This window comes from Argiope bruennichi, chromosome X1, assembly GCF_947563725.1.
Source record: "Argiope bruennichi chromosome X1, qqArgBrue1.1, whole genome shotgun sequence".
In the NCBI taxonomy this organism is placed as follows: Eukaryota; Metazoa; Arthropoda; class Arachnida; order Araneae; family Araneidae; genus Argiope; species Argiope bruennichi.
The window spans coordinates 27,683,231-27,827,409 of record NC_079162.1 but is presented as its reverse complement, the minus strand read 5'-3'; the positions used below and the strand labels follow the sequence as shown (position 1 = coordinate 27,827,409).

Here is a 144,179-nt window from a genome sequence, read left to right as displayed (position 1 = left end):
GAAAACTAAGTAGTAGTAAGTAGACTAAAACTAAGTACAAAAAGCCAGAGTGGTTCCCCCATAATTTTCTCACATAATGTCTAATAAATATACTTGTGTATTATTAATTGCATGACAATGGAGAATTAAGTTAGGGAAAAGTCTAATGGTAATAGAAATGAAGTTTACTGAAATTCATCTGTCTAATGGTCTCCCAGACATTCTCACATACTGTAGAATAAAGGACATATTCTCCTCTCCCCTCATAAAATTGTGGACCTAGGATAAGGCGACGAATGCACAAGGCGAACAAAAATCATGAAATATAGAAATTTGGCATGAATCTAGCATTTTTGCTGAATCTATTGTGCGAATGCATATGTTGGAGTCCTCTTTGGGGAATGCATAATTGGATCCAAGTAAAACTAAAATTTGACACAGAACTATAGTTGTAGTCACAAAATCATGCACCAAATTTAATTGATTTAAGCCATTGCGTCACAAGATCATGCACCAAATTTAATTGATTTAGGTCATTACGTTAATTGTATGCGAAAGTACAGCCCCAGATACGAACAACCCTTCCACAAATGTGACTCAAAATTTGATAACATTCTACATTTAAGATGCTAAACATGTGTACCAAATTTTATGTAGGCAGCTATTTACGTTTTGTAGATATGAAGTTCATTTGCACTTAAATAAATAAACAGACAGACAGACTTCCTCTTCTAAATGGGTTTCGATCAACGTTTGTTAAATATCAACACATTTGATCTAAAGTACATATACCAAATTTCACTTTTCTAGCTGAAAGTGTATTTGAATGATCGTGTTCACAGACAAACATAATGCCAAAATGTCTTTTTCAAACACAGGAAGGTCTGAAAATGGATATTCCCCAAAATCAAATTTTTTGATGACTATAATATTTTTGCTTTGTATATTTTGTACACGAGAAATTATAAAAAGAAAGCATTTATAGTAAATAATAAGTAATAGATGAATTATCAATTAAATACGTTTCAGTGAATAAGAGCCGTTGTATATCAATGACAGTATTAAAAGCCATAATTACAGAAAACAAAATTGACATTAAAAAGAGTGACAGAAATTAAGTGTGAAAAATATTCCCCACAAACGAACAAATAAATTAAATTAAAAATAAAAGGGTTAAGAAAATTCCGAAAGAATATCTTAAATTCCGGAGAATTCCTTTCCATCCAGAAAGAGAGCGAATCACTTGCTTCTGAAAAAAAAATGAAAGCAAATCTTCCCTATCAAAACTATGGTAGCAATCAGCGACAGGCAAAGGCGACGTTAGCTTGCTGTCATTACATCACATTTAAGTCAATTTTAATGAATCAATTCCATCATCAATTAGTTAAACATTTCGATTATCCATGGAGTTAAAGAATCTTTAATTAAAAGATTTTAATGAAAAAGGACGTTAATTTTTTTATCTCTGATTATTTTTCACCTTCGAAACTTTCATTTATGTAAAATAACATAATTGCTGTTCAGAATTAAAAGTCACGAATATTTTGAAAAACTGAAAATTCTACTAAAGTAAAAAAAATTTAAATGGAAAACGTAAATTTAGATCAATTTTTGAATAATTCTGTTAATTTAAAAAATTGCAAAAGCAAGAAATTCTTTAACAACATTCCAAAATTCGTGAATCTTAATAATGAAATGGGGAAAGCAACAAAATAGCATGCGTTAATAAAAATATGTCTCAAATTAATATTTTCTAAAATGAAACCAAAATCAGATATTTAAGTCCATTCACACATTTTAATAACTACTAAGAAATCCTCAAAAGAAGTGAAAATTTTAAATTACGGAAAGATTGAATGAAAAATTTTAAAAAATCCTTTATTCTTAATTTAAATTTTAAAAAGGAAAATTTTAAATCAGGAAAATTAAAGATAAAAAGGAAAATTTTAAATCAGGAAAATTAAAGATAAAAAGGAAAATTTTAAATCAGGAAAATTAAAGATAAAAAGGAAAATTTTAAATCAGGAAAATTAAAGATAAAAAGGAAAATTTTAAATCAGGAAAATTAAAGATAAAAAGGAAAAATTTTAATAACTGTTTTTAAAAATAAATACTTAGATTTATTCCGCCTGAAATAAATACATCTGAATTATTTCCGCCTAGCTTTAATTATACAGAACCATTCAAATATTTTTAATAATATTTAACAGCAAGTCACGACGTAAAATTACGAAACAAGAAGTTGATAAAATAGCAGACACTTCCTTTTACCTATTCTATAATTATTAACAAGGAAACTAATTTAAATGATTAATTTAAATATTTTAATAGCCTTTAATGATACCATTGAATTACTATCGAACAATACTTTCTTTTTCAAATCGAAGAAATTAACTTCATTCAGATCACATAATAAAATACTCATGTAAGGAAACTCGATGCTTTCGAAAGCATTAAATTAAGCAATTTATATTTCAGCTTAACGTATTCAGAACTAATTCTGGGAGAATGAATTAATTTGAAATAATCCTTGTTGTAACTTCCTAATCTTATATTAAATAACACTTCGGCTTTGATAGAAGTTTCTCACAAATCTATAGGAAATTTAATGCTTCTAAGTTGCGATAATGACCAAACCTTTATCGGTATATATGTTAGAAGGAAAATATATATCACGATTTATCGACGGCTCTTCAAGGCGCTGTCTTAGGAAAATATTATTCGTATCATTAATAATTTTGTTAATTCGTTATATATGTTAGAAGGAAAATGTATAGAACATTTTATAGACTAGTTATTCCATCAGACAATTAATTCTCTGCAGGCTGAATGACATAAATATTTCATTCATATTTCTTCATATGACCTACGTAAATTCATATTTCTTAGCAATTATTTTTTAATTTTTTTTTTCAAATTTCTCTTTAAGCGAAGCAAAGTAATATTTTTAGATTCATAACATTAGTTTTATTTTTAGGTTCTGTTAAAACAGTAATATATATTTCTTTAACAATAATAAAAATAAAGTATTAATATTTCTAACAATATCCTTATTTCTCATCAGATTTATTTTATATATAAGTTATTATTTATTTATTTATTTTACTTTCAGCAGTGATAACAAAGTATGCATTTTGTCCGTAAAGAATTTCGAAATATTTTTAAATACCTGCAACAGTTTCAAAAAAAATATTTTTTAAACATATAATTGGTAAAATAAATTTTAAATTTAAATATGCTTTCTGCTTTTTATTCCAGGAAAATTTATTCCATGTATGTCAATACAGATTCACTATATTTGACATCCATTAAGGCAGCAGAGCGGCAAAATCGCTAGAAATTCTTTTTAAATGCTCTTTTCTCGGTTTTAAACCTATTTGATTATTTTTTTTTTCGCATTAAGAGTTCGATGAATTAAGAAGATAGAAAAAAATAACAATAGCGATAACAAAAGAAGAAGGCAGGAAATGAATCATTAAGCAAGAGATACGGAAGTAGGGGTTGTAAGTTGAAAAGCCCCGGAAGGCATCAAAATTCGTTCACCCCGCAATATCTGCTCGATAATTAAAAGTGGGGACGAAGGATTCCTCTCCTTAAGTTTGGAAGAGATTGGACTACTCTCAGTGCAGATCAAACTTGACCCACGGCCAACTACAGAATGCTATCTCTATCTGTCTCTCACGTGCAAGTCTCGTCTTTGCTCTCTTGCTTTGCTTTTCGTTATTATTATTTTTTTTTTTTTTTTGGTTTCACTTTTAAGTCATTCATCGGAAAGGGTAAAGCGATAACATTGTAAAATAAAATTTAAAAAAATTTGCCTATTTAGAGGTAAAGTAGGTTTTTAAGAAATAATAATTCATTAATTTGATTATATTTCATTTTTCTTAATTATATTTAATTCATTGTATATATTCTTGTGCAATACTTCTTGTTTCTGATCTGATAAACAGCCACTGATGTGACAACCTAACAACATGAGAAAAATATTTTACGAATGCTTGTCTAATAAATCTGTTAAACAAAGTTTTACAAACAATATTGTTACAAACGTGTAATTTTGCTTCCCAGCACGGATAATGTCATCATAAGAAAGACTGATTTACAGTCATCCGTATTGGATGCTGCCGGATGCTGAGCCAGTGGTCTCAGAGCTTGGCGACGAATTTGACGACAAAATGAATAATGCTCAAAACTTCAAGAATTTTCACGATCAATCCACTAGGAACCGAGATACACCCAGATACTCTCTGATTGGTCTAGAAGCTTCTAGCCCCGCCTTCCAGGAACTATAAAAGGATGGCTGTCTCAAACTGTCATGAATTGTCGCCGAGAGTGGTGAATTGAATTGTAGTCGGAGTTGTCGACAAGTAACGAGTCTTCGAGAGAATAGTAAGAAACAGCAGAGTACCAGCGTTGTGTGGAGCGAGTGCTGAGCTGAGCTGTGAGCATCGAGTGCTGTTGTCTACTGTGGAGACAGCGTCGCATATTGTGTGTAGTAGCCAGTTGTGAGATGTAGTGAGTTGGCAGCTAAAGCGAGAGGTTAAGCCGTTGGAAAGACCGTAGAGCGAAGCTGCGAGGAACCCCTTTCCTGCTGGATTTTGTCTGGTAGCTTCGTGTGCTGTGGACGATTACTACTTGTTGTCTACTGTGGCTTGATTACTACTTGTGGACGATTACTACTTGTGGGACGATTACTACTTGTGGGCTATTCTGTAGTGTGCTACTGTGTGCTGTCCTGTGTTAGCCTCTGTTGTAAATATTTGTCATCTATGTATTCGTTGTCTTTGTGTACTCGTGTCTTCGTGTAAATAAACGTCGTTGAGTTTAACTGAGGCTTGCTGATTGTGTTCTCTTCCCACCATACACCTATTATCAAAAAAAGAAAAAAACATCGTTGAGGAAGACATCCGTAACAATATTCTATAGATCATGCTAGATAGTTTAAAAACCTTATTAACAAAGAATCTGTAAAAAAATCATAGCAAATAAAATAATACAATTCATGGGTTATATATCTTTTCATATGTTCAATATAATTTAAAATGTCCAATTTCCTTTTTACACAAAATTCTCGACTAGAAATATTGCAAATGATTTAATATTTCTGCGCGTTATTTTTATGATTTTAAATTGCACAGAATTTTCATCGAACTTAAAAATGTATCATGAAACGAATTAGTTGATGAGACATTGATAAATTTCTTTCTATTTAAAATCCAGTTTATAAAATGCCTGTTTGTCTGAAAAGAATACATGAACAAGTAAACTTAAGCTATTCTTTTACTGTAAAAAACAAAACTACTTTCAAAATACTTCTTCAATTTTTGAAAGCATACCCATTAACAGCATTCCACTTTAGACGATGAGTATGAAGTAACCTTATGTATTATTTATTTGCTGCCATAGACTAGAAAGAAAAAAAAACACTTCGGAAATGTGTAATAGCAGTTCCTTCAAAGAAAAAGGGGAACGCTTGATGAGAGTATCTTAAAAAAGAAACTAGAGGAAGAAATTAACTTTCAAATAAACGCAGAAGATCGAATAGAACCATTGTGATACTTTCTTTTCAATGATCTTCCAAAGGTTATCGCTGGATAAAAGAGGTTTAAAAAGTTCGGCTATTTTCTGACAATGTAACGAAGTGCTGAAAAAAAATTGCTGAGAGTAGATTGTAGCTGCAAAAAATTTCAAAATGATGAAAGAAAATATTTAAAGGGTGGTTTTTCATCCTTTAAATTAAATTCGTAAATCAATTCGAGGAAACTGCCCCTACAGCAATTTGTATAGATTATTTAATGATGTTAAATGTTTCGTAAATAGTTGGACAATTATTTCAACCAGAATCTTTTAAATGGTTAACAAATGATTAAATGCAGTTTTTTGCTGATTTCGAAAAAAAAAAAAAATATTGTCTTCAAAGTTCAGTGTTTGTAGTACAGACAATATTAAATATTTTTGTAGTATAGACAATATCAATTATTGCATTATATGCATATTAATTATTGCCGCATATACATATTAATTATTGCATATACTGTAATCTACCAATTGCACGAGAATAAATAACCATTATTTTCCAAACTTTTTCATAAAAAAATTTTTTATTCATAATTTTTGATAGATATGACGGTAATGCAATCGTTCTGCATGCAAAAACTATAGTCAAAAGTGTAACTATCTAGATGGATAAAATTACGCATGTGGCTCTTGTGTTAAATTTTCAGGTATGTTTTGAATTTTTAACAAGTTATTTTGGTGCGAAGGGCTTCTTTTACTAATATCATATATGATCGCTCTACTTTATACAAAAACAAACATATTTATTATTATTGATTATAATATTAGTCAGGTTTTTGTTATTTTATTTATTTTTCTGGCAGCTGTCATGTCCTAGGAAAATATTAGCCATATCTTTAATAATTGTATTGAGTCACATGCTCTATGATCTCCAAGTAGTGAAATATTTAATGCATATATTTATACGCAATATATAAAGTTTACATAATATGTATGAATAATTTTAGGATTAATGCAACACAAATGCACTGCATAGAGAGTAAATAAATATAAAATACAAGGTTTGAGTTCATATTTTTTTGTTGTTGATGTTGTTTATAATGGCACTTGCCATGCACAAGCTCGTTGACGAAATCAGCGATTTTAAGTCAAGGGAGCGTCTCTTGTTTTAGTAGCGCCAACTAGGGCCAAGAGTACGTCTTAGCTACTCACACATCTCATTCGCTCGCACAACCCCTTTTTACAGGGGGGCACATTCACACATCTCACAGATAGAAAGGAGGAAGAACAACCATGACCATACCGGGACTCGAACCCAGGACGCCCAGAACACGGGGAAGACACACTACCCCTATGCCAGGACGCCGGCTAATATTTTTTAATTACGGTAATTAGAAATCTACTCAAATTCATTAAAAAACTAAACAGATGGCAACTTTGAATAGATAAATTTTAAAATATTAATATTTTATTATTATTAAATTTTAATATTATGAAATTTGAAATAACTTAAAAGTATGTTTTAAGTTATTACTTAATAAATCACATATAGCTAAATCACATACATTTTTTTAATTGTGATAATTAGCAATTTACAAAAATTCATTAAAAAAACTAAACAAATGGATAAATTTTAAAATCTTAAAAATAACGGAAAAATCTTTCACTTGAGATAAGAGCTTTCAAAATTTCTACGGGAAAAAATGATAAATCATTAAACCTTCAGCAGAAAAGGTAATTTTGTATATTTATAAAAAGATTTAACTGACAATTATTAAGAAATGTTAGCGAATAATATCTAAATAACTATTAAACTTTAATAATATTCCGGAAAGCCTTTCTTCTTTCTTTTAACAACTTTATATATATACTTTTAGGTTTTTGTCCTTTAAAATTATACATGTTTCTAAAACCCACTTACATTTTTTTAATCAATCTGCATCTTGTTTACAAGAAAAAAACGTTAAGAAACTTGAATATTTTCTAAATTCTTCTTTACGAGTATTTTTAACGATGTTTAAATATGTTTTTACCATTCAAAATTAATATTTCTCCTAAACTTATTTCTCATTTCACTATGATTTTTAAAGTACTTCCTATAAATGTTTGCATTGTTGGAGGGATCATTCAATTTCCCACGAATGATTTCATAGCTTCGAGGATATATTTATTTATTTTGATTTATTTTAGAAATATTTTATGTATGTTTGCAATTCGTAATTATTTATATGACAGAGCTCACTTACTATATTTATCCTGTTATATTGGTAAGAACCTTGCAAACGCTTTATAGCATTTGCAAATATTGGTAAAAAATATATCGAAGTATTTGTAAATATTGGTAAAAAATAAATCAATCGATTTTTCCAAAATAGGCATATTGTTTCAACCAGATGAATGACTTTCATGTTTTTACTGCCACTGGAATGAAAGTGTATTGACGTCACAAAAGGTTAAAACTCACGCAACGTCAAAGGAGCTGAAATTAATAGATCACGCAACCGAAACGACTGATCTAGAAAAATCGAAACTACTCACAAAAAGTAGTATCATCTCTTTGATAAATCTCACGAATGTTTTCGATCTTTTTTTAAAGCTATTTTCTCCGAAGAAAATGTAATTCAAAAGGAAGCAAGAGTGTTTTAAAATCAGCTTTATTGAATTTAGACTTTTATGAATCAAACTATTTTTAGAAGAATGGATTTTGTAGAAATATTATGAAATTTGAAATAAAAGTATATTTCTGAGTTATTACTTAATAAATCATATATCGCTAAACAGCATATCCATTGTATGTTTTGTACAACATATGATATATTAATGCTTTAAGCTATTTTATTACATCTCGTCCAATAATAGTAACAATTCATATCAAATGGCTCATCTACACTGAAGGAAGGAAAAGAAGGAATATAGGATTTTACCGATTCAGGGGACTCGATTCCACAGTACCCTACATTTCTTGTAGTGAAATTGATTTGCTCGCTCAATTATCTTATCACTGTAATTCTAAACCAGGAAACTTGTTCCAAAACAGTAATTGTAAGCTGTAAGTCTTGCAAGCTTCAAAGTGGATGTTAATCTAATTAAACGAAACTGAATTAACAGAACGAAAGAAAATAAGCTATTACAATTCAACATGTGGATGAAGTTGAAGATTTGTTCAGAAAAAGAGTCACCTAAGTTTTAATTCAACCTGTAATTAAAGAACACAACCAATAATAGACACTTAATAATGCAATGAAGACTTTGCAACTGATAAAAGAAATGCACATAGGACAGGAACGATTAAAAAGAGTTAGTATTTTAAGAGCGAAAAAGAAAAAATAATAATTTTCCTTCAGACTTTTTAAATTTCGAGTAAAATTAGAAGTTCAAACAAATATTTTAATTCTTTGTAAAATGCAAACTCATTTGTACATTTTGTACATTTGTATTCAATCATTTCCTTTCCTTTCTGCATCTGCTGGAACAAATGTACAAAGACTATTGGGACTTGCAATGGTATATTTCTTTACATCAATACTTATTTCGTTTTTCATTATTCAGAATACTTAAAAGGGAAATCAAATATTGTATAACCATTCTATTTAATATCTATACATATTTTGCCGACAACATCTTCATGTTTAAGAAACATCGAGGCGCAAATATGGTACTCATGATATTTATAAACACATTTGATAAAGAATTTTGCCATCTACTTTATGAATACACACAAAAAAACTCTATTGAAGATTTCACTCAAAACGTAGCTGTTAACGAGTATTGTAATATTGTGCTTTTAGACAGATAAAATATTTACTAAAATTGGGTTTCTTGTGCTATGTATTCTGAATCCAAATGTGGTAACTTAAAAGAAATTTTGGAATAATAAAACATTAGAATCATACGTTTCTGCCAAATTTTATAAAATTAATAAGGAAAGCTATAACAAAGCATTTATTAAAATTTTCCTAATTGGTACATTCAAGTCAATTCTTTTGGGTTTATCTTTGGATAACTTTTTTTTCTATTTACTCATTTCTCCACCGTTGCGATCTTGGAGAAAATTTTCTTACCTACACGTATTCGCGGTGAAAAAAGTTATGAAGCCCAGTACTAGAAGCACAAACATAAGATAAATTATTTTTTTCTTCACCAAGTCAACTTGCTTTAAAATCTTCCAACCATCTCCGTGAGACGTGTTTTTGAGAAATTTCGTGATTCTTGAAGACTAGAAACCTATTAAAGTTAAGCAATACTTAAAGTCGTTAAAAGAAAATCCGTGTCCAGAGCATTGTTTTCAAGTGCTTTACTTTAAGTTATTTTTCCAGATATTTTTCCCAAGTGCGTGATTGTTCAAAATTATTTTTTAAACTCAGACAAAAAATTTGTATGTATTATACATTCACTCTAAAACTCTATAGCCATTTGTGAATATTAATTGAACTCCAATAATTCCTCTGATATCCATAAATATAGGCACTAAATCTTAATCATTTTACCATTTCAACATATTTTACGTTTTTGAAACAAGTTTTTCTTATTAATTCAAATGTATTGTTTAGACTGATTCAGTATTCGAATACATTTGCAAAATGCAAGAGCTTCAAAAACATTCTGTTATTAACTCTCAAATTAATCTATCTGAAATAGCCAGAAAATGTCTATTCCAGTTTTTTTATGAAAAACGTTTATTCATAGAAGCCAAATAATTCAGTATTAAAACGTACTGTTTTCGTCATGCTGAATTCGAAGGAGTGAAATCACTGATAGAAACAATGTAAAAAACATAGCGTGTAGTTCATGTATGAACGCTGAGTGCGGTTAATATTTTTTTAACCATGGTCACAAGCCGAGGATGGTATTTCAATCAGCAGAAGCACTTATCACTTTTCATGCCATACAAGCAAGAGGAAGCTTTGTCCAATCGGAGCTGGAGGATCATATTCTCGATCCTCCAGCTCCGAAGTGAAAGTTATGTCATCGGATTATTATAGTTACGAGTAATATTTTAAATAATAAAATATCGGAATGTAATTCATTAGCAAGAATGTAAGATTACAAAATGTAGCACCATGAAGTAGCTTAAAGTTTCACCAAAATGCCGTTCGCTCATTTTTCAAAGCATAAAATTTACTGTCAGATTTTCAAAAGAAGTAGTTCTTAGAGAAACAAATTTGCATTAGTCTGCAGTCAGTTTACCAAAAATGTAATTAATATTTTGAAAATGCTGCCCGTCTTATCACAAAAAGCAGGAAATGTGTTACAAACAATAAGAGGAATGTCCTAGCTTTCAAGAAAAGATTTATTATAAAAATACATCCATTTTATGCTGACTATTACAATTCAGCTTTTCAAAAAAAAAAAAAAAAAAAAAAACGATGAAAGGTCTATCGGACGGAGCTTTATGGAGGAAATCATAGTCCCTATAGTGTTACAGTTCAAGAAAGGAAGTTACTGACTTTTCACAATAAAATATAAAAATATTTTCATAAATTATATATTTAAACTATATGAAACTTCGCAAGGAAATTTATTTTGACATATAGGAAATCGTGATATAGAAAATGTTTGGAGGTCTTATGTATACAAGAAATTGGCACAAAATATAGATAGATAGCAGATCACCAAATTTAAATCTTGGTAAACTGCTTGTTGGCCAAAAATTCTTCAAATTCCAAAATGTTAGTAGTAACTACATTCTAATATTTAAGAGTTTGGCTATTAGCATTTGTAGACATGGACGAATCGTCTACTTATGCATAAATTAACCTTGCTATTTAATCGAAGAAATCACTTTTCATAACTTTAAAAATAAAATCAAAAGGGAAAGTCAGCCAGTAAAATTTTTTAAATGACAGTTAAGCCTAAAGGCAATGGAATTCTGATAACTTCTTTTCAGATTAACTTCTATAATTTGAATCCCAGCAAAGTATTAATAACTTTTAAAATTCTTAACTGAGTTTTATGAAATGCTTACCAAAAGAAATATAACAATTTTTTCTTTGTAATGACATCGAATTTTGAGATGAAATTTTAAAATTGGCACATTTTCTGTGTTTCAAAATTATAAATAAATAAAAATGATGTTAATATTATATAGTGGTCAAAGTAAGTCGTTTTTGTTTTATACATACAAGTTATTTACATTTGAATTTGAAATTTACATCTGTACCAAAATTATTCTTCAGAATTTCATTAAACTTGGAGAGTCGCATAATGAAATGATCCAAATTTTATGAAGCAAAAAGTTTTTAATGCTTTATGGTGCTTCTCCATAGATAGCCTATTGCGTGAACTAAGTGCCCACAACCATTTCACTAACAACCATATTTTTAGCCATTATTTTACCATGAAATTCCCATCCATGAAGTTCTCTAGATTTGAATCCTTGCTATTTTTAAACTTAGAGACAGAAAGTTCCACTGGAATCCCATCACATTTTTTTCTGATCTTAATCCCAATATATGTTACATTCCACAGCGTATGCTGTTTCCAATTACCGAACATATTCTTTTGCGCTTCCAGATAATGGCAAACCATGTGGGCAGCATATTGAACATGTCTTGAAAACATGAAACTATTAAGATTTTTTAACTATTTTATATTTTATACAAAAACAATGTATACATTTTAGAGGTGGTTCCTGAAAGTATTTTTTATGCGCTAGATAAAAATTTCCATCATCTCATAATGCTGTTTTCCAAATTTCATAAATTTCTAAAAATGAGTTTTTGCTAGAAGTTAATCATAAATTTCAGGTTTAATTATGGATACACTTTTATATGCAATAAATCTTTCTTCTTATAAACTGTTTCGAATTTTACCTCCGCCTATTTTTCTTTTCTTAAATTAATTTAACTTCTAGAACTTCACTGGGTCGGACATTATCATGATACTTCTTTGAAACGCTGATTAAAAAATTGTATTACAGTTCGGTGTATTCCTGTTTTCATTCTATCATACATCTATCTTTTGGGCGTTTACCACATCAAAGTAAAGACGTGAAATTGAATTGCTTAACAAAACAGTTTTTTCAATATGTAGTTTCTGTAGAGATTTGTTTTCGCATATTATTTTTTGCATTGTTGGGTATTGCTACCGATAAATCATGGAACAAAACTTTATTAATAGATTGATTTCGGCTCTTTGCCCCTCTCTTAGTTGCCAGCTCTAATGAAAAAAACTATGATGGAATAAATCTCGTTCTCAATAACGCGAGGCATTTTCTATTCTTATTATTACTTCAAAAATGTATATAAATTTGATCTTTCTGATGATTATATCATTTACTATGTCACATAGCGAATATTTTTTATGTTCCAGTACTTTTCTGTTGTTCTCTAAGAGTTCACTGTTATTTTTGAATCTGCTTTCCTACTGGGTTTTCTATGAATTCATGGGAAAAAAATAAAAATGTGAAAAATTTAAATAAAGTTTCATCAAATGTTCCAAGGTTCGACAAGTCTTCTTGATGCCTTAATGTTTTATTTCCGAAGCGCTTCGATAATCTTTTTACCTTTATTTCAAGAAAAATTGAAAAGTGTACATATAATGATATTAAGTCAAGGAAAAAATATCATATATAGAAATCGAAATAATTTAAGTTCTCGAAACTCGAATTTAATTAATTTCTTTGTTTTATATTTTCATTGCATCGAGCCAATTTCAAATGAAATTGACTTGTTATATTTAAAGCTAACAAAGTTTTTTTTCTAAAATTATGAAGTCTTACTACTTTTCCTATTTGCAGAATGCTTGTAGTATTTTTCTGTCATGAATCTTAAATATTAGAAATCGATTTAATTTTTTTTTTAATTTAGAACTTCTTATATTTTTATTTTGCTCTTAAATAGATTTCATAATTATAATGTATAGCATAAATTTTTGAAAATTATGATATTTAACAGTGAAATTTTGGAAAATTTAATATTTTTTATTAAACATTTCTACATTTTGAAATTCAAATCGACATCCATACCTGAAAATAATATTTTAGATTTTGATACTTTTTAAGAAATGCTGCTTATTTAAAAATATTCTTTTAATAAGTTGGTAAACCAAAATTCATAAAATACGTCTTAAACTATCACAGTTTTCAAAGTCTTCATAAATATTATTTATTTTAAAATATTTAGAGCATAGCAAAACATTTTGAATTTTTGTTTCAGAAAAAGAGAAAACAAAAGAGTGATAAAAAATAAAATATGAAACTTTAACTGTCTTACATTGCTACGCGTTTTTATAGCTCCAGCTTTCCTTTCTAAGTAGGAATGATCCCGTCTCAGCTCGTACCAGATCACGGTCCTTTGCTCTTATAGATTCTATAAAGATGTGATAGTTATAATACGGGTGGAATAGTTAATAAATTTTTTTCTAAAATTTTAGCGTCTTTATTTGCTTAACGGCCATGATTTGAAATAATGAATCATTATGCAACAATACATAAAAAATATTTCAAATGGAATAATATGGAGGTTAATAGTGTTCCTCATTAAACATATTTTTAAATTAATAAAATGGTTTGATTCATTCAAATATTATTAAATTATAAGATGCTTATTTGATAATGATTGTTCTCAATATTGATAGTTACCCTCAAAGTACTCTGTTGGAAAAACGATTGTGTCAAAATGAGCTTATAAAACAAATTGTAAAGGATTTCTTTACAGTTACATAAGTCAAAATAAAGTCATAAAACAATGCGCAAAGGAATTATTTAAATTTCATAAATAGAAATAAGTTCTTAAAGGTTCCTGGTGTATGCAAAAGAGCCCTAAATATAAATAAATGATTAAGAGATACACGTGACTCTAAAATTTTAAATGTGTCAAAACATGCAAACAAAATTAATAGTATGCGTAAAAAAAAAGCTTTGCCTTACACAAGAAAAAAAATCATTTTTTATTCAAAAGTTTAGTGTCAGAGATATTTTTTGTTTAACATTAGTGACAAATGCATCCTTTACTTTTGAAGACGGTTGTTTATTGAACAGGAATTGTCAACAAGCCCGAGGAAAATGGGAAAATGTGTTTTGTCTCAAGCATCCTCCCAAAGAAAGGCAAAGCATAAGGCAAATCACAATAGAGTACTACACTAGGGCAGTAGAAAGTTTTCTAAGGCTGATATTTTTTCCTTCCTTCTTTTGCATTCCTTAAAAAAAAGGAGAGAGAGAGAGAGAGAGAAAAGAATATCAAGTAAGGATCAGCACTCCACACAGAAATAGCTTTGAATGTTTTGATTCGTAAAAAGAGTATAATAAATCGGTAAGGCATGTCACAGAATTTCTTTTTATTTCATTCTTTCATTTATTTTTAAAATAAAGCAACAATATTTCTGCTTTAAAGCAGTATCGTGTTATCAAGGGTCGTAATCTTAATATAACAATATCAAAGAAAATATGCAATTCTTCTTTACTCGGCAAATGCAAAACAAAAGTACAAAATTTAGTTGGAAAGCAATTAATGATGTACTTTGTATTGTTAACAAATTGTTGGAAATGAGATTAATATAAGAAAAGACTTTAAAAATTGGCTCATTAAAAAATTAATATGACATATTCGTTAGATTAATTAATATTTAATTAACAAATAATAATATTTGGAAATTGGGATAAGAAATTGAAATATCTAGATTTTTGTTTCATCAAAAATTTGCCTGGAGCGTATGGCAACTTTTTTTTTTCATCTTAAGGTATCAACATGTTGCTATCTCTAAATAATAAAAGTAATTAATTTGATTGCGAAGGCCATATTATGTGGTCAAAGCTTTTATTAATAATTTTTGAAGCTTTTTTTAACTTATGAAGAGACAGCAGTTCTAACAGGAGTTAATAAAAAAAATCTTAAAATTGCCTTTTACAAATTAATTTATTGGTAAGCATATTTCATTCTATACTAGAAAAGACAAAGTAAACCTCAAATTTTATCAGGTTCGAAAGAAAGTATGTTTGCTGAATTCATTTATGGAATTTAATTATTTACATTTCAATTATTAATTTAATTCAATCGCTTAAGTTTCATATATTTGTTTCCCAAGGCTTCGTGTATTTTTTTTAAATATCGTGTTTTACTTTAAAATGATTTTTAATGTAATTACGATAATGGCAAAACAAATTCGCAAAATTCTAAATTTCCATACAAGATTTATTTAAGTTATACTCCTTGCAATTTTTTTTTTCACTTTAAGTAAGAAAGTAAGAGCATGACCGGCGTGATTAATTTATTTAGCTTTCTTTCCATATGGAAAATGGAATTTCCAAAAGTTCTAATATCAGAACACACACAAAAAATATTTAAATCACAAATAACCAAAATTATGAAAAATTAAAGAAATAATATCATTGCCTTTTGTCAATTAAATAGTCAATAAATTTTCATGTGAAGATCACGTGAAATAAATAATGGCATTGTGTCTGTCTCTCATTATCCATTATATTCTTATTTTGTCTCTTTGTCAATTGGAAGGTAAGTTGTAGCAAACTTTTGATAAGTAAGTAATGCTTATTTATAAGCATTTGAAAACTTTAAATGCATTTTCTGAAGTACGAGTTTTTTCATAATTCTACTGTACGAGTACCGTCATATAAAAAAATCAAGGTGCCTTAATGAAATTTAAAATTATTCCTCCTTATGGTATGTAGAATGTAATGAAATATGAATTTTATGATGAAGCTCTAGAAATGGATTTATGATTGCTTAATGTAAATATTGTTGAAAAAATTCCAAAATTTCATATATAATTTCATATACTGTACACAAAACTTTTATTTTAGAATATGATTCTTAGATAATAGTAGTAACACTCTAAGAATGTGACACATGTAATATTATAAAGAAAAATGAAAAACTGTTATAATTTTTTATCTAGAACAATCTTAGTTTTTATAAATAAATGCTGAAATTTACATTAAAATATGCTTTTTCTTCAAAAGTCACATATGTATAGAAATAATTTCATTTTTATTCATCATTTTATCCTTATATTCATAAAAGAAATATCACATTCCTTGTATATATTAAATAAAAATATTTTTTTTTGAAAAATGCCTTCCAAACTTAATTGGATACCTTAACAAATTTTGAGCCAATTATCTTAAACAATTGACCGTCTGTTAGTCTGTCATTTCGAATGCCTGTAAACACAGTAACTTATAAACGCAATGACTTAAATAAGTAAAAGTACATATTTGTGGTTACAATTGTAGTATTGTTTCAAATTTTAGCGTCAATCGGCTGGCAAAAAAGCGTCTAAAATACATATGCGTACGAAAGATTGAGCAAAGATTATAGATTCATGCCACAGATCTAAATTTCGTAACTATCATTCATTAATGCCATGCAGTGTATTAGCGGCTGTGCCTTAGGTCCCCAATTTTATGGGCAGGAAGAGAGACCGTTATTGGAGAGTATGCGATAAAGTTTCGGAGAGACCACTCCAGCTGGTTTCTTCAGTGAACTCTTTTCTCAGAAAGTTATTCGTCTAACTGAACAGGATTTCAAAGTATAATTACTGCACATTAATGTTATACATAATTTAAAACAACGCTATATTTCGTAACTATCATTCATCAATGCCATGCAGTGTATTAGCGGCTATGCCTTAGGTCCCCAATTTTATGGGCAGGAAGAGAGACCGTTATTGGAGAGTATGCGATAAAGTTTCGGAGAGACCACTCCAGCTGGTTTCTTCAGTGAACTCTTTTCTCAGAAAGTTATTCGTCTAACTGAACAGGATTTCAAAGTATAATTACTGCACATTAATGTTATACATCATTTAAAACAACGCGAAAATACAAATATAATAGCATATACATGATTTCTATTTATACAGTGCATCAAAATTCAATAAATGATATATTTAAACGGAATATATTATTTTTCAATCGTGAATTAGCTGAGGCGCACTGAACACTACACATGATAAAATGCCTTCTTAAACAACGTTCATCAGGATAACCAGAACAAAATAAAATGCAATAATTTGTTTATAACATTCGACTTCTGTTTCTTCATCTAAGATACACAATTTTTTTAAACATTTGCGATTGCGACATTGGTTTTTCTCTCACCAAAGAAATAGCCAACAATAAATAAATAATCGTAGAAAAACAAGAACAAGAAAAGAGCAGATGAAATGCCAGTGTCCTGAATGGGGTTCGTTGACGGGTACTACGCCATAATATAATGGAAATAAATAAACCACAGAGCTCATAGCGTAAACGCAAGAAGACTCCGAACATTCTGAGATGACACTAAATACAATAAGCGAAGTTATCTAGCTTTCTCCAGATAGCCAAGGGTGGGAGATATCCACAGCTACGCCTCAGTCCGAAGAATAGGAGTTCATAACCTACAAATTATGTTATTTCCCTCACTTTCGATTCTTTTGTGGTAAAGGAATTGCCTCTTTAATAACACATCAGCCCTACTTCCTGCAGAAAAAATCCACCTACTATCTTTCTATTCTGCTTCCATAAGTTCTGGCACGTAACACTTTGATAAAATATTATCTTTCGATGATATTTTCCCCGGCATGTATTTTGTTTCTCCTTCTATATGATTTTATTGAATATTCTATTTGAATCATTGTTTTTTGTTTATTCAAATTTTATACTGATATTTTTAAAAATTTTGTCGTTTTAAAGAAATACAAAAACCCGTGAAAATATCTTCTTAAATTTACTTTGAAGTTTGAAAATCAAGTTCACAGGGTAATTTCAACTTTGTGAATCATAGTTAGTCGTTCTTATGCAGTTCTGAAAGATGCTTCGTTACATGAATACTGCAAATTGCCTTAAAATTTTAAACTTTAAAACTTTGTTTTTATAATATTTTTATTTTCCCATTGCAATTTCTTTCTTCAGCAAGTAAAGGAAACTATGTGAAGAAAACCTTGCATGTTTACTTTCTGATAATGCACTATTTTAAGACAGTCTTGCTTATAAACGAATATCAGAAAATTCCTCGAATATGTCTTATTTTGCAAACAGAGATTAATTTGTCTCTATAAACAGTACTCAGTACACATTATGAGGCTCCGCTTTTAATAACTAGATAAATTATAACAATTAATAGCTCGTTAACTTAAATAATAGCAATCTAATAATTAAATTGCTGTTTTCATATTTTATAATTTGTAGAATTTAAGTTTTTAAAATCTATTTGACAATTAAGCTAATAATACTTTTTAATTGACTTGCCTGCACCCCCCCCCACCTTAATCGGAAATTCACCATTGTCTATGGATGATACTAACAATAAAGCTCAAATTAGAAATACTAAAAAAAAAAATCAGAATTTTATTATTATATTTTAAAGGTTTTGAACATACTTATTGATACCCAATCATATTGTACGAATTATCGTCCAAAAGCAAAATGAAAGCGTTTTATTCTGAAATTTTGCTGAATTAATCTCCATGGTCACTTTGAGCCAAATATAGAAATACGGGTTCCACTTGGGAATTTCTTCACCTTAGTCGTCGCAATAGATATTGAATGGATGCTTTAATTCCTTTTGCACTCTTGGGATTTCAGTAAGGCGATTCTGTCACTTAAACCTACTTACGATAATCGGATATTTGTAAGTATATGAGAGGATAAGGAAAGGTTTAAGAGAACTAATCATGTCATGTTTCATATCATAGAAGTGAGCAATGAATGATACTAAATAACTTTTTAAGGTATAAATAAAACTCTTTTTTCTTATTTATTTTTAAATGGCAAAGAGCACTGAGAAATAATGAAATTGATATGACTAATTGAATCCTAAAACAGTAAATGTATTAAACATATTTAAAATTAATTGGTATTAACACCAATAAAAATTTCTATCTCGCATGAAAAGAGAATTTTTTATGACGTAATCGGTTCAAAATGTATACATTTTTCGTAAAGCTAAAAATCCTTCATTTGCTATAGAAATTCCGCTTTTTTAAAGCTGTTATATAACAAATAGTTTAAATTGCTTTATTGTAAATTAAGAAGCGTAAAAGTTTCAACTTTGCATTTTCTGTCACATAAAGAGTTCTATCTGACTTTTAAGTTACACCTTTCCAAATATAACAGTTGACATATTATGACAGAATTTCTAAACATATCATTTTTTTAAAGAAATATGTTGTCAAGTCTCTTAGTTTTTGTTATTATGCCTGATTGAGTTTGAAGAATGATTACACATTCCTATTTACCATGTCAATTCCAAATCCCATTTAAATGAAATAAGTGGTATTTTAATTGACAACTCATTCTCCAAACTTGAATTTGAAGCATCTTTGAGAATAAGTTTAAATCTATAAATATTTAATTTTAAACAACTCATTGCAAAGCAGCCCTGTAGCTCTCTATAAGTCTAAAAATATCCCATTAATTAGAATGTTCCATAAAATTGGATTTAAATTTTCGTAAGTTTTAACTTATTTTAAAAAGCATGACAAGTAGCTTTTCTATATTATGTCATATTTGATATTAGACAGTATTGTCAAGGATTACGTTTATGTTACGAATTCAGCAACAAACTATCTTTTCCCCAATAAAATCACTAAGAAAAAAGATTTAAAATATATCTTACGTTCCCTAATGATCAATGTTTATGTTATGAATTTAGCAACAAACCTTCTTTTCCTCAATAAAACCATTAAGAAAAAAAAGATTTAAAATATATCTTACGATCCCTAATGATCAATGTTTATGTTACGAATTCAGCAACAAATTATCTTTTCCCCAATAAAATCACTAAGAAAAAAGATTTAAAATATATCTTACGATCCCTAATGATCAATGTTTATGTTATGAATTTAGCAACAAACCTTCTTTTCCTCAATAAAATCATTAAGAAAAAAAAAAGATTTAAAATACATCTCACGATCCTAAATGATCGTTTTATTCCCATTATAAAAATTCTTTAGCTTTTCGGAAGCCGCGCTGGCATGGTGGTAATATTTCGGCTTCGAAGCCACATGTCCTCAAGTTCGACACCAGATTCCTCCGAAGACCCGTCGTGCAAGCGGATCTGGTACACGTTAAATCCGTCGGTCCTCCCGCTGGTGTGGTGTGGTGTGGAAGTTTAGAGACTGTGTTCCAGCTCAAGTATCGTCCTTGTCATCTGACCGCCGTTCAAAATAACAAATATTCAAAATAGGTGAATATCAAAATTATCCTATTGTTGCTTTTAAAACGGGACATTAATGTAACTAAATGTTAACTTCTCGAAAGTCTGAGTCAGAATTTTCTTTTCTTAGTTTTTATTTCCAAAGCGGCTAAAGCATGTTCTTTTTAGTATTCTTAAATTCTCTAGGTAAGAATTTTTAAAAAGAAAAAACTTAGAATATGTATGAAAAAAACAGAATTTTTCGGAGAAATAAACACTCATTGGTCAGATTATGAAAATATTATATAAAATTAAATGGTTGCTATGAGAATTAATATAATTTATTAAATTATACATATTACTGTTTTAATAAATATACTAAAAATAGATAGAAATGATAAAATAATTATTTGTTAATCAAAGAAATTTTGATTTATTATAAAAACGGATCCGCAAATCAAAGATAATCTTTTTAAGCTTCTGCTGTTTTCCAATTAAATTATGCTTCCGAAACTTATTTATGATGAATTATTTAATACAAATAAAATCTAGAAATTGAATTTCTTTTCCTTTCATTCTTATAAAAACAATTGCGCTTCATGAACTTAATAAAAGCTTTATATATGAATTTTTAATATTACATATTATTTCTCTTCACATTTTATTAACTATTAAAAATGCAAACCCATAAGCCTTTAGATTTTAATATGAAGAGAATAATTTAATATGGGTGAGTTACGCATTGCAGATATCCACCCACGTAATTTCATCTTTTTATTCAATCAATTTCTATTTCCCTAAGCAACGCTGGGGCGTAGTCACTCTCCAGTTGTTATTTTCATAATTCATCTTGCTATTATTATAACTGCGAATACTTAAAGTATCTTTGGGAATATATGATTAAGTGATAAGGAAAAGTCAGCGACATTTAGTCATTTTTCATTATACGAACTGTAACGAGTGAGACGATATTTTTGACTTCATTGATATGCTTTCCAACCACCAATTTTCAATTTAAGTGAGATAAAAATGCTACAATTGGATCTAATGTCTAAGAACAAGATATCTGGGGAGGGTTAAAAGTTTTTCACCTTTTTATGCTTAAATTCTTATTATTATTATATATAAAGAGTTTTCAACATTTGTATCAAGGGTTTTTTTTATTATTTATGTTATAGATACAATAATTTCAGCGGAAAAAGTATTGAGGATACAAGGAGTAGGTAAAAATGCAGGCCTTAGGAAAAAAATTTGTCCTCTTGGTGATTTTGTCCAACATTAAAAATCGGAATAATAATTATATTTATTTGCATACAACATATAGTATTGTTACAAGCCTGTAAATTTGCTTCTCAGCACGATTAGTTGAATCATTGGAAAGACCGTTTTACGATCAGTCCTGTGGGTGCTAATCGGGTGCCGCGTCAGTGATCTCAGAGCTTGGCGACCATTTGGCGTCGACTTTGGCGACAAAATAGATATTGCTGGAAACTTCGAGAATTTTGACGATACATCAATAGGAACCAAGATACGCCTTTGTTGGTTCCGAACCTTCTAGGCCCGCCTCCGGGGAACTATAAAAGGCTGGTGGTCTCAAGCTGCAATGAATCGTAGTCTGAGTCGTAGAGTCTTGTAGAGGATTGCGAAGCCACGGAGTGCCAGGGCTGTGTGGAACCTAAGCTATTGCTGAACTGAGCTGTGTTCCGAGTCCTTTTGTCGATTGTGGAAGCAGTATTAAAGTTGTGTGTGGAGTAGCCAGTCGTGTGGTAGCGTGTCGCCATTTGGATACAGCTAAAGAGAGGAGACAGTGGAGAATTTCAGCCATTTGGAGAGATCGTAGAGCAAAGCTCCGAAGATTCCCTCTCCTGCTGAATTCTGTCTGGCCGCTTTGTAAGCTGTGGTCGTTGTTACTACCTAATTATTACTTGTGGGCAATTGTCTGTTGTAGTGCGTTGCTGTGTGTTCGTCTCGGCTGTACATATTTTTCGTCTTTGTATTAGTGTCTTCGTGTTAAATAAACGTCGTTGTTGTTTTCTAGTGAGGCATGCTGATTTTTTTTTCGCACATAAACCCACTATAAGCGAATCTGGTTGATTTTACGGACTTAGTAGTAGTAGCAGTGAAAGTGAAGTGGAATCCGTAACAGTATTTACTAATCTAATGGCTTAACCCTATTAGCACTAGGTATTATATGATATCGCCATGAGATATTCTAAATGCCGAGCAATACCGAGAAAAAAATCATTACAAAATGTTGGATCTTTTGTGCTAATATGGAAAGTATTGTCGTTATGAAAAAGCTCTACTTTTGCAGTTAAAATGTTTTACTTATATTAATTTCAACATAACAAAATATATGCATAATTTTTAAAGTTATTAAAGATGATATTTCAAGGAAAGGCACAAAACTTTGAAAACGCATAAGTAGCCATTTGCGAACTTTGAACTTTACAAAAAAATTATATTTTGTTTTAAAATTTATTTTATATCAAAAATTAATGTTATACTTCCCACTTCGAAAAAATCAGAGGCTAATTTCTAATAGACCCCGTGATTTTGAATCAGTATCAGATGACGACAAAGAGAAAGGGGTGTCCAAACATCTGGATGCATTGTGAAAGGACCATGATAACTCCGTGTTCCAGAATAGTCAGTTGTGAAAGGTGCGTCCCACACTTCCCACGACCGACTGGCGCCGCTGAGAGAGCATATTGCTGAATCCCGATTGGCCAAAAGAGAGCTCAAATGACCAATGTAAATTAAGAGGAGGAGATTAAGAGGCCGAAATAAAGTGTGGTGATTTATTTTTAAGAAAGAGAAGAAACGAATTGCAGGAGACTGTTGGAAGACGCCCACGAGTTCGGAGTCCGGAATCTGGAGAACTTCCCCTGGAGTGATCTTGTTGACGAACAACCTATGAGTTCCCTGTGGTGTCGTTTCTCCGTATTGACTGAGCTTCAAGAAAACCTTCGACTATTGTATCTCTTACTACAGGTGTAAATAACTATTTATTTATCCAAGATTAGAACAAGTTGTTCTTTTGCAAATAAAGAATTGTCTGGAAATTCTGCTTCGTTATTTGATCAGTCTAGATCAAGACATTACACTGTGAACCAAAGAAATCGATGTAACTTAATAATTAAGTTTATACATGAAATGCGGTTATATTCTTGGCTAGTTTTAGCATATTGTCGGTAGCTTACGAATTAAATGCAATCAGAAAAAGATGAAGAGCTGATTTCTCGATAGAAAAATATTTTTTTCATCATGAAAATAACAATTCATAGTAAATTACTGTCCTCTACTGATAAGTTAATGTTGTAGTAAATTGCTTGTTGCTAAAGTTGTAGTAATAATGCTTCATAATTATTATTATCATTTGGTAATTCGAGAAGGATGTATTTTTCATTATATATGAGACTGCAGAATATATGTATATATTTAAAATATTTTTTCTAAATAGAATTGTCTTGCATCTATATTTTACTAAGAATCTGATTCCTTATAGAATCTATGCTCTGTTAATGTGTGTCAATTTCTCTTCATTTACACGTAAAAGACGGCAAGATCTACCTGAATATCATGACATTCATATCCATATAATAACATCCTCATGAATAAGCAATGCCATCTTATATAAATAGATATTTGCTTCCCCTGTCTGTATTTTAGATTTAAATATTGGCATGATCATAATTCAAGTAGATAAGGGAGTAATGCATTACAAATTCGGTCTGAACTGTGAATGATATTAGTATCGTGCACACTGGTGAATTACAAAAGGGAGTACTTGAGGGATTTGTCTGTTTATAAATGCACAATGTATCTTATCTTATAAGTATACAACAGCATTTTAAACGCTTCTGTGAATGGGATGCAATTTTTGATACGTTTTATTTGCGCCACCATTGAAATTTTAAACTATTAAATAACCAAATAATCTTTTTTCACTTAAAGGTATGGATGAATCTGAACTCATGGGAGAACTTTAAAGGATGACAGAGTACACTATAAAAAAACAATTTTTTTTTTTTCTGGAGGAATACATGGACGAATCTGAACACGTGGGAAAACTTTAAAGGATAATAGAGTATACTATAAAAACATTTTTTTCTCGAGGAATACATGGACATAAGTGACCAGTAAGTAAATACAAATTGTTTAAAAGTCGCATTGCTCAAAAATTTTCTTTCATAGTGGTTCTTACAATAATAGCCCAAAACTGACCCCCCCCCCTTCAATATAATTTTGAGTGAGTAAATGGAATGTATTTTCGAACGATATCTGTTGAGTCCTTCATTCAGTCTGTCGGTGGATACAGTTGTGAAAGCCTCTATGTGGGAATATAGCCTGTAACTAGGTCCACCTATAGTAATAGAAGTTTGAACGAGTAAATAGAGTGCTTTTATGGGGAAGTCATATCACTGACTCTCCGACCCACCCGAAGGCACACGGATAAAGAATACATAATGACCGTACCGCCGCAACAGCAGCATTAACGGGAATTGTGGTTGAGTTCTAAGAGCCATCACCGGCTACGTTACAACTCTTCCCTAAGGAAGTAAGTCCCGTCATGGATGAGAGGAGCCAGATCCCCCACCTATTTATGTACCCACCAGGGTGGCGAGATCCAACCACCATACTGGAAGCATCTCATCCTCATTTCGAGGTGCCCCCCGGAGGTTTGCTTTTGAGGGGTATTAAGTAGAGATTTTAATGCTACCAAATATGCCTTGCTATAAGTGGACATAGCCTGTGACAGCTTCGCTGTGAAGATATAATTGTCAGCGATGTTTTAAGAAAGTAATGTGGGTTTATTTAAGTGACTATTTCTTTTATTTAACGGATCACTTAGGTCCTGTACAAAAAGTTTTTGTTTCAGTGTGATCGCACCTTAAAGTTTTTATTTACCTTGTATAAGAATAATGCCCATCAAGCGTATCTATTTTTGAAAAAAAGTTTTTGTTCAGATCAGAAAAATATTGTTAATTTTTTTTATACTTCATTAATGTAAGAGAGAAAATAAAATATACAACATTGTATCGATTTTTGTCCACTTCTTGCAAATAAAAATAAATCGATGGATTATTTTGAATATAATTTAAACATGAAAAGTGTGTTAGGTGAAAGTGTGTTTATCACATGTATTCACTTATTTTCAAAGAGGAAATTTATGTTTGTAATAATAGGGTGAATTGTGTCTTAAAGAATTCATTGCAAAATATTTCGTGTACGATCTAAAAAAAAGCAATTGTTTATTAGATTTCACAAATTGCATATAAATATTTTTCGAAATTTTCGATTGAATTATTCAGTGAAGTTTAAATAAGAATGAACATTTTGGTTATTTTCAGGAAAAAAACAACTTTTTGTTGAAAATGAATAACAATTTTTAAAAAATCCCAAGGAAGAGTTTATCCTGAATTTAAAAAACATTTTCTTTCCTTTGCATTAAATTTCTAGTGAATTGATATATATTTTTACTGCGATTTTTACACTGTTATATTTTTAAAATTTATGTTTTTATATGCTTTGCTGGTAATAAATAAGATATCATAGTTTGAGAAAAAGATTTCTGATTTATAAAGATAATACTTGTTGATAAGATTAAAAGGTAAATTATTTTCGTGTCGTTGTTTTTCCTCCTCCAAACGAACAAAAGAGTCAGTGAAGTAAAGTAGCTGATATCAATTTATAGTATAAACAACCTTTGAAAAATTACTTTTATTTTCGTGCGGCATCTAATTGTTTTTAGCGGTTTTCCTTCTCAAGAGAAAATTATTTATCTTTTGCTTCGTTGCCGTATTTTGCCTTATCTTTAACATTTGAATTTCTTGTAGTTGGTTAATAAGTATTTCATTGTAATCAGAATCTTCTTTTTTCTACAAGATCAAAGCAAATCATTTTTATCAAATAAGAGCAGAGTAAATCATTTATATTAAGCATGATAAATATTCTTTTCTTTATTTCAAACTATTTTATGAGCAAGATTTAAGTTAAAATGTCACCTTTTTTGCAAAGTTTCGGTGATTTTCTTAGGCCTTCATTTTAAACCTGTTCAGATAACAAAGTTAACCCTTCAGAAATTGATTACCTTTTCCCTTCGCCCCCGTTTTTTGCCTTATCCTGAACATTTGAATTTCTCGTACTTGATTAATAAGTATTTCATTACAATTAGAATCTTATTTCTGCAAAAGCAAAGCAAATCATTTTTATCAAATAAGAGCAGAGTAAATCATTTATATCAAACATAATACATAATGAATATTATTTTCCTTATTTCTATATTATGGCCAAGATTTAAGCTAAAATGTTGCCCTTTAAGGAAAATTTTGATGACGTTTTTTAGGCATTCTTCATTTTAAACATGTTCAGGGAACAAGGTTAGACCTTCAAAATCTCTCAAACATTTTATCCATTAACATTTTTATCCATAAACATTAAACATTTTTTTATTAAGTAGGAGGACGTTTGATGTCAATGAATTTAACGTTCTTTAAATCAGAGTTCTTTCGAATGGAACCTGATTTCGAACTGAATATCCGTCAACAAACCACCTTTTGCAACTTATTAAATAAATGAAAAGATGCAAAATTTTAATGATATTTGTGAAATTTTCAATAATAATTCTGAATTTTAAAGCATTTTTCAATTAAGAATAACAATCCCTCCCCGAATCCACCATTATAAAATATTTTACTACAGATATGCCCAGTAAAATTTCATAGCAAATATTTCAAAATTGAGTATAGTTATTTAAATGAAAACTTCATTAATAGAAATTTTCTAAAAAATGGATATGCATTGATGAAATTAAAGGAAAGAATTTCATGTTAAATTATATTTTCTACATTTCACAACTTTTAGGCAATTTATATCAAAAGGGTTGCTGGCTTCTGTTGAATAAAAATGTTTTAAAAATTTAGTGCTTATTTTTCTGTAAAATGGTGTAAACTAGACATTTTAATTCACTGTAAAACCTTGTTTATCAAATTATAAATGCTCTTAATTTTGATCATCTCTGTATTAATGACACCCTTCCCTTTATTCCATTTCATGGCCAAACACAGAAAAGAGATATTCAAATGAGTTTTTTAAAGAAATTGTGACTTTAACGCAAAGGCAATATAATCGATATTAGAAAAGTTTCAAAAGGCTTGATAATTGTTTCATCAAATGAATTCATCTGTATATTATTGTTTGGGATATTCGAATCACTATATGTGAGCACAAGCCTAGAGTTAATAGATTGGCTTAATGGGAGATGTTGTCTTTTAAATAATGTAAAGAAAAAGAGTCTTTGCGTTCAAATAATACCAAACTAAACATATGGGAGTTCATTAATCATCATAAAATTGTGTTTCTCCCTCCTAACATAGTGAAAGCTTTATAGAAAGTATATAAAGCTAAGTATATAAAGAAAGAAGAAAATCATTTGGAAGAAATCAGGTAAGTTCTACAGTGGTGAATAGTAGTTATGTCAAATGTTACGCAGAAGCTAACAGAGAAAACAGAGTTTCTCTGATGTAAATTGGCAAATGAAGGGAAGAGATTTCGCATTAAAATTAAAATCGGCATTCTACCCAAGCTAAAAATAATTAACCCTGCCTCTGGATCTCTGCTTCCATGGTTTTGGATTTTATAAAAGTGCAAAGACTTCTCTAATTGTGCATTTGGGTTACGTATGAAAAATTGTGAGCATTATAATCAAGATTAGAGTACTTAGGATGAGACATATCATAATAAAAAAAGATTTGCATTTATCGCAAATCCTTGATCTTTCAATGTAAAACGAGCAAAATTATAAAAAGTATGACGAAACTGAACATGCTTACTTTTGTTCAGTTACATTAACGTCCCATTTGGTAGTTACAAAGAGTTATTTCAGGACAGTCCCATAACTTTGAACCATGATCAGACGACAAGGACGGCACCTGATTCCATGGACCTCTCTCGTACCTCCCACATCATACTAATGGGAGAATATTTTACACTAGACGGATTTGTGGTGCGCCATTTCTGTTATTCATAAAATTACGCTAAAAAAGATTTTCCTCCTCAGCAGAATAAAATTGAAAGCTAAAACTTAGCTTTAAATTCTCTTTAAAATAATATATATTTTTACAGTTGAAATACAGGTCGAAATCACATTTTATATACCTTGGAAAATTTTAAGCTTTCACAATTCCTTTCGCCATTCTAGTTGTCAGTACAAAGAATCGGGATGACATATTGTGCGGCACAGACTGAAGGTTAACTGAAGCGTTTGATGGAACATCAAATCGCTTTCTTTTTTAGATTCCATCCTCGGTTCATGGCCTAACACAGAAAAAGCGATATTGATATGAATTTATTTGGGTTATGAGCTATGTGACCTGTAACGTAAAAGAAAGCTAATGTTCCCAAGTGAGTAATAAGAATCGGAAGCTAGCATAGTTGCGTTAGAGATAGAGAAGTCTATTGCTATTTTTAGAAACTATACACCAAGGAGCATTTGAAAGATTGCTTTGAAGTCTATTTTGTTTCCATAGCAACCAAAACTGAATCTCACTAACATCGATGCCAAGAACATAAGACAATATTCGCATGCCTACTTTATTTCTGGCGTTTTATTTCAAAAAAATAAACGAAAAAGGTTTGAGATCAAATGTTTAAATAAAAGATACCCTTGTCGTGAAAAATTCAATTGCATTTCTTTTTATGCCATGTATTTTTTGACAGAAGACGAGAAACCGGCATTAAAATGAAAGATATATGATCCGTAAAAGAAATTTATGTAAATTACTTTTTGAAGATCTAGTAGATCGCTTGCGTTTTGTGATGAGTTTTTGTAAATTTTATATACTAGTTCTTGCATCATCTTTTTATATCTAGATGAATTTAAAGTTCTATACGAATTTAAACAGAAATATTATTCTGAAGCAGATTTAGGATAATCATATATTATCTATTATACAGTGTTATAGAAAATGCAAAAGAATCGGAGAATTATGTTATCTTCAGTTTTAAAAGGGATATGATTTTTTTATCATTTTTTCTATCATTTTCTTTCGTAAGTAGATCATTTTAATGTGAAATGCATGAGAAAAGAAAAAAAGGTACTTCAATATCAATTTAAAATAAAATTATCCTTGTTACAAATGCAACGCCCATGTTTAGAAATAACGATGAAATGAACTAATTTTTTGACACAGTCATAAAATAATGCAAGTTTATCTATGAAATGTAAAATAGACGAACTGTACAGAGTATTTAATTCATGTGACACCGCAATCACATAAAAAGCATAATTGTAAATGTCAATCTACATCTAATTAAATCGCAATTGCCGTCCAATTAATTTCAATTTAATTTATCTCCGCAAGATGTATTATGGATACAAAAAACTGAATTGATTGACAAGCATACCTGGTCAGGAATTGACTCAACTTTAGATGGGTTTAGAATTTCGAATAATAATCTTCTAAAATTAAGCTGTCATGCGAATGATTAAATGATTTTTCAGAATGCGCTCAAAACTCTGCTTGAAATCTTTATGTGCGAAATACCACTTTCACAAATGAAACTAATGACAAGAAATTTGAATATCAAATGTAAACGGAATATCATCCCTCCATGCATATATTTTTCTGTATATGAGTTTATACTGAAACTCTAAAAAGTGTATCTAATACAATATAAATATGCATTATCTCATAACGTACACATTTATTTGCAATTTGATATATATTTAGTTCCATATCTTTCGAATTTTTTATATGGATTTTAATATAAGTAACTCTCTTTCTCCTAATATATGTTCATCAAAATTGCTTTCTCTTCTATTTGGTAACCATGTAATGCGCGCTCAGTTTAAAAAAAATGCCTCACCTTTAACAACCTTTAATAAAATTGAGTTTAAAGGATTTTCATTCGGCTTTTAAAATATAATTTACAAAATGTGTTACGATACTTGTGATACTTGTTTAATGCATATTTTTGTGATACTTGATTTTGTGTCATAATATTTCTCTAAATTAATGCTTTCTTTCCTCAGAATTATCAGGGCTAGATTTTTTATTATGATTTCTTTCGAAGATGCAGTATTCTTAAAATCTTGATGCTGTCACAGCATTACATTTAAATGTCATTTTTTTCGTTGTAAAAATTCTTGGACTTACCATTAGTGTCACAAATAAAAATCGAATTAAAAGTTTTCAAAAGTCTGAGAATCTGATGGAAACTCCGTGGTCACCTGTATTTAAAATTTGATTTGGCGCATACATGAGATTTACACTCTTTATTTTTTGATTTTTGATTTTATGTTTATTACTTTTCATTCCAAAAAGTCTATTAAACACGTTAATTTTGTAAGAAGAAAGATAAAGGCTGTTTTGGCGTAATATTCTGTTGAAAATTACAAAGGAAATATTTATTTCAATATGTTTAAAAGATAATAATTTAAAAGTGAGCAAAAATATTTAAATGAAAAGGAAATTGCATATTTAGATATTGACGGATGCATGCATATTTAATTCTTATTATAAAATTTTGCAATTTCATTAGTGCATTCATATTCTTGAAGAAAAAAATAAGTTAACCGATTTTAGATATGGAACCAACAATTAGTGTGAAACTAACGAAAAACTACTTCTCGGCCTTTCATGCTTTTTGAAATATAATTCATTTTTTAGTTTCTAATGTTTCGGGGAATGTTTGGGCATTTCCAATAATTTTCGGCATCAGAAATCTTTTTGAAAAGTTTATCTAAAATGGTTTAAAGAAATATTTTACAAGTATTTCTCAACATTTTAACATAATTTACAAAATGAGTTTGTCCTTTCCAGTGACTTATGAATATCATCTTTAAATTAATAACCTCCAATTAAAATAATTCTAAAAAATAATTGTTGAGAAATATGAATATTTGCTATTAGCACGGAAATATGGCATTAGACTCGACATGGAGAAATCTCATACGATCCTAGAATAACCTGAATAACCTCCGCAGGAATATCACCTTTAAAAAAATATATATCCTCAAAAACAAAAAACAAAATTATTGTTGTTGAGAACCTATAATAGGTTTGTGTTATGATACCTCAACGTCGCATTAGAATAAACATGAAGAAATATCACATATTTATAGAATACTATTCTTACATAAACAGCTTTGCAGAAATATCGCGTTTAAATTAATAATCTACAGGAAACGTGCAAATAAATTCTAAAATATTATTGTTGAAAAACTATGACAGAACAGAAAAATTTCTAACTCTAATAGAATATAATATCAAAACTTTTTAACTGTAACAATAAATGTGTAAATGAAATTTTATCTCAGAAATGATCATTAACAGTAAATATTTAATCTATCACCGATAACTGTTAGTACACTGCTTTCAAATAAGGCAATTCACTATAATAAGAGAAATTTCGATATTTTACAAATGGCTAAAATATTACAGCGACATTTTATTTTGAAATATCACGTAGTTGATCTTTTCATCTTCTTACGTCTTTTTTAAGAAATTACGTGTTCCTTGCGTCTATTTTAAGAAATTCACTTAAATCGTAAGCAATGGAATTCGATAAAAATAAATCTTCAAAAACTAAGCTCAGCGGCATAATGGAAGAAAATCCAAACTCTAAAGATCCTGAAGAAATTCACATGGAGCTTTGACTCAGCAAGTGAACAAAGTAGAATCTATTCCACCTGCAACAGCAGAAATGAAAAATCCTCGCCTTTACTCAGTTATCAATTTCGAAATGTCTTTCCATTTTTAATGCTATTATAAAAAAATCCGCATCTGTAGGCAGTTTAAAAGAATTCCTGCAAAATAAGCTACTTAAAAATATATTAAAGTATTTGTACTAAACAAATCTTTTTAAGATACTTTCATAAAAGCAGAGAAAAGACTTATTCTGAAACCTTTCAGAAAGTTTTTTCGAATAATCTCTTGACTCAAAGGTTAAAGGAATCTTCAATGAAGTGAAATAAGAAAGAGAAGAGATCTAAAATGCAGTAATGGAATGGAACTATTTTTAAAATAAAGAAAGGAATAAATACGATAAAATGGCATTCGTAAAAATATGGTTTCATATAATCTGAGCAGATTTGGTAGTGATAGTAAATTTTGTTGGTTTTCACTCGAGTAAATTTGATTTAAAGTTTTTATATCATGTGTACAACTTTATATCACTTATTTATCTTTATAAAAATATCAATAGAAGACAAATTTTCATCTTTTAAATGCTATAAAAATTCAATTGCATAAGATTTTAATTCTTTTTGCATCTTAATTCGTTTTTTAAAAGTGAATATTCTTTCTGATCTTAATGTATTTAACTTCGTCGTATAGCAAAGATGGCTGATTGTGGATTTTTCCCTTTAACAACTGGATCAACAATTTTAGGATTAACATACCCAATTACATTCTTCCAGCTTACTGCATTTATTATGTTAATTTATTTGTTTATGTACAAGAATTTATACCGTAGGATGTACATTCTTGTATGTTTACACGTACAAGAATTGACAGAATGGAGTGTTTCTCCCCTAGTTTTTTTTTTATTATTATTTCACTGAATTATGGATTTTATTTTATTTTTTATTTTTATTCATTTATTTTTATTTTTATTTATTTATTTTTATTTTATTTATTTATTTATTATTATTTATTTTTATTTTATTTATTTATTTATTTATTATTATTATTATTTATTTTTATTTTATTTATTTATTTTTTATTTACTTTAATTTTTTTGTTATATTGTTTTGATAACGGTTGATTCAACAATTTTGATATTTCAACCATATACTTTTTTTCCAACTTGTAGAGTTTACTTTTTCCAAACACATGAATAAATAAAGGGTCAATGCGTGGTCGGGTTTATTCTATAATTCCAAAAAATAAAATTACAATTTTGATGGTGAAACTATTTCTAAATTTCCTCTTTTTAGTTCATTCCCTTTCAGAGCTATCGTGCTTACAGGTACATAATTTCAAAAATTATTGTTTTCTTTAAACGTGTCAATTAATTAAACTCTCCATATTGATACTTTCTATTAGTAATCTACTTATTCGAGAAAATAAAAATAATAGTAGGAAGCATACTTTGCTACAAATGTAAAAGAACAAACTCAGGGTTCTTCGTGTGTACAAAGGACTACTAAATTCGCTTCTTAATATAAAATATTAAAAAATAAGGGAAGATATGCCCTGAGACTTCTATTTTAGCGAAATGTTTCAATGTAAAATTTCTTGAAACTAAATGAATGAATTTAAAATATTTTCCTGAAATCTATATTCATGCATTTTATTATTCTTTCCTTAAGTTTTATATTTCTTATTTTATCTTTTAGTAAACTTTTATTTCTTAATAAAAACTTTTATACATCTTTTACTTAATTTTTGATCCTCAATTTATCCTATTTTATCATTTACTTTAATTTTTCCTACCAATATACTTCATTGCACTCATTCATACTGAGAAGACAATAAAAAATGACACCATGATTCAAAATAAATTTAAATCAACTTCGTAACTTAATGGTTTATCATTAATTTAAATCAATAAAAATAATATCTCTTCAGAATTGTTTACACCATTATTTTGAAGTTAATTTACTGTCAAATATGAAACTGGTTTTTATTAAAAGAATTAAATTTGATCTATTGAATTTTAAGATCTATTGTTTGTTTTTAATTTCATTCAGACTGCTTTACCATTGTTTTATAAACTGCATCTGGTTCATTTGATTCCTTAAAACTGAAAAATTGTACTCAAAACGCGATTCCACAAAATTATTGTCTTAGACAGCCATATTCTAGAAATCCCTGCTCCCATTAATGAATGGTACCATTCTTTGAATATTTAAACTTAACACATTTATTTAATTTTCATTCATATTCTTAGAAAATAATTACAATATAAGAAATAGGTTTTCTCTCTTTTTTTTCTCAAAATCCTTCCGATTAAATTTCATTAATGTTTCAATTCATGTTTTGGATTTTTAAAAAAGACCTTTTATACCTGTAACCGACATAACAAAACCACTTTTCTTTTAAATATATTTCTTTTATTTCATGCATAAAACTTATTTCTTGAAATATTGTCTAGCGACTAATTAACTGGAAGAAAATATTTGCAAATTTTAATTTATTTTCTGAAAATACCGGACATAAGAAATGCAGTCTTTATTATTATAAATTTTAATAATAAAAAAGGTTTCTTCTTAAGGTGTATGTACACACTTGAAACTTCGAAAATCGTTCAAAATATTGAATATTTTTTTATTATTTAATAATGTTCTCTGATCCTTTAGCTTTCAAACGACACCAAGATGTTGTCAATATTTGAAATATTTCTCGAGTTATAATTATTTTTCTTGAGGTGCTTTCATTAAAAACTCTAGTTTCGGTTTTTTTAAAACTCATTTTATGAAGAATGATATTTTTCTACTATGTTGCTTCATTCAAATAATCATAGCTCAACAAGAAATTAACCAAATACAATTATTTATATATCAAAATAATCTGTATGAAATAGCGGATGTTTTGTGCGTCAATCAAAGTTATATTTATAGAAATAAATTTTTAATAGCTATTTAAAATTTAAAATTACAGAAAAAATCTCTATTCATCTTTGAGATTTCATCTTTGATGAAAAAATTGTTTAAAAAAATATATATTTTTTTATAACTTGATAGAGGCAGACAAAGTTAAGACTAATATTAGGCATAATTTACAATTAGAATTGTGTGTCTGTACAAATTAGAATTTAAGATATCATGTTTCAAAAAATAGGCTAATTAGCTCATTAAATATTATTTAATTAATTAATAATTAGTGTAATATGGTTTTTTCTCAATGAAATGAGTTTAACCATATATTAATGACCTACTGTGAAGAAAATTTTTAAAGTTAAAATTTAAAAAAAAAAAAAAAAATCTTCTAGTGTGTACGTACACCTTAAAGCGCCAGAATTCCCCTAACCTTCGCGGAAATATTCTTGACCAAAAATTGAAAACCACAGATTCTGCTAGGAATAAATTTATTAAAAGATTAAATTTAGAAATTTTAATTCATTATCTTTGAAATAGCACATTTCAGAAAATCTATTTACTTAAAAGTCAAATTAGACTCATGGTGAAATCCCCTACTGTTGTTCTAAGAATTCCCTCATCCTATATTAAAATAATAATAATAATAATAATCGTTGTCATAAATTGTTTCCTACAAATTTATTCAGTAAATCTTTCAGTTAAAATTCATGTCTGCAGATTTTAAAGAAATTTCTTAGTAATTGTAGGTTTATAAAGAAGATGCTTTTTATATCTCACCCAAATAATAAAAACCTTTTATTACGACTTCTTCTAAGAAGACTAGTCCAGAATTTCTAAAGCCAAAAAGTCCTATAACCATTTGTGCACTGGAACCTTATTATAAGATTTATTCAAGTGCGAATTTTCATTCGTTTTAGAAGAAATGCGATATTTTAAAAAAAGTCCCTAATCCTATAATCCCCCCCACCCTCCCAAAAATCTTCGAAAGAATGTCACGATTTCATAACATAAGAGCTCTCTCCTCTTACATCAAAAAATACCAGGTCATAAATCGTACACCGGAACCTTATTGCGCAACTGATTCATAGCAGATGACATTCGCGATTAATGACTACAAAAATAGCTTTGTTACTTCCCGGCAAATTCGTATCATCTTACCGAACTTTCTGACAGTCGTTATGTCCCACTAACGATACGGAACAGGGACAAGACAGTAAAAGGAGAAGGGTCACCTTACGAAGGCATCCAACAGAAAAACTGCTCAAGTACTCAGTCGTTAAATTAAATTGCCACGAAAGGTTCCGGTTACAGGGTATCATGTCTTTTGTTTGATGAGTTAAAAGCAGGCACTGATGATATTAATATCGGAAAATCCCATTAAAACTGGAAGAAAGCAATCATTTTCTGCGAAAGAGTTTTCGTTGTGGGTAAAAAGCAGTAGAAATATAATTAACAATAGGTTCCGATAACAAATTGTTTTCTTGGTTAACGATGAATAGTTATGATTTATGCTGTTTAAACATTCCCGATAAACAAACGGTGCCCATTGTAAAATTTGGACAAGCGGTGTTTTAAATATAAAATCGATAATTGATTTCACGTTTTATTAAATTGATTGTATGATCGTTTTTCACGCTCATAAATGTTCATTTGGGAAACACATCATGATTTTGAACCGCCAGGTTAGACAGCAAAGACGACATATTAGAGGACATCTTACTTTCCAAACTTTCAGGTCACATTAGTGTGAGGACTTCTGATATACAGCGTCTGATTTAATGTGAAACCAAGGTTGCATACAATGCTAATTGTTCATGGAATCAGGGTGCTAACTGATTGTCTCCCAACTACCAGTATGCCACTCATATTAGTCTATTCGAAAAAATGCACATTGAAAAGTGTTTGCAGTGTATCTTAATTTTGTATGAGCAAGCTCTCATCTTCCCCAAGCAGCATGAATTCTTATACTCCAATAGAGGTTTTGAAGAGAAATCGAAGAACCGTCATGGAAACAAAAGAGGTGTGTGTTAAATTCGTTTTAACCAAACGTCTTAACGGTGGTGTGGAACTGAAGTATGGGGAGGGTAGTACCAACTCAGGTGCCGCCCTCATTAGACAACTGCAGTTCAAAATCACGAAGTTCATCTCAAAATAGTTACAGCATTGTTGTAAAATGGGTCATTAACCATCTTGACCAGAGGTTCAAGTATTTATATGGTGTTCACAGAAAACGATAAATATATCGTCATGGATCAATCATCTCCAAGTGGGCATAACATGTAAATTTGGAGAGAGAAGTGTCTTGCTCATTTTCAGAAATTAATATTAAATTGAAAGGTGCATCTTAATATCCTACTGAAGCAGGGAACTCTAATAGAACTAACTTGCACAAAAATGAATCTGCAATTTTTAAAATATTTTACCTGCATTAAGTTAAGGAGATTGTTCTGGACCCATGCATTCTATTGGTGACGTTTTTCCCCCTTTTTTTTCTAAATCACCTTCACAACTTGAAAAAGCTTTAAAAAAATTTTTTTTTTCTTTTTGGATAAGCAAGCAAATGATTTTTAGGACATATTAATATGTCCCAAATATTTCATATAATATCTCATTAATATATTGTTGAGCTACAATTTGATCCAATAAATTCCGAATTGTGATGTTGTTGATTTAATGTTACGTGTTGACGGTGTTAACATACTTCCTAATTGATAATACTTGATTTAAAATGAATAGCCGCTACAGTTTTTAAAGTGCAATTCATAATTTTTTAAACGTTAATCTTTTCTGTAACCATTTCCTGGGGTTATAAAGTTAATATATCTCCAAACATGATTATAACAGTTGAGAATTATTTTATTTCAGATTTTGCAGTTATGATAAACTAACAAAAACTAATACAATTGTTAGCATTGAAAGGAAAACCTAAACAAAAAGAAATGAATGCAATCGTGTGCGGAAAAAATGAATTTTAAACAAAACAGACTCTCAAAAATATTAATAATGCAAATTATGGATTCAAAACAAAGCCGATCCTCTTAACTTTAATTTTGGTTAAACAATAAATTTTTTAATTAAAAAAGTTTAAAATTTAAATAGGAGTTATTTTTAATTTATCATATATTCCTTTTACGTTGGCATAACGAAAAAGTTTGATAATTAGGTCGTTACTTTTGATTATAAGTATCTAACAATGGTTGAAAATTTTATAGGATGTATAAACAAAAATTTCAGACAAAGATAAGAGATCGTGTCTTAAATTTTACAAATTCAAAAAGTGAATCCTCAAAAGTGAAAAGTGAGCTCAAATTTTTCAAAATAGATTATCAAATAAATTTTAAAAGTTGCTTTACGAATTCTAAATATTCATTTCTTAGAAGTATTTATATATTTCAAATAATTATATCAAAAATCACTAATGTGAAAATTCATCTAAAAAAATGAGATTCAATGAAAGAACAAAACACTGCTACTATCATGTAATTTTAAAAATAAACTTAAAGCTAACAATAGAAAATTCAAAAATAATATTCATCCATTCATTTCATTCATTTGCGCTAAAACTAAACATATTCAAAAAGTGAATCTTAGAATAATTATACTCTATTATCCAAATTTACAAAATCCAGACAAATAAATTAGAGAGAATAGTAAGTATTTATCTAAATTTATCTAAAAAAGTTTAATAAATTAGAAAAATTATTCTAGTATTTATATATTTCAAATAGTTATATCAGAAATCACTTATGTGAAAATTTATGTAAACATGAAATTTAAGTAAAGAAAAAATATTGATGTTGAAATGTGAAATTAAAAATAAACTTAATAAATAATAATATAAAAATAAAAGTAAATTCATTAATTTACTTCATAAATTGAGCCAATTCAAAAAGCGAACCTTAGATTTTCTGTACTCATTTATATTGATTTACACAAACGCGATGTCAAAAATTGTACAGATTCCATATGGTTCAAAAGTTTTCAAAATAAATAACAAATAATTCAGAAAAGCTATTAAACAAATTCTAGATATAAAGTACCTAGAAGCATTCATATATCTCAGATTATTTATAGCGAAAATCACCAAGAGAAAATTTATATGAAAGATGAAACTAAAGCAAAGAAAAAAACACTGATATTAGCTCGTAGTATTAAAAATAAACTTGAAAATAACATTCATCCATGCGAAGGCTCACTAAATCTATCGATAATATCTTTCATAAACATTTCTAAATGTGTTACTTTTTTGGTTTATCAAGTCCATAATTTACTTTTAACCTCACGGTTTTTAAAATGTTTCCACTAACTGTATCTTTTATATTTTTTATCGCATTTTTCAAAGGCGTGAAAGCAAAGCGAGAGAACGTCGCAAGGATTGCAAGGGTCTTTTTTGGTGTCTGTGCGGCGTAGCTTTTTTATTCGGCGAGTTGAATCTAAAATTATCCACGAAAAGAAGTTTCATTCCTTTGTTCTGCGGATAATAAGGGAGCTGCTGTTTGTTGTTAAACTGGGAAGATAATTAGTGCCATTTGGCAAAATGTTTGAAAAAAATGGCAAGAACTTGTTTTGACATTTAATGCTCAAGATGAGTTTCTAAACTTGTTTCGAATTTTGTTTTTTCTCACAGTTGTCCTGAAATAGAAAAGTTGAAATAAAAATATACTTGAATCTCAAACTGTGCAGTGATGCGTGTAAGCATCATTTGTATTTTGCTTAGTTATTTAAATTCATTTTTGAGAAAAACGTTATGTTTGTCTTTTAAACTGTATACCTATCAACTGACAAATTTTAGGACAATTTTTTAATACTTGTTTAATTTCATTTTTGCATGAGTTTTGTGTAAAGTTTCTAAGGGAGTGAAAATGCATCACAATCTTGTACTTCGCTGTGATGTGTAAAAACCTATGCTTGGGATGCTTGTTTTAAAATGGGACGTTAGCCAACTTGACAGAGGCTCAAGTTGTATATAGAAAATGTATATAGAATTATATGTTGTATATAGAAAACGCTAAATCTATCGTCATAGTTCAAACACCTCCAGTGATGTGTGAAAACCTCACAAACCTCAATTTTATTTAATTATCAGGCTTAAAATCTCAATTTTAACACTTTCATCGCGATGGACTAGATAACTCGTCTTCCAGGAATATTCGCTATGCGGGAGGGATGAGATAACTCGTCCTCTGCACAAGGTTTTTCTGTATTATTGCAGCGTTTCTTATATATAATATATATAATAAGCATATATATCTTAGCACAGAGGGTGGGGCAAAGGCGAGCCATTGCAGCGATGAAAGTGTTAACTTTTATGCACTAGTTCGTAATGTACTGCTCAGACATGAAATTAGATATTTTAAGATATAAATTCTGTTTATTAATAAATATCGAGCCGTTTTGTTTCCTATATTAATAATTAGAATTGATCAAAGTTTGGATAAAACTTTTTAAAATAACTTTTTGGTTTATTAGTTTCTTTTATTTAAAATACAACTGACATTCTAGACAAATCTTGCTATGAAAAACTTGAAGAAAATTCTTACTGCAGTAAAAAATGAAATTTAGTTAGTAATTTCATGAATTACTAAGATTATTTTTTAAAATTTAGAATATTTTTTTACAATGTTGGAAAATTCTTTACCTTCTTGCGCATTTTAATATCAGTATGATTTAGAGAAATATAAACTTTATTTTTTTCACTTTTGATGATAAAAATATGAAACAAATTATACTAAAAATACATTATATTGGATATTTGATAATTAATTTTATGAGTAACATTTAACCTATTAAAGCACAATCACTGAAGGATTGCTCTTTAATTCAGTTTATACACATATGGGAAAAAATATTAACATGGCTTATAAACTTAATATAAACAAGATTTTTTTTTCTTCATCTGACTCGTTTTTAAGACAGAGATTTTACAATTTTAATGGGATTTTTTAAAGTTAAGTATAACTTATGTTGTGTTCCTAAAAACACTTATAGCGTAATTTTTTTAATAATTCGCAAAATAATATTAAAATTTGAAAAAAGAGAAATACTTCTTTTTAAGAATTTTTTTTTTCAGAAATTCATGGTATATTTAGAGTAATTGATAGAGCAAATTAATTCATAGTTTTTTAATGTGTTCATAAGGTTAAAACTATTTTTTTAAGTTTCCTGTAACTTTTGCCCTCACATATCAAGAGTTGAGTACTTTAAAATGAGAGCAAAAATAAATAAAAAAATATTCCTTAATCAGTCAACTCTTTATTACTTATAAGTCATTATTATACTATATATTATGAAATCATTAAATCATTTTTTTCTCACTACAGAAAACATTTAAATGGCTATGCTAACACCAGTGACCGCATGAGAACAAAAATAATGCTTCATAAATTCTAAACTGAGAATAAATAAGTGTATGCATATGAATATGAGTATATTAGTAAATAATTTATTATTTTTCTTTTTTATTTGCGCAGTGAAACAATAAATTTTTTACGACATTTACATTGACAAAATAAATTAAGAAATAATGAAAATGACATAATTTTAAACATTAAAAAAAGAAATATTATACGAAGGGAATTAAAGATAATATTAATAAGGACATTAAAACATAATTGAAAAGGTATTGAAATAAAGACAAAAAATTATTCATACATATATACATTTGATTTATTATTATATATGTATTATATATTAATTTTTATTATATATAGCGTATATTATTATAGCATATATTACAGTCCAGTGTATCCACTAGGAAGGCAAAAAGCAAGAGAAAGGTATTTTGAAAAAATATTTTGAGCTTATATACTTTCGGAAAGGAATTAAGACGCTTAGGTTCAGATGGAAAATAATTACCCCAGCAATCCAGAAACTAAGATTTCAGAGAAGCCGTAGTTCCAATGATTAGGAAAATGTTTTTAGAACGTGGTTTACTGATTATGGTCAATGCAGCAGCATTAATGTCTCTTATGATATAGTTTTATGTGAAATAAAATCCAAAATGTACCAAATTCTACAATTAAACCATTATTTACTCTGTTAATTATTCTAAATTAAAAATTTGCTGCAAAATTACTATTTTTTATATGTTTTGATATTTCAGAGATTGTTAAGAATTTTAGTTTAATTATTAGTACTCGATTACACAATATTCATTTCAAATATACTATGAAATTTAAAGTATGCAGAGAAATACAGCTCACTTTGTAAAGACATTTTTCTGGACACTTTTTCTTATACTGTGTAGCAATGAAGCTAAATGTATTTAAAATTTTAATTGATTTATTACATTGATGGCATTGTATATACTCTGTAATTCATTCGAATTCATTTCAAATTCATTCGAAAATTTTCTTTTTATAATCCAGATACTATCTTCCAATTTAAGTCATACCATCCAAATTTCAAAGAATTTTCTTTTCATACGATATATAATAGTATCAACTCATCTTAATATTGTTTTACATATTGTCACTTTTTATCTTTTCATTTATTGCACTGATTTCGAAAATTATTACCATTTCTCCTTAAAATTGCAAATTTTTGTTTCTTAGAAATTAAGCAGAACTCATTAAATCTGTTATCTCAACCGGGATGCCACAATACTAGTATTTGTGTTAGTTTTGAAGAAGGGGGTGGGAGTGAATACAATTCTATCTTATTGCATTCTGTGACGTGAAAGAAAAAGCCCATTTTTCGATTTCAAGTGACTTCTGAGATATTGTCTTTCATGCTACGTGGAGAAAATACCCGAAAAAATGTGATGAAACGTCACTTCAAGGTTTAAAGGAGGAAAAGAACAGGATTTATTTTTCAAGAAAGCTTTATTCTGAAACACTGCACGTGACTACGTCTGTAACATCAAAGGAACTTGCAAACTGTTTTCATGTACAACGATGGAGGCTGCTTTTTTAGTGTAAACTTGACGAGTAGCAGCATTTTAAGACCTAGAGACACAACAACTGATTTAGAACAAACATCATTTTAAACCTGAATAATTCCTCTCATCAATATAATATATACCATTGTAAACCTTATTTAAAATGCTATATATATACACGTCTCTGAGTGCAATAATAAGATAGAAGCATGAAATTTAGAACATGGCCTTTACACCAAAATTAGATTTTTGTCACATCACCGGGAGGTCTGTCTACCTATCCATTCTTGAGCATTGGTGGTCTAGGGATAAGATCTCGGCTTCGAACCAGGAAGCGCCATGCTCAAAATCTGATTTCAATAAAGCACCAGCGAGTATTCTGGCGAACCTTAAAACTAGCGCTGGGGACCAAATATCCGTTGATATGGTGCAGCATTTGGATACTAGCTCAGGGGTCACCCTTGTCGTCTGGTCAAGTTTTAAAATACCGTGGTGCGTCTCTAAATAGCTCTGGTTTTGTTTCCAAATGGGGTTTAATGCAACAACACTACCCTTTCTTATAAATTCGAGCACTTTATCTCAAAAATGCTTTAATCCCGAAAGATTAAATTTTGAGAAAGATAGAATTTTGAAATAGAATAATAATTTATCAGCTGAACTGTAAATGTTTATCAAATTTTGATCAATGATTAATGTTTAATGGTTAATGATCAAATGGTCCATCAATGGTTCATTAGCTGAATCTTCGTTTGTAAATTTTGGAATGCGATAGCTCATTCAGCGAGAGTGGTCTTCGTGAAATTTTCTCGCCTAGTTTCTAATAAAAGTGAATTTGTGTTTTAAACGCATTTTTACCGATCGATTGAAATCAAAATTTTTACACCGAACTACAATTGCAGTAAAAAATTGATATATTTAATTATATATCAAATTTGATATATTTAAGTTACTGCATTTTTAAGTTATCGCGTTTACATGCTTCTGAAAGGACAGATCGACAGACGCTCAAACTCTTGTTGGATTTGGCACAAAATTTGATCTGTGTTAAATCTGTGCTCCGAATTTTATACATCTAGTTCACTTTATTTTCTAATTAGCGTGTTAACTTATATTCGAACTGCTGGACAGACAGAACTTCTTCAGGAGAGATTTTACTCAAGATTTGACTGAATTTTACAAATTTAGTATAAAGACCATATACAAATTTCATCCGTCTTGCTCAAAGCACGTTTGAGTTTTCTTTTTCAGAGACAGACAGAAATTTTTCAAAAATATATTTTTCGAACCCAAGGAGGTCAAAAGCGGGGTGTTTCGTCAAAATGTCGAGTTCGAAGTTTTTGACAATTCGAATACTTTCTCTATACCTCGCGTACGAGAAAATAAAAAGGCAATAAATTAGATAAATAGTTTTGTGTATGATTTTGGCATCACAGCTGTATTTTTACTGTATAAAATTTGGACCCAGTCAGCGTGCGTGTCTGCATGTTTGTGCGAGCGCATGTTTATGTGCGTATGTGTTTTCTGATTTCTAGCGATGATAAAATTTTGAGACTAATTATTATTTTTAAAAAAGCAAAAAACATCATATTTTAAATTTTTTTAATTTAGAAAATGAGTTATCAAATATATATTCCTGGTTCTGAAGAATCTATAAAAAGTATATATATTCTCACAAAAATTAACTACAGTTAAGAGGATACGGCTCGTTTAAGTTCCTTGAAATAAGCAGTCATAAATTTTCTGAAAGATTCGGTATTATTTTTCATCTAACGTCTGTTACTACAACAGATTTTAAAGAGCTCTTACATATTCTAGTTCTACTTTAGATGCATTTAAAATAAATATTACGCTTTCAACTTCCAGAGAAAAGTAAACTATTGATTTTGCCTTTCTTAGTTTTTAATCTTTCCATACCTCATTATGTTTGTTACGATTCTCCATAAATGATTCAATCCCTTTCATCTCAAACATTAATTAGGCTTCAAAACATCGGCTGAAAAATTCTTTCATTCCTTGAATAGAATTAAGTAACATCATCTCCTGTGATTTTAACTCAACTTTGTTCATGGATTACGGGCATAACCACCATCAGATTTTCTTTGTTGACTTAATAATGCATGCATATTGTTGTTGTTAACCACAAAATTGAATTAATATAAGAAATCATTAAGCATATTTGTCTTTTTAAAGGCATTGTGATAATGTTCATTCTTTCAGTTATATTCATAAAACATTAAAATTTTTCTATCAAATATCTTTTGTAATTTAATTTGTTATATTAACAGAAGATTTTGCACCTACGCGATGATTATTTTATACGAAATTTGACGCAGGATTGTGTGGTTATAACTGCAGTACTCTGTCAAATTTTGGTTTTAATTGTTCAAGAAAAAGGCATCAAAAATACACTATTCCATTTTATGGTAATTGTGTATTAACCGCATCCTAGGGTTTAATCACCAAATATGACATTCTAAATGGCGTCTTAGTAATTATTGTTGACGAATGATATAAACACATTTATTAGAAAGTATGAGAGAAAGTTTTGAACATTTGTTAGAAAGTATAAGAGAAAGTTTTGGGATTTTCTTACTAAAAATGGGGTTTTGTCTTTTTCAGTGCTGATTCTCTAGTATATTAGAATTCTCGAATTTAGTGCGTTATATACTTCCGATAACAGAATAATATTCTAATGTTTTAAAAATATTTTTATTAATTGTTCCTCGTATATATTCGAATATTTCATTCGTATCAGCTCAAATATTAAAAACTTTATATGCTGTTATCAAAGTTAGTATTAAAAATAAATTCTTAAAAAGCAGAGCTTCTTTGAAGAGCTGAAAAAGACGGAAATACCTTTATCATATAAACACCATTTAATAGCGTTTCATTGAATTTTAAGATGAGAAAAATTATTTCTAAAAAGATTTTCTAAATATATAAAAAATAGCAAAATTAAAAAAAAAAAACCTTTAAAAGAAAACATTCGATAATGGAAAAAGGAAAAAACAAATTCCCGTCTTTGTAATGATGGAAATGCATCCGTTTTGCTACATATCTCATTATTATTATGAGAAAGTATACAAGAAATTCAACAGCGAAACAGTCGCTTAAAAAAAGATTTTTATCTGATAAAAGGATAGTTTGAAATATCAGTATGAGCATAGATGTCGTGAAATTCAGTAAAAAACTGTAGAAGAGATTTGTTTGAATCTCTTTGTGGATCTGCAATCTGTTTTGCCTCACAAATCCAAGACAAGATTTGAAGATAGGAAATCTTTGCCAAGACTTCAAATAAGAAATTTTCCGCTACACTTCTCACTTGGGATTCTGCTAGCAGCTTGACTTGTTTCAGCATCATGTCCTGAGAGAGACGAAAAAATTCCTTTTATATTCTTGATTTCGCCAACTACATAGGCATGCCTCAAAATAGATGAGACACAATAGAAATATATATTTTTTTCGAAATACGGAGAATTTCCTCACTTTGCGATATCGGATAATAACATTACATTGCACGACTTTTTTTTTTTTTTTTTTACTTTTTATATGAAAAAATGTGCGAAACAGCTGAGTGGTCAGAATGAAGAAAAAATAATAAAATATAAATTTTCAGTTAAGATTAGTTTGAAAATATTGATAATTCTTTAAAATGTCCTAAATTTTAAAAAAATTCTTTCTGTAAGTCGAAGATACCGAGATTGAAAGATTTTAATCGTCAGTTACTAAATTATTGAAAAAGAATAACACGATGAAAATGGCAAATTTCAAATGCATTTACTAAGGATGCAGAAAAGCAAATAGATTGCTCTCGAATCAATTGAAATTTGTTTACTTTTTGAATAATGATTCACAAAAATATAATAGGAAGAAAAATGTTACACCTAAGAGAAAATGAAGAATTTTAATAGGCAACTCATCTATTTTGCAAACATTATAAAATTAAGGCTTACGAATTAATCATGTTTTGATTCAATGTAGAGTGAGCTTCTTTAAAGTCAACCAAAACGTAGAAAGATTTCTGCCATCAAAAAATAAAACTGACCTATTTTTATCGAAAAATTCATTCACCACCCACACATTGCATACAAAATAAATCAATTCAATTTCTAGCAAAATTAGAATAATAAACTAAATTTCTTACACTTTTAGTAAAACGTGTTCAAGAATTTTAAATAAAATCATTTTCACGCATATACTACTTACAAATCAGACATTATACAAGCCATAATTTTTAAAAGCCTTTTTTTTTTCAAATGAATAAAGAATCATCAAATTATAATCAAGTATTCATGTAAATACGAATGAGTAATTACTTGTAATTTCATAGATGAGACTGTGCACATGCGTGTTGCAAACACTTAAAGACAATAGCGAATAAAAACAATATAAAAATAAGAATAAAAATGAAAAAATAATCTGGGCGTTGAATTTATCAAAGATTTTAGAGGGATTCAAAGGCAGGATGTTTTCTGTGAGGGGATTGACAATCGACCAAAAATTAGCTCCTTTTGACTTGAAAATCCCAAGAAATTGAGGCTTCGGGAGGGGGGGAGGAAAAAATACACATAACACAAAAATACAAAAACCAAGAGTAAAAAACAAAATTATAAAAATAAAAAAAATTCAATTGTTGAAAATTTAGGGAAAAACAGAACCGAACAAATAAATGGTAAAATGCCAAAATTTAAGAGCTATTTTGTGATATTGTTTTTATGTTTTTGGTCTTTCTATTTTTAAATTATGTATATTTTTCCTTTTTCTTTCGGAAACCTCAGTTTCTTGATTTTTCGGGGCACAAAGATTTAATTTTTAGACGATTGGTGGGGTCGTCCTCCCAGAAAAGTTTCTAATTTGAATTTTTGCAGGAAGGTGAGAGTTGATAAAATCTTCTGGCTACATTTTTTTTTCATTCATTTCTTATTAATTGTTTCATTTTTATTCCTAATTTTATTCATTATAATCTTCACACCTTTTCTACTTGGAGTAAATTGTGCATAATATTTTGTTTTTCACATGTTGCAACATTTGCTCCCTCTAATTGCAATTTTTTTTTCAAAAATAAATTCCAATGATTTAATTTATTTTAATAGTTTTTTTACTTTTCAATTCGTTTAAAAATTTTATAAAACATTTATAACAATTAAAAGCTTTATTATAATATCATGCAAAATACCCGGTGTGGTAAATATAAAATATACTAATATTAAATATGAAATTTACAATAACACAAGATTGTGTATTTCTCTTATTTATGGAATGTAAAATTTCATTTGCGATGAAAGACGAAAACCAACGGAAATGGTCATCTCGAAACTTTTTTATATAATCTATAATAAATGTACTTGTGTATAATTAACTGTATGCTATTGGTGAATAATAGAAAAAGGCCTATTAGAATGCGATGTTTGGCGATTTATCTTTGGGATACGGTTAATACACAAGTACCAGAAAACCTAATGTATATTTTAGGCTTCTTTTTTCCAACAGTTTAAAACCATAAATGGACAAAAAAAAACTGAAATTGTAGTTACAAATTCATATATTAAATTTATTAGTTATTGCATTTTTAAATTTTCTCATTTACATGCTTCTGAAAGAACAGATAGAAAAACGGTCAGCCCCTTGGTGGATTTGGTTCTAGATTTTATTCACAACTACATTTTAAATATTTAATTGCATTCTAAATTTTATCTATTGAACTTTCTTCCATTTTTATTTATTGTGTTAACTTTTATTCGGATAACTGGGAAGATAGACTTCCTTTGAATGGATTTTCTTCGAAATTAGATAGAAGTCTACATATTTGAGTAAAGATCATATATCAGATTTCATCTGTCTAGCTCAAAACGTTTTTGACTTATCGTATTCTCGAAAGACAAATCAATCCTAAAAAAGGGGGGTTGGACTCAGGAGGAAATGGGGATCTTTACGATCTCGATTTCGAATTTTTTGACTATTGATATATTTTCTCTTTGCATATTTTTTATACGAGATAGTAAAAATTCATATTTCTTATTCATTCTTTATCTAATCTTTTAATAGTCAAAATGCTTTAAATCTTGTACCGTCAGGTCTTTTGTTGTTATTGCTTGCAACAAACCGCCATGTTTATAAATAAAAAAATCTAAAATTAAGGCATTTATAGACTTTATAATTTGATGCAAAAAGCTCGCGTTTTCCAGGAACAACCCAACTTTTCATTGAACAATTAGGAAAAAGCATTTCAAATACAATCTAAATGGATAATTAGGAAAAATTGAAAGTTAAAGAAATTAATGATGTATTGATAAAATAGAAGCTGGGATGATGCAGTTCATGATGATGATATTCTTAGTTTAATAAATATTATTGTCACTAAAGCTAAGGTGCCATTGTCATTGTAATTTTAAGGGAAATAGAATTAATTCAACGACAACAGGACAATTATTATCTTCAATATATTAAGTAAAAAATAATCGAATATTCTGAGTAATAACCGCAATATTAGTATAAATATTAAACTGTAATTAATAATACTAATTAGCTAATGCGATCATTAATCATTCTTTACAGAAAAAGATAATGAAAGTTATAATGTATATGAATTATATTAATGATTGTAATCATAATATATTGGGGACAAATGTACACAAGAATATGAAATTTTGAAATGAATCATGGAAGAAAGAATATTAACTCTAACGATTCAGCTTTCTTTTATTTTAAACTTGCAGTTCAGGGACCTTAGATATGAAAGTTATAATTTACAAATAAAGCTATTTATTTAAGTTATATTACATATCATGCCTTCTTATAAATATCTTTAAACAATTCAAATGCTCTCGTCGGGTAGTTTCAATTTTTTTTTTCTGCGGGCGGGGAAGATTGAGAGCCCTGAAGTTGACTAACAAAATGCTATACCAACTTAAAAAAAAATTGTATAGCCATGAAGTTGACTAACAAAATGCTATACCAACTTAAAAAAAAATTGTAGAGCCATGAAGTTGACTATGTCGCTCCAAACAAAATGTTATATCAATGTAGAAAGATTGATTAGAAAGAATATCCTCCATACATTTTATTTAATCTTGGAATGTTAAAAGGCTACGCTGGCCTACTAACACCAAAAGGTGCGAAGACCGATTCCACAAAAGGTCGACCATGTATATGGCCCTGCTGTACGTCAAGTATTATGTATTGTTGGTATGGACGGAAATTTGGAGAGTGGATACTAGAGCAGTTTCTCTTCATCTGACTGGGGTTCTAAATTAAAATGGGCAACTCAAAATAGCCCTTGTGTTGATTCCACACTGTCTGAATATAAATTAAACAAATATGGGAGTACTGAATTTATTTATTGCTCAAATTTAATTATATAATATTCTTTCATGCAGTTTTTGAAATTTAAAAAATATTTTGTCGCAATTTTTACGGTTACATCCTGCATTTCTGTTTCTTGCTTATATCTTCTTATCTGGCAGAAGAAATTTCATTTACATATATATAAAATTATACGGTTTTTTTTTTCTTTTTTTTTTTTTTACATTTATATAATCCAAATTTAAAGTCTATCTGTGGACAAAAAAAAGTCTTCTTTCAATTTTTTTTTTTTTTTTTGTAATCAGTACTTTCTTAGATGTTTATAATTTTGATTAAGAAAGTTTGAGAATATATTAAATTCAGCTTTTAAGTACAGTCATTTTAAAACTGCTACAAAGCTAACATAGCTCTACAAACCTTCATCTTATCTTTAAGAAATTAAGCATTAATTGATTAAAATTGGGTAAAACTTTAGACTTTTATCCTATGGAAAACTAAATTAATTAAAATTGAACAGAAAGCCTCTGACGCAAATTTTAATTGGGCTAAATTTCAGTTTTGCTTCTCCTTGAAAACTTTACTCTTAGTGTATTTAAGATGCCACTTTATCGCAAATTTGTGATTTCCTATTTCCTAAGACTAAAATTCTAATAAGTTAAAATATATTTTTAAAATTAACTATACATAATTATTTATCTTTCCTTCCATTGTCTATTCATAGATGTGGTTTTCAAATACAATGATTAAGAACGCATAATACAACACAAAAAATTAGCATTAATATTTGGTTTTGCTAATGCCTGAAACATGGATTAATATATTGTTATTATACAGAGGATTTTTAAGCATTTTTAAAACAATTTCTGGGGACCATTTAATCAATGCTTCAAATATAAAGGCTATTTGTTTTTAATTTTCAATTAAATAGTATTTTTCAAGACTATAAGTCTGCTTAGCGAATTCTATGATAGAAGAACTTTTCGTAAAATTTCCAGTGATGCTGATTTCCATTCTATTTTCGTTACTTTATAGTGTGCTTCAGTAGTGATTGGTTTAAGCATAAAAAAACTCTTTTTGCCAAACCAAAAACACAATAATTGGTTACCACAAACCTGGCTACTCCGACCCATGACTAAGGCATACTGATTATATTTGACTGACCGGACCAACGTGACAGCATTGGTGGGAACTAAGATTGAATCCTAAGAACCATCACCGGCCACGGTACAACCCCTCCCGTGAGAAGCACGTCCCATTATCAGTAGAGGGTAATCTACCCTCCCTCATTTCTGTATCCAACCGAGGGGTGAGAACCAACCACCATGCCAGAAGCTTCTCATCTTCATATATAAAGTGCCCCCCCGGTGGGAGGCTCAATTGGTAGGTGAAACGTCTTAGAAATAGGTTTCTAGATTATATATGCAATACCTGTATTATTTTTGTTTTTTTTTTTCAAGGAATACACTGCTACTTTTCGAAGTACGACTTGTAGCTTTGTCTTGCTGAAAATTCTCTCTCTGAAAATCATTAGGATAAAAAAGCGGAGTTTCACATGCAATTATTAGACGTGAAACTTTATCTTAATTATACGTTGAATTTTGAAGATTTTTTTTCCATTCTTCATACTTTTAATTTCTCATTATAGAAAAACTCGACAAGAATCCTAAAGCCCTTACTGAAATTTTCTTTGCTTTGACAAAACCAGTTTTTCGCATTTTTTCTCTTCGTTTTCGATTATAAATAGATCTACTTTTATTGCAGACATTCTATAAATCCATGCATCACCAAGGGTTGCAATATACTTCCATTTTCTCTTGTGAATTCGCTTTCTTGTAGAGTTTTACAGACTGTTCTGTTTGAGTCACATACCATGGCAAAAGCTGGTGAACATTGTCTTTATTAACTTTATTATGTTGCAAATTTTGGCTTATTATGTTCCGATACTACATATGTATTTACAGTAACATACGTTTTCCGTATATTCGCTTGGAGATTTCTTTCCATGTAAAAATAATGATCGACTTTTTTCCCCCCTTTTCTGATTAATAATATTGCTTATTTTGTATTTAAAAGTTTTAACACAACACATTTCACATTGCTTTTGAATAAGTAAATAGGAATATTTCTCTTCGGAAAGCACAAAAACATATCTATTAATCTACAGCTTTATTTATATGCGTAGAATAAATAACTTTTAAATATTTCTCATTTCAAATAATAGAATCTTGCCAAAACATTTGTTTGTTTATTGAAATCCTGTTCAAAAGTGTATTAATTCTCTCTGTATATTTGTTTGGCGATTATGTATTAAATTTAACTAGTTTCTCCACAGTTATGTTAGCTCTTATGCAATAAAACTGAGCGTCAAAAAAGTTTATTCAATTTAAGGATACAACGCAAAATCGGCGTTTTCATCATATAGGAGATAGTGAGAAATCCTATTCGACTTCTCGAAATTAGCAGTAAATGCTAATTCTTGAATCCAACATGTAATAATGGAGATGAAATTATGTTTAATGTCAAGAATGACGCCCTTGTTAGGACTTCTCTCACTCCAGGGACTTTAAAACTAAACTGCGAATTCTATTCGGTCGACTTCGCACCACCTGTTTGCAAAACTGATTTGTTCTAGTTTCCCCTTATTTGCATATATCATTTTCTCTTGTCTTCCTCTATCGGATAACATATAATAGCTATGTTTTTTTACCCGATGCTTCTTTGTCGTTGATAATTATTTAAATACCTAGACTCCAAAACGCATGTGCTATCTTATCTATTTTATCCTTGATTATTGATAAGGATGGTTTAGTGTCTGCAGCATTTCAATTAGTGAATCCAAAAAATTTTGCAATTTAGCGAAGCAAGAAAGGTTGAGAAAGTAAAAATTTGGAATATGCAAAGCAGTAGAAGGACATTTTTTTAAAAATCTCTATTCAAATTTCGTTTCATGTTTTTTTTTTAATCTATACAAACGCTTTTTCATTAAAGCTGATTTTCAGTAGGACGAGATAAGCACTTTTTGATGAAAATATTTTCAGTTCAGGAAATTTTTTTCTGCTACTCTATCACGTATAAAGCTTCTAGAAAGGCTGCAGTCTTTACGAAATTTAATTGCTCGTTAATAATAGAAGCTAAAGCTATCTTTTGACGATTTTGTAAGTAATTAAAAATGTGCAAATATTGCCATTTTTGAACGTTAAAATTCTTTGAAACTGCTAAATTTAAATTTTTCTTTAATTATCTTTAAAATTCTTCGTTTAATGTATTGTAAATTCTCCTTTTATGATTTGAGTTCTGATAGATATGAGAAAAGATATAGTGGCTTCAATTTTTTTTTTAAATCATATGATGTAGAAATTATAAAAATAAAGTGGTAAAAGGGTAAGATTAATTTTATTAAAATTCATTTAATCAAACTACGCTTAAAAAAGAACTTCTTTCATTATTTTAAAAATATCTAATGAATATTGACATTTCTTAATGGCAAGATATCAAGAAATTTTATTTCTATAACGTTTTGAAAGTTTTGAATATTGGTAGCATGTAATATATAGTTTGGTATTTATTGATTTTGCTAGGTATATTAAGTTGCATCTTAAGTACGAGAGATTATAATGCCTACAATGAATTTTAAAATAATTTTCATGCACATCAAATAATTATCTTTTCATTAAATGGAGCAGTACTATGTACCCATAAAATATTAATGTATTGAAATCTTCACTTTGAAGCAACGATATTCTTTACTCTTTTTTACTTGGGTTTTGTTAAAACAGTGTTATTAATTCTATTAGAACAATGCAGCACCGTAGAATCTATTTCAGTGACAAAATATGCGAAAGTATCCAAGGAGAGTAGAAATGGTAGCACCATCTAGTGAGGAAATGGAATACCACTTAATAATTTTGGAATGTACCACTGGAATGAATGTTCTTGGCTTTTAAAAAACGATTGTGGTTTGTAAAATCTGCACGGAAGATTGAGATGGTAACACCATCTAGTGGTTAAATAGAACATCGTTTATACTTTGACGCGTGCATTACAATGAAAGTTATTGACTGCAGACTTAGCCCCGAAAGGCTGGTATAAACAGTAACTAAAATAAGTAGAATTAATTTCGATGAAAATTTTCAAATGATGTTTCGTCAACTTAAAAAATAATATTGAATTATTCAAAACCTTTTTAATAATACTCTCTTTGGTCAACAGATGGCGACACGTGAAAGAAAATGATTTATTTGCATTTATATATATAAATTTCCTGCTCATTTGATTTTTTTTTTAAAAATTCTTATTGAAACATTCACCATTCAGTAGGATTTATATGATATATTTTTTAAAAACAGAAATTTCTTTATAATGTATTATTCCATTAAACAATAAAAAATTCTGGATTCCATTAATTTTTAACATTTTTTTAAAAAATTTTACGAATTTTGGGCGCAAATTTGTGACAGAAATAATCAAATAGATTTATTGCACGCTTTGGATTTTTTTCATTGCATTGAGCTTCGATTCCAAGAATAATAATCAGTCATCTTAAATGCCTGTCATACTTCAATAAAATCTTTAATCAATAAACTTTATAAAATAAGGTCTCAATTAAATTAAGTTATCCATAATGAGATATCAATACTCTGAAATGAACAACGTAAAATACATTTTAATATAAGTTACACAGGAAAATTTTCCTAAAGAATTTTGGTTTAATATCTAATTATTAATGCAGCAAATTCTTAATAAAAATTATTAAAATTATTTCGTTTATACACGTCCCATTTTAAGAGAAGGAAAAAAAGAAGAGCTATTATGAACTGATCTCGAAGCTAAAAATAAAATATATAAAAATGATTACAATTACTAGAGAACGGATAAAAGGATACATGATAAGTGGCCTGTAAAATCTAATGGAACTGCTTCTAATAATCCCATGTAGTTTATATATTATTGAATGCAGTAATTTTCTTATTATTCGGATATCATTCTGAAAGAAAGCCTCACTTCTTAAGATCAGTAATAGTTTTTGTAAGATTTAAATAAAAATTTCCTTTCTGAGCTCCAATTAACAATGCATATGTTGTTTATATTTTCACTGATTAAATGCATTTTCTTTCGATTATATTCTAAATGTGCCCAATCGTAATGTATTCGATAACTAGAGAGACCAAGTAATAGTGTTATCGATAAGGGTGTATTGGTTCCAAATGCTTATCTGACATCATATTGGGAAAAACCTCAAAGAAACCTTTTCATGAAGCGTATTATAATAGACTGGACCTCTAATCTGAAACATCAATCACTCTCTATATAGGATTCATTAGGGTTACCTATGCAGTACGGAATAAGCGGGGTCTATTAACCGTTTCCGTGTTCGATTTAGGAGAAAATTCTTCAATTGAAGATAAAAAAAACGCAAAACTGGGGATCCCATGTATTATGTTACCGTTACAGTTCTTCTACAAAACATTTATCAAAACGGTAGCCCACTTATTTATTTGTCTCAGCAATGAATCAGGTAGAATGTGTGCACTGCCTAATAAGAAATAATGTATTTTATACCCTACTTTGTACGTCCTGGAACTGTTATGGTAAAAATTCAGATGTGTGCACGAAGACTTAATGCTTGGAAAAGTAACTTTTTGTAACTCGTGGCAATATCATACTTTCTTCTCTTAATGAATATTTTGTTCGTTGAATCTGCATGTATGTGTTCTAATTTTCATTCAGAATCTATTCATTCCTTTTATCTTAACAATTTAGATTCGAAAACTATTTTTCAGATTCGGGCAGAGTTTTTGAGCTGTTTCTTTGTGTTTATTCTACAAAAAGGAAATATTGAGCTTCTATAAATATATCTGCTATGAAACATCAAAGTTCTATAGTGAGTATTCAGAATATTGAGTATTATATTAATAAAAACCCTTGTGGGTTATATATATGTGTGTGTGTGTGCATATGCCCCATCTCCTCCTTATAACAAGCCAAAATTCAACCAAATTTTACTCATTTATTGTTTAAGATATGAGAAAAAATATTACCAACTTTTCAAAGTGCAAAAGTTAATTAAATTATAAATAACCTGAAAATTAGATATTTTTCCGCAGTAAATTCAAAGAAAATTCTTACAAAAAAATATTTTCAAACCATCTTTAAAATCAAACTTTTACCTTTTCAATGATGGCGATTTAATTTCAGAGCAATGTTTCCTTCCATTTTTAATTTTTTTTTTTAATTCTAAAAATAACGGAATGAATGGTAAAGATTTTGAAATAAGTAAATTTGTAGACACTCCCGTTCTAAACAACGGTGAAACTTTTAAGTACTCTTCTTTTATTTTTCCATATAAATTTGATTTTTAAAATATTTTTGAAAGCTTTTTTTCATTACCATACAATGTATTTCTCTCATTTTTAATAAATTTTATACATAACTTATAATAACATTTTTTATTCTTGAAGAAAAATAATACATATGAAGAACTAGTGATAGAACACATTAACAGAATGTTGAGATACACTGAAAATAAAAAAAGACAACCAAAGATTTGGTTTATTTCCAATTTTTTCAATGATTAAAATAAACTGCTTGATAATTGTATCAGTCTTTCCTAAAACTCTTTAACATGTTTCAGTGTTTGTGAGTTTAGATTTGGAATACAGATTTAATAACTATTAATAACTTACGGAGAAAATTAGCTGTCGGTGGTTTTTATAAATCATCTGATGCAGATCCTTATTTTTTAAAATTAAAAACCGTTTAAGGAAACCGTTATTTTGTGCATTATAATATTTTATATAAAAGCAGTTTTATATTAAAGATATTATACCTGGAATTATTTTATTCCTGAGAAAAATCAGGTATATCAACTGGTGAGAACATGAAACATTTTATTGAAATATTAACACGTAAAAAGATATGTATTGATACAATTTCGAATCCATAAAATATCCATGCCATAAGGTGTAAGTAAAGATATCGTATTTTTTTTTCCCTTCACACACATATATAATCAACTTTCATTTTCCCCTTTTCAATTTACTGTTTAATTATCTAATCATTTGCAGATACAAGAATTTGAGCATCTTGGAATATTTTTCCGCGGCCCACGCAGTGAATGCAGTCGATATATTTAATCCCCTGTTAATGGTTTTGCGGTATCCAAGATAAATGCCGAAATCTAAATATAGAAAAATATCTCCATCGGTAAAATGCCGAGTTTCCTCATCAGACTCATCTGTCAAAGGATTTCCTTGATTGCTTTTCAAATAATGAGACTATGCGAGTGAAATATTTGCTTTTCAAGTAAAAATGTAATTATTACTATAAAAAGCTTTCGAAGCCATTGCATCTACATTTTTTTCAGAGATTTCACCTTCGAAATTTTATGTATACTTTTTTGTCATGTCACTATCTATTTTATGATGCTGCTATATGAGTAATAAGGGTATTCACTACTGTTATAGAATTCAATAAATTTCTATTCGGTTTTTTCTAAGAAATTGAGAACATAAATATGCAATTGCTAAATTATTGAAAGTGTTCTAAGATAGGAAAAATAGATAGTGACACCTCGTCCATCAGGGCTGCAGAGCTGCAGCATCCCCTGAAATTATTTTTTAAAGTTACATTTTTTTATCTAATTACTTATCATTCCATTTTGAGAATCTGGTGTTCTTTCCTTTTTTTTTACTTTGAAAATTTGATAATCAAAGAAAAGGAAAAAACTCAACAAAAATGTAAAAATAAGAAAAAAATGTATCAATAAGTAAGAGAAACACGAGTAGAAGTTGTTCTGCGAGCAGTCCGTGAAGGTATCTAGAATCTCAGACTTATTTGAAGACCAAATGCAACCTTTTTCCTCTTCGGATTTAGGATCATTAGGAGCATTTCCTGTTCTAATTAGGAGCATTAGCTAGAGAAGACAGTACAAGAAATTTATATCATACATATTATTACAGGAAATCTAAAAATTCGTTGGTGGATTGCATGGTGAAAAATCCAAAAGGTTCATTAACAAATAACGACGCTTTATTCTAGACTAAAGCACGAATACACAATAGCAAATCATCCTAAGCTTAAGAAGCATACCAATTGCAGTAAACAGCAGCACAAAAACAGCAGATCAATGTTAAACAATCGCAGCAATATAAAACGGCCAGATATAATAAAAATATTCTTTCCACTATTGACTCACTATTCGAATGACTGAATTCAGCTCTGCCTCTCGGATATTTACAGATCCCGTAGTAAGGCAAAGATACTTCTAGAAGGATATCAGAACTTCGCTCTTAATCGACGTATCACTAAAATTCCAGTAGTTTCTGGAACATTTGTTTGAGCGTCTAAAGTCATCGCCAAAGCCGAGGGTCATTCAGCATTCATTAAAGCTATATGTGAAAATTCTCTTCCTCATCATAAAAGAAACTTCTGCAGGGAAGCAACATTACAAATTCGTAACAATATACTGGTATTTCAATATTTTTAAAATGAAATTTTTCATGTCTGTCATTAAACTTTAAAATCTTAGACAATTTATGGATAAGGCATCATTTTTTAAAACTGCAATCTCTGGATAGATATCTTTCACAGAACTGTTATTTTTTGAGCTGACATTGGGATAGGATAGGATATTCAATTTTGATGCCACAAAAGTCTCTTAAGAATAGGTAATAAGAAAATTACATACACGTTTTTAGAATCATGTCTGTCTGTCACGTTGTTTTCCTGTGAACTCTATAACTCGAAAACACTTTGTGTTAGATGAAAGGAGTTTCGGATATGGACATTATACACAATTTATAGATTTCTATCAAATTTTGAAGAAATCCATTTAGAGGAAGTCTGTCTGAGCAGCTGTCCGAGCACAAATTAACGTGAAAAGCTAGATAGTCAGAATTTGGTATAGTAACTAAAATGGAAATTCATATCATATTTTTAATCGAATCCGTCAATGGGTTCGTCGTCTGTCGGTTTGTACTTTAGCATGCATGTAAAAGCAATAACTCATAGACGCACTGGCTTAAATAAATGAAATATGGTGTGAAATTTTGTGACTACAATTGTAGTTCTTTGGCAAATTTTTGTCTCGATCAATCGAAAAAAGAGGCATCTAAAATACATAATTATTTTTTTATAAAGCAGCAAAACGGTGTCTTTTTAAGATTTTTTTTGTGTTATTAACATTTATGATTTTTTTTTAATTTTTACATTATTATCTTTTTCAAATACATTTCAAGCTTTCCGCTCCTTTGATCTCTCATTATTTCCTAAACATTTTGTTCATATATAATACACCAAAAAATTTTGCACAAAATATAATTTTTCAGTTTTCAATTAAAAAGAAATCAATCGAGTAAGCATTGTGCTTCAAAGTACCAGCACGTTTATAAATTAGATATCATGGAGACATTTTTATGTCGGCATTTTTGTTGTCTCATACTTGGGGAGACGTAGTTTGCACGAAGCGGCGAAAGTATAGGCGCTATAGGAACGGCACTGCTGGAAGAAATACGATTGATCACAGGTGTCCAAAGACGGCTTCGAGCAAGACGCATAACGGACCATGGGAATAAGGCGCAAGGAAATAAGACCCATCATCGGTAAAGGAACGAGAGCGATTTACTTACAGACTACTTTCTTACATTGGTTTAAGTTGAACAATTTTTTTAAATTATTTACAACGCAACATAAGATATTTTAAATTTACGAACATAACTTATTACTTGGTAACATAAAACGTGTGAGTCAACATTCAGAACGAAATATTTTGTGATAATATGATTTTTAACTTTCATCAGTCATAATTTTTATCAATTATAACTTTTTATTTATATAATATAAAATCTAAAAACTAGACTATTATTACAGATATTGCATATTTTTGAAACATCTTCCAGTCTAGAAAATTACTATACGCACTTCGATTTTCAAGTAAATCAATTACAAACGCTTACATTGCTTAATTGTACAGTTTTATTTTTATCAATTTGGTTACGACCTCTAAAGAATTATGCTTAAAGCATAATCAAGTTTCTGAATGTCCTTTATTGTTAGATGCGTAGGAATGTGATTCTAGCAATGGAATTAATAACAGAAGCTTTGAAAACTTTTAACTCCATACTTCAAGAGTAAAAAGCTTTTAGTGATCTTCGAATGGTAGTAATCTAATTATGATTTTTTTTCCATTAGCTTTCTTATATTTTCGTACAAATTGCATTTGAATTTCAGCTTTTTGTTAATATATTTTTAAATATTCAATTTTTATTTCGTTCCAATTAGGATTTCTTTAATAGCATTCTCTTTGTTTGCTTCTTGCCTCTTATTTACTGCCGTATATGGATTTTAGTTTAAACAAAAAGCAAGCAAATGAATAAAAGGAGTTTATATAGAGTGGATTAGAAAAAGTATTTTATATAAAAAGTGAAGCTGTCAAAAATGATAAAACAGAATGTTATTAATATGTGTGTAGCTCGAATGAAGAGTGATTTTTGATTCAATTGAATCATATTGTCGTATTATTTTGTAAATGTTTGTTGATAATTTGTTTTTGCAGAATTTGCTACCAAGAGAAGCGTTGCTCGTCACAGTCATTAGTAGAATAGACTGTTAAATTATTAAATATATGGGCAAAACTGTCTGAAAATATTACTCTACTTTATATTGACAAAGTATTCCATAAGATCCAAGCTATGATCAACGTATAATGGCGATGCAATCAAGCATTATTTTCATAATTCATTATTTTCTCAGGGAATTTATAACGATAAATCATATGTCATTAAAAATTCATATCACAACTGTAAATAATTGTTTTAGCTTTTACATACTTTTTTTCTATCCAAATTTTCAATATGGCAGTTAATGATTTTGAGTGACACATCAAATAGAGTCTGAAATAAAGTTTCAATCTACATCTCTTTTTTGTGTGACAATTTTTGTGTCACTTTTCAAAATATTTATATTCATTTAAAATTTATATTCATTCATTGTTATGTCCAAAGAATAAAAAGTTCAATTTGCATACAATTCCTTATTTTCAATAAGCATTGATTGTTATGATTAAACTACATGATTACAGAAATGCATTTATTGCTAAATTTTTGAAAATTCAATTATTTTATTCTTTTATAGAGTTTCCTTATAACTGAAATGATTGTATGTATCACAATAACATTCTTATTCGAAATTACAGAATGTTATTTTGAGACAAGTCTCATTAATTTGGATGGTGGTCAATTAACGAGAATGACACTTGAATCGACATCACATTGTCTGAATTTCTACGCTAAGTCGCATGATGAAAGCTCTTAGCCGCAATTATTTTCATGAACGTTTGCTTTATAAAATTAATTCTATTTATTAAGGAAATATACATTTATCTTTCTTTTTTAAATTTTTAAATTTTTTAACTAACATTTTTTTTCAATCCAAGAAATTCGGGCCTTTCTTTTATTTAATTTTAATTCATATTTTTAAATATGCTCTTAGAAAGCTTCTAAAAATTAATGTCCGTGTAATTTTCTCTAAATTTTATATTATGTTATTAATTATTATTACTATATTTTAACATTAAATACATATATTTTATTATTATTTACCTAGTTTTAATTTATTTCGATTAGATTTAACTTCTTCATGCACATCATTGCTTCCATTCTTTATGGAGCTTATTTTCTAAATTCTTTATAACAATAAATATGGAATTAATAGTATTAAAAAAAGAAAAGTTAAAAACGCTAAAAATAAATGCAATGATTAAATATCTTCAAAAACTTTCACATTTATTACATATTCTGACCCAAAGTAATTTTAAATAAATAAGATGCTGAAAGCTTTCTTGGCTTTAAAAATAAGGACCTTTACTTAGCTTACAAAATCGCTATGTTGGAAAATTTTGATCTAAATTTCGGAATTATTTTTTAATAAAAGTTTAGCTTTATTCATGTTTCATTAGAAAGTGGCATTTAAAACTACGAGAAATTTTCCTTTTGGTCCATTTTCTTTATAGACTCTTGACATATTGAAAGGAAATTTGATTTGTATATGAGTTGATATAATAACAAAAAAAAGATATCTAGTATTTACAGTACACACGCATGATAGTGTATACGGTTCGTTACGACAGGAATTCTCAAAGCGGAGATTACAATATAAAGTTACCATAACCTTGAATTGAAAATGGAAATGAGACTGTTCATGAATCGTTGTAGTAGGAGATTCCTTTCTCCCAACAATAATGTTTACAAGCTTTGGATAGTTATACCTGGAGCGAGTTATAATTACTTTGCCAATAATTTCCCATATATGATCTATCTGGTTGCGATCTGGTGACTTAGGTGGCTAATTCATACGAAAAATGTCCTTATTTTCTAGAAATTCGTCCACTAGTCGAACACTATGAGAACGACAGTAGCTCATCTGAAAATAAAATTCAACTGTATCATTGAGAAGAAGAACATTTCCCGAAATTCCAAAATTTCCTAATATTTCGTCTCTGTTCCTCACAGATTAAAAGAACCTCAGCCAAATCCTTGCAAGTGTGTGATATGATGCCTGCGTTGACTATTAAACCTCCACTGACGTGCTCTTCTCGAATGTTGGAGAGCATACTATCTATGCTTAGTTCTGCATTATTCTGGACAGAACCAAGTATAGACAGAATGCTTGAACAGCATACAGAATGTACATCGAAAATCAGTGATTAAGTTGAGACTCATCAGTGAATGCAATGTCACTGGTTGATGCTCTCTGTTCCATGCTGCATAGCTATCTTGCCGGAAGCAAATGCCCTCAAATAAGATTAAGGAAGACAGAGGAAATTTGAAATGATGCATCTATTCCTATTTAAGGAAGAAATGTATCAGTTGGTTTGTATAGAGAGTGAATATTCCGGCTTAGTCTCCCTTTTTAAGACAGTGGAAGATAAAAAATTACTTTCTTAAATCTCCTTTCATTATCCTTTCATTTCAACCATTTCTCCTTTCATTTCAACCATCCAAGGAAGAGTTACTCTTTTAGGAGGGTAATTAGACCCCTTTGCGAAGGCAGATCTAATATCTTGAAGTAAACTCTTAATGGTTTTGTTACTCGAAATAGAGAATTTTACTATAATTTAAATCTTAAGGAAGAATCACAATGCAAAGTTTTCAATTTTATCTTTAGAGCAAAGCACAAAATTAAAAATAAAATCTAAACATTTCGTAAAAAAACACAGAAAAAAGTTCAAAAGGAAATCGGAGCGTTCTTTCATTTCTTAAAGTTTTAGATATAAAGAGCAAATAATTATTTTGTAATTGAATTAAATTAAATTAAATTAATTAAAATTAAAATTGGCTATTATCATTCTGAATGAGTTTTTGGCGTATCCATTGTCATATACCATATCGAAAATTCTGTTTGGAAAAGGATACTTAAAAAAGGTTTTAAAGTTTTACATAAATTGGGAGTAATTACAAAAGTATCATTTCAGCCTACTTTAAAGCTTTTATTTTTTGTCCTGTGCGCGTAACATTTTTTCTACCTTTGGTTCTAAAGATGCATTCCTAAAGGCATTTTAATGCATTTACAAATATTGCCAGTTTTTTATAAAAAATTCTGTTTCTATTCTTTAAAGAGAAGGATATTTTCCTTTGTTGTTTAATAGAGATGTGTGAAATTTTCGAATATTTTAATCGGTTTCTTTAGAATTATTAGATATGCGAAATTCCCAATTCTTCTTTTAAATTTAATAGCTACTCTTTGGCTTTCCAGATTTGTTAACAAGATAAAAGCAGCGATTTTCAGAGTAATAAATGGCGTCAAATTAAAAACGCGGGAGTTATATAACTCTTTTTTTTTTCGTATAATACTCATTTATTTTCTATTTTTCAGCTATTTTCGTACTGAAAGAAAATAAATAAATAAAAAAAACTGTTTCCATTGAAATATGAATTTTGATTCAATTTGATAAAAATGACTAATGCGAGGGTATATTTGAAATATCAGCCACTAATATTATATCTTCTCTGAAACTGTGTCTTTCAACTGGACGAACCGAATATAATACCCATATAGTCTTCTTTAGAAAAATTTTCAAAAGATAAAGAATATTTAATATGATCAAATAGTTAGATAGCTTAGACCTCCCAGGTATACTGTCAAAACTTGTAAATCCTCAATCAATCATATAACAGGAGAATTACTTTCTTTACCAAAGGGTTTTTTTTTTTTCACTTGATCTACGAGATATTGTAAATAGCCCTGGTATTTACACAAAATATCCTTGCAATTTCAAAAATATGTCAGCAATAATAAGTTAGGACTATTACTAATCTGATCTTTTGCTGAGGAAACCTTTGATTGCAAAGTTAAATTGCTAAAAACAATAAAATTTCACAAGAAAATGAAAAGGTGTGAAATCTAAAAGCAATTAACAGAAAAACAGTTAAGCAGGATTTTTTTTTTTTTTTGAATTTGAGAGGAAGTTATTGAATGCAATTAAATGACTCTGTATTGATTAATTAGTGTTATTTTTAAAATTAGTAACAATTAAATGATTCTTTTCCAGCATGTTTTGTTTAAAAATTGGAATTTTATATTTACACTCGCTGCCAAACTCTTTATAGAGCAATTTTGTTTTTGGTAAATGGAATTTTTACAGCTATTCTGTTGGCTTTGAATTATCGCATTACGATAATACGTACTTTGAATTATCTTTTCCCTGTAGTAATCAATGAATAAAATTTGCTCTCGTCAAAACACTCAATTATTTAATTTTCTTGCGAACTTCTAAATATTATAAAGGCAAATGTGTGTGTGTGTGTGTGTGTGTGTGTGTGTGTGTGTGTGTGTGTGTGTGTGTGTGTGTGTGTGTGTGTGTGTGTGTGTGTGTGTTGATTGTTTAAAAACTTATTTTTTAGCAGTTTCGTGGCCGAAGAGAGAGACACTTTGAAATCTTAGAACTTCCGCTTTATTCCATCCCGTGTGGCATAATATATGTACAAGCAAGAAGCGACAATTAAATTGTCGTCCGTTCACATCTCGATACAAGAGCAGAAGAGCGAAAAGAGCGCGAAATATTTTTCGCCGGTGAGTTTATACTATGAGATTCTAATAGGGATTATTTGACACTTGTAGACTTAGGAAGCGGAAAGAAGAGGTATCTTTTAAAAGAATTTGCTTTGCTTGACAGATTTTTATCAATTTACTTGGAACGCGTGAAAGTGCTGATTAAAGCAGTTTTGCAGAGCTTCTGTGGCATTAATTAAACAAAAAAGGTGGAATTGGATCAGGGAATAAAGGGACCATTTTAGAATGAAGTTAATATACATATATATATATATATATATATATATATAAATTTATAGATTGATTGATTATTCTTAATATTATTTTTATTTTGAATAGTGTCTATTGCCTCACGTATCCGTCTTATTTAATTAATTGTACGCTGAACTATTGATATATGCGAAAGAAAATCTACATCTACTCACACATAGATCAAATCTTGTTCAATCCTACACGAAGCTGCTTTCTATGCTTTCAAATATGCTTTTGGAAACTCTGTATCTAAAAATAAATTTTTTCTAAAAAAATTTCTTCAGTATTAAGTTTGTATATTAGTTCTATAATTCGGTTGCAGACTTCTGAACTTCTGAAATATTTCAGTTTTACATATCAATATACAAACTTGAATTATGCGTCATATAACACGTATTTTTACAGAAAAGGAGACTTGGATGAAATCGAGTCTTAACTTGGAAAATTAAATTATTTCCCACAAAACAAATAAAAAAAGTACCTTTGTAACCTCCGGTGATTTCATGTTGTATCTATATGACTGGGTACGTCAAATTCGCAAGGGAATACAACAGATCACACTGTAGGAAAAATTTAATTTCTTTTTCGCCTTCATACAAATCAGAGAAGAAGAAATTGCATTGTAAATTGAAAAAAGTTGAAAAAAATCTCAAAACTTATTTTTGTTGTACTATTGGTAAATTGAATATAAAGGAAACTACATATGTAAGAAAAAGGGCGCATAAAATACCCTCCGGAGTAAATATTTCTAAGAATTCGGTTTTATTTCTTCTAGATCTAAGATTGATAAAGTAGTTCTAGTGATAAGAATAGGAAAGTTTTCTTTTAGTTGATAAACTCAAATACAAGTATTCAAGTTGTTCTGGTATTTTAATCCTTCGTAGAATTAATTAAAGAAAAAGCCATTATTTATTTTTTTTAGAAATCGGTTCACATGTTAGTTGACGACATGAAATATCTCTGCAAAAAAAGAGCTTTGTCTAAAGATATGTTAGCAAGTTTTTTTTTCATTTCTTTAATGTTACATTGTATAAAAAAATCAATAGGTCCATCGATATTAAATGTATACATTCTTCAAACTGTAGTTCTTATGTTTTTCTTTCACAATGCAACTTTGGCTTAAAGCCAAAATGTCCGTCTGAGGAGGGTTTTTTCTGCATATATATACCAATACAGTGTGACGGGTTAAGTACTTAAAGCACTTCAATACAGCTTCTCGTATAGCCAGGGAAGTAAAGTGTACCTATCGTAAAGTGACTATGCTGTAAAGTGAACAAGTTTCATGGAGTTTTCTGTAAAATTGTCCGAGACATTTCGTGACTGAAATTATGCCCTTCCCGTGACTTGGAAAAGGATTTGTCTTAAAATTGAAAAATGCATTCTTTGGTATTATCATACAGTTTTTTCGGGTTAAGCAACGATGAAGCGATAGATAACAACAAAGAAAGTAAACAAAAATAATGATAAAAAAATCTAGAAAGCGTGCCGATTAAGGTGGGAGGGGGAATCTGAGGATCCGTACTCATAATCTTCCTGCAACTATCAAAATATCTGATTAAAATTTCGCATCCATACAATCACAAAAGATTAACAATTTAACATTTTATGCTGAGAAACTCAATACAGATGGGAAAACTTGAAAGCAAATAAGCGTTATCCAGTATGATGCATAGGGCAAGGAAAGGACACATATCAGCAAAAGAAAGAGATAAAGAAAATAAATGCAATTGCAAGCAAAAATACAGCGAATGTGTCCATAATGCCCGCCATCAGGTACAATACACATTTGCATTCAATCAAGTAGACCAGCATGCACATTCCTAATCATCTGCAATGTGAATATATCGAGATATCGGTGATACGCTTTATTTACTTTCTTCGTTGCTTAAATTTCACTTCACCGTTGCTTAATTCTGGAAAGTAGTGTGATAATCCTAAATAATAAATTTTCAATTTTATGACAAGCCCTTTTTTAAGTTAAGCAAACCTCCGCTAGTTTCCCAGATAACTCCATTAAACTTTGTCCTGTGCTTTTGTTATAGTATAGCATACATTTTTGTAAAACGGACTTTTTGGACAATCTCCTATATTTCTTTGACTTTTTTGTAACTCTAGGAGCCAAGCTAACATGTCTCATTAAATTTAGCGTTGTCACTTTACTACAGATCATATTACTTCCCTGACTACTCGAGAAGCCTTGAATTTACCTATTAAACTTTTCTACTTTCCAATACTTTAATAAATGTGAGCTTTGAAAAGCTTTTATTATTATTTCTTCTTCTTTAGTGTTTGATGCAATTTTCACTTATTGTTATGAACATTATGGAATCTTTATTCGAGTTTTTTTTTTTCAAATCCCCAAACTGGTTTCGTCCCTCAAAAATGAGACTGAACTTCATCAAAATTATTTGATTTAAAAATAATTAACTTCTGAAAATAATAAATATTGTTATGCCATCGGAAAAACATAATTCTACAAGATTTCAGAACCCTAGTGGATCAGACAGTGAGAAAAAACATCGATTACAAATTCCCTTCTTGCAAACATGAAACTAGTCAAGTTAAATAAAATCATATGAAAGCAATTAAATATATTTGTGCAAATAACCCTGTGTTAGCAAATAATTTTTTTTCCAGAATGAATGTCACTTTCAGAACCATTGACGCCAGAAAGTTTGCATGATACGCATAAAAATGTGCATTCGAAATTGATTAGGATTTATGTAAAATATTATCAGTTTCCGATTTTAAATAATTTTCGTAAAAAGACAGGAAAGTCTCAGCTGTGAAATCTATCTGTGAAACAAACAGACATACCTAACTAATATCCATGATTTAATTATTTGTTGAACTATTTGAAATTTTTTGATAAGAATTATAATAATTCAAAATTTCAGTTACAAAATTTTTCACTTCAAACTATTTTAAATGCAACTTAGGATTTAGCATGATCAAAGCTAGTATCACAAGAGCAAAGGATTTAGCACTTGATTATCATAATTTTACATTTCAGAGTATGGCCAGAGCTGTTTTTAATATGCAAATGTAATTTCTAACTTATTTTGCAGAGACATGAGTGATTTAACTAAAAGTTTAAAAAGAAAGAAAATATTATTTCAGGCAGTCTTCTTTTATATGTTGAAAATATGTTTATTTGTTGAATTCTACTAACATGTTTGAACAATCTTCGAAAACAACCTAATCATGCTTAAACCGTCTGTCTGAAATGCTATAGCTTTAAATTTAAACAGAGTTTTCTGAATACATAAATGACTCCCTGAGCAAAACAACAGTGTTAAATTATCGGCGAAGCCTCCATTTAATGATTTCGACTTTGGTTGAACTATCCAGTTAGTGTAATTTGAATTTGGTTTATTAAATTAATTCTCTGTTTACAAAATACATGAGGGCTAATTAAGGATCGGAATTCTCATTTTCGAACAATAGGTAGTTTATGAAAATGACACTTGAGGTAAAAGCTCTTCCCACGTACTTTCAACATTTTACCCATTGTGAAACCGATTGACCCAGGGTTGATTTAATGTGCTCTAAGTTCCAGCATATCGAATTTAACTAATGCTCATCCAATAGGCTGTTGTGATCCATCTGCTAGTTCATAGTTGTTTGCGTTTCAAAGGTCTGATCAAAAGAAATAAAATCACAACAATAGCCTTTGTTGACATTTGTATCAAACAGCAGAAATGCCACACAACCTCTAGAGACGACGGTATCGTGTGTTGTTAACGCCTCCTTTCTGGGAATGGAATATCGTAAATTTGAGACAATATCTAACCTAAACCGAATAAAACGCACGTAAACTTTAGAAACGGAGTAGGGCGTGATGTTAAGGTCTTCATTCCGCATTTGGAAGGATGTAAATTGGAGACTCTATTCTGCCGAGAGGTCTGAACGGGAGCTAAGTCTGCTGTCTGATAAATTTGCTATCTTGGGTAAAATGTTATAGCCTCGGAATGGCATTGCAGTTTAGACAATTAAATGTGTATTGAGATATCCACCTTGTCATGTGTCCATGTTTTAGAATTACAAGGTCTGTTCAGAATTTGTCTTGGTTTATCTTCTAACAGGAACGTTCATTTAAAAAAACTAAACTAAGCTAAATTTCTGACATATTATAGTACACCATGTTAAAGAACAGTTTAATACCTATTTGACGATTGGTATTAATGTCAGAATAACGTTCAATGAATTAAACTTTGTATGGCAGAAATATGCAATTCGGTGTAATATTTTAAGTTTTAATTAACTGAAAATTGAGCGAGATTTTGGCATTTTCCTGCTACAAAATATTATTACCGAAAAGGATTTGTACAGCATTATAAATTTCAAACAATTATCCTTTCAAAGATAAAAATTTAATTTCTATCCAATTGTTTTTCTAAATTTCAGCATTTTTTTAAAATAGATTTTGAGCAATTTTCAACCATAAATTTATTGTTGCAATGAAATTCAAACCATGTTCTTAATTTCCCAAATGCTTAATCTCGTGACTTTCTTTCATTGAAGGAAGCCAAAAAGAAAGATTTTTCTGTTAGCTGCCTAATTTACATCAGGAATAAGTAAATGCATTGCCGCGAAAGAAAATGTGTATTTATAAGATAGATTACCCGGATAGTTATGTTTTTAATGACTCTGTAATGTCATGGGACTTGACTTTATAAGAAAGGTTCGTTTACACAATAAGCAAAACAGATATAAAGCTATTAAAAATAACACGGCTTTAATTTATTGCTTTATTTGAAAGTCCAAAATGCTTTGCTGACAAAAAGCATGAGCATCAAGTTATGCATAAGACATTTTATTGAAATTTACCTTTAACTGACAAATGTTAAAACTTTCTGTATAAAATTTTGGGGATATATATACTAAATGTGTACAATAATATAATGCATTTACATGTTTTAAGTAAATTATTTTAATTTATGAATTTTCATTTAATTAACTCATAGAAATTTGTTTTAATTTATATATTTTAATTATTACCCAGAAAACGGTATACAAAGGCATGCTTATAATAAATATTATGCAAAGCATTTGGATTGTAGATTTCCCATAGGTTCCAATAAAAGCACTTGTTGCTTCTGAGAAACTTGCGTATATAGCAAAGAATAATCAAATACATTCTCTGTTAGTCAACAACCTTTTATGTTGAAAATCATAAAATTTACAAAACGTCAGGCAAAATGCACGATCATCTAACAAGCTTCGAAATGGCAGCAGTGGCTTTACTGAGAGAATTTTTAGTGTCTAGAATTGTAGAGAGCTAGAAGTCTCTGTAGGATATTGAATTTTGAGATATATGAACATAAGCAAAGTCATTCTTCATTTTGCCCCCGAGTCAACTTGCCCCAGTCTCCCCTATATTAACATTAATATACTGATTCAACTCAAAGCTTGTCATGTGTGTAGGCTGCGACAATCATGAACGAGAAAATACAATTGAATGTAGAAAAAATTAGAAAGAGGAAAAAGTGTCGTTTTAATCGACATAGACTAATTAAATAAGTGTGCAGGCTGTTAAATTTTTATTTCTAAGAAACAATGTCTAAACTGTCTGGGAATTGCAGAAACGTTTTTCGTCTGCGATAGCGATTTAAACGTTCTTTTGATCTTTATAAATATGATTTCGCACATAGTTTTAAATATCAAAAATGAAAGCTTGCATCACTTGTAATTTTGACTTTTTAAAATTAATGTGAAAATAATCTAATAACTAAATAATCTGATTATTATAATTTTCTTCCACTTATATGATTAATAATAAAGAAAATTGTAAGGAAATTACAGATTTTTTTTATGATTACACATACAAAAATACACATTTTTAATGAAAATTTCAAATGTAATCTTTTTAAAAATACTGTATTTTTTATCGGTAATCAATTAGAAAAAAAAATTTGACCCTGAGGATAAAAAGTAAATAAATATGTACGTTTCCATTGATATAGATTTATTTAAAGCAGTCTATTAATAATTCATTTTGTTTTTACATAAAAGCTGTCAAATGATTAATATCTTCTCTTATTATTCAGGAAAAAATGCAATTTTTGTTATATATCTCTCTCGATTTCTATATTTCTCCGCATCAACTTAGTATCCAAACAGCTATTTTCTCCATTTCTTTTAATTTTTTTACAACCAAAAGGTTATTTCAAGATATGCTATCGTTTTTCTAATAGTTGTTCTAATTTTTATTAATTATTTCTAATAATTTATACTTTTTAAGTAAGTAGCGTCAATGAAGAGATAATTTAGAACGATTTTTAATTATCTAAATTTTAACAAAATGCATTTGGTTTGATCAATTTCATCTAAACATTCTTAAACTAATTCGTTCGATAAGAAAAGAACTGAATTTTCAATTAATGTAATGAATCTGAATAGGTATTTTAATTAAAATTTCCAGTCGAACTCAAAAATTCAGATTTGTAAAAGTAGGCAAATACATTCTAATTAAAACTGAGGCTATAAAACTGAAATTATGAGCAAATTAATACGAATCTCATTTACAATTAATAAGCATTATGCAAATTTTAATCACATTAAAAAATCTTTCTGTTTACAGGTATGTGCTGATTTTATTTTTAAAAAAACAACTTTTTATTCCAGTACCAAATGAGGTTTCATGTTCTTTGTTCCCGGTATTTTCATTAATAAGAAATCTTCTTTCCATTGTCTTAAACTGCACAATCTTTTATATTATATTTAGAATTAACTTGAAAAAAAATATATATAAAAATCTTTTTAAAAAATTTTCAATCAGCTGAAAGAAAATGATGTATTTTTTTAAGCATTGTGCACACACGAAACATTTTAAGAATCTAGAGTAATAAGATTAACATTCTAAAAAAGGTTGTAAAAAGAATTAACTTTTTAAAGAAATTTTTGTTTAAGTAATATTTATTGGTGACTGTAAAATTCCTGATAGAAATCGCATCACGAGATTATACTGTTACTAGCACCACTAGAGGAGCTATTTTGGAGCGGGGCAAATAATTTCGAACCATAGATAGATGACGCGAGCAATAACTGACGTTCCAGACATTTTCCCCAAATTTCCCGAACAAGAGAAAGTTTATCGTTATGACTCCTTTCTTGACGAATTTATTTGTCATCATAGAGAATATTTTACTGAAATTTATTTTATCCTTTCCAGATCAATTAATAATATACAGCGCAACATTGTAAGTACAATTAAGAGAAAGCAGCGTCGATTCATATGGATCAAACGACACATTAATACAATTTGAAAAAATTTAGGGAAAAAATATAAACGAAATAAAATATTTTTTCGGGAAATAACATAACATCCTCCCTCGTAAACTCATGAAATATCTAAAAGATAAATTCGTGCTGTCTTTTTTATAAACAGTTCAAAAACATTTCGAGCCAAATAAACCAGAACAGAACAGCAGGATCAAAAGAAAAATAATGGCCTTAACCACTGAAATATCTTTGATTTCAGATACATTTTTAACTTTCTTTAAAAGTAAATGAGATATAAATAGCTTCGAAGGTTTTAATGCCTTTCTAATGGAACTGCGGGGCTTTTTTATGAATTGTATAGCAACCTGTTCGCTATAAAGCGCCGCCCTCTTTTCGTCGCTAGTCATTTACTATTGGTTGCAAATCAGCGCGGGAGAAAAGCAACGGTCCGGTTTTGACGTCTGCATATCATCCTCTCTCTTCATCCTCACCCACCAAGCACTTCCGATCGGCTCCTTTTCTTAACGAGGTAAGTTAATAGTCGCTCACTTTTCAGTCGCTCCCTCAGTTAGCGAGTTTTGTGATTCTCATCAGAGTTAATAATTTGTGGATAGATTGATATATTTAATATAATTTTACTTTGTTCAAAATGAAGAGTTAAATTTCATTTAATACAATTGTATAAATAAATATTTTCTTAGATTTTTTGTTATTTTTCTAAAGTTAAGTGTTTTCAAAAAAAAAAATCTTTCATTTTATTTGGAGGCATATAAGTTCAATTTTTAAATTTTGTTCCGTTTAGCTAAATATTAATTTTTATCCATACACTTTATTTATACTAGAAATTCAACATGAATCTTTGGTATAAATATGTTTAAGCGCTTTTCCCTTGTTTAAAATATTTTTATTTAATAAGGAACAAAAGCGTGATTTATAAAATAGTTTATTCATTAACAACGCTTTAATTCTCGCTCCCGCTTTTCAAATGTTTTCTGAAAATAGTTATTTTATGTTATTTTAGCATTCATAGCCCCTTTTTGCATTTATTTGGATTTGCTCTGTTAAAAATCGAAACTTCACTCAATTATTTGTGCGTTGCTTTACTTTATTGAAATCACTATAATAATAATAAATAAAATAATATAACTTTGTGTTGATATCAAGAGTGTTCTAAAAAATATTTTTGTGTGTGTTACTTTAAAGCATAATTTTAAAATTATGTTCCATTTGCCTTAATCAAAGAAATCTCGTGATTTTTGTGGGAGTTATTTTACTTACATTAAATATCTCCGCTTACACTTAAGAAAGTATTTATCTCAATATTTGTGGAAATCATTTAAAAATACAATTTACTTGAGATATTTGTACAAATGTACCTAGAAGAATAGGAAATTTTCAAAAACATGCTTTTTTATGTTAAAAAATGTGAAGTTTTTACTTTTCTGTTGAAATAAAATTTTAGTATAACAATGAAAATTAAAATTTTCTGGAGTATTCATATCATAATAACTGACTTTACTTAAAATACGAATCATAAGTTTATGTGTTTATTCGTACTATTCCAAAGCAATTATTTTCATTCAGTAAATATGAAATTATTTTCATTCAGTTCATCATTATATAAAATAAAGGGAATTATTTAGTTGGAATATTTGACTACTAACATGATTTGAGATCAGAATTTCTGATCACAAGAGGAAATAAAATGACTTATAAAAACGCATAATTTGAAAAGTAACTTTAGAGAACTTTAGTAGTATCTTATTATTTTTATTTCTAGCTATAATATTTGACGAATGAAGACTGAATTGGATAAATACATGAGAATTTGGCATCTCTTTTTGTAATCTGAGATGATTAATGTTCTTAATGCCCCATTTCAATTTGAATTCACTTCAGATTTCTGATTTAGGATTAAAAAATATTAGTATTTTTTAATGAAAGCTTCAGAAGTAAAGTTTGGGAAATTTTCAAAGAAATATTGTAAGCTTTCGTTTTCAAGAGTGGAATTTATTTTAGATAACTGAATATTTTTAGTTTGATAATTGAATATTGTTCATACTTACTTAATTAAGTTTTATGTATTAAAGATTCTGTATTATAAAATGCTTGTCTACAATAAATACAACTACCCATTTATCATAGCTATCATTTGTATTGATTTTAGATATAGGACATCTGCCAATTACTATATGAATTGTACATCTGAAATTACAATGGAAATATTATATATTATTCTGAAATTACTATAGAAATATTTGTATTTAAATGTTTTCTTAACTGAATTGGAAAGAAATTTTAGTTACTTTTTGCATGCTTTTGATAAATTTTATATATAATTTTTTTCTTAAATTTTAGCTAAGCAAACTCAAAATTACCAAGCACGATTAATATAATTATATAAGAAAATGGCTACTAAATAAAAATTAAACTAATATATTTTTCTGACATATTTGAAAAAGAATATTGATAAATGCAACTAATCTGGAAGCAGTAGTTTTTTTAATATAATGGCGCAAAGAATAGCTTACTTAATTCTCTCTCTCTCATTCTCTTTTTTTTTTCTGCTTTTCATGTGTCACTGTCAAAACGATTCGTAAACTGAGCTATTAAGAGGAATGGTTAATCCTTTTTCACGTTTTATTTTTCAATGTTATGTAAATTATGCATTAAAGTTTAGATTATTCTTAAGTAAGAAATATATGAAGAGAAGCTAATTCTAATGTTTTGTTTTAATATAATATTATAAATATGCAAATATCTAGATTTTTTACACCAATTGTATTAATATCGAAAAGTCTTTTGGTGGAAAAAAAGACATTCAACAAATTTTTCTGTTCAAAATAATTTCGTATTATTTTTATGGAAATTATAGATATCGCAATTAATTTCTATTCTGACTGAGATTTATTCTTATTTCCTGACTACAAAATATTGTTTCAGGACATAGCGTCCGCTTCGATACGCTGGATTAGAATATAATCAGGTGACATTGATCGAAAATTATTAATTAATTTTGGATTATATTTTAGTTTTTTAGCATAAATGATTTCTGCCAAATCATCATAAAAAAAATATTTTTTAAAATAATTTTCTCACTATTTAAAAGGTCAAGATGAAATATGAATCGTTTTTGTCTTGTGTTCTAATGTTCATTTTTATTCTGACCTAAAAACTGAAATGTAAAATTATTAGAGTTTGGATTGGCCGGTAATAATAAGGGATTTTCGCTATCTAATCCAGTAAAAATTCAACACCTTTAGATTTATTTCTTAAAAGTGTGCTGACCATTTCATTCTAATTATTTTATTTAAAGGTGAAAAATAATTTTTAAAATCAAAATCTGAAACACTCATGTTTATTCCTACAAACTCCGTGGATATTGGAAAATATTTTAAAACCTTTATAATTCTAAGTTTCGATTCATGTAACTAATAGATAGGACATTAAGACGGCATATCCTATAATATATAAATATAAAAAGTTTGCAAACCTTATTTAAATAAAAATATTAATTTAAAAAATAATTTATAAGAATAATTTTAAAACCATTATTAATTTAATGCTATAAATACCAAGAGAAGTTCTCTAATGTTTTCAATCTTGAATAGAAAATGTTTGTAAAGGTGAAGTAATCCAATTTTAACAAGCTTCGATTTCAAATCAGAATCATGCTCAATTTTTTCATTGGTGGATATTATAATTGTTATTTACTACACTTACATTATATTTTCACTATTAATATTGCAAGTATTGGATGATTAAATTTATTAAAAAATTTCCAACGAAAATTTTATTTCAAAATAATGAAATGCAGATAACTGCGCAAATTATGGATATATAAATTAAACATTGAAGTAGATATCTGACAGTAGGCAAGTTTTTCACTGATGAGAATTTACACACATTTTGAGTTTCATTCCTCAAATTTTAAAATTATTTTATAAGCGTCCATTATTTAATAAAAGAATAATTCCAACATTTATTCGTGCTATTCCCTATAAACTCTTTTCTTCAAATAAATGATGTAAGATATTTCATAAATATTTTGTATGCTAATACTCAATTTTAGCTCCATTTTTCTTCAGACGTTGTAAATATTTGTAATTGAATTCTCATTTATTTCAATTGTGACATTCCTTCGAAAGAGTTACATTTTGTAATATTTATATGAAACTGCTGTGAGGGCAATTATCTGTATCATTTAAAAGGTTTTTTCAGATTTTGAAGAAATAATGAATATTGTACAATTTTGGTTCTTTATTATTCACCCATATGCCTTGAATATTTATTTTTTGAAGAAAATTACGATTAAATTTGTTGTTAAATATAGTATACTCTCCAATGATACACTTCCATATAATTTGAATTTGTACAGTGGTACGGAAACAATGCCATAAGTCTTATAAAGTAAATAAATAGTACTAACGCGAAGATAAATTGAACATTTTCACAGTTTTTGATTTCTTGTTTAGAAAAACTTGAATATACATTTCTGTTATATGAATTTTCACAGTAAAATCAACAATTTAAAAAAACTAACAATATTCGCAATTAGAGTTTAGAGACGTGTGCAATAGTATTCATTTGATGGTGCATGCTCCGTATAACACGATTTTCTAATGTACGGACGTATCATCGACTTTTCAGAAAAGTCCATTGTACTGACATGCAGTCTTAGTACTCTCCCACATGAAAAATTGATTACATGTAGATTTATATATAAAAAAAGGTGGGGATCAAGGATCAGAAGCTGTATTTTTTTTTTTTTTTGAACTGTTGCTTCTTAATCACCATTTCATTTTTAAACTGACCATTTTAGTGGAATTCAGCGCGATACATTTTATGTGCATGACATAAATTATTGTTCGGTTTCTTTCGCTTCTTATTTCTAAATTTTTGTTATTTGTTCAACTTCAAAGCATTGAAAAGTCAGGCTTTAGTTTTATAATTTCTCGTTTTCAAACAACACTAGGGATTTTTTGGGATGGACCTCTTAATTTTGAACTCAGATCAAATGAAGATGACGGCATCTGAATAGATAATCCCTCTCCAAAATTCTCCACTATACGAAAGGTCAAAGACATCAGATTTAGCATATTATACTGCGTACATGGAGGATCTCCTATGGAATCGAATTAGAATCTGGAACCTCTAACTTCAAAATTAAGACCTTTTCAATTGCTTAAAATTCATATCAATCTCCTCTTCCTTTACTTCTTTTACAAGAATAGAATTTGTGTAATGTAAAGAACCATTTATTAAGTTTATTTAAGATCTCAAAGGCTAATTCAATTTTTTTACAATTCATTTTTATTGAATTTCTTAGAATTACATATTCTAATGTTTTATAGATATTCTTTTAGATATAACAGAAGAGTTAAGTTTTATTTATGATCAGAATATAATAGAGAAATGAACATAAAATTCGTTCAAAGGCAGTGCTGTTATTAGAATCATTCTATAACTCTTTTAGATGTATAAAATTAAAAAATAATTTTTTAATAAATTTATTAAATTTTTATTGAATAAAGACAATTAATCTACGTTTTAAATTTGGAGTACGTTATTTCCATGTTATGTGTTTTTAAAATAAATAACGAACGATTTAATTTTAGAAAACGTTTTTCCGTGTAAAAAATATGTTTTAATTTTAAAATTTAATGCATCATTTTCCGAATTTTAAAGTTGGTCTTATCTAAAAAGTGAACTAAAGATATTCTTAAAATTTCACGAAACAGATGGCTTTTTATATATATTAATAATATACATCCAAGAAATAAATTAACATTTTTTGGAACTGATTTATTTGAAACAGAATTGGAACCGATTTAATTTTATAATGTACAGAATAGAATATCTATGAATCTGTAAATCTGTCTCTCTAGTGATGACACTAAAGTGGCAAGGAAATAATATTACAGATTCATATTATGAGACAGTAATAATTTTTACTTATCACCTTAATATCTTAGTTGGTGCTAATAATGAAGTAATAGGAGCCGTTCTTGGCCAAATTTCCAAAACCACAACTAATTGCTCCTCTAATATTTTTTAAAGATTGGAACTGATGAAAAAGTGGAGATTCAAGGAAAACTGAATGCATGATTCAGTTATGGACTCAAAAAATTTCAGCACAGGATGTATAGAGTTGATAATCACCGATCCATGCATTTCGCACTAGATTTGCTTCAAAAATTTTACTTTATTTCTGATCTGGAGACGAATGAGATACAGATTTAAGGCGAAATATTTGCTTCATTTTCATTCAATATACGTTATTCAAAGTTATGCTCTGTTATCACAAAATAGAGGACTATATTACTAGCGAAATCAAAATGTCTTATCCAAGAATTTCCTGAAAGACCGAAAAACTTAATGTATGCTGTGACGGATTTTCTCGTCCAAATCTCCCAGAATGTTATCTTTGTGGCAGGAAAACTCGTTAGTTCGAGAAGGGATATCATTCCCGTTCGAGCTCTGAATATGGACAATAAAGCCAAGACTGTATTTTAAGAAGCTGTTACTGAGATAGTCAGTAGTGGATTAACATCACGTACCATAAAGAATTTTCTGAGAAGCATCATCTCCTAACGATTTCGAAGAATCCTAAAGATTTAGCAAAGAGCTGGGAAAAGTAATACAAAAAATATTTTAAAAATTCCTGAGATTGTTTTTACATCTGTGACGCTGAAGTTAGTGGCTGTAATACGACACACGTTAACTAAAAGCAGGGGATAATCTACCAATCAAGTGACATCCAAGACGTAAGTTTCTTGTAAAGAAAGAAAATTAGTTCTAGTAATGAAATAATCGAGAAATCTTACCCTACTGTGCTTTCTAAGAAAAAAATATTAGTCGACTCTATTTCGTGTTTAGTATAGAAAAGTAAAAGAAATAACGGAAGTAAAGAGAGTTATTTTGTCCCATGAATAGATTGCATTATGCCAGCTTTAAGCGGAAGGCAATAGAATTAAACATATTTAGTACCGTAAACATATTAGTATAAACATGTTCCGTATTAATCAGTCAACCACTCAGTTTTACCAGAATTATATATATATATATATATATATATACTCCCATCATACTAGACCCCGGATCATCAATATCTTCTATTTCAAAAAATAAAAAGAACAAAAATCCTTTATGCTATATGTTCAATTGTGAGAATATCATTCTAAAAACATATCTTAAATATAGAATTTTCCCACTCTTTCCCACTCTTCACATGGTGAGTTCGTTGCTGCTCTTCGTGATGATTAAATATGCACTCATCATATTCCCTGGAACGACATCATTAAATTCCAGTAAGATACTTCTCCACAAATCTTACAAGCAAAGTCATTTGTTCTTGTGCTTATTACGTAAACATAAAAAAAAAGTTTCTCATAATTATTCATCGCCTACTTGTTTCGCAGACCAATCTGTTCATAACCCAACCATTCAATGTATTCAAACTGTATTTCAAAAGATATTTACAGAGATAACAATAATATTTCGACAAATGTATCAAATCTAAACTTTAATATTCGCATAAATAAAATTCGTTGAAAATGTGAAATTTGTCCAAAACTTCAAATCGAAAATATAGCATTTTAAATACCTGTCAGGAAAATGTCAAGCTATTTCGACTAAAAGTTCTAAATATCCTTTGTACGGTACAAAAAGAAAAAAATTTAAAAAAAAAAAGGAAAAGTAAACTTCAATCTGATAGCAGACGAGTCCACAGTGATAAGTTACATAAAAGTACTCATAACTTCTGTGAAAATGGGATTATTTGTTGATGGTATTAAAATGCAAGGGAAAAGGTCGAGCATTTCAATATAACAAAAAAATAGTGACAATTTCAAACTTCTAAATAGTTTTTAATAAAATCTGTGTTAATAAAATTTTTAATAAGTTTTTGAAATTGGGTTATATTATTATTAAGACTGCAATAGTTTTTTTTTATTTTATACTCTCAATATTTCTACTATAAATCTATATTTCTATCAATTGTATAAAAATGATTATCAAAAATGAAAGGAAAGATCACTTAAAAATATACTTCAAACTTAGATTGAATTTTTCAAAACATAAAAACACAGTACAAAATGAACTTATGCAATTATTTATCCTTTAATTAGCAAAACTGCATATATAAAGAAAGTACATCTATTAAAACAAGCCTTTTTTATGCCCTCTAACTTCGTTTATATGTGTATAATATTTGCATATATAATAGTTAAATGAAACCTTTACTTTTCTAGAAACAATGGCTCCGTGCCTGCTTATAATATTCTTGAACTCTATCACTTCTCGATCTCGCAACTTTTCTGTTATCTCAAGTTACGAGTTCATTCGAGCTAATAGATTTGCTTTATTCCTCTTAAACTGTGTCTTAAGAAACTTCACAATTTCGCATCCATACGAAATCCTTTAGAATCGCATATTTATGCTTCAAAACCATGACAACTGAGCTGAAAACAGATTTATTAATCGCAGCTATGGATCAGAGGAAATTTATTTAAAAAGCTTGAAATTTCAAAGTAAAAATCTGAGTAAGTGTTTTGTGAAAGGATAAACTATTTTTAAAACTTTTTAATAAATATTTAGTAACATTTATTTCAATGATAAATGATCTTCGTATTTTAAAATTCAAATCAAACATTAGTTTCATCTAAATTTTAAAATAAAATATCTAAATGGTTCTGCTATTAAATAGTTAGAAAACAATAGGTTCTTTAAGAAACAAATTTAATGTCTTCTCATACACTTTAGTTAAGCAAGATTTCTTCGTCTTTCAAGAATTATAAATTAAAGAATTGCTCAATTATTTTCAGCAAAAACTTTCATACAATTTTTAATAGCAAAATTTATCTATAAATGTGAAATATATTAAGAAATGAAATTTTTTTATTAATATTTCTTGTAGTTTAAGATATCTTGAAAAGTATTTTCATTTTGGTTTACTAAGATATTAAATTTTCCTGTAACTTTATCTCACACAGTTAGTTTCTGATATTTATGTAGAAAATATTTAATTACATTCGGGCCTTCATTTGGTCCTGAATTCAGTAGCTTAGATAGTTGTAAAATTTTAAACCGCCATTTATGCGCAGTAAAATGTGTAATTAGATCTCGGCTAAAGAAAGAAAGGTAATAAATTATATAATGGTCATTACTTAAATTATATATATGCAGTGAAAATTTGTATTCTGGAATCTAGCGAATTGGAGAAAAATGCATTGGTAACGAATGAAAATTTTAAAAATAAATGCATTTTGCGACGTAAATCAATTTATAAGGGAAAAACTTAAAAATACCATAACCGTTTGTTTTTAGAATCACTTTTTAAAGATTTTATGTCATGTAACAAAGATAAAAAAGAGAAATTTCAGTGATACAATACAGCATTATTTGTTCATAGAATTAATCTTATGAATGAAAGAAGAGAGTTTCATAGTAGTGATTAACATAGGCGTAAAAGTATAAAGATCAACAAAAATGAATCCGCCACTCGTATGCACGTGCATGATAATGAGTAAACATATGAATATATAATGTGTCTGAAAATATCATTTGTATGAAAAATGTATTGAATGTATAAAGTATTCTAAAGAAATTATTGCTGAAATAATAATTCAAAAAGACCGAAGATTTGCATTTTCAAATCTAATAAAATATTTTTAAAAACCTTTCAGAGGTAACAAAAATAACTAGATTTTAATAAAAAACTAAACTAAAAATAATAGAAGCTATTCAATATCACTTTTTTATTTGTATGAGTTTCCAGGAATAATTAAAGAAATAATAAAAATAACTTAAAAAATACTTTCCGTAATAAAATGCGGAGGTGTCAGCACATGCTAAATTCACACAAACAATTAATTCCTCCTTTACGTTTATTGAATTGTAAATGATAAAGTGGTCAATTACATTCAATAAAATGAGTAAGTAGATTATTTTAAAAGAGGTTATTGGTTGTAACTCAAATTTAAATTCAAGTGAATATTAGCATCCTTTGTTCTGGTGAAGGGCATACAAATAACTTTTTCAATAATAAAATTTTCTACAGCAAAAGCATTTTATGACGCAAAATGCGAATCAAATGGGAAAAATTAAATAAAATTGAACACCCACTCATGGGGAAGGATATAAAATCACGCTTAAAAACAAGGCATTTAAAAAAATTATACATTTAAAAAAGTAAGGGCATAAAATCATTTTTAAAAATATCAAAAATATATAAAAGAAAGAAATAAAAATATCATCAATGAAAAATTGAAGAAATAACAGCTTAATCAAATGAACATTTGCGTTCTTTATTCTTACTCAATAAAAGAAATCAATTTACGTTTAAAAAAACTTCAAGAACTAAATGAACTTATGATATAAAAAATAAGGCGACTGATAGCCTTAAAAGTTTTGCTTATTTACAATTTTTCTTTGGAAGAAAACTGCAGAACAAAATATGTGAAGGTCGAAATAAAATAAAAAGTGAACAGAGATGACACAAAAAATTGCAAGTATAAAATTCAGTAATATAAATAAAGAAGAACGAAAACTTTTTTACTAGTATCATACTTGTTATCTAATGTGTCATGTTCTTACTACTGAATGAAATAATATCTAAAAATAGATGAAGCATTCCTTCGAAGATCGAAGAGTTTGTCTCACGTATCCTAAGGACATTTTCAAACACGTCAAATCAAATTATTGCTATGAAGTTCTGAATCTTAGAAGTAGCACCACCTACGCTAAAAAATTATTGCTGTTCTGTTTTTCTTATAAAGGAGGGGAGCTTGTTTCTCTTTCCGTAAGTTTAAAGAAATGTCTTTCCCATAAGGTTTATTAGTGAAATCATTTTCTCTATGTTTGAGGTAACCGAGATATATGTTTAAAGGACATCTGACAAGTAATAACACTAATACTCAGAAAATAATTTTTAAAGAATTTTTGTCTTATAGACTTCTGGAATGACTTTATTTTTGGCCCTTCTTGTTCTTAATGAGTTTCCGAAAAGCATGTTCATTAATCTGTTATAGATATTTTTTACAAAATCGAATAGTTAGGATGAATTTGAAATTGTTGTGCATCAAGTATATTAATTGTCGTTATATGAATTTAATAATTCACATGCTCTTTATTCAATAGCTTAATGTAATGAACATTTTATTGCGAAATTGATTGGAGTATTTTTGGTGAATAAAAGTAATAATGTATAATAGTTCTCTTCAGTGAATCTTCTAGAGAAATATCTCTTTCCTAAACTCGTCCCTTACTGTTCATGATTAAAGATTAAAAAAATCTAACAAAGAATAATATGATGTTTCTATTATCAGATTTGGAATCATAACTCATATTTTAAGAAATTCCGTCTTAAAACATTACACATTCCAGAAATTATTTTGCATTATTCGTTAAGGATCCATAACTTAATTCAGTAGATCATTAATAAGTAGCACAATAACTGAAACAGTTGAAATAGTGTAAAATATTTATACAATATTATATTAATCCCTTTGTTGGTGTAAAACTTCCAAGTCTGTACAAATATTTATGCAATTTGTATTGCATTCATCTTTTTTCTACTATTTATATATTCTTTATCTCAAAACAGCTGTCAATAGAGGTACTTGTTCAGGCGTCATCCTTATATTATAATCAAGATTTTTCTATTAAAATCTTATATTTACAACAAGGCCATGATATCATGATTGACTTAGAATCACTTTAAATACTTTTCTTAGCCACTAAGACCTAAATTCTAGACATTTTCGGGAATCTTTCATGTTTTGCTCTTTTTCACTTAATTTTTTTTAACTTATATCCTAAACCGTTCTTTAAGCTGAGAGAGTGTTGTTTAAGGAAGATGATCTTATCAGGACCTTAATGGGTCCTTGATAACCCCATTCTCCCTGTATCCCTGACATTCACCCATTACGTAATCATTAGTAGTTTGCTTCATACTTCAATTTGGCTATCACTTATCACACAACAGAATTTTTTTTTTTTGGGGGGGGGGAATAAATTTTTCACTTTGTTGGTACAAATAAGATGAGGAAGAACAACTATAGATCATTTTAAGACTTATATTCGAACTCACAAGGTTTTCAGAAAATTGACTGGAAAGTAAACGTGTCGGATACGTGTATACAAGATCGAAGATGTTAGTGATTGATAGGTTAAAATTCATAGCATCTAGAACAACAGTTGCAGTAATAGAAGTTGTCTTACTGTAAATACAGCAATAATAGAATAGTAGTGCTGTACCACGTAAACATAGTACATTATCATCAAAAATACAGAAGTGTATAAAATTTTAAAACTCTAGAACATTTGAAATGAAAAAGAAACTCGATTTCAAAATTTTAATTTTAAAACTATGAAACAAATCAAGTTAAATAAAAGTATTTAAATGGAAAATAATTCATTTATCTGCGTCAAAACATATTTTCTTTTTAATATAGATACGTACGAAAGAAAATATTGAGATTTAAATATTTCATTCATAAAAAGTTATAGGTCAGTTTTAATCAATAGTTTTTCCAAATACTTCTATTTATGAGGGATTTGGAATAATATTAGTAGCAAGAGAGGCTGACAAAATCCAATTTTAGCTACTCGCATGCAGTAGAAAAATACACACGCAATTCAGCTTCATTAAAAAAATAAATCGACATAAAAGCCATTTGCAACACAAATAAAGCATATATCAGTATTAGAGTTATATTATTATAACCGGAGAATCTCGATCATAGTCAAAAATAGAAACAAATAGTGATTCGTTTCTCTGAAACGGTTTAATATTTGATTGGCCTAATTACACTAGGGTGGGGCTGTTACCAGAGGTATATTTATTCTGGCGTATTTAATTTCAAGACAACTTCTTAGAATCCAGTTCAGAAAATGATAACAATAATGTTCGAACATATGTTTTTAATATTTACTTCTCTTAAAAAATGCAATATATTTTATCGATATCTTTCTTTAAAAGTGTTTTTAATATTAGGCCAATGCAAACTGTTCATTCTTACAGCAATTCTTTTTAAAGATGATAGAGACATTTTTTAATGCTTTCTGGGTTGAAATATTGAATTCTTGATTCGAATTTATTTATCAATCTCATAACTGAATTGCTATTAGATTATTTCAATGATTGGTCAGCAATTGTCCCGTTGGAATTGGTTTCTTCAGAAGCATATATCCACAAGAAAATGATACAGAATGGTTTGAAATTCATATAAATTTTTTTAATGAGGAAAATCTTGATGGAGCATTCTTAACACTTTCTTAGCTGATATTTTAACGCCTTTAGATGATTCAAATTTGTTTAATCGTCTTTCAAAATTATGAAATAATTTTGAAAAATTTCAGAATTGTCAAATTTATTCGACGTTGTTGGAAGATGAAACTTTTTTAATTAATATTTAAATTTTAAGTTAAAATTAAATAATACCAGGTTATATTTATTTTTCTACAGAAGACAGCTTAAGAGAAGCCATTATTTTGCTTCTAGTTGTGCAATTGTATATTTGAGTTATTTTTATTCTTCCTGTTATGTAGTTGTGAAATTATTCTTCAAAACTTGAGTTTAATTCAGTGTCTTTTATAATATTTCTGTATTTTTAAGAAATGAACAAAATTCAGAATTTTTTAAATTAAGAAAATTTCATTTAGAAAAAAAATAACGATAACTCAAGGGAAGTTAAAATGTGGAGTTACTTGGCATCATAATGTTCTGACAAACGTATTAATGTAGGAACAATAGATAAATTGAACAGTGCATTGGCATAAAGGAACATCACCTCCTTGTCCTTCATATATGATTTTATAAAATGCATCTTAACTTATCATATTATATTTAATTATACATTATCTTAAACTTTGCTGTAACATTACAATCCTTTTTCATCTTGCAGTTCGTGTAAAGAATTTCAAAATTAAATTGGCATTTTCGTGTAGGCATTAATCGATTGTATTTAAGTCAATGAAAAGATTAAAATTCAGTGGCAGATTAAAACTTGATATTTTTCAGGCCTAATTTTATATTTCTTAATGTGAATATGTACATGATTTTCGAATGAACTTGGAAAATGTCTTGGAAAATAAATTTTATTTGAGTAATTTTTTTAAAAATTATTTGACAATCCTCAAAAATATATTCAAATTTTGAGAAAAAACTCATTCAACGAAAGAATAGTAAAATTACATCGGTAATATTGAAGAAAACTGATTGTAATTTATCGTGAAATCAGAATTTCTTATTTTAAGGAGATCACAAGAACGTAAAAAAGTACTCTCTGGAAATCTTTAAATATTTTGGAAAGAAATAAAGAGTGAATATATTTGTAAGAAAAGTAAAGACAACAGTACTTAAAAGTTATTTCATTAGTTCCACATAAATTGATTTTTTTTTTCATTACAGGCAAAAAGAAAACCCTAGAATCCACGTCAGTAGCTCCTCACGATGTTTCTACTTTCCAAAATGATATTTACCTTAAAGAGCATCTCTCTTTTAGTTATTATTCTAACAGGAATGGCATCTGCAAACATCTGGGAAAAGCCGGGTTGCTTCAAAGTTGGTAAGAGTTCGTTTTGTATTGTTATTTATTTATTTTCTTTTAATATTACGATATTTTTAATTTTTATTCTTTGCTTAACAGAATGTTGTCTGAAAAAAAAATCCCTTGTCAAAATGCAAAATCGAGCTTGAAGTGCAATTTGGGGGGGGGAAGGTGTAAATAAAGTTAAACAGCTACTTCATAATTTCTCTTATTAGCCTAAATTAACTTCAAACCGGATTACAAGGTATCATATCAAATTCAAGAATAAGTGTAATATATTGTTTCTAATCCTAGGCAAATCAGACTGATATTCTTTTTAGATAAGCAGATTCTCTTTTTCTCCTAATCCCTCACCTGTTAATCAGAAACTATTTGTATTGATAATGATATTCAAAACTTTTTATTACATAAAAGTCTTTATATTCATTGTTATATAACAAATTTTCGATGTTTTAACTGTATTATAAGTGCAGCATTTGACGTCGGTTTAATCTGCTTCAGTTAATGTAGAAACATGGATCATTACAAATGTCCTCCAGATATTATTTCTTTTTTCTAAAACAAATACTAAGTAAATGATTCGAGTAACTAATTTGCAGAAAAAAAAATCAAGAAGACGATCAAATAAAAAAAGACAGGCTTAACTGTTTTTGTTTTATTTTAATAACTATTTGTTGAGTATGATTAAAAAAGGAGATCGAAGAAAATAATTTAGGTGAGAGGGAAATGAAAAAAAAAGATACAAGGAGGGATTTTTCTTATTACTAGTATTGTTGTTAATTCTGTAATTCTGACTGAGACATAGAAACGCCATTTATACGTCTTCATGGCACAAACCCCCCACCCATTTTTTTTTTTTTTTTTTTTTTGCACACAGATTTATACTATTTTAAGCTGGAGCCACCGGATATCCTTTCAAAGACAACATCTTTTATTAAATTAATTTTGTTTACAATTTCAGATAACTTTTTTCAGTCTATGGTAATAACATAAGAAAATTGAAGTCTGAATAAGGAAAAGGCGAAAAATGCTATGAAGAAACGAAAATTAATTACTGTAGAGGATGCACTCTGTTAAAAAATCGGCATATTCTTAGTAGGTGTATTCTTCCAAGGTTTATGTTTGAGCATTAGAAAATGGTCCTAATGATTTCATGTTGAGTCAAGAAGTAATCCGATTTTAATGAAAAGCTTTTCAGTGTTTTCCCATCTACCAAATCCATCTCTTGCTTTACACACAGAACAAAATTTAAAAAAAAAACAGTTTTAATGAGTAAAATTCCTGTATTTTTGAAATATTCCTGATTATGTAATGAATCCTTTCTTAAATAGCCCACTCTTTAAAAAATTTCATTTTCTTTAAAATTTGCATATTAGATTTTGTATTATTTAGCTTTACAACCTAATCATTTCCTTATTAACTATGTCTTAACTTATTATATTACATAATATACCTACATAAAAAATATATGTTTTATAAGATAACTATTAAAAAAAAGGATTTTTTGCTTTAGAATTATCTCTTGCTTTTCCGTTATGGCCAATCCTTTTTGATTGTCTTTAATCCATTTTTCAGATAAATGTCAAAAAATAAATTTGATAAACATTGAAATCATCTTTTTTATACAAATATGTGAGCACTTAATCTTGTTCACATAATTCTTTTCTCTCAAGATTTCAAATTTGAAAATATCTTTGCATGATTTATAAAAATTTATAACTACAAATTTTGAGCAAGATAATCTTATATATTGGAATAAAACTCTTTCTTAATTAAATAATTTTTAGAACTCTACGACATGTTATGCTTTTCTCGAAACTGTAGTGAAAATAGGATCATCCTACGTACATTGATGTTTTGTTGCTTCAAACAGTTTTCTCCCACTTAAATTAAACATTTTTATCTACATTATTTTCTGAGTGTCCGTATATAGAATAAAGTTTTTTGATCGAACGCTTAAAGTCGAGTCAAAATTCTTAAAGAAAACTTTGCTTCGTTCAATAATATGAATTAAAATTTAAAATTTTGTTCGTATTTATGATATTGCGCTTTGCTCAAAAAGTTTTATCCAGTTTAATTAATAAAAGAAGAATGCCTTTTTAAAAGAAATTAATGGAAATTTAATTCGCAGTTTTATTTAAGAAATTGTACTGCGCTTGTGTAAATGTAGCACTGTTAATCTCAAAGAAGTCAGAGAATATTAGTCAAAAACGTAATCAAAAGTGGTATCTTTACCTCTTATTACTTAATACATATCTTAAAGTGAATAGACTTTTTCAGAAACGCTAGTTATACATTTTTAATGCAACACCTCATTATTTTCTTTTCATCAAGATTTGATGTAATAGTTTTACTTATTGCAAATTTTATATTAGATTATAGCTCAACAACGTTTGCAAACAGATCTTATTCCATTTTTTTTATTAAAATACATGTTTATTTTCATATTAAGTGTTAATGAATGAATGAAATTACATTTTTGATTTTATTAGTTAACTAGTTCTCTTATTAATATCTTCCTGAGAATGCTGCACATATATTTTTTAAAAAATATTTTAAAAAAACATTTTGCAATTTATTGTAGATATGATATTTGATTTATAATAATTTAAAGAAAATTTTCAAGTGTTATAAGGCATGATTTAATATATTTTATTCAAATTATTATTTCGATTTAAAATTACATAAGGATATTATGAGAGGGATCTTTCAGGTAGAGGGAATTTCAACAATGTGCAGATGAGCAGGGCGCCGTCTGAACCTGTATCCTTTCTCCATGCTTCCACGTTAATTCATGAGTAGGAAGATGTTTGACTCAAGACGGACTTAATATTCAACAGACAAGGTAGATAGATGTTCCATGAAAACGAGTCTTCAGTACGAAAACAAGATTCTACGATAAGGCCACAACGGCGTCATACATGGGAAGTAATACATAGAGGCACTGATTCCAGAGAGAAACTTTTGAGAAAGGTCGGTCGGTTACAAAATCGGTTACAATGAGAAGATGTTAGTAAACACTATTTTAATATTACTAGGGTTGTTTGAAAAGTCCGAGCAAAGACTAAGATATGAGCCATTAGATCATATCGAGATTATTTTTAGTTGACCGTAATTCTTGAAGGTCATTATGCAAAGTTCCATTCAGATATATCTATTAAGCTATGTTTGATACTCATTTGAATCGATTAAGCATACTGATATTTGAAAAAGGGAGGAGAAAGATTTACAAATATTATACTGATTCTGCGCTTTCTATTAGAAAATATAAACGGTTTGATAGCTTTTGACATATCCCTATCAGTACATAAAACGCTGAACATACTGGTTGTTCTGCTAAACGTTGACACACTGTTGTTCTTGCTGTTTTAGTTACTTACTGTTTCTTTTTAGGTCATACCAGAACTATTAGCATTCCGGGATGTGTTGAATTCGATATAACTACAAACGCATGTCGAGGATTCTGTGTGTCGTACTCGGTGCCTTCCTCGGAGGATTCACTGCGCATCAATCCGAAACAAGCCATCACGTCTTATGGACAATGCTGTAACATCATGGAAACAGAAGATGTAAGTTAATCACTATTTTTCTTATACATGGCTTCTAATTTCTGAATTGTCATTACTTTGGAATGGAGACAGTAGTAGTAAAGAACGTGATACATAAAAATATCTAAAGGATTCAATTTATTTAAGTTTCATCAAAATATGTCTTACCAGGGATCGTAACTCGGATCTTCAACTTGCCGTAGAGACTAGAAATATATCGGTTGATTGACATAGATGTAGATTCTCTGAACGTCTTTTCTTGTGCATTATTTTATTGGTGTAACTTTCACACGCTTTAGTGACTTACACCTGCGATTCACACCCGCTGTCAAAGCTATTGTTAAGGGATAGTAGAGAAAGGGGTCATCAAATTAAATAGAAGGTCTGAAAACAGGCATGAGTGATAACAGCGAACGTGTTCAATTGCGTATCTCACAAGCAATTACTGAAGTAAGTGAATCGTATCTCACAAGCAATCACTGAAGCAAATGCGTCGTATCTCACAAGCAATCACTGAAGTAAGTGAATCGTATCTCACAAGCAATCACTGAAGCAAATGCGTCGTATCTCACAAGCAATCACTGAAGTAAGTGAATCGTATCTCACAGGCAATCACTGAAGCAAATGCGTCGTATCTCACAAGCAATCATTAAATCAAATGCGTTATATCTCACAAACAATCACTGAAGCAAGTGCGTCGTATCTCACAAGCAATCACTGAAACAAGTGCGTCGTATCTCACAAGCAATCACTGAAGCAAGTGCACCGTATCTCATAAGTAATCACTGAAACTTTTGGGGAAAACGAGAAAGAAGAAAAAGAACTTCTTTCGAGAGTTATAAAAAAAAATGTTCGGTCATTCTGATTTTTATAACTACATTCAGATGCTTAGATTCTCTAAGTTATGTAAATCAATGCTAGATACTTGTCAATCAAATGTTTAAAAGATTTTATAGTTTTTCTCACCCATTGCTGGTGTAATTTCTTAATTATTAGTGAAAACCCGATATGGGAACTGTAAACTTATTATCTTCCCATTTAGAATATCGAAATTTTTTTCATTATAATATCACTAGGATACCTGAATAGCGGAAAATATCTTACATCGAAATTAGAAAACATATTACTGAGAGATACTCACAATATATTATATACAATTTCACAGCATTGTTTAGTATCGTAAAATGCTGCTTAAAAGTGTAAGATATTGCCAAATTTCTTACAATTAGAACAGTGTATAGAAGAAAAGTTCTCAATTTTTAACCCCCATCATTGGTCTGATATCACCCTTCGTGATATATAATAGAATAGTCCAAACCGGAGTGAATTCAACGTTATTTCAGAAAAAATATATTTTAGGAAATAATAGGAAAACGTATTCTGAATGTTAAAACGAAGAAAATCCTATATCGTTCAGGAGTCAATACGCTCCTGCCAAGTTTATATCTCTTTTTTCAAAAATTAACAATTTAAATATAGAATTATTATTTTTGTCAATAACATCAGATTTAATATGAGATATTAATTTAAATATTATTAAAAATAAATGCTCTTAGAAAAAATAATCTTCAAATTTACCCAATGAATTCAATAATCATTATTAAGAAAGACATTTTCCACTCAAATACTTTTCGAAGTTGCCGAAATTTTATAAAATTAGAAAGTTCTACATTTAGGAAGATATTATAAACCTCGTATCTGAGTAACATAAATAGAAGTTATATTGTTTTTATGTAATGAAGTGTAAGAAATCAGTAACATAAAAAGAATATTTATGATGACTTGTTATTGATGCATACATCTGAGATTTATCTGTTTTTTAATCTTGTAGTCTATTAATTTTTCAATAGTTAAAAAAAAATATGTTGATAAAAAAATAATCTGAAAACCTGAATCAGTATAAAATTTAGTCTTTAGAGAAAAATAACTGAGCAGGTTTGTAAAAACAATATCTTGTATGATATTTCAATTATTTTTATGTAAACTTAATTATCTATTTGATTTTCATAAAGAAAGATTGGAATCTCAAAGAATCGAGAATTTAAATTTTAAATTTTTTTTTCGCAATCTTTTTTTCGAGATCCTATACTTTAGAGCAGAATTTATCAAATATGATTTCTAATTCAGTTAAACGAAGAGTGTGGAGTATATATAATTCTCATTTGCCATGAGATTTTCCAAAGTTTTTTACAAACAGTTCCAGTTATTTTTCTCCAGATTTGTAAGATATTATAAATCTACAACTTGTTATTTATCTATTTCGGCATATTCCTAATGATTTTCAGATTAATGGGAATATTTACTACAGAATAAAAGAAAAATGTATGTAAGTTTTCTGCAAAAATCAAAAGATTCATAGAAAATTCTTCGGGAAAACTTTGCGTTGTTTTTAAAGAAGAATAAAATACGATCCATCAAAAATGACAAAGCACGAATATACGAAATCCACTTGAATAGGCTCAATAACAAATATCTAGGGAATACGTTACTGAGCCAATTTCACATCATTCAGATCGCATTATTTTCTAAATCGAGGTGAATATGTTGGTCGAAATCGAAAATTCATATTACGAATAATTTCGATGTAACACAAAGAGGACAATTGCAAATATTCTATAGTAGCCGTCTAAAACTTCATAAATGTCTGTCCCATGGGCTTAACCACTGTTTTAATGTAAACGCTCACATTTCATGAGTCGTTAGAAAATAAAGTTCCACCTGCTATCACATAAATTATTTTCTGTATCCTCTCGATTATCGGTGTAGTTTCTCCCTCAGTTGCATTTTAAGTTAATAGCAGATGTTGAACCAGATGCTCATCTGGTCTCTCTTTTGCATAAGCAGTAATGTTATGCAAAGCAGCAGTAATGTTCACACAAAATCTTCTTCACCCTTTAATGTCCCACACATCGATTCGAAATTCTTTGAATTCTGTCCCGACATAATTGTATAATATGATTGATTATACAGCTCAATTCTATCTTTAGTTCATAATTCAAGGAATTACAGCCTCTTAATGTGATGGGAAATGATTCCAGAAACTAATCATAATTTGTGCTTTATTCATTTCAGACTTCTGATAATTGAATAAATAATCCCAAGTCTCCTTAATTTTGGTTAAACTATTTTCTGTGTTTTTATACTCTTCGTCAATATCCATAAAAAACATTTTATGCGATTTAATAGGATATACTTGAATTAAAAATTGGATGAAATATAAACAGTATATTTTGAAAAAAAATTCATCTCGTTACGTATTTTTCTCATTTAATAGAATTATGTTCTTTTTAAAATGAAATATCTATTGTATTTTCAATTTTGTCATTTTAAGGTGGTTTTTATGTTCATATTTTTATTTTATCATTTCCATTTTTAATAGATTTTTACGTAATATAACCATCATTGTACGTAGGTGTAGAATTCACTAGAACTAATAACCCTAAAAAGTCTAGAAACCAAACATGGCCATTAAAGCATTATAAATCTGGATATAGCTACTAAAGCAAGAGTCATTTAATCTGCAATCCTTGGGAAATAATAATTTGAGGTTTCAAAAGGGTAGCAATAATTTATGGTCTTGATATTAATAGTAATGAATCTACTTTCAAAAAATAATATGACAATTAAATGTGAGGAGGCTAAACTCTAGATAGACAATGTTTTAGAAGTTGTGAAAGAACCGAATAAAGACCTGGCCTTTGAATGATTCTAAGTAGAGCAATAGATACTAATCTTGGCCTCAACAGCATAAGACATGAATTGAACTCGTTATAGGAAAATGAATAAGTTTTTAGAGCCATCAAGTCATTGGAAACCAGTGGTAAACTCTATGTGGCTCTATAGTCCTCTATTTCTTTAGAAATGCTCATAATTAGATATCAGTTCTAAACTTTGTAATTCTAAACATAAAGTGGATTCTTCAGGTAGAAGTGCAGAAACAGCACAGCATTTACAATGCTCTTAGGATAATTCAAAATTAAATGCACGTATTTTTACAGAAAAGTGAAATACTAAAGCAACCTAAAATTACTTCAGACGAGAGGCCTCAAAAATTTATCTAATGAATACAGTTCGCTTCCTGTATAATTGGATTTCAGCACCAGTCATTAAAATTCTGTTGAAGAGAATGAAATATGTTGCAAATACTGCGTTGGAGGGCACGCACTTTTTGTATAAGATATTTCACAGGAAAAATCCAGGACATAATTCTAAATAGAATTATACCCAAAAAATTTCCTTAAGAATTTAATAAGGACTTTGTGTGAGTAGAGGACATTCTGCAAAATTTACATGTGCGGATTTTGTCAAAATAATAAAGAAATAATCGCCAAATAAAGAATTTTCTCTCGTTATTGTCTTACCATTTTTGCATCTTCGATTATCCTCTTTCTCATTCATGGGTTATTTCTGATCATATATTCCTGTGTGATTCAAATTTCTTTTTGTGATTTATTTTCTGCTTTCCCTAAAAGTTTTCACATTGAATTTTGAATTGCCCTTAATGCATTCATACATTCAGTAGAAAGGATTTTGAAAACATTTACATCCAGTATGATTACAACAAAATTATAGTCTATGCAATATTACTTTACTGAGATTAACAATTTATATAATATAAATAAGATTCTTATAACTATTGTGTAATCAGTCAAAATTCCTATAATACAAATTATTAATCTCTATTTACAATTTAATCCTGTATTGAATTTATTAGTTTGGAGAACAAATAACAATTTTTCTCAACAGATTTGATATCATTACGGTAAATGTAAATTTTACATGAATGCCCTTAAAAAATATTATACAAATTGTAATCTTGAGGAAAAAAATCCTCCCAAAATCCTGAATTTGAAAGAAAGATATTTGTGCATTTTTTTTTAGATAACTTCTATTTTTCTTCAACAAGAAACTCTCGAAAAGACAACATATTTCTTGATAAACTATTTCATTTCAAAAGAAATGTTATGACAGGTTGCAAGCAATATTAAATAGCTGAAGGCACATAATGACAGCCTTAAACAGTCCTAAATGACACATGCATGACATCAAACGTGACCATACTTAATATTTCTCACTTTCTACGCGATCTCTCTTCTTACAGTATCTTCTAAATGTCATCCCGTTTTATTTACTTTCTTTTGTAATTTCTTTTGCGCTCATTTTCTATTTCCAGGTTAAGGTGAAAGTAATGTGTCTGGATGGACCAAAGGCGCTGACGTTTAAATCAGCTGTCACTTGTGCCTGTTATCACTGTAAAAAAGGCTGAGAAAGAAATTGATTTGGAACTTGGATTTTATGCTGTTTACACACCAAAAATTCGCCAAATTTAATTGTATGCTTGATACTTAATTTGCTGAGCAAAATAAAAATAAATTGCTTTAATTCTCTTTTGTGTTTATTTGTTGTCTTATTTAGGCTTTATCAAATTAATTCATTCCATGTATTTCCTGTTTGCATAGGTATGAAAGGGTAGGTAAAATAATCAATGGTTCAGAGTATTTTTTTTAAAAAATGGATAGCTTTATAAAGGAAAAAATGTTAAAAGAACAGTTTTACATAGAAACCTGCGAGAGTGATCTTTCAGAAACTTTCTCCCATACTTCTGAATAAAGGTGCTATTGCCCTACTCCAGGATAAAAATTGTGGACGTTGGCCTAGGCTGTGATCTCCATGATTTCAATTTCATGCTTTTTTAATTATACTAATAATTATCGGGTTTCGAAACTATACAACTTTAAAATTATTAATTAAACTCTTCAATGCTGTCAGGGGAAAAAGAAAAGGAAAGATGAATTTTACTGCATCAACAGACGCTGAACTAGCCATTGTGGTACTCAAAACATAGATCATTTTAAATATCATCGCAAATCTCAAGATCTTATAATTTGTTATTTCTTCTTTTGAGGTAACATTAAAAACGTTGAGTATTTGTTCAATTTTGCTAAATAATTTGCAGAATTATACTACCAATGCTTTTAGAACATAGATATGGATATACTCCATAGTCTCTTGTTAGAAACGGACTAACGTTAGATATGTTTTACAAAGAAAGGATGGCATATAGAATTATTTTTAAAAAATTAGAAAATTTCCGTTTTTATTAGGAATTGCTTAATTTGATAGCTATAATACTTTTAGAATTAAATCCCGATTATTATTTTGAAATTACCTTAATTGCAGAACAAAAATTTAAGCAATTTTAAATTTTATCGTGCAAAATATTCAGTAAAAATATTACAATTACTGACAATTATTCTCTTCTGTGAAAATTTTTCTATCTCTCTTCTAAACTCAGCTGAGCAACCCTTAAGTTCATTTCAATAGAAAATTCCTAATTCATATTTCTAATTCATATTCTTTGAATCAACAGTGATTACAATCATTTATGAAAATTTCTTTGAAACATCTTCCGATTCATTTTACGAAATCAATAAATTGTTTAGATCAATAAAGATGAAAGATTGTTTAGATCAATAAAGATGAAAGATTATTTCGATCAATAAAATGAAAGATTGTTTAGATTAGTAAAGATGAAAGATTGTTTCGATCAATAAAGATGAAAGATTGTTTAGATCAGTAAAGATTAAAGATTGTTTAGATCAATAAAGATGAAGAAAAGCCTACTTATCAAAGTTTTCTTAGGGACATATCCAGAGCAATGAAAAGAGATATATCCTACTTTTTGAATCTTGTTCCAGAGCTATGTGCTAATTAACGGGCTTCCATAGCTTATCACGTATCATAATGCTAATAGTTAAAAAGCATAGCTACTTTATTGCACCTTGATTGTTATCCGTAAAACTGCATGCTTAAAAATTTTAACTTACTTAAAAATATTACTTGAATATTTTTCCTTCTCTTTAATTGCACTTGTGGTAATTCGCTTTATTAATTTTATATATGGGATCATAAGGCTGAAAAAAATTTCCGACTTCCTTCGAAATAAAGAATCGCTGCCCCTCAAATAAAGCCACACTCTGTTAACATATAGCATGATCAGCCAATACAGCGATAAACTCGGACAGTAATCACTAAGAGTAATAAAAAACTGAACCTCGCTTAGTCAACAAAAATTTTTGTACAAACTCGGATTTTTAAAGAGGGAAGTTGCATATCAATTGATCGCTTAAAGGGCTTCGTGGGTTTGCTGACGATGTATGGCTTAAGTAGCTGACACACCAGAGCCATCGTTTGACCTCCACGTGCGTCAGTTTCATTTTTTTCTCAAGATACATCTTAAATTATTTGATTTTGAGAAGCCAGGCAATCTCATTGTATGGATTGTTGCTGCTAAGCAGATATCAATCGTATATCCATATTTTAAATATATATTTTTTCTATACTATGTAAAGTAAAATGTGTAAATAAGTATAGACTGTCAAATTCATAATTCGGAAGGTGTTAATGTACCTTTCTTTACTCCATCAAGAGAGGTCAAAACCTACATCTATTTTTCAGTATTCTATCACTAAAAATTGTTTATGGCGCATTTTCCATTTCACTTTATGTCCATCTTCATATCTTTTCAAGCCACTTTCAGTTGGTTATGGCATTACTTGAATACTTTCTATTTTAAGGCTATAGTATATTTCGGTAAATTCAAAACCAAATGCTAAATAGAATGCATATTCATCTTGAGTAGTTATACGTCCATATTACTCACTTACTCAATGAAGCCACATTTTCTAAAGAAACTAAAAAAAGTACAACTTTTTCTCATTATTTCACTTTTCTAAGTAAATTCAAATTGCATATGACCATTAAATATTTGTCAAGAGCTGTGAAATTTAAATGGCTTGGAAATAAATGATTCGAAGAGTGGCTAGAGTTTCATATAATCTTATAAAACAGGAAAATGTGTTCAAATATATTTGTTCAAGCCCTGGTTCTTTTCCAGTGTACTTTGCAAGCTTAAGGTGTAGGTACACCCTAGAAGATTTTTTTTTTAAATTTTAACTTTAAAAATCCAGTTTTTTTACAGTAGGTCAATAATATATGTCTAAACTCATTTCAGTGAGAAAAAACCATATTACATTAATTATTAATTAATTAATTAATATTTAATGAGCTAATTAGCATGTTTTTTTAAACATGATATCTTAAATTCTAATTTGTACAGACACATAATTTTAGTTTTAAATTATGCCTAATATTAGTCTTCATGTTGTCTGACTCAATCAAGTTATAAAAATATGTAGTTTTTTTTAACAATCTTTTCATCAACGATGATAAGTAAAAGCGAGATTTTTTCTGCAATTTTAACATTTAAATAGCGATTAAAAATTTATTTCTGTAAATATAACTTTGATTGAAGCACAAAACATCCACTATTTCATACAGATTATTTTGATACATAAATAATTGTATTTGGTTAATTTCTTGTTGAGTTATGATTTTTTGAATGAAGCAACATAGTGGAAAAATATCATTCGTCATAAAATGAGTTTTAAAAAAACCGAAACTAGAGTTTTTAGTGGAAGTATCTCAAGAAAAATAATTATAACTCGAGAAATATTCCAAATATGGACAATATCTTACTATCGTTTGAAAGCTAAAGAATCAGAGAACATTTTGAAGCAATAAAAAAATATCCTTAAAATATAAATTTCAAGTGTGTATGTACACCTTAAATATAAAAAAAAGAAAGAAAAAGAAGAAAAAAACTTTATCTTGCCTAATAGACAATTATATTCCATACTAGGAATAGCAATTAGATTTCATTTTCCAAGAATATTTTCTCAGAATAGAAACTTCAGTGCCATCGGACAAAATCGCTGAAGAGCATCCTCACCAGCATTCACTAAAATAGAAAGATTATGACTTCTCGCGTATTTAATATATGATAAAACTAATTTCCCCGTAAGGAAATGTAGTTTAAAGACATATTTATTATTCATAATTATATTATAAGTATATGAACCATTAAACGAACACGAAGTCATTTTTCAATAAAAGTAATTCCATAACAATCTTCATCTCTAACATAATTGTTTCGAGATACAATTCGAATTGTTAGAACTTAACTCTTCATATATGTTTATATATGTATTATACAATTAGATTAAAAAGCCTTCAACACAACTGTTGCAAAATAGATACACTACATTTATCTTACACAATTATCAGCAACATTAAAAATCAAACAAAGACGACTGATAGTAATTATAGAATTCAGTTTATCTCTATATTTTATGGTACATGCTTTATATTTTTGTATTTTATGTCTGCATGAATGTCTGTATTTATCTTCTGGATTTCATGCATTATTATTGTGTTTATATACTTACTTAACTAGCTTCATTTACCCACCCACCCCGTTTATTTGTATTTCCTAAAAATATAGTTCAAATATTCAAATACACTTATTCAACACAGGAAAAGAGACTCTTGATCAAATAGAGGAGGTGTGAACATTTATAGGCAGGTACTAAAATGGTCAATATGAGTTTCATAATTCCTTAGAAAGAGATCATATAAAATAATACATTAAAAGATATCAATAAATAATATTGTTTAATTTACCAAGATGGAATCACAGATTAAGCTTTATCTTTGTTTTATACCTTCATTTTGGAAGTTAATTAAATTTATTATCTTTCTCTTTTTAGGTGTATATCTAGTAAACCCAATTATTTACCATTTATTTTAATCGTGTGTAATTGATAGTTAAATGTGCGAGTTTTGGTAGCTGAAAAATAACCTCAAATTCAAGATCATAATTCCTTAATCCTATTATTAGAAATTTAAGAAATGGTTGTTCGTGTTTATATATTTACTTAATGCAATTACCTTTAACATGACTCCAACATATGGCTAATGCAAGCTCTGCTGTTTCTTGCAAAATAAGTTTGAGTATGTTGGATTAAAAATAGTAAATGTTCTGCAAAAGAAGTATAACCAGTAATTAAGAAAAAATCATAAACCTTCCTTTAGCCTCTGAATAGAAAACATAATAATGGATTCCTAATGTCTTATTCTAGAGCCTTTTATCCTTGAATTGATCGGTAATTTTTAACAATGATTTTTTTCTATGAAATATACTGATGGAGCTCATAGTTTTCAGCCTTGGATGATAAAATTAAAAAATAGTCATCAAATACCTTTCAAGCGAATATTATTATTTTATATATTCTATGTCAAAAAAGATTGGTTCAGAAAACTAATAAAATATTTTCTTAGTCTCCTTATATTCTCAAAATCGTTATGAAATAAATTTTCGAAAAACTTTATTTTATATACATTTCTTTAAAATTTTCTAAAATCCATTTTTTTAAATCATCAGTTGAAATTTGGAACTTTTAAAAATTTAATTTTTAAAATGCGTTCATTTAAACTTATTTAAGAGGCCATGATCGAATTGTTGCTGTATTGACATGGTGGATTGCCTGCTCGAAGCTTGATTCCGTCGAAAATGTTCCATGTGTGCAAGCCTGGGATTCACTAATTTGACCAGTCGTTTTTAAATATCTTTTCTTTCAGCAAAGGGTTTTAGCTTAGTCTGAAATTTCAATTTCTTATAAATTAATTTTTTGTCATAGCTTTCTACATGATTCTTCGTTTCATAAAATTTATTGAATTAAAATAAAATTGCTGAAATTAATAAATAATTCATGGTACACTCCTATTTTATTGAGTTTCAAAGCATCAAATCTTTTCTTTATATATAAATTTTTATTTATAACATCGCTCAATGTGAGATTTTGCAAACAAAATCGATCTCTCTCACATTGATCCGTAGCAAAAATAAAAATATACATTGTTTAGTTTTAAATAATTATTATTTATCAAACTATCTGGACCCCCGGGGGGCACCTCGAAATGAGGATGAGATGCTTCCGGCATGGTAGTTGGATCTCGCCATCCTGGAGGGTACACTAATAGGTGGGGGATCTGGCTCCTCCCATCGATGACGGGACGTACTTCCTTCGGGGAGGGTTGTACCGTGGCCGGTGGCGGCCCTTAGGACTCAACCACAGTTCCCGCCAATGTTGCTGTTGCGGCGGTCCGGTCATTCAGTTTTATGGTTTAAATCCGTGTGCCTTCGGATTGGTCGGAGAGTTAGATGGTTGACTTATCAAACTATCTGATATTTTAAATGACCACAAAGGCTTTGCTTAACGTCTGAGATACATTCTATGACCTTGTGAATTATAAATAAGGGATATATGACAAACGCATAATTGCTCCCATTACAAGCAACAACCTCTCAGACACAGATGTGACTTGCTATTGATGATTAACTCGTTGACTAGGCAACAACACTGTTTGCATATCCTCTAGCGAAAAGAGAATTTGCTGGATCCATATAGCGATTTCTCACTCCTAGATTTCAGACACTCCGGTGGATTGAAATTGTAGTCAATTAACCTTTGTAGGGGGCCTTAGACAGTGATAGACAAGTTGAAGACATTTTCTAATATAGCTCATAACGAATAACCCCAATGGGAGAAAAAATGTCTCCTTTTAGATTTAGGAAATGCTGTTAAGAAACAATTAAGTTTGTAAACCATACTGAATAATTTACAAAACAACTACATTGAGTTAAGTTTCTCCAAGTTTCTTTTAATGAGAATCTATTTTTGGTAATAATATTGCTCTTCGAACCAAAAGATTGCAATTTTAAAGCAGCTAATTTGAATGTGGGCGTTTAATGCTTTCCCAGGTAAGCAGATACTTTAAAAGCTAAGAGGCCACTAGATGAAGGAAATTTAAAGAAGAAGGATGAACATGGTTTTTAGTTTCAAAAGGGGACGGACACTAATTACATTATGTAAATCCTAGCTTCCAATCAATAACTCTGTTGTTTTTCCCCTTTCTTTTCAAATTCAGATATTCAAAATTTGAAAGATTCTCTGTAGAGAGACTTACTATTGAATAAAAAGTCAAATTAGGGAGCTTTTGTTTTTAAAACTAATGTTAAATTAGTTTGACTAATATAATGTATCGGAGATATTTAAATGTAATAAAAGCTCTTGAGGAAGTGATATTAAATATTTTTATTGTAGATTTTTGATCATGAATGTTTAATTTCGAATGGAAGTTTAAATTCTGACGCCACAGAACAGGATATCCAATGCATGCAACCAGACGCAACAGTATTGTTCAGGTGGCATTCTCTGAACCTAGAGTTAGATGCAAGCGTTCAGTGAATTCCAAGCAAGTTTTTTTGCTTCTTTGCAAGAATTAACAAGTGTGGTAAAGAAAATCTTACCATTTCTTCAACGACTTCACTATACTTTTCGATTTCAATACTATTATGATATTTCTCAAAAGAAACTTACTTCTATCTTACTTCTTTTATTAACCTGCTTAAAAATTACAAAATTTTAAAAAGTCATTCATATTTAAAAACATTTCAAAATTGTTGAATGAATAGAGCATAAATACTTTTTAGATGATTTTTCTAATGAGACTTGCTGTCATTAAGTCAAGAGCCTAAAATCAGTAAGCTTTTAGCGCTAGATAACAGATTCTACAGTATCAGTCTAGTTTCAACAGTGTTCAACAATACAAATTTCACACTCACGGGAGGATGTAAAGTATCTGGTATAAAACTCATAGAATTTAAGGTCAAAAAGATAAATTCTATGCCAATATCTACCATGAATTTCAGCTAGTTAATTTTTTTATTTCACATTGCCAAATGCCTGGAGATGATATTATCATATTTTCTGTCATGAAATATTGAAACCAATATTTCTTTCTGCTTTCCATATATATATCTATATCTATATCTATACTTATAATAAAGCTCAATGTGTGTGTGTGTGTGTGTTGGCGCTCTACAGGCCAGGTCATTTGACATACAGCTATCAAATTTGGTACATGTATACCTTAGAGGTCGGGAATGTGCACCTGGGGTCCCTTTTTTTGAAATTTTAATTAGAATTTTAATTATTAATTAAAAACTAACTTTCCCGCCAAAAAAATCTTCCATTTTCCCCACCGCCAACTTTTCCGCCAAAAAAATCTTCCATTTTCGCCACCGCCAAATCCGCCATTGTTCCGGGTTTTTTTCTCCCAACAGTAATGAGGCTAGGGTTAGTATTTTTCGGCGGATTATTTCAAACGATTCTGTTTATTTTCTTAATGTTTGATGCATTTAAAATTAAACATTGTTAATGAATCGATCGTTCAGATTCATTCTGAAGTACTTTTGAATGAAAATAAAACAGAATAAAGGAAATTAAAAATTTCTAATCCGCATAGCGTTACCCCAACTGGCGTAGAAAAAAAATCACGTATTTGCGTTACGTAACTGGCGTTGAAAATTCACGCATGCGCTTTGTGTTCTGAATTCCGCATTGTGTTGACGAATTACTATCAACGGATGCGGACTGGATTTAAATTTTTTTTAGGTTCGTTGCATGTTTTTGTCATTAAAATGTATTTATGTTAGTTATATATTTTTTGTATATGCTTATAGTTTTAAGTGCATCGTTTTTTAAGTAGTTTTTTTAAAACCTGTTTTAAACCGTCTATTTTAAACGATTCGTTTCATTTTCTTAGTGTTTGATGCATTTAAAAGTAAACATTGTTAATGAATCGATCTGCTCATGATGAATCTAAGAAAATTTTGTTGACAAATTCTTGAGATAATACGTAAATTGAAAAAGATATTCTTTAGTGCCCATAAAGTTTAAACGCTGAGTGACTCTATTTTCATTAATCAGATTATAAAAAAATGCTTTGTTTCAGTAAAAAATATTATTATATTAATTGCAGATTAATTCTTTCCACTTTAATTTAAAACATAAATTCTACTGGTGCTAACAGAAAATTAGAGAGATACATATTACGTTATGACTGAAGTTCTTTATAATATTATGAGTGAATTATATGACTATCAAAATTTGAAGTTTTAAAATATTTTGATGAAGAAGCTATTAAAGTAGGAATTGCATAAAATATTTAAATATAAATATTTTAACGAACATTAAGATTGGCGAACCGGTTGGTCGACAAATTCTTGAGATATTACATAAATTAAGAAAGATATTTTTTAGTTCCCATAAGGTTTAAATGCTCAGTGACTCTGTTTTCGTTAATCATGTTATTAAAAAAATTAACATTTACTGACGAACACGAACACACTGATATTCACCGTTACTCTGATTAGATGTTATAAAATCTGAATAGATAAACATAAACGTGTAAACAGCTGTGCGCCGGTTTCTATGGCAACACAGCTGGAAAGGGAAAAGAAGTTTCCGAAGAAAATTCACGCATGCGCATTGTTCTGATTATTGTCATGACAACCACTTTCAACAGATGATTTAAATTATTTTTAGGTTAGTTGCATGCTTTTGTAAGTAAATTGTATTTATGTTAGTTATATATTTTTTGTATATGCTTATAGTTTTAAGTACATCGTTTTTTAAGTAGTTTTTTTAAAACCTGTTTTCAATGATTTAAATTATTTTTTTATGTTAGTTGCATGCTTTTGTAATTAAATTGTATTTGTGTTAGTTATATATTTTTTTGTATATGCTTATAGTTTTAAGTACATCATTTTTTAAGTAGTTTTTTTAAACCTGTTTAAGACCGATTATTTTAAACGATTCATTTTATTTTCTTAGTGTTTAATGCATTTAAAATGAAACATTGTTCATTAATCGATCTGTTCATGATGAATCTGAGAAAATTTTGTTGACAGATTCTTGAGATATTACATAAATTAAGAAAGATATTCTTTAGTGCCCATAAAGTTTAAACGCTCAGTGACTCTATTATCAGTAATCATATTATTAAAAAAAATGCTTTGTTTCAGTAAAAAATATTATTATATTAATTGTAGATGAATCATTTACACTTTAATTTAAAGCATAAATTCTACGAGGGGTAACAGAAAATTAGAGAGATACATATCACGTTATGACTGAAGGCCTTTATAATATTATGAGTGAATTATATGACTATCAAAATTTGAAGTTTTAAAATATTTTGCTGAAGAATCTATTAAAGTTGGAATTGCATAAAATATTTAATTATTAAAATTTTAACGAACATTAAGATTGGCGAACCGGCTGGTCGCCAAAGGCGGCTAGTATATATATATATATATATATATATATATATATATATATATATATATATATATATATATATATATATATATATATATATATATATATATATAACATTCTAAATATTTTATTTTATTTATTATTATTTTTTGAATCATTCTACTTTTTCAAGAAATTAATAAACTTTGGGACTATATCATTTACATCTGAATTAAAAATTTCCGTGTCTGATTTCGATATTCACTATCAAACTTTTCATAACTATGAATCAAAATCATGGCTTACAATTCGAAATTATTTTTTAATTGTAAGCCTGTCATATAATTATTTTTATAAATTGTAATGGAATATGATATATAAAATTTAAAAAAATATTTATTATTTTACTAAAACAATGGGATGCATAATTCAATAACAACTCCACAAATTTATTATACTTTACTCCATCTGACAAGCAATGAATAAAATTCCTTCTCTGGAATAATATCTTTCTGAAATAAAAACAAAGCTAGTCCTTTTTCAAACATTTTAAAAGGCTAAAAATTCTGAAGGCAGAAAACTTTTCTGAAACATCTGCGGCATTGTTATCATAATGAAAGATCGATACGAGTGAACTTTCATTAAAATAACAATTTCGCTTCTGAGAAGCTATTAAAAGTGAAGCAATATCCATTATTGGTCCATCAAACTTAACTTTTCCCGTCAATTCATATCGACTGATTAAATAACATCATAATCCAACAAAAAAGGAAGGATTTTGTTGATAAATCTATATGATTCATGTTCCTAAATTTAATAATAATAGAGATTTTAAGACAACGTATAATTAGTTCTTCGACAATTTGAAACTATTTGAAGCTCACCGTAAGCAGACTTTGAGGGACAGAATTCTTATTTACAGGGGACAGACGCCTTTCCCTCCCTCTTATATCGCAATTTTAAATGAAACGGAATAATTTCTTTTCCAAGAAGGGATGAACTTCGTTCACTTTCCGATATTGCTAAATCTACAGCAAGAGGTACTCGTCTTTTAGATTACGCCTTAAGATACGTCTGAAGTTTAAAATAGCAACTCGATCTTAATGTAGAAGAATACACGTGTATGCACAGTTGCTGGAAACGGTCTATATTTGTTTCGCAATCACAGGATATCTGTGAAAACTAAAAACGCCATTATTTTAGAAAGATAATGAGATTACATATATGTACATAAATAAAAACTAATTTTTTATAAAAGGCTACAATAAGAAAAGCAATTTTCGTTGGAAACCTTAGAATTATCAAATGAACTGGAGTATCTAATTATTTTCGATGTTTTTACTTTCTGGTCTGCGAAATATAGAGTAAGTATTGTTTGTCATCGTCCAAAAATTCGAATCCCCTGTTTTCAAATTTCCTTGAGTTCGAAAAACACATTTTTGCCATTATATCTGTTTGTATCTGAACAAGAAAACTCAAACACATTTTGAGCTAGACGATTGAAATTTGGTATATCGAATTAAGACTAGATTTGTAGATATTTATAAGTTTTGAATGCGATTCAATGACGGAAAGTCTGTCTACCTAGCTGTTCGAGTACAAGCAAAGGGTTAAAAAATAAAATTTCGTACACAGGTTTGGCATCTAAAATATTGAAGCTATCAAATTTTGAACTTATTCCGACAAAAGTTGACTCTCTGTCAGTCTTCACTTTTGCCTGTATATAAATGCAATAATTCGTAAATGCAATGTTTCAAATTAAAAAAAATCGGGATGTGACGGCAATTGTAGTTTTGTGTCAAATTGCGCTGTCAATCAGCCGGCAAAAAGGCGACCAAAACTCATATTCTTGCAATAGATTCAGTAAAACAGCTAGATTCACTCCAAAAATCTATATACAGAGTGGTTATAATTAAAGTTACACTTTCAAATGGCCATGAAAGGAAAACTGCTGGATCAAATGTTATCAAACTTGGTAATAGTTTAAAGGAGTTCATGGAGTTTTAATAATGGAATAGATTAAAGGAGTTTATTTCTATCAAAAAAAGTTCAAAAACTCACCACCAGGAGAAATTGACACTGTATGTAATATTGTTAAGCAAAATATAACATGAAGATATCGGTTTAAAATGTGTTTAATAATTTTTGAAAAGTGTTACAAAGCATGTTTAATACGGCGTCCAGCATTTTCGGAAAGAAAGTTAAATCGCATTACTGCATTCTTAACAGTAGCTCATAGCATATCAGGAGAAATGTTACGCACATGCCGGTGTATCGCATCTTTCAGTTCCACCAAATTGTTTGGATTATCACCATAAACAGTACTTTTGACATAACACACATTGAACATGCTTTGTAACATGTATCAGAAACGATGAAACACATTTTAAGCCGGCGTCTTCATGTCCTATTTTGCTTAACAGTATCGATACCGCGCCATTTAACCCATGGTGTTGAGTTTTTTTTTTTTTTTTTACAGAAAAAAAAATGTCTAATACCTTCTTTAAATTATTACCAAGTTTGATAACATTTGGTTCAGTAGTTTTCCTTTTATGACCATTTGAAAGTAGAACTTTAATTATAACCACCCTGTATTTTAGCTATAATACAATAATGCCATGCAAGGTATTCGTGATCTTACTTAAGATCTTCAATTTTCTGCGTAGAAACGGTGTTAAAATATTTATTGCTAAGAGAAAGTTTTGTGGAAACCATTCCAACAAATTCAATTTAAATTTCAGAATGAATTCAAATCAAATTAATATAAGATCTTGATACTGATGTTAAAAATCTGTTACAAATAGTTTTGCAGAAAAAGTATTTTTAATCTCTAATTCTATTTGCATGAAATATGTTGAATTATTATAATAAAAAGAAACACATAAAACAATGATGATTCAGTAAAATTGTTACATTTTGAAAGTATTTAGTAGTTTCATCTCACAAAAATTATTGTAAAATATCAATTCTTGTAACTGTGAAGATAAATGAATTGGGGTGAATGATATTTGAAGATAGACTTATTAAATGAAACTTAAAGCTTATTCTAATTTTCCATTTAAAAAGCAAATTTCCTGGGAAATTTAGTAAATTTTTCTGAACTTACAATTCTTCTATTTTACTTTTATTGGAGATAAGTCAAAGATTTTTAATTTTCAATTATTTCCTTGCACTCATTTTTTGACAAAGTCTATCAAACCTTTTTTTCCTGAATATATAAACATTTCTTTCAAACACAGTAAATCAAAGCAGGGTGGTAAATTATGTAAATTTCTTTCATACATGTCTTTTAAATGTAATAATCAGCAATAAATGCCTTAAAATTTTATTTCCAGACATTTGTTCAAAATATTCAGCAATTTACGTTCTTTCTTTAACATTTCACCTTTGCAGCAATATCATTAAATATTTTTGATAGAATTGAACAATATTTTGAATCCCGAATACTGTATCAAAAATATTGTATGATGCACAAGAATATTTCGATGGATAAAAAAATTTGTAAAGCATTTTTGGTAATCGAAAATATAAAAATTAATTATCTTAATAATTCATTTTCAGGTTCAAATAATTTGCTTTTGAAAAATTCTTCATCCCAATTTTCCCTATAAATGGAGAATTCCAAAATCATTCTTTTTTTAAATTTCTTTACGAATATCTCTATTTCACCTTTTTCTTAACTTCAAAATTCCAATGTTCTTAAACTAAATAAAGCCAAAAAAAAAACAATAAATGATTCCAGAAAAATAATAAGTTTCTATACATCCCGTATTTTTAAAAAATAATTATTTTTGAACCTACATTCCATAATTTATTCCCATACTAATTTAAGGTTGTGAATGGAAATAGCTCAAGCTTTAACGGCAAAATTACATTTTTAAAGTGAAATTTAAAGTGTGTGTGTGTGTGTGTGTATCAAAATAAATTATAAGTGGAATATCAAAATAAATTATAAGTGGAATATCAAAATAAATTATAAGTGGAATATCAAAATAAATTATAAGTGGAAGTAGCAAGAGATCTGATATGATAAACAAAAACTATTGAATACCATCAACGATTATTCATGAAGCATTACGCGAAAGTGAAAAACATTTATATTTTTCCATGCTCCGATAGGTTGTTAAATTTAATTTTTTAACTATTTATAACAATTAAAAGTATGCCTGAAAATAATATTATACCTTAATAATATAATATATTTATATAGCTCGATAATATAATATATTTTATAAAATAAATTTGTTTATATTGCTCGATATACAGCAGTATAGAAAAGTCTTACATTTTAATAATCTATACTGTTAGTGTTTCAATATCATAAAATACTGTTCTACAGTAATGTTATTTTTTTTATTTTAAATAATAATATTATACAATGCATTGTCCTACTTGGATAGTTCTAAATTAAATGCATTTGATACAAATACTTATTCATAGTTTCTAATCTTTTTAAGTTCTTCAAGTGCATATTAATATATAAATTTTGTTTTCGAAGAACATTTTTAAATACTGCTTTTATTGTTTTTTTATTTCAAGAAAAATGGTAGAATCTTTCTAACTGCTTTCTTATTTTATTTTTAATATTCACAAAATAAAGTATTTTCCTGTATGAAATCTATGTATTACCAATCTATGTAAGAAAATTTCTAATATCTGAATGAGTTGAGAACATTAAAAGAATTATATTTTTGATAATATACTGAATTTCACGTCACTCTGCTTTCTTATTTCAAACCATTTATTCGATTCCTGGCAGTTTCAGCTACTCTTGGTACATTTATCTACATTCATGCAATTATTATCACTTGCATTTTCATTATTATTATCACATCATCCAAATGAATCCTTGACATTCATTTTGTTCCTAAAATATAAAGTAAATTACAAAAGCTATTTCGTATAATCAGATTCTTATATTTTGCAAAAATGTGAATTAAATAATAAGACACCAAATTATAAACATTTATATATCACATGCAGAATCTATCAAAATTCACATGCAAAATCTATCACATGCAGAATCTATCAAAACTATGTAAACATTTATTTAAACTTGTTCAAAAATGAATTGGCTCAACGGTCAATGGCAAGAAACTGAATCGTAAGATTAATTTCTTTTCGGATACATGAATAAAAAATAGAATATAGACCTTTCATTGCAATCATTGCTCCTGAGGTTAAGAAAAAAAAAAAGGAAAGTAATCCCTTCCTGTATGAAACACAATCACAGAGCAATATCGGGAAAAAGAAACTTGAGAATCCAATCATTAATAGCAACATCAAAAATCAGAAATATACCGAAAAAAATGCTAGGTTCTCTCTTCTTCTGTTGTAGTTGAAATTTTCCACGAAGCCTATCGTGATGACCAAAAGATATGAAATAAATGCTACAATAATCCTAGCTAAGCAAGCCACGATTTGATAAAACATGAAGATTAGAAATGTCTAAAAATATTCTTGTCGAGGGCTTTCAACCATTTTTTTGTTTAAGATAAATATTTTTTTAGCCGACATCGAAAATAATATTCATTTTCTTCCTACAGAAATTGCTATATGAAATAAAGTTTATTATTTTTCCTATGTTAAATAAACTGTATTCGTTACATATGTGCATTATGGTATACATTACATTATGGTATTTTCTATTGTATCTTAAAATTATAAAGCATCATTAAAATCTTAAAATGAATGAATTAAAATTAGTTTGTAATTAATTAATTAACTGAAATTGTCGTATTTTTTTAAAAAAAATTATCAGGTAAATTATTTTCTTTTCACGTAAAAGAACGCTTTATTATATATCGAAATCTCTCTATGGGGGCAGCTTGTCATTGAGGAGGAGAAGGTTCCGGCATGGTAATTGGTTCTTGATACACTTCTAAAAACGAGGTTTCTGGACTCAGGGAGATCGTAAAGATTCGAATTCTTTGATTATTAATATATTTTCACTTTACATATTTCGTATACTAGATAGTAAACGATTCATATTACTTAGTGATTCTTTTATAATCTTCAGTTTTCTTTATCCGTGTGCCTTCGGGCGGTTCGGAGGGTCAGTCTATTACTTATATATCGAAATCAAAATGCACTTCAGGACTTGGCTATTCACTTGAAACCCTGGTATTTGATAATAAGACGAACATATGATACATTTTGAACATGGACACTATTTTTCAATATTACCACAGCGTTATACACACTTCTTAGCAAGACGCAGTGAACATATGTATTGTTACAGACAAACATCAACATAGGGCAAGTCATTCTTGTCCATGCCTTAAAAAGAAGCCTCGTTAGTATCTATGTTTCCTTCTATGATTTTGGAGATGATCGATATGATTTTTCGTCATAAGGAATTATGTTTCAACATTTAATCGCACTTATTTAAAAAGGATAACTGGGCAATCAAAATGTTTTTGAATCCTTTTCTTTATGGATAAACAAGAGAAATTTTATCAAACTGGAAGAAAACAAGACACACTTAGAAATGAATTATATAGATGAATAAAATTATCATTTATTTTAATAAGATTAGCAGGAAATTTGAAAACAAAAACTAAATAATATGTAATTTAATAAAATTATTATTTGCCTTTTAATATGTCAAATGTTTTAAAAAACAGACTTAAAATTTTTCTGTATATCACTTTGAATCGAAGAAAGGTCAGGCGGAGATTAAGAATATAATTATTAATAATTATTATAATTCTTATGATAATTATTGTTAGACCGATATTTTTTAATAAATATTAACATTTCAGAAGTATAAGTTTTGCAAATTCCATTAAAATGTATCTTCCTTGATTCCACTCCTTAAACATGCTTTTAGAAGATTTCAAATTTCTCTATATTTACAATAAACTATTTTTTTAAATGGCTCTAAATTAAACTTTCAGATTTCCTAAAAAGCACAATTTTTCCGATCTTATTTAGGCTAAGGTCTTGAAGTAAGTTTTCTTTATATAATTCTTTAATAATAAAACTCTTCAAATATATGATAATATTAAAAACCATACAGTAATAATGAAACAAAATATTCACAATTTCAATGCATAAAAATTTCATCTATAGTGTAATTCAAATTTTGCCATTGAGAGAAGAAACACGATAGTACTAAAAAATTATTTTATTCTGCGTTTCTGTTTGTTAACATATGAGTCAGACTTATGTATTTGGATACATGCGTAATGTATTAAGTCTTCTCTTTCTTAATATTTCCCAAACTTAGTATGCCTTAGTTACTAGGAATATCCCAATGTATTCTGTTGTAATTTCATAAAACACCTGTTATAACAACAGCTGTTTCGAAAAGAGTGGGCGTGCAGACATATGCTCATTACATTCCATCAGAATGACACAGATTAAAATCGTCAACTGAAATATGACTTTATCTATATAGACAAATCTGCCGCATATAAGAGTATACATATACACATTAATGAATCAAGCGAAGTTACTTCTGGGTTTAATTAACTATTATTCAGCATTTCTATGTAACATAATGTTTCCTTTTTATGGAAACTCAATTATGGAAGCTACACCTTGAATTATATTTCAAATCAGACTTCTATAGTAATTATTCATACCCAGTAACAATACTATTTCAGGAGTAATCCTTGTGTGACACTTTACCCCACTTTCAGGTACTGGTGTATTTTGGAATCATTATTTCGAAGCTCTGATGTGAATATATAGTGATAAATGTAATTCTACTAGTACATATCTTTAATTTATTGACAATAATAATTGAAGTATTTTATGAAAATGGCTTTAACTCTTAATAGATAATAGGTATGAAATCTTTGGTAGTGTGTGCTATGATGTTGCATGAATAGATTAAAAAAAGAATTTAATAAATGAATATTCAGAGAATAAAGGATTATCAGGAAATGCCTAAAAAAGAAAATATTTAAGTAATTTAATTTTGGGGTCTTTTAATTTATAACATTTACAGCATGAATCAGAAGAAACATTTGATAAGATTTCAATATTATACAAGAATTAGTTATAACAAATAAAATTTTGACTTCTATCTCAAGTTCTACGAAAGAATGTAACTGAAAAAGAACTTAACTGTTAAGAAATTGGTTATTGTAGAAACGTTTTGCTACTAAACCATGTTTAAGCAGTTCCTTATGAAATATTCACACAGAAATTCGTATCAGTATAAACCTTTACTAGAAATTTTTCCATTGTACTCGACAGTCTTTGAATAATAGTTTGTCTGGTTTCAAATTAATTCGAATATTTGAATTTCATACCAAATATTCTCTTCATGTTAGAATGAAATTCATAAAATTACTCAATTTTTTTTGATAAATGAATAAAATTATTCCACTTAGAATTTTTCATTGGTTTATTTTTGAAAGAATCAATCACTACTTGAAAAACGAATCATTTTTTACATTTCCTGTAATTTTACAAATTCTAGCATATGTCTGCTAGTATTTCTTTGTAACTGATTTAATCATTGTATAAGTTTACTCAATAATCATGCATTAAAATATTTATTAATAAAGGAAATTGAATTTTATCGTTAAAAAATCTGAGATACTTTAGAGAATCTTAAAAATAAGAAGATACAACAAATTATTACTTCACATGATTAGCATTTTCTTTTTAAGGAAAACATGATAACTCAAAAATGCGACAAAATAGTTAAGTGAAATTTAGCAGATGATATTTTAAGGAACACTATGAAAAAAGACTTATTCGATCCTTTTTCTTAGATTGCTTTGGCCTGTCGGTAATTTTTCATCAATATTCAGCATATTTTTAGGTGAATAGATATAACCGTCAAACAGTCTTTTCATCAATTACTACTTCTTCCTTTGAAAATATCTATATTCAGCTAAAGAAGTCAGAGAATACTAACCATCAAGGACTAAATATTTCATTTTTTCAGACACAAAGTAAGAAACTATATAATTAAGCTATCATAAATGCGAAGATTCGTTTCAAAAATATTTTATCTATAAATTATACAATTATATTAAAATGTCATTCGCCCATAATTGTGAATTTTTCAAAGTGTATCCAAACATTTTTAAAAATAATAAAAATGCACTGAATCTAATTCGAAGCGGTGACGTTCAGCATAAATATTTTCGATAGTCTTCGACTTTTGTGGTTTTCCTAGGAAGTAAATATTTGTCACATCTTTATCAGAAAATTTTAAATTTTTTTCCCCTAACTCGCAATTTAAAACGAAAATATAAATTGGAGCTCCTGAAGTATAAATGTCTTATCAGATTTCACATGTATTTGGTTATTACGAAAGCAACATGAGATGGTACTTCACTATGAAGTGTGCATAAAATTATATTATGTGTTTTATTAAAGTTTTCAGAATTGTTAGTGAATATTCAAAACTGTTCGAGAACCTCTCCTTGTCCAATATAAAATGGACCGTCATACTTTGTTCGTTACTACTTAAACAGAATAGTCTACTTTTTTTCCAACTAACCAGCTTGGGAAAAGTAAATTTTAGTTCTTATAACATATTTATTCACTTTTAAAGTGATGTTCAGTTTTCATTTGGATTTATGAAAGATCCAAACAGTCGCATATGAACACCAAATCAAAATATCAAACTACATCAAACCATATCAAAAAAGGATCACTATCACTGAATTTAGCTCAAAATATTTGTAGAGTTAACTTAGCAATTAAAAATAGTAAAGGCGTTTCACATCTTATAGAATCATTTGAAAAGAAATGCTATTTTGAAAACGTATCAAATGTTTGATCACTATTGATTCATCTTATCCTGGACTGATGCTGTTTCTGATTCATGATATAACTATATGACCAAAAGTATCCGAACGCATTTGGAATGTCGATATCTTTCTGAATCTTTCTGGTACTGAACAGGAAAAGCTACCTATATAATTGGTTTTGAAATAAACCTGGTATAAAAATTATTTTTTGCTTCCTAGAATGCATATTTACTAAAATTTTAATATGGTGTTTTTTGGTATATTTTCATGCTTTATGCAAGCTTCGTATAGTTTGATTGAAAATTCTATATGTTATAAACAATAATTTAGGATTTTTTAAAAGAACTTTTTTATTAAATCCTTTTTTATCATCGGTTTATGATCGGCTCCCTAAATGTGCCTCAAGGTAAAGTGTGAATTCAAATATATTCTCTGTACGATAGTTTATCCAGACTTACTGGAGAAATCCGAAAAAAAAAAATGTGCAATTCCCAGTGTATCCGGATACTTTCTGTAACATAGTGTATATGCAAATGCGGTAAATTACTATCATTTCCAAGGCATCAACTAAAATGCCTTTCTATAATTCCAGTTCTAACGCTATATGATCCATTCCGACTTTTGTTATATTCCCCTCATAAACTGCTATCTCATCATGTCTACGTATTATGCCCTTCATTATCAACAATTCTTTAAATGAAGGCGAATTTAAAACTTTTGTTTATAAATTTAGTAAATAATTAATAAATTTAGTATTTAAATTTATTAATTATTTATTTTAGCTAAATAAATTTAGTATTTTAGTAAATCTGAAAGCATCGACCGTTTTTTGAAATCTCCTTGGTATTCTCATGAAATCAATGCAATCAGTCAATTGATCTTTATAGTAAATTTTCATTCGTCACTGCAAAGCTTTGCAATTTTATGTATTTCTTAAAATAAGGATTGCAAAATTGCGTTAGCATTTTTTCAACCATTTATCTAGTTTATCACTCGATTAATAACACTAGATATTCATCAGAATCGTAACTATATATGTTTTACAAATTATTTTTTTGCTACTAAGATGTTCGGAAATTTTAAACAATTCATTAAATTATCAACCACTTTTGAACGTCGTACTTACATTATTATACAATATTACATTTGATATTTACGGTACATTTACGATACTACAGAGCTGCTAATTCAGTTGAGGAATTTGTGACAATTAACAAAAAATATTTTTATTATATAAATAAATTAATTTAATGGCTAAACATTTTTAAATTCAACCCTTGATATTACATATTTTTATGCATAGCTTATGTTAACATACATATATCATGAAGCTTCTGTTCAGTTATGACATGCGAATCGTATACAATAAATTTCGAATACGAAACTTTCTTTTTCAGATGTATCACTTGATTTCCCAATGTAAAATATATTTTATTTGTGCAGCTATTTAATTTTTACTAGCCAATACGTATATGAAAGCAGTAATGCTTATTTAATTAAATACTTTATATCATTCTTAACATGATTAATCATTAACATCTTATCAGTGTAAACATCTTAACCCTTTCTCAATAATAAATTATTGAAAACCTGAATCTACAAATGTTTTCAGTTTTATGGATTCTATTATTCATTCCATTCGTAGAAAAAACTGTTGTTACCTAAGATGGGTATAAAACCATCAAGAATTCTGATTTCAAGTGTATAATCATTTTACCTGTCAAAAAAATTCAGCTCTTTGTGATAAAAAAAAATGTCAACCAATATGACAAATACCATATTGGTATTTGTCATATTGTTTGTCATATCATAACATCATATTTGTTGTCATTATTTGTCATATCATATCATCATATTTGTTGTGTCATTATTTGTCATATCATATCATCATATTTGTTGTGTCATTATTTGTCATATCAAAACCAATATGACATTTTTTGACAAAAAATGTCAAAAAATATCTCTTTCGTAAATCAATTAACTTTGAAAGCTGTAGATGCAATATTTTAAAATGGCATTTATTAAAATGCGAAATGTTCTTTTTATTTAGATTAATTGAGAGTTCATTGTTACTGTAAGTAGTTTAAGATGGAAACTTTTATTTAATCAAGTTTGTTTAAAATTGAAACGAAAATTGAATAAAAAATTTTGGAGCCGTTTGATTCGTCCTATATTGTTAATTCCATTCCCGTTTGTTAATCTCTCAAAAGTGACGCTTCGAGAAGAATTAGGAAAATAATTAAACTGAAGATAACTCAAAAATATTTAGAAACAAATGTTTATTTGATAACTTCTACAGTAAAACCTTATATTAAATAAAAGAATATGAAATCTGAAATATAAAACATATAAAACAAGTAAATGTTTCCATGGGAAAAGTTGGATTTCTACAGATTAAAAGATATATATTTTACATTTAGGCATTCATGATTATCTGAAAACTCTAAAACTTAACACAGGAGGAAAGAGCAACAAAAATTTAGCAGTAATAAACTAATTATTAAAGAATTCCGCAGTCTATCCTAAAACTACTTTGAATGCAGTAGAAATTTCAGAGCTCAAAAATTTTTTTGTAAAATAGCAGCAGATATAAAATACGAAAATTTATTTTTAGAAATATTTAAATCCAATTTGACATTTTAGATTTCTAGTCTTCAAAAGTTGAAGTATAACTTACCTCAAGTTCCTTCTATGGAAATCAGCCAATAACGTTAATTCGTTTATAGAAATGATGGTAAATTATGAAAGTGATTATGAATTTGAAAAATTATGTTTTCGTCCAGCAAATTCAAATTTACAAACTACTTTATGAACTATATAAAATTTTATTTTGAGCTCCAATTTTGTATTTTTTTTATAATTTTTAATCAGTGCTGTGAGCATTAATGGCGTGAATATCTATGAAGCAAAAACTGCAGTTGCAAACGACAATAAGACTCTTTCAATGAGCTCAATCGGCTGAAAAGTATTTCGTTGTTTTGATGAAATATTTCTTACAAAATGTCAGAAATTATAGATATCATTTTAAAGGAAGTTAAAATTTTCTCTTTCGGAACATAATTTTGACAGTTATTCAAATCCTGATAAATTTAATTTTCAGGGAAAAAATGCCTTTAAAGCATTATGAAGATGTAACTTTTAACTTTGTAGAATAGATTGATTAAAAATTAGTTTTTTAAACAGAAGAAAATGTCAGAATAGGATGAAAGCCCTTCTGAAATACTTTTAATTCTCCAAAATTGCTCCAGATATTGGTCCAAAAATTATTTGACTAAGCTGTAAAGAATTCTGTTTAGGAACAAATGGATTATATTTTTCACAATTATAAAAATAATTTTTATACTGAAGGGCATTTAATGTGCACATTGAATTCAGGCGAAAAATGAAGATATGGTTAATTATTCAGATTTAAAGGCTGCTTGATTTTAGTGCTTTTCTTGACTGAATCATGTGATTTCAATTTAAGAAATTTTTCTTACCCTGTCGTTTGATATTCAGCAATAATTCTTGCACATCTATATTTAAAGATGTGTCTTCAATCTTATTCAACATTGGTTAGGATATAACTTTTAGTAAAAAAATTACTTATTATAACCGAATATAGGCCGTAATGGAACTTAATTTTTTGTTTATTGTCTTTCTTTATCTTGTAGAAATTTCTACTGTATTCATGAGAAAGAAAATACATCATTCAATGGTTTCCAGGGGAATTATGCGTCCAGGAAGATTGACAACTGTTGTAAAACCTTCTTTTCGTTCGGGATCATCATATGTGGGAATTCCCTGGCAACTAGTGGATGAAGAATCACAAAGGTAGCAAGCACATGTTAGTGCCTCGTAGTACTCATATCCAGTTAACCGTAAGTCAGCTCCAGGATCGCAATTTCGTAGAATAGTTCTCCGAAGTTCCCGATTCTCGTGCATACAAACTGGATGAAATGGCCTCTTAAACGGAAAACGCCAATCCCCAATCTAAAAAGAAATTAAAAACAACATTGTTAAATTTTTACTTTAGTTTTTTTCAAGGTTTTACTGAAATACCATAGTTTATGGTTTCTTGCTATGTGAATCATGGCTCACAGAATATTTAGAAGCAAATTGTGACATTTCTTCTTCGTTTGAGAAAAAAATAAAAAATTTCCGGGTCAGTGAAATGAATTAAATTATATAATTTCCATAGAATCTGAGCATCAGAGTCTGTGATTTATTTTTATGTTAATCATCATTATTTTTATGTGTGTAGCATAATATCACTACGATAAGTAGCTACAATTTACAATGATTCTTCATAACCTATACAGAAGATTTTGCAGAAGAATTCTAAAGTTGAATTAATAACTTTATCAGCACAATTTTTTTCAAACATTTTCATTATATTTTGGGAACCTATTTTCTTATATATATTCCTTAAAATAATGATGTTTATCATCTAGTATTCTAAAATCAAATTGAGAGCAAATACCAAAGTATATTAATATAATCTGCAATTTCTAACAATTTATGAAAATTCTGAAATTGTACAAATAATTCAATCATCAAATTTACATTAAATAAATTACAATTTGAACTGTTTGAAGATAACCCCAAGTACTCACTTTTTATAATTTCATCTTAAAAATGAAAGAGATTTTTACAGTTTTTTCTAGATTCCAACTATAGTTAGCAAAAGTTTCGAGACGTTGAGTTCTAAACAAATTCGCTATCTAACACGCATTATTTTTAGAAACAGTTACTGCAGAATTACGTGTTATGATGATTTAATGTAGTACTATGGCAACATAATACAATATAAAATTATTACTATACCTAATTCTGACATTGGTAGTGTTTTCTGTGATTTTTAAACTACATTATAGCAAGGGGTAAAGAGCTCATCTAAAGAAAAGTGAATAAATACAAACCCGGACTAATCATTTAAAATTTACTCAATGACTAGATAAATTTTAGCATTCCTTTTACCCTAGAAAAATTCAGATGATTCAGTGAAACATGAAATTGATTAAACATCGCCCAAAATAGCATTATTCGTTTTCATTGCTGCAAATTGCATAATTACTTCAGGCATGCACTTGAAAATTATTGAAGACTTCGAGAAATAAGAATTTATATTTTCTTAAACATAAAAAATACGAAATACATGGCGAATGGAAAATGAAGAACTCATCAAGTTGCAATTTCGCTTTTTTCAAACAACTTCAGTTAAAATAGCAAGAATTTCAATTTTTCAAACTAAAACTTCAGATATTTTGCTTGAACTCGAAACGTACAGTATAGATTTAAATTTTTTTTTGTCTGGACTCATAACACCTTGGAACTGACATACGTGGCGGAGGTCATACCAGTGACTGTCTCCGATCATTGAACTTCTGTCGAAAATGTGAAAAACCGTTTTTTCATTTATCATATGACTCTTCACACAAGCACATGAAAACCGCCTCAGCAGTCTCATTCCCAGATGTTAGTGAGATGAAAATGTATCCTTCCATCATCTCTCTTTGTAGCAACTAGCGCCGACCATAATATTTGAGACTAAAATGATTCTCATCGGTAAAGAGAACATGAATCGTTGCGTTCTTGACACCATAGTAAATGGCATCGTCGATGGTCTGCTGACAATAATATGAATCATTCCGGATGTCGGACGAATAGGTCACTTTTATGGTATCGTCTGGTCACAGCAAATCAGCACACCTGTTGTCTGGTTACCATACTCAAGTAATGGGCCATGTTGCCCGCATCCTGGTATCGATCTTCTTTATCCAGCATGACGATATATCGATCATCTATCGCCATTGTTTTCCTTGATTGTCTACTACTAACCTTTCTTGCAGATCTATTTGCATTTTAGAGCACTTTCAAAGACAGTGAAGCAACACTTTTCTCAAATCAAATTGCTTCGGCAACACTCATCAAAGTACACCCTCTCACTAGTTTTCCGATTATTGTACCTAGTGCAACGGTGTCCTGATAGTATCTTGTAGTCAATTTGAAAATACAATATCACTTTCACTCGAAGCGGATGTTAGAAAATGGGACTTTCCTCCTTTTTAAATTGCTCTGTATTGAGCGCGTTGACTCTGACGCTCTTTATGCGCCCTCGCTTCACATGATTAAGTCAGATTCCTGATATTTGCATTTGTATCACCTTTCTGCTGAATTGGCTTTTAATTGCAATGATAGTAAACAACCTTTTTTGCGTTTGATTTTATAGCTTTATGCTGACAAATTACTTTGTTGCTTAAGTTTTACACATTTGTGTACTTCCACCCTCGCTTCCTGTTATTTTGACGAGATTTAAAACAAAAATCCATTTATATTAAATATCATACTTGGTTTTTTAAATTTCCTGATAATATTCAAATTTATAGAGAAATGGTTTCCCCCCGATGATGTCTAATGTTCATTTCTTAATTTATAAAATTAATTGTCAATTATTAAAAATTCATTTGTTTCATATATCGGAATTGATGTAAGAAGAAAGAAATTATTTTGTTCAGCTTACCTTGGCTCGTATTTAGCATTTTTAAAAATTTTGGTCGTAATCAAATATTAAAACTTTAGATGGAAGACTAAAATAAACTTTCAAACATTTTAAAATATTTGACAGGTTTTTTTTTTTTTTTGCATAATTTACTCCTTTTGTAAAAAAGTATTATGTCTAAATATTTTCTATAAAGGATTACTTTCTAAATTGAATAATAAAATAATTAAATCCAATAAATGAATTTAACTATAGACTCTCTAAAGTGGTTCCCTAGCCTAACATTATTTTTATAGATTTCACGCTACATGCTTGAAACGTATTTTTTCTTGTTTTCTGTAAAAATATTTTTTTCATTAAAATGCTTTTATGAACATGCGTTATCATTATAAAAAATATCAATGCGTTAAAATTAGTTAATATAAATTATACTATACCATTATAACATTATGTCTTGTTATTATATTAAAATGAAAAATTTTACACTTTGCAAGAAGTAGAACAATTTCAAGAAGTGCTTCGTGCTGTAGAGATAATATAATTTAAGAGTTGTACTTTTTATTTTTTATTTATTTCATTAAATGTCCTAAAAAATTAGGAATTAAAAACCATCTAATTAAAATGTATAGTATAAAAATAAAGAAAAGATTTGTAGAAATTCACCGTTTTAACAATATGTGTAATATACTTCCTTTTAAAATTTCTCAAACATATGAGAAAACCAATTCATAAAACAATAATTCTATAAGCAAGTATTTAAAATATAAGAAACAGTAACTTAAACTGCAATACAATAATTTAAAAATATTCATATTGTAGAAAGCAGAAAATTTATTAAATTATTCTACTTCATAACTTTTTTAAAATTTGCCTTGAATATATTTAAAAAAAAAATTTAATGAAATCTTGATAAACCATATACAATACGATTGGTTTCTTTTCAAAATGTCATTTATTCGAATATGTGTTATACAATGCAATGAATTAATTCAAAATACGTGGTTAGGTGCCAAATATAAAAACATTTTATTATATTTGTATAACTAGGAAAACTGTATTTATAAAACCAATTTTCACAAAAAGTATTACTTATTAATGTGTATTAAATAATTGTCTTTACATGCAGCATTAGATGAGGGCAGAATTTTTTTCTTTCAGTAGAAATCTAGATTCCCTGAACTTTCTTGTCTTTTATTTTGCTTTAATTGCATAAGTTAGGGGGTCTTAATAATTTCATTTAACATTTATTAAATTATCTCGCAAAATTTCATTTTCTTTTCGAGGAATAATTCATTTATGAAACATTGACCCAAACTGAAGTGCAAAAAAAAGTATAGCTAAAAATTCTGCATACAAACTAAATAAGATATCCGCTTTCAATTGAAATATCCCCGAAACACTTTGCTTTTTGCACTCTTATTCTCCTCATATTATAAGGGATTTCTCAATTTCTTGAGCCTTTTCAGATAACACCACACTCTTGAAAGCCACTTTGTGCCATAGACTGGTCTAATTCTCGAAATGTGTTAAAGGGAAACCCTTCTATACAGTATACTATCGTACAGTGCAATACAGAGTTAACTACATCATTTTAACTAAAGAAAAAAACTATTACCTCTCCAGTATCACATCGTCCCCAGCACGATGCAGCTGTCACAAAATCCCAGCACTGAAGCCCATTTTCATCGGTCTGCGATGCTTTAAAAGTGAATTCTCGTCGATGACATTCCAAAGTGTCCTCGGGAATGACTGGCAAGTTCCTGTCCGCCGACATACTTGCAAGCAGTAGCAAAACTCCTAAAGTCTCAAGTGTAAACATTCTGGACGGTCACAAACTAAAATAAGAATTAGAAAAATGTCGCCTTAATTTATATTTAATTTATCTAGTCTTCAAAAGAATGTTATATACTTTAGTGCTGTATTCTGCAGGGAAAAGTTTCTTTTCATTTTTCTGAAGGATCCAGCACTAAGTTATATATTACAGAATTTCCTAGATTGAATTTTTTTTTCAGAAACATTAAGTAATTTAGGCGTAGCTCTTCAATTTTATTCAAAATATGTTAGTGAAGTATTGTTTAATCAAACATTAAATAATCCGGGGGGAATTTTTAAATGCAATGTAATGCAACTTTTTGTTTAATTCTTCAATTTAATGTTGTTGTTGTTTATAATGGCACTTGCCATGCACAAGCTCGCTGACGAAGTCAGCGATTTTAAGCTAAGGGAACGTCTCTTGTTTTAGTAGCGCCAACTAGGGCCAAGAGTACGTCTTAGCTACTCACACATCTCATTCGCTCGCACAACCCCTTTTTACAGGTGGGCACATTCCCAGATAGAACGGAGGAAGAACAACCATGCCCTTACCGGGACTCGAACCCAGGACGCCCAGAATACGGGGAAGACGCGCTACCCCTATGCCAGGACGCCGGCTCGATGTAATGTACAATAGCTTAGTAAATAATTCAGGAATTTAATCTTAACTAAAAAAAATATTTAAATGAATAAGGAACAATTTAATTGTTCAGATGAATGCAAATTATCTTATCTCTAAATTCTTCGATTAAATATAAACTAATGATGCAAAGACATTTGTAGTCTGAATGCAGAGGAAATCAGAGAAAAAAATTTCAAATGAATGCAGATTAGTGAAGAATCTGAAACAAACATATGTTCACCAACCAAACCAATTTAAAATAACTTAGAGCTCAAATCATCTATAAAAAAGAAAATAGCATTGTGCTGAATTTTCTTTTGGATGTAAAGAAACTGAAAATTATTGTTTCTTTAAATGAATGCAAAGCAAAATAGTTCTAAATCTTCAACTAAATGTAAAAGAATTTTTCCCTGTTTAAAATGTTTAAATTCTCTTTTGTATAAAAAAACATTATAGCTAATTTGAGTTAAACATATGTTCAATGATTGTAGAAAATATGCGTAAAAAGAAAATTTTAAAGTTAATCTTAATCAAAGGAGCTTAAGAAAACAAATTCTTAGTAGAAACCCGTATGTCACTAACTGCTATATGTTGTGGCTGCACCGAACGAATTTTAATGTTATACTATGATTTAAAGAAATCAGAAATTAAGTGATTCTTTAATTCTATACGAAAACCATAAAAACAATGTTTTTTCTTAAGTTTATTAGTCTATGATTAATATTAAATGTTTTTGATGTGTAAAGCACTATTATTTTGCCTCAAAAGTATTAGTACAATAAAGGTGAACTTTCTGATTTTGAAGACTGGATTCCTGTTTACTCTACTGGAAGCTACAATTCGAGGTCTTAATAATGATTCTTAGGAGATCTTACAACATGATTCTATTGTTGTTGGTTATCACTGGTTAATTTATCGTTACTAGCTAGTTGTAAAAAATTCATTTTAAGTACTTTAGAAAATGTAAATCATGATAATTTTTAACTGAATGATACTGAAGAAATAACAAACTAGTGAAAACTTATAGTAATAAATAACAGTAAAATTTTAAAAGATTTTGTTCAAGACTCTTTCTAAATTTAAATTTTCGTAAGCATACTCATCTTAATATTTTAATTTCAGAAACTTTCAGATCTATCAGATCTGAATTCTTTCTTCAGAAACTTTCAGAAAAATCAGATCTATTTTGGGAAGATTTACCTCTCTAAATATAGCAACACTTTTATTCAGAAGATAATATATGCAACAGAAAAGCAAAATAGGAGAACTTTTTGAAAGAATGATAAATGCTAAGTTCTAGAGGCCAAACTGATGATTTAAACAGCCTTAAAAAGATCTTAATTCAAACAAGTCCGAAAAAAAAATTATCAAATTGCATATACCTAGCTTGAAATGGGATTGGAACACGTAAAACTCTCGGTTCGTTTGTTTAGGAGAAAAATCGAAAATTTATTTACTGCATTTTTAATACACTTGCGTTGAAGAATTATTGAATTATTTTAAGAAAGGTTTGTTTTAAAAAATAAGGCATAACCCTAGACTGACAGGTATTAGTGTGGAAAGGAAACATAAAAAAAATGTGATCTTTCTAATTACCCAGTGCATTAGCTGAAACTTTTCCCGACTTCAGAATAATTGGATAAAATGTTGCGTCCCAAGTAAGAAAAAGAAAACTTGAATTAAAAGTTCAGAGGTTTAAAAAAAATTGCAACATCTTTGGAAGAAATACCAATGATGGAGAAGCATTAAAATAATCATAGCTTTAATTCTTTTAAAATTCATAGAACTGTTGCATGTCTGGTCGATAAATGTATTCATAATGCCCCTAGTATTGAAAAAATGACGTCAACTCTTGTTATGTACAAATTTGTTAATGGATTAGGTCACCTGGATATGTTCGTACATCAAAGATTGTTGCACCAAGTTCCTTTTGTTTTCTTTCGTCTCTCACAAGGCATTTTTATTCGATCCATCTCCAAGTAATGTTGGAGTAGACACGTGTTGTGAAAGTTCTATGAACTTTTAAACTTATTCTTCGTCGAAATTATTCTTTTTAAGATTTAATGATACAATCGCATCGAGTTTCAATAAAACGCTAATTTGTAAACTTACGTGGGTTTTTTTTTCCTTCTTTTTTTATTGTTAAATGTGTTGAAGATATTTGGCGGGGTAGAAATAAATTGTTAAAACTTATTTTGATTTTACTTAACTGTTTTATGCTAAGAATTTCCATATTCTTCTTTTGCTTTTCTATGAAACTTGCTTTCCAGTTTTCTTTCTTTTTCAAACGCGTACTAATGTTTTTTTATAGAAAAAAAAAAAGAAATAAAGTAACCTAATTAGAAATAAAAACATATCTTTATCTAACCACAGGTTACCAAAACAACTGCTGAAGAAAATAAATGCAGGAATATATTTTTTTCAAGCATTTATTTACATGCTTAGAGGAAAAGAAGAAATGAAACAACATAATTTAAAAGGAAAAAGTGAAAAAAATAAAAATTAAAACCTTATCTTCCAGGTTACCAAAACAATTTCTGAGATAAAGAAATACAGAAACGTATCTGTATTGTTTTCTGAAAATAGATTATTATTCTCCACTTTTGAGAAATATATAAAATAAAGAACATATATAATATGTGAGAAATGGAGCTGCACAAATAATTAAATAACTAAAAAGAAGTTATTTCGAAATGTACAATTAAAGAAAGTGTTAATTGGTTCAGGTGATATTAATGTAGTTAATTTTAAAGAACGCAACAGACAAATTCAGAAATGCAGCAGAAAATTCTTGTCAAATATTTATAAAAACATCTACTAACTCTCAAATAAGTTAATGAATTTGATGTCAAGGTTAACCATGTTGATGTCATTTGATGTTAAGGTTAAACCATTTCAAAATTAAGGTAAATTGCAAGACAAAATTGTATCAGAAGCTTTCCAGTTTCTAATTGAGATTCTGAATATAGATAAGAATTTTAAAACACTGTATTTTGTCCTACAAAGGGAAATAAATAGACAGTGCTGTAAATAATGTTATATGCATTCATAATTACATGAGTTAAATTTTTATAAATAAGAGAGTATAATTACTGTTTTTAATCAACAGTATATGCTTTAAAATACTTAATCGAAAGCTGATTCGAAGTCATTCTGGATATCATAAAAGTATAAAAAAGAAAATGGTGCTTTACTTAAAAATATTTTCTTCATTAAAGAATTTCTTTCTTAAATTCTTTAATTTTTAAATTTACTCTCTATATTTCAAAGTATAAGCTGAAATTGATCATATTTTTATGAAGTGCATTATATCAGACTTATTTTAAATCTTACATTTAGGTAAGCAGATAGCTGCTTGGTATAATTTTTCTCTGAATTCATATAAAATTTGCGTACTATTATGGGAATTTAAAAGTTTTATTGCATTTAAACAAGTAAAATAAAAATAAAATGTAGTTGTCAGTTTAATTACTTCCACATTGCCCTCCCCATTTTTTTAAAATTTCTACATCAAATTCTCTTTTTAAAAGTTGAAGCACTTTAAAAGATGGCTGATACCCCGCCGATAAATGAGATGGTGAAATTTCCTTTAGTTCATTTATGAAAAAGAAAAAAATATATAAAATTCAAAAACACATTAGGACGCAATTAGTAAGATTTATTCTAATTGCTTACAGATATGCATAAATTCAATTTTATAGTCTTCTTTCTAAGTATTATATAGTCTTTAAATACATCTATACTTATAATAAAGCTCAATGTGTGTGTGTGTGTGTGTGTGTGTGTGTGTTGGCGCTCTACAGGCCAGACCGTTTGACATACAGCTACCAAATTTGGTACATGTATACCTTGGAGGTTGGGAATGTGCACCTGGGGTTTCTTTTTTCGAATTTTTAATTAGAATTTTAATTATTAATTAAAAACTAACTTTCCCGCCAAAAAAATCTTCCATTTTCCCCACCGCCAACTTTTCCGCCAAAAAAATCTTCCATTATCCCCAGCGCCAAACGAGAAAGTCTTCAGTTTTTTTTCTCCCAACAGTAATGAGGCTAGGGTTAAAATTTTTCGGCGGATTATTTCAATCGGTTCTGTTTATTTTCTTAATGTTTGATGCATTTAAAATTAAACATTGTTAATGAATCAATCTTTCAGATTCATTCTGAAGTACTTTTGAATTAAAATAAAACAGAATAAAGGAAATTAAAAATTTCTAATCCGCATAGCGTTATCCCAACTGGCGTAGAAAAAATCACGTATTTGCGTTACGTAACCGGCGAAGAAAATTCACGCATGCGCATTCTGTTCTGATTGTTGCCATGACAACGTTATCAATGGATGATTTAAATTATTTTTGGGTTAGTTGCATGCTTTTGTAAGTAAATTGTATTTATGTTAGTTATATATTTTTTGTATATGCTTATAGTTTTAAGTACATCGTTTTTTAAGTAGTTTTTTTAAAACCTGTTTTCAACCGTTTATTTTAAACGATTCGTTTTATTTTCTTAGTGTTTGATTCTTTTAAATTTAAACATTGTTAATTAATCGATCTGCTCATAATGAATCTAAGAAAATTTTGTTGACCAACTCTTGAGATATTACATAAATTAAAAAAGATATTCTTTAGTGCCCATAAATTTTAAACGCTGAGTGACTCTATTTTCAGTAATCAGATTATAAAAAAATGCTTTGTTTCAGTAAAAAATATTATTATATTAATTGAAGATAAATTCTTTCCACTTTAATTTAAAGCATAAATTCTACGGGTGCTAACAGAAAATGAGAGAGATACATATTACGTTATGACTGAAGGCCTTTATAATATTATGAATGAATTATATGATAATCAAAATTTGAAGTTTTAAAATATTTTGATGAAGAAGCTATTAAAGTAGAAATTGCATAAAATATTTAATTATTAAAATTTTAACGAACATTAAGATTGGCGAACCGGCTGGTCGCCAAAGGCGGCTAGTTACTTTATAAAACAAAAACTTGTACCGGAGCTGCAGTCTTTTTCAATTAAAAACAAAGCAGAGCCATTATTAGCTCCGTTTTTTTAGTCTCTGCTAGCTTTGGAAAAAAAATATTAACTGTACTTTTGAAATTGATATTTTTAACCATTAAGAACTTTTCAGCCATGACTACCTGAAACAAGTATCTCTTCATTAAAGACGTTATATTCAATACGAAGGAAACCTTTTTGAAAAAGACAACTAAATAAATAAAAGTATTGCCTTGCAATATAAGACAATTTCCTTTATCTAGAGCAAAGAGTTCAGTTCTGTTTCTGTGACATAAAAGTCACAAATTCGAATCCCATTTCAACCGAAGGAATTAATTTATTTCAATTATATTAAATTCCATTTTCAAGCAATATGAAAGTTATTTATCCCACCCAGGAGATTCTGATATTTGATAAGTATTTATTAAGTCACGCAAAATTCATTTTTATTTCACTTTGCCAGTATGTAAGGTATATCGATGTGAGAAATGTCATCTTTTGAATAAATATCATAATCTGCAAATGCTTCAGACTGCCTCTTCTTTGTAAATAATTAAACTAAGAATATATTTTATTTCAACAATTCAAATAATTTTCGGTGTACAGAATCAGTTTTAGGCTCAATTGCTGACGATTAAAATAAATTATTTAAGTAATATTCATAGAAATATGGATTTCATAGTCTTCCTAGTGTTTCAAAGCCTTCATAAGTTTTTCTGAAAGTGATACTTATATCAACCAGAAATTATATACAGAGACTGAAAGCAGCCTTGTCTTAAAAATTCAATATTTTTCTAATTTTAATTGTCATTAATCAAGTTTCATTCTTGCTAATAATTCGAATATATAAAAATATTCTCAGTTCAATCAAGTAAATTGCGAATTTTCAAATTTTCTTTAGTAAAATGATTGCGGAAAACTTTATTTTCATACCAAGTATCTTTTGAACAGATGAGTTCTTCAAAAAATAATATAGAATTCATAAAACACTCCAATCAAATACTAATCGCGCAACCGTGTTTTTCAAAATGAATCTGAGTTTTCTGTGAATATATCTTGAATATAGAAAAGATGATTAAAATAATCTAACTATTTCTTTTTTCGTTTGAACAAAGAATTGCGCAATAAAATATTTTGTTAAATGCAACTGTCACATATTCTAAGAGACAAACATAAACAGCAACGTCTTTGCTTAGAAAGTTTAGAAATTTGAAAAATATATATATATATATATACATAATTAGAAAGCATTTTTATTGTTTTTATCAGTTACATAAAAAAATCCTTTTTTTATTACTCTCCAGTTTTATCAGAATTAGACATTCTAGAATAATGTAAAATTCTTAAAACTCAGGAGCTTCAAAATCCAAGTTTTTAAGAATAATCATATGCTTCCCTTAAAATATAAGAATCTAAAATCATTCGTAAAGAAATCTAATAATGGTTCACAGTATTAAAGGCTTGTAAACATTTTTTTCTTTTTTCTTTTTGAAATGACAGTTTCTTAATAACTTTCTAAATATTCACCTTTTAAACTTTTCTAATATAAAACCAACAAACCTGAATAAAATTTGATCTAAGATTGCTGTAATTACTCCGTATAGACATACAGACATATTTATATATTTTTCTACGTGCTTGTCTTATAATATTAAAAAGGATTTAAACAATGAAAGTACTGTAAAATAAACAGTTACAGTACTATATAAGGAAACAGTACTATATATGTGATAGTACTATATAATAAAAGTCTATTCATTAGTAGAAAATTAATTTTTTTTTCAGTTTATCACTTCACAATTATTTTTGTTTCCCATTTCGGGTTCATCATAGAATTTCACTTAAATGATTGACTTTTGAATATAAATGTAGAAACATCTTATTTCATTCCGTCTACCACAATTCATTGTGATAACAATCTTGAAATATTTAGAAAATAAATGTATTATCAAAATACATATATTTAAACACCATTAAATATTACTAAACAATAGATACACATTAAAAGAAATAATTTTGATTTATTCGTGTGTGAATTAATTCTTGATTAAACCAGTCAACATGTAACTAGAATACTCTATAACTATTAATATAAGGCATAAAAATCTTAAATTATCATCGTCACTGTATTTTGTGTAGGAATTAAAACTAACTTCATAATTTAAATTCATGACATAAAGTATCGCAATAATTTTTCAATTATCATTTCCGCATACAAAAATAAATTATACATATAATAAATAAATGTACGAAATGTCATTTCATGAACGTCCTACAGTCCACTAGATTTCCTTATTTAAAAAAAAAGTAACTCGGTATTCTGTTACAAGTTGTTTCCGCTATACTTATTAGTAGAGTTCTTTAAAGGTTTTTTCAAAATAAAATTCGTGATTTTTTCTGAGAAGGAAAAAAAGAGACCTTAATATTGATTTATTCTTTTACAAAATAATTCAAAATGAAAGTGATTATCAAGTTGTTAAGATTTTTTTCACTAATAGATAAAAACACTAAAATTAATTTTATGTTGTAAATGCATAGAGTATTATATGATGTCTGTCATTTCCTAAATCAACTATATGTATAACAAACTATATCCGTAAATGTTATTTCATATTAAGCGCTAAAATTTACTATTTTTTTTTAATTTAAAAAAAGTAATTATCCATTCTATTACCTGTCTTTTTCCTTATTAATTATTATTAGAGCTTCTTTTATTGCGTTTTTGATATGAAACTCTATTTTCTGCCGCCTTTCTGAGAAGAAAAGAAACGTTTCACATACCGTGCGGAGAGATTCCGTTTTGGCCTTCCCTCACAAATAGTAGAATGCGACTGGGGATCTCATTTTGAGTTCGCCAATAGAAAATTCCCCTTGACGCATTTGCCGCGCATCGAACTGGAATGGCGCAGATACTTTCAAAATGATAACGAGAAATCAGGTGAGAAGAACCGAATCTTCATAATTAGCAGCCATTGATAGTAATTCCCAAATAAGTATTTGAAAATCTCTTAGGGAGAAGATTTTTTTTTTTTATGTAAACAAACACGAATCAAAATAGATATATACAGGGCTGTTGATAATAGAAAAAAATGTAAAATGATTGTTAAAGTAACTATGCTAATAATTCTTTTGATGATATAAAATAATGAAACTTAAATTTTCATTCCCTAACTTCTTTATCCCTTTCACAGAGGAAAATTTTTTTTCTATCTTAAAAAGTGTATTGTGACACAGAGAATTAATAACAAAATGAATCAATAACTAATGAAAAGTGGAAGGAGATCAAATTTCAAGTATTCGATTAACGAATTCAGCGAAAATAATTAAATTAATTTATTTTATCATCACTTTTCACAGGCAAATATAGAGAAATTATAAAGATTTAAGAGCTTTAAAAATGTTGCTTTTTATAAGTATTAAAATAATAAAAAAGTAAATTTCTTTAATATGTCTATTACATTTGTCATCTTTATATAAAGAAGATGTAAATTTGATGTATTTTCTTACATATTTATTTTCATAAAATTGATTTGTGAAAGTTTCTATACACACAAAACCGTTGTGAATCCCACTTGGGTTTGGTTTCACTAAATTAACATACAGCTTTTGAAAGCTGTTTTGGGATTGATCTCATCAATCAGACTATAAATTCGATACTTGATCTCAGAATTCACTCTAGTTCCCTAACCTACATCACTGTAAGAGACTATACTGAGACTGCAGATTAAATGTCCATCATGCTAAGGAACAGGCTGACCTATGCAAAATGAAGTCTCAATACTGTAATCATTCAAGACTTAATCACCAGCCAATGCTTTTGGAATCGTGAATAACAACCTATAGTTTATGAAGCCTGATTTTTAAACGAATATTTAAAAAAGACAGATAAACTTTGACTTAAAAAAAGATAATCTTTACTAGAAGGCAATAAGAAATTAAAGAAGATATTTAGAAATCACTGTCTTCAAATGTATGCCAATTTGATTCCAAAAAAATCAAATATTCTCTCTGCTATATAAATTACCAAGGAAAATAATGATTATTCTAAAGAAACTTTATAATAGTTATATTTATTTGAATATCCATATAACACTTAAAATTTATTTGTGAATATAAAAAAATTTTATTAAATTCGCTTTCGATAAATAATTTAAACTTGAATAGAAATACTAAATGAACTTATCCATAATTGTAAATGTTTAACCCTCTCTTTTATCAAAATAGATTCAAAAATTGAGAAACGTTTCCTGCCAGACATCTTTGAGCTTTGAAAAGAGCTCCCAAAATGCTGCAAAACCTGTTTGTATATTTCGTAGAACCATGGGCAACTAATGCTATCTGTTAACCCAGATCTGAATGAAACCAGAAAAGCCGAAACAAAACCGTGAACGGGAAACGAAGGGGTTGGATAAATAAATAGACAGGAAAATGCATCCCCGCGAAAATCGCTGGGGTTGCGCAAATTTTGCTACTTCTACATTGCTCGTGGAAATCGCGGGATACGCAGAGAGGGTTAATGAAGCTAATTAGCTTACGAAATGTAAGATGGATAAATATTAACAAATTATTTTAGCTAAATTTATCAAGATTTTCAAATTTATGAATAAATTTATTAAATGTATGTTTTCTATGCGAAAGATTCAAATGCATGTAATCATAAGCAAATTATAAGTTTGGGGGGGGGGACCTTCAACATCTATCGTGTTGTTTCAAATTTAATAGACGCTGAGCAATATTTGAGATACAATTAAAAAGCTTATTGCTTCGCTTTTTTATCTGATAGCTCTGATATAAGAGAATTAATAGCTTGATTTATATATATGGTGATATAAATATCTGAATAAATGAAGAATGTTCGAGTTTAAGAAATGGGGATTTAAAGCATTTTGCAATTTTTTTCATTAACTCATTAATTATAAATTAATCTTGTTTGTATTATGCTTTTCCAATAAAATTTTATTATTTCACCATTAAGTAAATTTTTTAATTCTTTTGGACTGTATGTTTTACTTGCATTATTTTCAAATAACTCTATAATCATCTTCATAATCGTAAAGTATTTAGAAATATACTAGTTAGAGATTATATCAACTAAATTAACTAAAGTTCCGAACTAATACCTACAACAACAAAATATCAAAACATTTCTTATTGTGTTGCTTTATGGTGTTTTTAAAAATGTACTGTACATGAAGAATTCTAAATATCAGCTGTTAAAAATCCTTTAAAGAATTTTTTTTTAATTTTACACCTAGCAAAAATAACTTTTATTTTCTTTTAGTTAAAAATATTCTGCAGTTTGAATGACATGTTTTAAAAAGTTAAAACATTCTAACAAAATCAGCTTTTAAAAACTAAATATTTTACTTTAAAAAAATTGTAATCATGATTCCTAAACCAGACAAAAGATTATAGTTTAAAAAAAGATTCGTTTGAAAATAATTCTGCACATTTGAGAATTTTCAGATTCTTTGACTCGTCAATGATTTCCAGTTTTCTCCATTACTTACACTTGTTCATACGACGACATTTGGTACACAAAACATGCTTCTCATATGTATTCCAAAAAAGTTCCAGCAGAATTCATTATTAAACTTAACCACCTTCCCTGCCGATGGAGGTTGGGACATATTGACCTCTATTGTACTTCAGTGAGGCAGACTTTCCTCCTCTGACCACTCTCTAAATTCGTCACCCTTATTGGGTAATTCTGGGAGTGGCGGGAATTCATTTGTAGAGGAATACGTACATACTTTTTTCCATTACTGTTGTTGGAGTCTGTGTTGAATTTTAAAGAAAATTACTTTTTTTATAATGAGGAATTTAATCGCCATTAGTTTTTCCATGCTCCTTAGTGCCATCTGTTTGCTCATCCCTCTAATAACTCTCAGGGAAAACTTAATACGCTCTGCCGGAGCAGGAAAAAGTGTGGAAGTTCTGGATCTACTCTCTTAATGATACACAACTGTTGCACAGTGCAGTTTGTTTAGAACATAAAACATCGTAAATGCCATCTAAAGTACTGCAATGTTAGCGCAAGGGTCGTATACAGGTCGTATTCCCTCAAGAAAAAATATAATAGCTAGGTGAATGCGTATCTCATTTTACACAATCACAATTTACTTGGTAACTTTATGTTTGATCTCTTGTTGGGTACTCTCATATAGGAATCATCCATTACGGAGATGAAAATAAGTTGTTGAAAGCCACGGCAGTTCCTGCTCAAAATCAGATTTCAGTTCCTACAGAAACATCAAACTCGCACTCTAGAGTAAAATGCATGATGATTACACTATTATTTAACATTCAACTCCAGACGTTACTCATATGAAGATTTTGCAAGATCGATATACAACTTATTTGTGACATGAATTCCGGAAATCCAAATAAATGTACTTTCAATACATTTTATTCTTTTAGCCAATTCATGTAAGGTATCTTTTTGTACTAAATCGATTATTCTTTAATATTTTGTAGTTTACTTCCTTTAAATCCTGTACTAGTTTCAAGATAGGGGCATTATCAAGCATCCCGTATAGTCATAGATAAAGAAATAATGTATTGCAACAGTCAAAATAACAATATTCATTCATTCTCAAGACCTGCATTCATTCATCTCAAGGCAATTTTGAAAAGCAATTATCCAAAATAAGATTCTTTTCGAAAATATAAAAAAAGGGAATACAGAATATTTGCAATCAATACATAATTTTAACAATTTTTAATTCATTGTAGAACATAAATCTTTTGCATTTTTTTTCTTTGCAACCTATATAAATTTTGATTTTCGTTTTTTTTCCCCCTTTTAGCTTTTGAGTTTGAAATACGTGCATCCGTTTATTGCTAAACTATAACATGAAACAGTTTATTTTATATTAGTATCCATAAATATATTTACTTCACTCTGAAAATACAATATAATGAGCTTCCAAATGAGTAACAATCTTCTTGAAAATATGAGAAAAACTCCTTCTAATATCAGAAAGTACTGGAACATAGTCTTCAATTTGCTCGATCTTTATTGCATACGAAAGTCAGAAAATGTGCGTTGAATACAGTGCTTAGAGAAAAATGTAATCGATTTTTCATCTCATCTGTGAATCATGAGGAGCAGTGATAATATTGAATATTTTGTTTGACTTTCAAAGCCATGTAAATAATCATAAAAATCTGGCGAAAAATCATTAAACTGTCATGAATTTCTGAAGACAGCTGAATATGAAATATTGAAATTTTTTTCCAAAAAGGGCCAGCAGTTATTTTTAATAATTTTTTATTAAATAATTATTTAATAATTATATATTTATAATAGAAAAGTATCTTTCTCAAAACACAAAGTATTCCATAAGGTTCCTCTTTTCCTTTTATTACTGGAAACGTTTTTCACCATTATTTTAAAAAAAATCAAATTGTCAAGTTTTCAGATATGTTGATAGTCTTCTAAGATTTAATTCTGGAACACTTAATAGAACCAGACAGGATATTTATCTTACATTTTTTCTCCTTAAAAAAGAATAATTATCAATTTTAAGAAGATGTTTTTGCTTTAAAAAGTAAAGTATGAAATAACTTTATAGAAATTTATTATAAAAAGAAAGGATTTCAATTTCACTATCAATAGATTTACATTCTGGTCATCCGATATTCTATCTAAAAATCAATATACAACGTCATTCTCCATTAACTATCTGAAATATCATATATTCTAAATTTACAGCTTAAAAGAACAACGTATTAAAAACTTATTATTTCTCTAAAATTTATTCCAAATTATTTCAAGCTTTGATTTTGGTTGTAGTAATTTTTCTTTTTTCTTATTGTTAATTTAACAAAATATATAGCAATACTTAATATACCATATTGGCTTTTGACACAATTGTGTTGTTTGAATTACTTTTTCGTTTCAACTGCGTGAAATTTTATATATAATTCTGTTTATAAATTTGTGTATTTTTTGTTTATATTATATTTTTAAAATTAGGATTGCTCAATTTCTTAGGGTGATGCTTTTTAAAAAATAAAGGTCCCCTTTTAACATTTCATTCGTTGGGTGTTGAGCAGAACAAAAGACCTTTCTCCCTGATATTTCCCCTCCTGAAGAGCAATATTTAGTGATGTTCTTTTTATATTTTCTTCTCTTTTTTTTCTTGTGGTTTATGTGCGTTTATGTGCTTCTAAAAAGTGGAACAAGTGTTTATTTCCTTAATTATTGCATGGAAGCACTTTCTTCCAACTGCAAAGTTTCATCAAATAAGGTATCCAAATGTACGAAAGAGCTTTGCCCCTGTAGAAGTTGATAATAAAATGTAGTAAAAAGTAAATTGTTACACGGCCCCTATAGCGAAAAGACATCTGTGTTTTTCTTCCACCCATCTTTAAGTGCACCAAGTTTCATTTCTCTGACTGCAAAATTTGACGAGATATTAAAAGGCAGATTTATTGACTTAGTCCATTTTTTTAAACTTCAGACAAGTGTTTTAGCTTTTCAGGTGTCATATACATATCACAAAAAGTTATTAAAAGGGAGGAATTATAATGCATTTATTAAGTTAAGTAAATTTTTTAAAATGTTCATATAATATCTTGATTGAAGTGCTTTAAAAAACTTTTCAAAGTGAACATTAGTAATTAGTGATACAAAATTGCATTCTTCTCATAACACTTGCATATATGCGAATCATTTCGTCACTTGTGACATCAAGACAAGTCTTCTGGAATCCGTTTACAAAGATATGCTACATCGTCAGGAGAATGTAGTACATCGAAGAAAGTAAACAATTTCATAAATAAGTCAACAGGCATCAAGTCAGGTGATAAGAAAATAATCAGCAGGTTCTTGTAGGCAAATACTGATATCAAGGGATTCAACATTCGAATATTGTCTTACACCTGACAAATGATGATAAGGAGAACCATCTAATTGCGACAACATCTATAGAGATATTGTCAAAACCGAAAGAATTCAAATATAATGATTTATTAATCAATTTATTCAAACTATTCAAAACTTAATATATCGATCATCATTTAGCATACTGTTATGCAAAATAGGACTAATCAAAGAATTTCTGATAATTCCATACCACACATTTGTACAAAATTGTTACTAATGATGAGCCTCTTGTACAAAGAATCGGTTTGTTGTTTTTTTTCGTATGAAAAGTGATCATTTTGATCATTAATGACGATTTGACTCGCCACCCCTGTGGGTATACGAAAAGGTGGGGGTCTGGCTCCTTCCGTCGATGGAGGGACGTACTTCCTTAGGGAAGAGTTGTACCGTGGCCGGTGATGGTCCTTAGGACTCAACCACAGTTCCTGCCAGTGTTGCTGCGTTCAGGTCATACAAATTTTTCCGTGTGACTTTCATGTCCATGACTTCCGTCTCGGTTATAGAAAGGTTTGTTTGTCCAAATTATTATTTCTGGGGGAGGAAAAATTTGATTCCACCGGAAGTAGGAACTGATTGTAAAACTCTAGACATTATTTATTATCTGATTATATCTGTTCATAGAGTCCATGTATGCTATACGGATAACAATAATTATAATGATAAATTCCTTGCACATCCGTTTTTGGAACGATGAGTTCAGAATTGATAGTTCTTATACTAGCATGATGGTAACTTGGAAAATAAATAACCAAAAATATCAATTATTCTGTCCTGGAAAAATGCCTCATCCTCATTGGGGAAGTAGAAATTCTGTAATTTGTAATCGTTAAACCGTTCTGTAAATACATTTTATAGAAGGGTGCTAGAAAATCGGAAAACGACGTTTGTATTCTTCTGTGAAGAAGCATTATGTTTAAAACAATATAAATCATAAAGCATTTCAAAAATTTCTTTGTTACCAATAGTATCATATCGATAATTATTTTGTTAAATTTACTTTCAGATATATCAAATTTATTTTATTTTATCCTCAATAGCTGAAGAGATCTGTAAAAAGAAAATAAATCTAAAACTCTATTAAAATGGCATATTAAATAATGTAATCTTGAGAGAATTCAAATATCTGTTCTTGTCTTTAAACACATTTTTTTTTATTTAATTTCTCAGTAAAGAACAGAATTTATAAGTACTAAATTTTTGTGAATAATTTTCAGTATAATTCTTTCTTTAATCTTGTTTTCAATTCTAGATAATATTTTTAATTTTTTTTTCACAACAAAAATGGAAAAAAAAATTACGCAACTTTTTAAAAATTATTTTTATGCCTTCTTCTCGTGAGAAATGTGCGTAGAATAAAAACTGTTAAGTGCTTCAGAACCACCCAAAATTGCAGCATGCTTTCGAATCAAACTTGTTCTGCCATCTAGTGGCATAAATTTAAACTGAAAGATGAAGTTTTCTATTGACGAATCTAATCAAGGCGAAATTATTAATATATTGATCGCTATTATATTTATATATATCTATACGTACATAACACCGAGATGCATTTTATTTCTTGACCTATATTTTTTCATAATTATCACAAATAATTATCGAATGGAAGTACGTTCATTTCTAATATGTCCTTTAATAAATAAAATTTCTTAAATTAAGAAAAAATCTGAATTCATTTAAATAATTTATCCTATATATAAAACTCAAACACAGCTCAATTCTTCTCAGTTTTATATTTCAGAATATTCAAACCTTCTTGAATTAACTGATTGAAGTACATTTGAATTCATTACAAAGTATCATTAAAATGAATCATTTCTTCTTCAAACATTAATGTTTGTATATAAAAACTCACTACAAATTCGTTCATAAAAGCATAATCATATTTCTAAATATGGTTCTGAAATTTATATAAATATATCATGCCATTGGGAGAATGTTATTTCTATTACTCAAAGAAGCCTCAAAAGATGGTTTAAATATTCCCTTTTTTTTTTTTTTTTAAACCAAACAATTATTAAATAAAACATTTCAGTGAATACAGCTGCAGCATAATTCGAATAGGCCACAAACGTCAACAGCAAAACCTTATCTCCGTTATTAAAAACCGTTATTATTCAACAGATTTTATCTAATTCTCGGGTTTTAGAATAATGCGTAACTTATGAAACGCGTGAACTTTAGAAAAATTTTTGTAACAATAATCCTTTATTTCACATGTAGTAAAAGGATTGTAAGCATGTTTTTATTTCTTAAAATAATAGTTATTTAATTACTTTGTAAATATCTCATCTTTAATCCATGCTGATATATACCTAAAAACATGATTAAAACTTGATTAAAATTTATTGTAATAAAAATCCTAATCAATACAGCCATATGCTTGTATTTTATCAGATTATATTTCTAAATTACAAAAGATCCAGGCAATGAGAATACTGTGATAATTTATTGGTAAAAATGCTTTCTTTTTTGTGAATTTTCATAACTAATTGTTAATGGAAAGAGAAAATAAATAGCTTGGGTGTAATAACTATGGAGAGTAGATTAATATCCTATGAGTAGACCATCACTAATTGGTAAGATTATTTCCTGCCATTCACTGGGTTCAAGCAATCTTCAACTATAGGAAGGAGAACGGAGGAAAGGAAGAGAGTAGCAGAGTTAGAGGAGAGGGAAAAAAAAGCCTTAAAAACCGAGATTGAGTAAGTAGTTTCGAAATTTGAGACATTTCATGAAATTTCATTTATTATTATTATTAATCAATACATGATGTGGTTGAAGATCGAAGCTTTACTCCCCAATATTTATCTTTAAACAGCGTTCACATGTGGTCAACTATTGCGATGCAACAGAAGGACACGCCTACCTCAGGAAGATCACATGCCCTTGATGGGGCAATGGCAAATGGTTGTTCCCGTCCAGATAACTTTTATCATTGTCTCGATAGCGTTGTCTAAACTGTTCACATTAGGGCAATATCGGGACAGCAGCAGAAAGAAACTATTCAGGGCAATAGCTTCCTTGCTTCCTGTGAAAGCATCTTTAGGGTTCGAACTGTCTTTGAAGCATATTTTATGGTTGATGCTATTTGTCATTGTCTCGAAATTGTCGAGATAACTATTTGTCATTATCTCGAAATTGCCGAGATAACTATTTGTCATTGTCTCGATAGCGTTGTCTAAACTGTTCACATTAAGACAATATCGGTACAACGGCAGAAAGAAACTATTGAGGGCAATAGCTTCCTGGCTTGCTGTGAAAGCATCTTTAGGGCCCGAACTGTCTTTGAAGCATATTTTATGGTTGGTGCAAGTAGGATAAAAGGGGTAGCAGTGTTTTGGAAATATGGAATGCAGCTGCTTAGCTTATGAGAATACTCCATAACAGTTTTTCTTTATTTTTCTATGTTATGCAATGCAATTATGTCGATTTATCAAAAATCTCCGATTCTACTTTAGTGCAATAGCAATACAGGACAACAAATGGCAATACAGGATTACACCTGCAATGAGTAACTTTCAATCTTGATATGGCAACTTGTCAGTCTGCATTTCTGTTTCAGTACCGGATATTATTCAGTGTAGCTTTGATGATAATTTGTGCGTAGAAATCTATGATGGTTAAAAAGATGGAAAAATAAATAAGTGAACATTTCCATTAACATGACCAAGCGGTCAACAAAGCAATGTATGAAAATAATGACGGCTAACTCAGACGCTTCGACAACGAGTCATATGCAGTATTTCACGAAGCACGGAGATTTGGATCGTCCACTTCTTTGATATCAGCAACATTATTCATCCTAGATTTATCCTACAAAGAAAAACTGTCAAGAATGCAATTTTATCTTTCGTTTGAAGGCAAAAGGAAATTTTGAAAATTGTCCTTAAGTAACTTAAAGGTAAGTTTCATTATTTTTTCAATCTATGGGATATTTAAATTATTTCAGTACTCAAAATGATTCTAAACTTTATTTCCTAATATTTTGATCACAAATGTTTCAGTGTAACGGAATTCGCAAATATCATTTTATCGTTATTTCAGTTCTCGAAATCAAATAAGGGCTAATACAACATACTAAAAATAATATAGTTTTACATCCATGTTAAACAGAAATGCCGGATATATTTCAGTTCTAATCAGGTTTACAGGGAAGAAATCCTGTTCTAAAATGTATATTTGATTAGCTTCACCATATGTCGAAGCTAAAGATATAACGTATCGTGTTATAAAAATGAATCAGGAAGTCGTCCTTGATGGTATGTTGTTTACAAGTCGTTGAAAACTGGATATTGGTTCGATTGGTCTATATTGCTTTGAAGAAGCGTGATTTCATTCTTACAACGCAGTGTTTAAAAATGATTGATATACCTTTTATTCAGGGTAATAAAACTACAAATTGAAAACGAAATCCGTTGAATCTAATGAATTTTTCAGTATCATTAAGAAGCATAATCTTCATGCATTACTTTCACTAGTGTCTGGGGTACCATCATCTAATACTGCTTACAGTAAATCACAATAATATAAGTAAAAGTGTTGTACTTTATTCATCAATTTCGGCAAATGGAAAGATGGAAAATTCGATACTGTTCTGAAAAATGATTTTTCTACTTTAGTGTAATAGGGAAAAGTCCCTAGTGAAATTTAGCTTGAAATATATGCAGTTTTAATGACTTAAGGGGTAATAGGGCTGTAATTTAATCGTATAGTGTTTACGCTGCATGCAAAAATTCTTTTTAATATTTGACGTGAATCAATTCATATGTCTTACTGCATTTAACCCTTTGCACTCTTAAAAGTAATTCGATGCATAATTATTCACGTAATACAAGGGCTTGTTTATTCTCCAAATAATATATATATTTGTTTTAAGTTGAATTTCCTCGAAAAATTAATCTACGTCATTTTACCATCCTGTCATTCTGTAGGTATTTTTAACAATCAAAATTGAAAAATAAATAAAGCGTCAAAATGATGCACCTTCTTGAATGGTGTACGAGAGTCACCATTCGAGGGCAAAGAGTTAATTGTTCGTTGTTGTATCATATCAGCTGCTGTGTTGTGATATCGTCAGTTTTTCTATGAGATTTACGAATAATATCAGGTTTCACCCCAAGCATGGTAAAATCGTGTCAACCATCCACAAACGAGCCAGATTTTCATCATCTTGAATGGTTATTAAAATTGCAATAAACAATTTAAGATTGCAAAAACATTACCACATTTGGCAATTTGTATTATGGATTATTCTTAAGTCTGATCAACTTTTTTTCTCGCAAGAAGCTCAGTAGACTTTTAAATTAAGCTTAAGCTAAGTATTTGATGAATTCTTTCCAATTCTAATGATTTTAAGACTTTATTGATAAAATAGATAAAAACTAAATATAAAATAAGTAACTGTGATTTTAATTTTCCAAAAGTGTTTTGGAATTTGATAGAAATAATCAATAAAATGAAATGATTATTTTTTTAATTTTTAAAAATATTCATTTTATATTCTGTTCTTTAATTAGCAAAGGAATGGTTAGACGAAATAAAGAAATTAACGGATGCAATTACTTTTTAAAGAAAATATTAAATATTTCCATATTTTCATATTGCCAAATAATTAAGTTCGATTTCATTTTAAACAACATAAACTTAAACAATACCTAAGCTGTGATGCTATCTGTTTACTTCCTTATCAAATGCAATAATATTTTACATCCATTTTAATAAT

At 28.7% G+C, this 144,179-nt stretch overlaps 2 protein-coding genes across 3 annotated transcripts; one reads left to right on the top strand and one right to left on the bottom strand.

Moving 5' to 3' along the window:
• The first annotated feature begins 73,193 nt into the window (after window positions 1-73,193).
• LOC129958789 (thyrostimulin alpha-2 subunit-like) lies at window positions 73,194-96,307 on the top strand. Its single transcript, XM_056071465.1, has 4 exons — window positions 73,194-73,349; window positions 87,234-87,390; window positions 90,766-90,941; window positions 96,094-96,307. Exons 2-4 carry the CDS (start codon window positions 87,276-87,278, stop codon window positions 96,184-96,186), a joined length of 384 nt encoding a protein of 127 aa, XP_055927440.1. The 5' UTR covers window positions 73,194-73,349; window positions 87,234-87,275; the 3' UTR covers window positions 96,187-96,307.
• Window positions 96,308-119,258: 22,951 nt separating this feature from the next.
• LOC129958726 (thyrostimulin beta-5 subunit-like) lies at window positions 119,259-132,476 on the bottom strand. Of its 2 annotated transcripts, none has more exons than XM_056071381.1 (3): window positions 132,346-132,476; window positions 123,744-123,963; window positions 119,259-119,619 (listed from the first exon to the last, which is right to left on the bottom strand). In XM_056071381.1, the coding sequence occupies exons 2-3, from the start codon at window positions 123,945-123,947 to the stop codon at window positions 119,335-119,337; spliced, it is 489 nt and encodes a 162-aa protein (XP_055927356.1). In that variant the 5' UTR covers window positions 123,948-123,963; window positions 132,346-132,476; the 3' UTR covers window positions 119,259-119,334. The 2 variants fall into 2 exon arrangements, with proteins under 2 accessions (XP_055927356.1, XP_055927357.1); XM_056071382.1 differs by having other exon boundaries at window positions 132,239-132,383.
• Between the last annotated feature and the right edge of the window lie 11,703 nt (window positions 132,477-144,179).

Bases quoted from the DNA above. Each gene is read 5' to 3' on its own strand.
- LOC129958789 (XM_056071465.1), top strand. From the start codon at position 87,276: ATGTTTCTACTTTCCAAAATGATATTTACCTTAAAGAGCATCTCTCTT. The intron at 87,391-90,765 runs GTAAGAGTTCGT...GTTTCTTTTTAG, and splicing joins GCCGGGTTGCTTCAAAGTTG to GTCATACCAGAACTATTAGC. The intron at 90,942-96,093 runs GTAAGTTAATCA...TTCTATTTCCAG, and splicing joins ACATCATGGAAACAGAAGAT to GTTAAGGTGAAAGTAATGTG.
- LOC129958726 (XM_056071381.1), bottom strand. From the start codon at position 123,947: ATGTTTACACTTGAGACTTTAGGAGTTTTGCTACTGCTTGCAAGTATG. The intron at 119,620-123,743 runs GTAATAGTTTTT...ATTTCTTTTTAG, and splicing joins GACGATGTGATACTGGAGAG to ATTGGGGATTGGCGTTTTCC.